At 55.8% G+C, this 116,390-nt stretch overlaps 4 protein-coding genes across 14 annotated transcripts; 3 read left to right on the top strand and 1 right to left on the bottom strand.

The window, feature by feature from the left end:
- The first annotated feature begins 15,424 nt into the window (after positions 1-15,424).
- On the top strand, positions 15,425-77,708 carry PIEZO1 (piezo type mechanosensitive ion channel component 1). 6 transcript variants are annotated; one of them, XM_049863755.1, is made up of 51 exons: positions 15,425-15,917; positions 47,607-47,702; positions 51,760-51,882; positions 52,905-52,947; positions 53,068-53,206; positions 56,601-56,769; positions 56,862-57,075; positions 57,163-57,331; positions 57,429-57,503; positions 57,677-57,764; positions 58,579-58,679; positions 59,017-59,277; positions 59,736-59,847; positions 59,929-60,107; positions 60,387-60,535; positions 60,636-60,818; positions 61,097-61,209; positions 61,311-61,471; positions 61,681-61,857; positions 62,386-62,511; positions 62,720-62,920; positions 63,553-63,757; positions 65,043-65,147; positions 65,818-65,971; positions 66,133-66,376; positions 66,454-66,550; positions 66,837-67,008; positions 67,697-67,786; positions 67,871-67,965; positions 68,174-68,245; positions 68,803-68,903; positions 69,350-69,437; positions 69,522-69,578; positions 69,682-69,854; positions 69,925-70,031; positions 70,355-70,561; positions 70,746-71,004; positions 71,089-71,277; positions 71,876-72,170; positions 72,665-72,803; positions 72,919-73,066; positions 73,152-73,366; positions 73,461-73,619; positions 73,706-73,853; positions 76,069-76,257; positions 76,421-76,513; positions 76,589-76,761; positions 76,842-76,964; positions 77,040-77,119; positions 77,198-77,384; positions 77,459-77,708. In XM_049863755.1, the coding sequence occupies exons 1-51, from the start codon at positions 15,854-15,856 to the stop codon at positions 77,706-77,708; spliced, it is 7,557 nt and encodes a 2,518-aa protein (XP_049719712.1). In that variant the 5' UTR covers positions 15,425-15,853. The 6 variants fall into 6 exon arrangements, with proteins under 6 accessions (XP_049719712.1, XP_049719711.1, XP_049719709.1 ...); XM_049863754.1 differs by having other exon boundaries at positions 57,429-57,554; XM_049863752.1 differs by having other exon boundaries at positions 59,736-60,107.
- Positions 77,709-78,027: 319 nt separating this feature from the next.
- CTU2 (cytosolic thiouridylase subunit 2) lies at positions 78,028-84,403 on the bottom strand. 6 transcript variants are annotated; one of them, XM_049863761.1, is made up of 15 exons: positions 84,284-84,403; positions 83,541-83,627; positions 82,464-82,542; positions 82,185-82,244; positions 81,444-81,504; positions 80,808-80,917; positions 80,391-80,689; positions 80,021-80,156; positions 79,731-79,862; positions 79,366-79,457; positions 79,164-79,267; positions 78,812-78,953; positions 78,626-78,692; positions 78,394-78,452; positions 78,028-78,291 (listed from the first exon to the last, which is right to left on the bottom strand). In XM_049863761.1, exons 1-15 carry the CDS (start codon positions 84,352-84,354, stop codon positions 78,216-78,218), a joined length of 1,575 nt encoding a protein of 524 aa, XP_049719718.1. In that variant the 5' UTR covers positions 84,355-84,403; the 3' UTR covers positions 78,028-78,215. The 6 variants fall into 6 exon arrangements, with proteins under 6 accessions (XP_049719718.1, XP_049719719.1, XP_049719713.1 ...); XM_049863762.1 differs by having other exon boundaries at positions 80,391-80,686; XM_049863756.1 differs by having other exon boundaries at positions 78,812-79,267.
- Positions 84,404-84,474: 71 nt separating this feature from the next.
- Positions 84,475-91,817, top strand: RNF166 (ring finger protein 166). Its single transcript, XM_049863763.1, has 6 exons — positions 84,475-84,726; positions 86,907-87,063; positions 88,451-88,563; positions 89,155-89,269; positions 89,534-89,641; positions 90,753-91,817. Exons 1-6 carry the CDS (start codon positions 84,572-84,574, stop codon positions 90,816-90,818), a joined length of 714 nt encoding a protein of 237 aa, XP_049719720.1. The 5' UTR covers positions 84,475-84,571; the 3' UTR covers positions 90,819-91,817.
- Positions 91,818-94,777: 2,960 nt separating this feature from the next.
- Positions 94,778-106,729, top strand: SNAI3 (snail family transcriptional repressor 3). The gene is made up of 3 exons (XM_049864130.1): positions 94,778-94,977; positions 100,615-101,232; positions 105,839-106,729. The coding sequence occupies exons 1-3, from the start codon at positions 94,902-94,904 to the stop codon at positions 106,018-106,020; spliced, it is 876 nt and encodes a 291-aa protein (XP_049720087.1). The 5' UTR covers positions 94,778-94,901; the 3' UTR covers positions 106,021-106,729.
- The last annotated feature ends 9,661 nt before the right edge of the window (positions 106,730-116,390 follow it).

The raw sequence follows: 116,390 nt of genomic DNA, 5'->3' as shown, positions 1-116,390 counted from the left end.
AGAGACAATAAGCCCCCACCCCACACCCAGGCTGCTCCTCTCTTAGGCAGGAAGACCCAAGAAGCCATCAGCATGGGTGGAGCCCCGTGAGCAGAGCTGAGGTCTGGGTTTGCAACCTCGGACTTGTAATGACGAAGAAGAGTGTGGGTTAAGGCCAGGACAACCGGTCAGACAGCCCAGGCTGGAATCTGGCTGTGAGACTGCACAGGCAGCTGCACCTCTCCAAGCCCCAGTCTTATTCATAAAAGGAGTGACAGCGATAATACATGGCTCAGAGAGAGCTTATGAGGGCTAAATGAGGGGATATGGGTTAAATGCTTAGGGCAATGCCAAGGCCTCAGTCAGGGAGACTAGATGGGGCAAGTCATCATCATTGTTGTCATCATGTCACTGTTATCATCATCAGCACCACCATCAACACCATTACCATCACCATCATCATCACCATTATCATTATCACCACCATCACTGTCCTCACCATCATCATCGCTGCCATCATCACCACCATTGTCATCATTATTTTAACCACACTCAAGGGCGTTATTAGAGTTGCTCTGGGTTCCGAGTTTGGGCCGAAGCCACATCTGCCCTTCCCTAACCCCCATCGGAACCACTTCCCACCCCTGTTCCTGTCCCCTCCACCCTGCTCCCTGCCAGTCTAATAATACACACATGGTATCAAGGGATGACAATAGCTCTTCAACTGCTTTATCTTGTTGCCATGTGCATGTAATAATAATTATAATAATAACAATAAAAATTACAGCAACAGTAGCAACCAGGGGTATGCAGTGCTTTACAGTTTTCAAAGCAGTTCAACGAAACGGTAGTAGCTGACCTCTGTTGAAGCGTGCTGTGCAGGCTCTGTCCCTGTGATTTGATCCCTTGTCTGTCATAGCCTCAAAGCAAGCCCCCCCCCAAAATTCTCATGGACTCTAGACTTTCTGGAACCATAGAGGATGGGCGAACCCCTGAAACTATTGCCCTGAGATAATCTTTAAGCCTTAAACCAAAAATATCCCCTGAAGTCATCTTAAAACTCAACAGTAGTTTCGCTTAACTAGTGACATCTATCTGCCTTGAACATTATGCTCTTTTTAGAGCTGTATATGTAGGATCAAATTGACAATAACAACTCAAAAAATGAGATAGGAACCTTAGGGTATAGTGAGTTTATGTTAATGAAGGAGGAACAGCTCAGAAAACGCTACACAACTTGAAGAATGTAATCAATGTCACAATTGTACATGTAGAAACTGGTGACTTGGTATATGTTTTACTGTGTATATTCTCAACAACAAAATAAAATTTAGAGAAAAAAAAATGCAAGCCCCCAAGTAGTCACCCATTCACAGTACTCATTTGAGGGTAAAGAAGCTGAGATTGTCAGGGCACAGAGCTGGTGCACCAGGAAGCCGGCTTTGCACCCCCATACCTACCTTGGCAGGTCACTCTTCCTTCTGCAAGGGCCTGACAGGAACCACGGACTACTGGCAGAGCTAAGGCTCAGGCTCTCTTAGGCCTGTAGAGAGCCTCACCTGTGGCCTCAGGGGAGCGTTCATGGCCTCGGCTAATACACGATGAACACACAGTCTCAGCCAGGATCGATTTGCAGTTGGCTGTGCTTCCACCAGACAACCTTGGGATCCATTAGAGGACAGGAAGAAAGCAGAGGTTGGAGTGCTGCTCCACAGGCAAATGACCGGGAAGGTCTTCTTATCCGTGCACACTGGACCTTGATCACAAACACTCTGAATACTCTGGTTTCAGAGGATTCTAGGATGGGGAGAGGGCTAGCTTTGTCCTGAGGGTTCATCTTCAGAGCAGCCCTGTCCCATGGAAGTTGTGTGAAGCACATAAATAATTTTAAATTTTCTAGTTGTTGTTAGTTGTCATTGAGTTGACTCCAACTCATGGTGACCTCATGCACAACCAAACAAAACATTGCCTGGTCCTGCTCATCCTCAAGATCGCTGGTATCCTCCAGTCCTTTGTTGTGGCCACTGTGTGTTGTTTTTTTTTTTTCTTTATTGTACCTTAGAGAAAGGTTTACAGAACAAACTAGTTTCTCATTAAACAATTAGTACTCATATTGTTTTATGACATTGGTTGACAACCCCACGACATGTCAACCCTCTCCCTTCTCAATCTTGGGTTCCCTATTACCAGCTTTTCTGTCCCCTCCTGTCTGTAGTCCTTGCCCCAGGGTTAGTGTGCCTCTTCAGTCTCGTTTTGTTTGGCTGAAGAGTGAACCTCAGGAGTGACTTCATTACTGAGCTGAAAGGGTGTCCAGAGACCATACTCTTTGTGGTTTCTCCAGTCTCTGTCAGGCCAGAGAGTCTGGTCTTTCTTTTTGAGTTATAATGTTGTTCTTTAAAGAGGTCCTTTGCAGCAGATTTACCCAATGCAATCAACGCGTCTTTTGATTTCCTGACTGCTGCTTCCATGGCTGTTGATTGCGGATCCGAGTAAAATGAAATCCTTGACAACTTCAATCTTTTCTCCATTTATCATGATGTTGCTCATTGGTCCAATTGTGAGGATTTTTCTTTGTGTTGAGGTGTAATCCACACTGAAGGCTGTGGTCTTTGATCTTCATTAGTAAATGCTTCAAGTCCTCTTCGCTTTCAGCAAGCAAGGTTGTGTCATCTGCATAACGCAGGTTGTTAATGTCTTCCTCCAGTCCTGATGCCCTGTTCTTCACATAGTCTAGCCTCTCGTATTATCTGCTCAGCATACAGATTGAATGATGGCACTAGTTTTTTTTTTTTCTTTTTTATACAGATTGAATAGGAATGGTGAAAGAATACAACCCTGACACACACCTTTCCTGACTTTAAACCAATCAGTATCCCCTTGTTCTGTCCGAACAACTGCCTCTTGATCTATGTAACGGTTCCTCATGAGCACAATTAAGTGTTCTGGAATTCCCATTCTTCGCAGTGTTAGCCATAGTTTGTTATGATCCACACAGTTGAATGCCTTTGCATAGTCATTAAAACACAGGTAAACATCCTTCTGGTATTCTCTGCTTTCAACCAGGATCCAATCTGACATCAGCAATGATATCCCTGGTTCCATGTCCTCTTCTGAAACCGGCCTGAATTTCTGGCAGTTCCCTGTCGATATACTGCTGCAGTGTTGAAGAGCAAAGATGTGACCTTGAAGACTAAGGTGCGCCTGACCCAAGCCATGGTATTTTCAATTGCATCATATGCATGTGAAAGCTGGACAATGAATAAGGAAGACCGAAGAAGAATTGATGCATTTGAATTGTGGTGGTGGAGAAGAATATTGAATATACCATGGACCTGTCTTAGAAGTACAACCAGAACGCTCCTTAGAAACAAGAATGGCGAGACTGCGTCTTACATACTTTGGACGTGTTGTCAGGAGGGATCAGTCCCTGGAGAAGGACATCATGCTTGGCAGAGTACAGGGTCAGCAGAAAAGAGGAAGACCCTCAATGAGGTGGATTGACACAGTGGCTGCAACAATGAGCTCAAGCATAACAACAATTGTAAGGATGGCTCAGGACCGGGCAGTGTTTCGTTCTGTTGTGCATAGATAGGGTCGTTATGAGTCGGCACCGACTCAAAGGCACCTAACAACAACAACAACAACAATGTTGTTCTATATTTTTCTCCAGCTCTGTCCAGGACCCTGTATTGTGATCTCTGTCAGAGCAATTTGTGGTGGTAGCCGGGTACCATTTAGTAGCACTGGACTTGGTCTGGTGGAGGTCATATTAGATGTGGTCCATTAGTCCTTTGGACTAATCTTTCCTTTGTATCTTTAGTTTTCTTCATTCTTCCTTGCTCCGGAAGGGGTATCGTGTATTTTGGGTGCCTTCCACCCTAGGGGCTCATTTACCAGGACTATATCAGACAATATTCTGTTGTGATTCATATGATTTCATTGGCTAAGTTTTGGAAGTAGATCACCAGGCCTCTCTTCTTAGTTTGTCTTAGTCTGGAAGCTCTGCTGAAACCTGCAGAGGGGTGACCTGCTGGTATTCAAAGTACTGGTGGCACAGCTCCCAGCATCACAGCAACACACAAGCCACCACAGGACCACAAACTGAGAGACAGATGGTGAAAATTTTCTAGTAGCTACATTAAAAAAGCAAAAAGAAACAGGTGAGATTACTTTTAATAATATATTTTACCCATTATATCCAAAACATTGTTGCAGTACATAACCAATATAAAAAACATTAATGAGATAGTTTGCATTATTTTTATCATACTAAGTTTTTGAAATCTAGTGTGTATTTCACGCTTACAACACATCTCAAATCACACTAGTACTACATTTTCATTAAAATACTTGATCTGTATTTAGATTTCATAATATTTTCAGTTGAAAAGGTGTGTTCACATATCCAAGGTGTTCCAAACGTACTTAAAAAAGTTTTCCAATTACTGAATTGTCAGTTTTAAAAATTACCATTAATTAAAAGTACATGAAACTAAAAACCCAGCTCCTGGCACACCTGGCATGTCCCAAGCCCTGGGCCCTGGCTGTGGCCCTGGGCAGATCTAAGGGAGCAAGGGCAATGGGTGAACTACAAGTGTGACAGGAGGTGTGGGCCCCGGACCACACGCGGGGGACACGGCTAAGGAACATAGGGTGGACTGTCCCTTCAGCCAGGGTCGGGGGCTTGATGACAAGGTGGTGACAGATGCAAAACAGGGTGCGAGGGCCCCAGCACCAGAAAGACCCCCTTGGAAACAGGGCAGAAGCTTCCCGAGACCCTCCAGCCTCCCCCAGCCCCAGTCTGCCAGTCCTGAGTCCTCCCCAGCACCCTGAGCCCCCTAGGCCCCACCCCTCCCGAACCCCAATACCAACACCCCAGCAAAGGGGCTCTGGGCGCTGTCAATCACAGGCCTAGTGTCGCCCAGTTGGTGAGAGGAGGGGAGGCACGTGGTCCTGGTGCGGCGGGCTTAAGGTCTAGGTGGGGGCGCGGCGCGTGGCGATGTGGGGGGCGAGGCTCTGTAGGGGCGTGGCGAAGCTAGCGGAGAGGCTTGCGGGGCTCCCTGGGGGCGGGGCGGGGCAAGGCTGGGGCGGGGCGGGACCTGACTGGCCATCCGGACCCCGCCCTCCCCCGGAAGTCCCTGAAGGGGAGGCCGAGGCGGGGAGGATGAAGTGGGGAGAAGAGTCTGAGGGGAAAAGCATGAGACGGGAAAAGACAATCCGAGGCGGGGAGAGCCTGAAGGGAGAAGTCTGAGGAGAGGGAGAGAGGCAGAGGGTCTGAGTTTGAGGCGAGGAGGGGAGGCCGCGATGGGGAGGCTGAGGCAGGGAGGAAAGGTTGAGGGGAAAAGTCTGAGGCAGGAGAGGCTGAGGGAAGGAGAGGTTGAGGGGAAGGTCTGACGGGGGAGAGTATGAGGAGGAGAGGCTGAGGGGGAAGTCTGAGGCCAAGGCGGCCACTGGCGAGCAGGTGCAAGAGGCCGCGAGCGCTGACCGCTTGAGGTGAGATTTGCAGGGCTCAGGAGGAGCACTCGGGCCGGGTGCTCTCAGGGCCCAGAGCGCTGGCCCGGGTACAGACAGACAGTAGCAGGGGCCAGCACATCCCCTCCCCTGAGCACCAGGCCCACTGAGACACGACTGGAACCTCTGTCCCATCCTGACAAGGTCCCTTCAGCCTGGTGCCAGCCCGCTGGCCTCAAGGTACCTGGACTGTAAGGACACCCTACCAGCTCTAGCCCCATACTGACTTTGGGGACATGGTCCAGAGGAATCGGTGGCCCACAGAGCAAGGGACCCTGAAAGGCACCAGGAACCTCTTGTTGTGACCCCACTGCCCTTCTGCAACTGAGGGCCTGGCCTGTGCCTACAGAGGGCGCCGCTTCCTTGGCAAACCAAAACCAAATCAAACCCATTGCGGTTGAGTCGATTCCAACTGATAGCAACCATATACGACAGGGTAGAGCTGTCGCCAAAAAGTTCCCAAGGAGCACCTGGTGTATTCGAACTGCCGGCCTTTTGGTTAGCAGCTGTATCACTTAACCACTACGCCACTATGGTTCCCTTCCTTGGTAGGGTGCCCTGAATTATTTACAAGCCCACAGGGGAGAATGCCTGGAACTGTGTGTAGCTCGGAATACCCCCAGGAAACTGGGGTTCTTATTCCAGGAGGAAGGCCAAGACTGCTCCCCAGCTTTTCAAACAAATGAAAGCTGGTTCCTTCCCCCCACCCTACAGGTGAGGGTAGCCATCTGCCCTTTGAGCAGGTACCCCAGATGACTCTGTTGCAGGTGGCCCATGAACTGTACGTCTTATTTAACAAAGACTTTTGAAGGGCTTGCTGCGAGCCAGGGGTCAGCCACCATCCCGGGAAATTTAGGGTGAGTTAGAGGTGGCCCTGTCTTTGAGGAGGTCATGGCCCAGCAGAGGTTAGCTTTGTGCTTAAGAGCCCACACTCTGGAATGAGGCAGCCCTCCCTCAGCAGTGTTACCGAGCATCTGTTGTGTGCCGGAAGCACAGGAAACTGTCGTGCTTCCAGTGCAGTTGTTAGTTAGCTGCTGTCAAGTTGACTCTGACTCATGGTGACCTCATGTACAAGAGAATGAAATGTTGCCCAATCCTGAGTCACCCTCATGATCCCTAGCATGTTCAAGTCCATCATTGTGCCAATCTATCTCACCAGGGGTCTCCCTTACCCTCACTGGCCCTCCTCCAATGGAACGAAACAGTTCCCCATCCTGTGCCATCCTATGACCAGTTGCACATTGGACCCTTGTGATCCACAGAGTTTTCAGTGGCTGAGTTTCAGAAATAGATCACCAGGCCCTTCTTCCTAGTCTGTCTCAGTATGGAAGCCCCACTGAAACCTGTTCAGCATCATAGCAACATGCAAGCCTCCACGGACAGGCAGGTGGTGGTTGTGCATGAGTGGCATTGGCTGTGAATCGAACCCAGGTCTCTTGCATGGAAAACAAGAATTCTACTATGGAACCACCCAAAATTCATTGCTGTTGAGTCAATTCTGACTCACAGCAACCCTATAGCACAGAGTAGAACTGACCCCGTAGGGTTTCCAAAGACCAGCTGGTAGATTCGAACTGCCGACCTTTTGGTTAGCAACCATAGCTCTTAACTACTGCACCACCAGTGCTCCATGGAGCCCCATCTGCCCCCATAAATCTTCTGGTGGGCTGTTGCATTTTCATAGCCATGATCCTAATGTTTGCTGATGGAAGACATTCTGCTTCCAAACAGTTGTTACTCTATCACCAGGTAAACAAACAAAAAACTGTGTTGCTATCGAGTCAATTTTAAGTCATGGTGACCATGTGTGTTATAGAGTAGAACTGTTCTCCACGGGGTTTTCTTGGTTGTAAGCTTTACGGAAGCAGATTGCCAGGCCTTTCTTTTTGTGGCTCGGTTGGGTGGGTTCAAACAGCCAACCTTTAGGTTAGTAGTCAAACTGTTTGCACCTCCCAGGGACTTCTATTGGTGGGTATTTCCCTGATAAAGACTTTCATTTGGTGATGAAGGCCAGCAAAGTAGACTGGAAGGTTCACAGGAGCCAGGGAGAGAGGTGATTGTAGGGGTTGGAAGCTGTCAGTGCCCATGTGGCCACACAGGGCTGGTGAGCGCTGCTCCCCACGAGGATGAGGCTGCCCTCCTTCAGGTGTCTTCACAGCGTCCTGGCTCCTGCTAGTAGGGGCTGAGTGGAAACAGTCTATTCATTTCCGGAGGTACTCCCTCCTAACCTAAGCTCCCCAAAAAGCAAAGCCTGAGGTTCCCTTGCTACAGCAGGAATCAGGGAGCAAGAGAGAGGGGTGAGAGGAGCGAGGCCAGGTGGGGAAGGTGCGAACTTGAACGACTGCCCTAAGGGGAGCTGGCCACTTAGTCACCCATGGTGGTCCTTCAGGACAGCCACCTCTCAAGGCTGTCAGTCCAGTAGAAAAGGAAAAGAATTCACACCCCGAGTCATGCTCACATCCACAGACCAGGGTCCCAGGTACCACCTCATCGTGAACACAAAAGCTCAGCACAAGTGGGAGGCAGGAGAGTGGGCATTAGAGAGGACACAGTCAGGGTCAGGGTGAGGGTGTTGTCTGTCACCCACACACAGCTGCTGGTGGCAGCGGTCAGTGACAGTGGTCGGTGGTCAGTGCTCTGTGGTCAAAGGTCAGTGGTAGTGGTCTGTGATCAGTGGTAATGGTCTGGAGTGCACAGTCAGTGCTCTGAGGTCAGAGGTCAGTTGGTAGCAGTCTGGAGTCAGTGGTCAGTGGTCACCCCTCTGAGGTCTGTGGTCTCAGTCTTTGGTCAGTGGTCCGTGGTGGTGTCTGATAAAGGCAGATACTGAGTGGCTTTCCTCAGTAGCAGTCACTGTCCTGGCCCTGGGGATGTAAAGTCCCCAAAACAGAGCCCCCGAGGCACCCCGGCAGGGCAGTCAGGGCGTTATCAGAGCAGCCCTTCAGAGGGCAAGGGCAGAGAGTGGTCACCCCCTCCATGGGCCATCAGGAAGGCTTCTCAGAGGAGGTGGGTTCCAAGGGGGTGGAGAAGTGTGAGTAGGAGTGGTGAGGTGGGGGCTCGAGTTCCTAGCAGGGGCATGGAGAATCACATACTCGGGAATTGGCTGGCACAAAGGCACATGGTGGCTGAGTCACAGGTAGCGGGGCAGTCATGGTCTGGGGAGCAGGACTTACCCTGTGGGTGATGGGGTGTGGAAGGACTGGGGGAGGGATGACATAAATTCCTCAGGGTCTACTGTCTCCCATCTCTGCTCCCAGCTGAGCCCCCAGGGCTCAGAGGCTGCATCCACCCTCGGGGGCTTCAGAGAACTAACCACGGGGGTGTCCTGTGCTGCTCCCTGCCCAGAGAGGCTGTCACAGGGTTTTCCTCCCCAATCCCTCCATGGGCCTTGACTCCCATCTGTGGGACTGCCATCAGGGGCAGGAGTCAATGGTGTACCCAAGGGATGGTGACCACCAGGAATCTGAACAATGCTCAGGCTGGAGGCGGGACATGACCCACCTGGGAGCTTGCTGGAAGGAGGAAGGTGCAGGTGTGCCCGGTCCCTGCTCCACCCTTGAGCTGACCCAGCCAGTTCAGGCCCAGAAGTGCGGGCAGGGCAGGCAGACAAGGGAGAGGATGCTGGGGCAGCCCAGCTTGCACCCAAGCCCATTACTCCCCTTCAGCTCTAGCCAGACCCCTGGGAGAGCCAGCCACCCTGTGAAATGCCGGGCACAGCTGAGGGGGTGCTTAGTGCCAGTGGGGTGAGTCTCCAGGTTGGGAAGAGGCATCCAGCAGCTCCGGGCGGGCTGGAGAAGCTGAGAGCTTGACCTTCAAAGACTTCCATCTGCTCCAGAGGACTAGAAAACCCTAGCTGTGGGAGGTACTTGGGTGGCCTGAGCTAGCCCTTCTTGAATGAATGAATTGTGTCTGTGCTTGCTTCACCCCTGATAACTTAGAGGAGCCCCACCTTTTACCCTCCTATCTCTCAGCTCACCAGCAAGACCAGCCGGCCAGGGCTAGCACCAACTCTAGGCCACAGGTGCCAAGTCACACCCTGAGCATGGACAGTGGTAAACGCTGTTCATCACCAGTCCATCCAGATGGGCATGTGGAGGGCGAGAACAGTTGTTTAAGGCCAGTACAGGCCAGAAGACAGGGATGAGGATGAGGCACTCGTGTGTCATGGTGCGTCATTAGCCTGCACGTTGATGTCTTTTGGGTCCTCTAAATGTGCACCCCCTCCCCCAAAGTTGGATAGCACTTTGCCCCAGAACATGAATGACTCCTCATTTGTCTCTCACAACCACCCAGGGGAGCTAGGGCCCTGTCCCATGGATGAGAGTATGATGGGGGCTCACGGGGTTATGCAGTGTATTCTAGGTCCTCAGCAGTGAGTAGCAGAGCTGGGCTGGACCTAGGACCTCGGTGGTCACATCAGCTTCTTCCAGCCCGAGAGGATACCTGCCAGGGCAGGGCCTGGTTCCAGAGGTTGGCAGGTGAATGATGGCAGTGACTGAGCAGGTGGACTTCCACCCCTCCCTCTGTCCTACATGGCATGCCCTGGCCTTCTTGGGACCCTCTGCTGCTTACCTGGGACCGAGAAAGGAGTAGGTGTGCAGGGAAGGGAGTTTGCATGTGTTTGGGGTGCGTAACCTTTCCACTGCCTGAGAGGAAAGGGCTTTTTGCTTGAATACCGTCTGATACAGCCCCCCTACCAGGCCTGCGTGGAACCTGTCCCTTAAAAGCATCCCAGGGACAGCTGATGGGAGCCGTGGATATGCTTATTCTCCTACAGATTGATTCTTGCTCTTTGTTTCCAGGAAAGGGGGCCTGGGAAACGCAACAGGAATGTACTCAGTGAAGTAAAATAATAACTCCCCCCAAAATCACATAAAGCGTCTGGCCAGGAGTCAGGAAAACAATATGCTGAAGAAACAGATAACGTGGCTACCATGGGGGAGGGCTCTGGCTGAGGGAAGAGGCACTGTGTTGCTGAAATGTTTTTTAACCATGTGCATATTTTTTAAAACTGATTTTTAAATTTTATTACATTGTGATGAAAATACACCTAACAAAACATATGCCATCTCAACATTAAAACTGATTTTTAACTTAAAATTTTTAATTTTATTATGGTAAAAACATATATAACAAAAAGCTTGCCATTTTAACCATTTTTACATGCACAATTCAGTAATGAGAGTTACTTTCACCATGCTGTGCAACAATCACCACGATCTAGTTCCAAAACTTTTTCATCACCCCAAACAGAAATCCAGATTATTTCCAGCAATAACTTCCATTTTTCCCTTCCTCAGCCCCTGGTAACCTCTAATATATGTTTGTCTCTGTGCATTTGCCTTTTCTAGATATTTCACATACATGAAATCATACAATATCTCACTTAGTTCTTTTGTGTCTGACTTACTTCCTCAGCATGTTTTCAAGGTTCAACCATGTTGTAGCATGTGTCAGAACTTTTTCTCGTGGCTGAATTTGTGTTTGACTACTAACCTAAAGGAGCCCTGGTGGCACAGTGATTAAAAGCTTGGCTGCAAAGAAGTTTCCTGAATACAACCAAATGCTTTGAAGGCCAGAATAGCAGGGACAGGGGTCTGGGGACCATGGTTTCACAGGACATCTAGGTCAATTGGCATAACAAAATGTACTAATAAAACATTCTGCATCCCACCTTGGTGAGTGGCATCTGGGGTCTTAAATGCTAGCATGTGGCCATCTAAGATGCATCAGTTGGTCTCAACCCACCTGGAGCAAACGAGAATGAAGAATACCAAAGACATAAGTAATTATGAGCCCAAGAGAAAGAAAGGGCCACATAAACTATAGACTACATCAGCCTGAAACCAGAGGAAGTAGATGGTGCCCGACTACAACCGATGACTGCCCTGACAGGGAATACAACAGAGAATCCCTGATGGAGCAGAACAGTGGGATGCAGTCCTCAAATTCTCGTAAAAAGACCAGACTTAATGGTCTGACTGAGACTAGAAGGACCCCGGAGGTCATGGTCCCCAGACCTTCTGTTAGCCTAAGACTGGAATCATTCCTGAAGCCAACTCTTCAGACATGGATTGGACTGGACTATAAGACAAAAAACGATACTGGTGAGGAGTGAACTTCTTGGCTCAAGTAGACACATGAGACCATGTGGGCAGCTCCTGTCTGGAGGTGAGATGAGAAGGCGGGGGGACAGGAGCTGGCTGAATGGACACGGGGAATACAGGGTGGAGAGATGGAGAGTGCTGTCTCATTAGGGGGAGAGCAACTAGGAGTACATAGTAAGGTGTATATAAGTTTTTGTATGAGAGACTGATTTGATTTGTAAACTTTCACTTACAGCATAATTAAAAAAAAAAAAAAGCTCGGCTGCTAACCAAGAGGTTGGCAGTTCGAATCCACCAGCCACTCCTTGGAAACCCTATGGGGCAGTTCTACTCTGTCCTATAGGGTCACTATGAGTAGTAAGCGACTCAACAGTAACAGGTTTGGTTTGGTTTTGGACTAACGTAAAGTTTGGTGGTTTGAACCCACCCAGTGGTGCCATGGAAGAAAGTCCTGGCCATCTGCTTCTGTGAATAGTACAGCCAAGAAAACCCTGTGGAGCACAGTTCTGCTCTCTAACACCTGGGGTTGCCATGAGGCAAAACTGACTCAACGGCAACGGGTTTGGTTTGGTTTTGGTATGGATCATACCACATTTTGTTTATCCAATCTGTTGATGACACTTGGGTTGTTTCCACCTTTTGGCTGTTGTGAATAATGCTGCACTGAACATTTGTGTATAAAATTGCTTTTTATATAAATACAAGTGATGATGACTGTTATTCTTGGGAAAAAGTGAGAACCTGATGAATAAAGCTAAAGTCCCAAGTATCCACTCTTGGTCCAGTCCCTTTGCTGTCCCCAGGGGGCCTAGCTCGTCTTCCAAGACTAAACTACTATTTCAGCAACAACAACAAAAACAAGTTTAGAAAAGGACTCTGAGCTGTGAAGTGGTGGGATGGAATGGAAACAGTTCTGGACTTAAATCAGGAGAGCTGGGGTCAAGCCCTGGCTTGTCCTTTGGCAAACGATTTCCCCACTCTGGCCCCCAGCGTCCTCATCTGTGAAAGGGGCTGGATTAGAACATGGTCCACATTCCTTAGCAGCTGTGAGCTGGCCATGGCTGGTCATGGCAGGAAGATGCCCCTATCCGCCCCCTTCCCTCTGACCCTGCTCACTCTCTACCCCTCTCCCTTGCCTGGCAAGTAGGCCAAGGAGTTCTTTTTCTGAGGCCCCACCCCATCTGCTAATTTTAAATTTATTTCATGAATAAGTGATACATGTACCTAGCAAAATTTTTTTTTAATGAACAAAAGGGTATTTCAATGACAATTGTTTCTCTCCCAGGTAGTCCTTACCAGTTTCTGTGTGTTAGTCCACCCAGAGGTGGTCGGTGCCTTGGAAAGCAGGTTAGTGTTATACTGTGTGTACCTGTTATACTGTGTGTGTGTTCCTGTTGTACTGTGCGTGCACCTCGTATACTGTGTGTACCTGCTATACTGGTATGTGTGCATACATCTGTTACATTGCTCTGTGTGTGTATGTATACCTGCTATACTGTTATATATGTGTGTGTGTACCTGTTATACTGGTGTATGCGCATGTATCTGTTATACTGTGTGTCTGTATGTATCCCTGGCTGTTTTCCCTGGTTATAACACAGTATCTTGGAGATTGTTCCAGACAGACACAAATAGTTACCTTATTCTCTTTAACTTCTATATTGTATTATGTTACAGAAGTACTTGTGGACAGATGGTTAGTTTTTTTCCAGTCTCTTGCTATTCTAACAATTTTTTCTTTTTGCTACATATACACATACATTTTGCTCCCTTGCAAGTACATCTGCAGGGCAAGTTCCCAGGCTTCCCCTTTTCTCTGCAGAGACTTTATCTGGAGCCGAACTGAGGGTGGGAAGTTCTGTGAAATGGCCCCAAATGCTGCTTAGTCTGGGGGCTTTGGGGCTGTCAGCTCTGGGGCTCTCTTTCCTTACCCTCACCCTGTAGCCTCTTGCTTTTTCCCTCTTATCCCTTGCTTGCTCTTGGGAACACCAAAACAAAACTTGTTGCTGTTGAGTCAGCTCCAACTCATGGCTACCCCATGTGGTACAAAGTAGACGTGCTCCATACGGTTTTCTTGGCTGAAATCTTTACAGAAGGAGATCACCAGGCCTTTCTTCAAAGGTGCCACTAGGTGGGTTTGAACTGCTAACCTTTAACTTATTGGTTGTTAGGTGCCATCGAGTCAATTCCGACTCATAGTGACCCTGTGTGATAGAGAACTGCCCCATAGTTTCCAAGGCTGTAATCTTTATGGGAGCAGATCAACAGGTCTTTCTCCCGTGGAGCCCCTGGCTGGGTTTGAACTGCTAACCTTTGGGTTAGTAATGAGCACTTAACGGTTGCACCACCAGGGCTCCTTTTTAGATTATTAGTTGAGTGCAAACCATTTACGCTCTCCTCCCCTCCCCCGGGACCTTTGCTCTTGGGAAAGGACCTGAAAGCCTCTTATCCTAAGCCTCAAAAGGGCTTAGCTTAAAGGAGTGGTTTCAAACTTCTTTTGCCTTTAAACCCCTGATTCAAACGTTGTTGTCTCAGGCCCTGATATTTAAAACAGCTGCTCCCTGGAAGCAGTGGGGGTGGAGGGGTGGGGGCAGCACACACCGGTTTAAAGTATTCCCTATAATTCTCTAATGTCAGAGCATTGACCACTCAGAGGTAGATTTCAACCCTGTTATTTGCTCTTGAGGGCAGAGCCCTGGGAAGGGCGGTGATGTGTTGGGTTCACCCAGGAGGTTGGGGTGTTGATGAAGGCCTTGGGTCCTTGCTTCCTGCCAGTACTCAGTACTACCCCTCTGCCCTGGAGGGCGGCTCTGCTTTCTGACCCTGTGGGACACATCTCTGGAAGTCCAGTGTGACCAGGATAGGGCTTCTGCTCCTGAACAGATGGGGCTGGGTCTCTGGGACCTGGGGACAGGTGGGCCTCAGTGCCCTCAAAGGGTAGGCCCTCCAAGCTACCCCGATGATGCCCCAGGGGAAGGCCAGGCAGAGAGCAGGGGAGGACGAAGACAGGGATCTGTTCCTTTGGGATGTTCTCTCACTGCAGAGTTTGGGGTCCTGGGACTGAGAATCCAGCTGCACTTCAGGGGGCTCTGCTCTTACAGGGGAAACCCTGGTGGCATAGTGGTTAAGAGTTATGGCTGCTAACCAAAAGCTCAGCAGTTCGAATCCACCAGTCGCTTCTTGGAAACTCTATGGAGCGGTTCTACTCTGCCCTGTAGGGTTGCTATGAATCAGAATCCACCGATGGCAACGAGTTGGGTTTTTGGTTTGGCTCTTACAGAGCAGGACCCTCCCCTTCTCGGAGCCCACATCCGGGGGGTGGGGGAGGCCAGCACACCCTGGACTCAGACCTCTGGACGGGCTGCTGCAGGTGCTCCGAAGCTTTCCTTACCACTGTTGGGTGGCGGGGGGAGCAGGGCCGGTGGGCTGGCGGTGGCAGGAAGCAGCCGCCTGCCCGGCTTAGCCCACAGCGCTGGCGGCCAAGTGGTTCAGCGGCCAGGCCTGGCTGAGGCTCTGCCCACGTGGGGCACCGCCGGCCTAGCTGGCGAAGGGCTCCGAGCCACCCCACGGTCCCCAGGGGGCGCTGCGTCCTACTGTCTCGGGGAGCCAAACTAAAGTCGCTCCGGCCACGCGGGGCGCAGTTGCGCGTGGGGTGCCGCCATGGGAAGCCAGGCTGGGGAGCCTTTATGGGGGCCCGGGCCCCGAGGCAGGAGCGCCTCATCTGCCCACCACCGAGAGACGAGCGTCAGTCCCAAAGGGAGAGGGGATGGATGCCGCTTCTCCGGGCGGCCCTGGACTGGGGTTTCCGGCGGGCGCCCAAGTGGGGCGGGCGCCCAAGTGGGGCGGGAGGCCCGCGGGACCGTGCTGGGGATGCCCGGCCCGAGCGGGCGCGGCGGACCGTCGGGGAAGCGCGGGGGCGGGCCTGCTGGGGAGGCAGGGCCGGGGCCGAGCTTATAAAGGCCCGCGGGCAGGCGGCGGGCAGTGGAGCGACTAGGGAATCGCCGGGCCGCGCCGCTGTCCCTCTCGGCCTCTGCTTTCGCCGCGCAGCGCCGGGACTAGAGCGAGCGCGGGCCCCGGTCCCCGGCCCGGCCGGAGGAGAACGTGGACCCGCGGGTCCTCCGGGCGAGCCTAGTGTTCTGGCCGCGGTGAGCGGCACGTGCGGCGACCCGTCCCGGGCGCCATGGCGAGCGGGTCCCGGGGCCCCCTCACCTCCCTTTAGCGCTGCCGCGGCTCCGCGGCCCCGGACTGGCCGGGCTGGCATGGAGCGGCACGTGCTCGGCGCCGCGCTCTACTGGCTGCTGCTGCCGCTCGCGCTCCTGGCCGGTGAGTGGGGCCCGCGCCGCTCGCGGGGACCGCCGCGCCCTCTGCCCGCCCGGTCTCCGGAACTCTCGGCCGGCGAGGGCTGCGCGCGGCGGGAGGGCGGGCGGGCCGCGGGGACTCGGGCCGCGCGCATTCCAGAGGCATGAGACGCCGGCGGCGGGGAGGCCGGGACGGCGCGGGGGCCGCGGCGGGGCCCCAAGCGAGCTGGGCAGGAAGGGCGGGCCGGGCAGAGGGGCACCCGGCGCGCCCCGGAGCGGGCCGGCCGAGCGCTCTGGAGAGGGCGGCGGCGCCGCTGCGCTGCGCTGCGCTGGGGATGGGGCAGCCGTGAGGGGACTGTGTGCCCATGTGGGAGTTGGAGCGTGAGGAGGGGGCGCGAATTTATTTTTTTTAAAGTGCAAACTTGCATCATGACTTCCTGACCAATCTGGGAGAAGGCGGGCTTCCTGCCTGGAACTGTTTAATTTGGAGCCTCCAGCAGAACGAACAGCCGTGCCTAGGCGCTCCCCTCCCCCCCACACTTCCCGCTTCCCTCCCCCCACCCCCAGCCGGCCTGGGGCAGTGCGGTCCTTTGAAAAAAAATGTTAGGGTTCCTCCCTGCCTTTCCCCTAAGGCCGGCTGACTACGGGAGTGGGGAGTGGAGTGTGCGGTGAGGGCGGGCAGGCCTTTGCCCTGTGCTAGGGAGGCACGTTCTCCCGGAAGGCTTTGGCCTAGGTGTCAGGGCTGGCGTTCCGAGACCTTGGAATCAGCCTGCCAGGTTCCAGGGGCACATCTCTGGGATCCTCCTCGCCTTCCACCTTGTCCAGGGCAAAGTTTCCAGGACTTTGGCCCACCCCGTACCGCCCTCAGCCCCCTCTACGTGCGCTGGTCTCTACTGGGTGTGAGCTGGAAAGTAGTCTGATTGAATGAACTCACGGAAAAATGGAGTGATTTGTCTTGCTAGAGTCTATTGAGTGGAAATATCCATCCACGGGTGGGTGGAGGTGTTTTTGTTTGGAAGGCCCTTCCAGAACCTTCTAAATCACTCCAGGTAGGCCTCTTCCAACTTCTGTTATAAGTAGGAGCTGGCTCCCATGGGGCAGGGATGTGGGGTCCAGTGGGGCCTCAGACAGACCGCGTTTTGATTTGTGGAGAAGAATGGTGGTGAAGTTTGGGGAACATTTTCAGGACAGGACTCAATGAAAACCATTGAGCTTGGGAAGGAGGGTTTTTAGAAGCCTCCCTCTGCCTGTCAGCCGTTCTGTGGGCAGAACAGCCTTGGACTGGTTCAGGGGAGCTCAGGGTCAAACAGACGTAAACAGTGCAGGCTTGTTTGCCTCCTCTTCCTTCAGAAAGCCTGAGTAAATCCAGATGCAGGGCAGAACAGGGCTTAGAAGCTGGGCCACTTCAGAGTGGGCCGACAGGTAGGCTTCTTAAAGGTGTAGTTTTTCTTCTGAAGTCCCACAGGACACCAGCAGCTTCCTTAAACTTGCATTTTGAGGTGGTTCATGGCTCAGCAGGCCCTTTCTTCCATGTCTCTGAGCTGGAGGCCTGAGATAGTGTTGGGCCCTTGAGAGAAGCAGGGGAATAAGGGCTCTCTCTTGCAAGGGAGGGTCCCAATTTTGTGGTGGAGCTACCTTGAGCAGGGCTGGCAAACTTTTCCTAAAAAGGGCCAGATAGTAAATATTTTCACAGCACGAAATTATCTTCTTCTGATATGTTTTCCAACCCTTAAAAACCACTCTTGGCTCCTGGGCTGTACCAAAACAGGTGTGGGGTTGACTTCAGCCCTCAGACTGCAGTTTTCGACTCCTGAGAATGAGTCCGGCTGCCTGGGTTCTCCTGGCTTCACGCCTGGAGAGGGTTTTCCTGTCCCCTGGGCTGCTGTTCCCCAGGGCAGGATGAGGCACTGCAGGAGCTCAGGGGTCCTCACCTTGCCTGTGAGTTAGAATCACCTGGGGAGCTTTTAGAAGCTGCAGGTGCCTGGCCACACCCCAAACTGGTTCTTTCCCAGCTTGGGGCTTGGGCCTCAGTATGTTCTTTCAGCTTCTTCGGGAGGGTAATGCAGAGCTGGGGTCAAGACCTGTGCCAGATGATGCCTGGGACGCTCCAAGCCTCAAATGTAGGCCGTTCCCAAAGAACTCATCTTTGCCCCTGCTGATACCCTGTCTAACCCTCCCCGCCGAGCGTCAGAACATCCCCTCTGCTTGTCCCCTGTGTGCCCTCACTCACTGACAGTCTTCTGCCAGGGACTCTGAGGACCTCCAGTGTTTTGAAAGCCAGCAGTGAGTGCCCAGGGAGGCAAACAGAGGCATTAGTCAGCCAGGCAGCCCCATACTGGCTTGGATCACTGCTGTGGTAAGGGTTTGACTCATCCTGGAGTGCCCCTCACCCCATGCGACTCTCTGTGGGGGGTGATACCTCCAAAATCCTGACAACCTCTGCTAGTTTTGGCGAAGACCTCTGGCCCTGCTCCTAGAATGGCGACTACTGAGCTCCTGGATTCCTGGGGGCTCAGGACTCAGTGCTGGAAGTGTCTAGAAAGATGTCAGGGCAGGAAATTTTGTGGTTCTAGTAGAGCAGGATCATACTCCCTGACTCTTGCCCTAATGGGGCAGCCGGAAACCCAGACATCATAGCAGAAATACAGGTGGTGGGAAGTGGTGACTCTTTCTGGTGTCGCTGCATCTCCAGACACGTAGAGGCAACAACATGGCCTCAGAGACATGCCCACCACTCACTGGGGCACTGCCAGGCCAGGCCCCTGACTGTCACTGAGAAGTGCTGCCGCTAGAATCCTGCCCTGCACTTAGGGGACACTTCCTTCTTTTCAGAGTGTTCTCTTGATCCTTGTCCCAGCGCCCTTCGAGCCAAGCGAAGGAGTCTTTTCTTTCTGTTTTCTGTCGGGAGCAAGAGGAACTTGTCTGCAGTCACTCAAAGCCCCGGCCTGCGGCTCCTAGTCATGTGGGGGAGGCAAGTCGTAGTGCTTGTATATTCTGGTATTTCTTGAGTGACCCCATTGGAAGGTGGCTCTGTGCTTGGACTTCAGGGCTGGAATGGAGCCTTCGGTTGTCGACACAGAGGCCATGCCCTGTGGTTCCGTGAGGATGAGGGCACCCAGATTTCACAGCACAGAGCTGGGTACAGGCCTGCTTTTCTCTGCGGCCATGGGCATCCATCACTCTCTGGGCACTGGCCCCCTTGCTTGGCAGAGGGGGTGTGCCACTGCCTCCACGCTGGCCCCCCTGGAGGTTAAATGAGTCAGCAGGAGTGAGCAGTGCTTTGTTAGTTCCGGAAACCAAGGGGGTGTGTGTGTGTGTGTTTGCGGCAGGGGCTGCCTGGGGTGAGGTGGATCTCTCCTGTGGTCCCCGCCCACTGCAGGGCACATCTGCCCAGCGCGCAGTGATAAGGGTCCTGCAGAGGAAATGAGGCGCTTCTCAGTCTCTAGTCCTGGCCACGCAAGGCAGCTTCCTGGGTGGTGTCTCTCCCATCCTGAGGGGACACCTAGTTTGCTCTTGGGACTCAGAGATGATGAGAGGAAGAGGCAGGGCCTTTCTAACCCCACACAGGTGGGATCCTCCTCTGACCTTGGCCCTGGGAAACCCCAGAAGACAGCCTGTATGAGACCCAAGGGGTCTATGACGTCCTCCCGCCCCTGCGTCAATTATACCTCCTCTCCCAGGACTTTGTCCTGATAAGTCGCTCCCTCAAAATTCCCCTTCTCCTTAGACTTCAACAGAGCATTGCTCTTCTCTCAGAGGTCTGTTTTAGAAATATTTAATTAGACATTCACTTCTTTTCTGTAGAGCTTGTATTTTTTCTTGGTTACTGAAGCAGTTTTGTACATGTTCACACTCAAGAATTCACACATCGTAGGAACAGTTGATGAGCCGGTAAGGGTCTCCTGTCCATCCATCTTTCATGTGGTAGACCCTCACCAAGTGTGTGTCTGGCTTTTCTGTAACGGGCATGTAACCCCTGGGCAGCATATCCGTCTCAGCTCGCTGTTGTCCTCTGGGCGCTGGGAGAGGTGGGCGGGGCAGGGCAGGACCACCCAGACTGCGCACATATGCTTGGCTACACTTGACCTTTGAGCTCCTACCCCAGCCTCAGAATGCAGGTGTTTGGCTGGTTTTATGGACAAGAGTCTGGGGGTGGAGGTAAGCTAGTTAAGTTACCTAGGAGGAAGTGACAAGGCTGGAGTGATGTTCTTCCTCTCCTGGGGGGCAAGCCCCACACCTCTGAGCATGGACATTTTACATACAGGAACCTGGTGGACAGAAAGGGAGGCATGGGGAGGGCAGGGCCGGGCAGAGTCTTGGTTGCTTTTGCTGCAGAGGGTTTGGCGATCAGCACAGATTCAGATCATGGTGCAGGCTATAGCCGAGAGATGTGCCAAGGCCTCCCCAGGCCCAAAGTCAGCCTCTGACCCCCACCTCCCCTTTGTCCTATAGCCAAGTTCCTGGTCTCCTCTGGGGAGCCCCCATCTCTGGAGCTGGGAGGGTGATGGGCCACAGCAGCCTCGGCTTTGCTGTGACCTTGCTAGGCCTCAGTTTCCTCACATGTCAAACCCAGCCACTGCCATCGAGTCGATTCCGACTCATAGCGACCCTATAGGACAGAGTAGAGCTGCCCCATAGTTTCCAAGGAGCACCTGGCGAATTCGAACTGCTGACCTTTTGGTTAGCAGCTGTAGCACTTAACCACTACACCACCAGGATTTTCCTTCACCTGTCAAGGAGACTATAAAATCTTTATAGCTGCTTCCTGGACTCTGATTTCTTGGTCTCTGGGGCTTCAGGCCACTCTGTGGGCGGGAGCATTCGCGTTACCCTCTACCGGATAGGCCAGCGTCTGCAGGGCCTGGCAGCCAGCATCCTGCTGGGAATAGGGCTCCAGAGTGATTTCCCAGATGTTTGGTGTGTTGGCTGCCACAGGCCTGAGCCTGGTGGATAGCCAGGTCAGGCCTCCAGGGAAGCTGATAGAAAGAGGGGCCCACCCAACCCACACTCCCTCCACACAGGGCTCCGCAGAACAGGTGGGAGGGAAAGGTCTCTTGCTCTGTGCAGCCCTGAATAGTTCCAGAAAGGAGAGGCTTGGTGTCTAGGGCAGGGGAGTGACTGCAGGCTAGCCGTCTTCCTGACCCTGAGCAGGACACGTCCCCAGGGGAGTCCATAGCGAAGCCCCCTTGGCCCCGCACACGCGCAGCACAGGCCCCCATTTGCTCACACGGGCACTATCGGAGTCTTCCAAATCTGATCATGCTTCTGCGTCAAGGGCTTGTGGGACAGAGTGGAGGCTGTGGTGGGGGCAGTGAGGGTACCTAGAGCTCAACTTCCCTCTCTGTAAGAGACTGTGGAGTTCCTGAAGTGGTGTAAATGGTTAAGCACTCAGCTGCTAACCAGAAAGTTGAAGGTTCGAGTCTACCTAGAGGGGCCTTGGAAGAGCCTGACCATCTACTTCCAAAAGAATCAACCACTGAAAACCCTGTGGAGGGCAGTTCTGCTCTGACATGTGGGACTGACTCCACCACAACTAGTTTACTGGAGGGCCTGTCCTTGCTGTGTTTGTTTACAGAGTGCTAGGCCAAGCACAGGTGGGAGAACAAATAATGAAAATAAAGAACAGTGGACAGAACCGGGCCCATCCTGGCCCAGCCCCCCTCCCCACGCGCACACGTAAGTAGGTGGTTGCACAGTCTTGCAGAGAAGGGGGCTAGGGGCGGAGCTGTCTCCTGGGCCCTGCAGGTCGGGCAGGTGGACCCAGGAGTGAATGGGCCCTGATAGCGGTGGGCCAGGGTTTGGGTCAGCCCTGGGGACAAGTCAGCAGCAGCACAGGAGTGGGTCCAGGCTGCCTGTGGGGACTGGTAGGGCTGGGGAGAGGCAGGCGTAGGGGGACACAAGCCTGGCAGGAGGGCAAGAAGGGCAGCAAGGCCTGAGGACAGTGTCAGGAGGGTGCTCCCAGGGCCCCATGGTCAGCCCTCTCCCCAACCGCTCCCATCCCCCCCCCCCGCCCGGAAGGAGCTCCTTCCAGGCAGGAAGAGCCACTTGCATGCTCTGGTGGCTTGGTTGATGGCACTGCTGGAGGAGGGGTGGCTCTTTCTAGGGTCCAGGCCCCTGGCGGTGGACAAAAGGAAATGAGAGATCGGGTGGTGGGTGAGAAGTCAGGGCTGGGAAGGACCTGAGGCTTGACTGCAGCCCCTAAGGTTTTACTTTCATAATTGGGTTTAAATTATTACACAGATAATATATACATACTTTGGTAACAAAATAAAATACCGAGTGAGATAAGACTAAATTCCCTCTGTAGCCCTTTAAGCCTGCCCCTCCCTCGTAGCTCCTAGGCCACACGACTTCCAGGTCTCTCCATTGTCTGAGCACAGCGGTAGTATCTCTGTGTGCGGTCCGCAGCTGATGACGCGGAGGCCCCTGTCCTGCCCCACAATTGTTCAGAGCTGAAAGGCCGGTGACTTTCCCAGCTCTCCCCACAGAGGGCATGAGGCTGCTCTGGGGCTCTGGGGTCAGGAGCACACAGCCATGAGCTCCTTGTATGCCTTCTTTGCTCACAGGGCAGCCTTCCCATTTTGTGGATGAGGACACTGAGGCTGCCACCAGGCCCTCAGGCAACCTGCTGTCCTCAGGAGAAACCAAATCCCAGAGAGCCAGCCCCAGTGTACCCAGAGTGATGGCAGGCGCCCTGGGGTGTGTGTGGCTCCCTTGGCATCTTGGAACCCTTGCTGAGTGGGTGGGCCTCTCCCTCTGGTGTGTTTTAATAACATAATTGTAGTGAGTATTTTTAGGTCCTTCTCATGGCCGGCAGGGGCTCAGCCGCTGTTTACCAGGCTCCAATCTGCACGCTATTTTTCTCTGAAAGTATATATAGCTGGGGCCACTTCTCCTTCCTCGGGGTCAGGCCAAAGAGGGACAGTGCCGCCTCAGCCACCTCCTGTGGTTTCCTCTGTAGTGAATGGGCAGTAAAGGGGCCCAGGAGGGGCTGGTGGCTCACCAGAACTGCTGAAAGCAGGCAAGGGGGTGGGGGGCCAGTGGCAGGAAGGGGAGGTAGGAGGCTGAGAGCAAGATGGGGAGCCGGGAGCAGGATGGAGGGATCAGGGGCCGAGAGCAAGATGGGGGACCAGGAGCCCGACAGGGGGGCCATGGGGGCTGAGAGCACAGGATGGGGAGCTAGGAGCAGGATGTGGGGGAGAGGAAGAGGGCTGAGAGCAGAATGGGGAACGGGGAGGGGGCTAGGAGTGAGATGGAGGGCTGCAGGGCTGGAAGCAGGACGGGTCAGGGGCCAAGGGTAGGATGGGGGGTGGGGTGGAGGCCGTGCTGAGCAGAGGAGCTGGCCTCATGCAGGGGTGAGGCTGTGTAAGAGACAGGCTTCCTCCCGCCCTGGACCCCAGCAGTGCCCAGGTGCTTGTAAAGCGCCCCCAGCACCCCTCACTTCCACTGTGGCCGGAAGCCACCGGCCATCGGACAGCCTTCCCTGTGGGTCCTCTGGGGAAAACACAACAACCAAACTGCGACATAAACAGATTCCTCAGGCTTCGAGAGGTACCAAAGGACAAAGGAATGTGACTGTGGCAGCTTCACCTGGGAGCCAGGCTGGGAGGGGGCCGGCATAGGCCAGTGAGAGGAGCTAGCGCCGGCTTGGGGCCATCAGGTACGCTCTGCTGGGAATCTCCTACCCACCCTCGGGGGCTCAGTCTCCAGAGTGGTGGTCTGTGCAAGAGCCCCACTGCTCAGCTCTGCATGGGCCCTGGACGCCCAGCTCTTCTGCTCTGAGCAGGCGTGGCCGCCACCCTCCTACCCCATTGAGGGGGTTTCTGTTTATAGTCAAAACACCATTTAAAACAACAGATCATTTTAACTGCCTGGACCAAACAGCTGTTTTTGTTTTCCCTTCCTTCCCAGTCTTTGTCCCTGGGCCACAGCGTCACACCCTCTGCTTAAGGAAGGCCCGAGGTGCCTGGCTGTGCACTGCTCAGTGTCTCACGCGCTCTCTCCCTCCTCGGAGCTTGTGCTCTTCCTAGGGTGCTTTACAAAGAACAGGCCAGGGGTGGTCCACTCACTTTGCCTGGGTCACCCGGCGAGTCATCTGGGGCTCAAGCCTGTGCAGCTGCCTTAGATACCCATGTAACACTCAGGGTCTTCGAAGAATGGGTGCAGGCTATGTTGCTTTTCAGGGGAGGCAGCCCCTCTGTTGTCCTGGCTGCAGCCCACTTTGCTCTATTCCTGAGCTCCAGGCCCCATTCCGCTCTATGAGAGGCACCACTCCTGCGGTTTACCAGGCTCCCCTGCCTCCCTTCTCTCCTTTGTCTCCCTCCTCCATCCCATGGGTCACTTGGGTACAAACCTCAGGTGCTCTTCTTCTAGCCCAGGGTCAGCTTGCCCTAGCTCTGGCTCCCACCCTCCAGCCCCCACCCTGGCCATGCCATCACTCCCTCTGTCCCTCTCCCTGCCTCCATGCCTAGGCTCATTCCCCCACATAACCACTGAGACCATCCCATTACCCACTGCAGACACTTTGGTGCCATGAGGCCACCTGGATCCTCTTGTCTTCCCGTGGAGGGCACAAGTGCCCCTCACTGATGCCCGCCATGAGGCGGGCTCTCCCAGGAGATGCTTCCTATGGCAGACAGTTGTAGCCCATTGTACTGATGAGGACACAGAGGCTCAGAGAGGTGAAGTTTTTAGGAGGTAGAGTGAAATTGGAGCTGGCACTCACGTGCCCCCAGCCGCCAGCCCCATGGCCTTCAACTGCCTTGGACAATGCCCCTATTGAAGCCCCCTTAGAGGGCTCCCCCGGTCCTCAGGTCCGGCCTCCTTCTCCTCCCCACGTACCCCACCACCTGCCCACTGTCACTTCACCTCCTGTTACTGGTTGTCCACTCCGCAAATGCGGAAGTATTTGGAGAGAATCTCCTCTGTGCCAGGCCAAGCTTTAGGTTTTGGGGAGTTGACAACATCCCCTCAGAAGGGTGACACTTCTCGTGGGGTGTTTTTTTTTTTTTTTTTTTTAAGCCGAGGGACATTTAGCAAACAATAATGTGCATAGACCTTCAGCCATCCATCGGATGAGTCTGACTATTGAATACACCCATATACCACCAGTTCTGGTCAAATGGGTTCCAGTTCATCCCGTGTACGTCAGAGTAGAACTGTGCTCCATAGGCTTTTCTTTTTTAGATTTTTTTCTGGTAAAAATACACATAACACAATTTATGTCATCTCAACAATTTCTACTTGTACAATTCAGTGACACTAGTTACATTCTTTGAATTGTGCAACCATTCTTGATATCCTTTTCCAAATTATTCCACCACCATTATCCACAGAATTTTCAATGGCTGATTTTTTTAGAAGTAGAAGGCTAGAGCCTTCCTTCTGAGGTTCTTCTGGGTGGACTGGAACCTCCAACCTTTTGGTTAGCAGCCAAGCACATTAGCCATTTCACCCACCCAGGTACTCCTACATCCATATACCCATTGCCATTGAGTCAATTCAAGATCTAGAACATTGCCATTCCCCTTGGAAATCCCCCCTAACCCTTCCCAGTCAACCCCCTCCCTCCTTGACTCTGATTTCTAATACCATAGACTGGTATTTGGATTTCCTAGAGATGGAATTGCCCAGAAGCTGGCTTCTTTCATTCGGTCTAATGTTTTTGAGATTCATCTGGGCTGCTGTGTTTATCAGTGATCTTTTTAAATTGCTGAACAGTATGTCTTCATGCACCCATACCACAGTTTGTGAAACCAGTCTCCTGTTCCCAATATTTGGAGTGTTTCCAGATGTTGCTGATTATCCATGAGGCTCCTAAGAACAGTCGTGCGTGCCTTTTTGTGGACACAGATTTTCATTCCATCCACTCCTACACACCAAGGTGTGGATCACTGGGTCATGAAGATGATGTTTCACTTCAAAGAAATTGCCGAACAGCTCTCACAGTGATTGTGTCATTGACAGCCTTAAGCAGGGTCTGAGAGTTCCAGTTGCTCCATACCCTCATCAACACTTGGTGTTGTCTGTCTTTCTTTATGTTAGCCTTTCTTGTGGGTGTGAAGTGGTATCTTGTGATATTAATTTGCATTGCTCTGATGGCTAAGGATCTTAATCACCTTTTCCTTTGCTAATTGGCCTTTCAAATACCTTTTGTGAAGTGTCTCTTCCAGTCTTTTCCCGTTTAAAATATTGGATAGTTTGTTTTTTCGTTTTTGTTTGTTTTTTTGAGTCCTTGCTTCATTTAGTTAAATTATAGTTTTCATATACATGGCTTTTAAAGAGATGTATTTATTTTGTTGTTGTTGAGAATATGCACAGCAAAACACACATCAATTCAACAGTTTCTATATGACTTTGATTACATTCTTCAAGTTGTGCAACCATTCTCACCCTCCTTTTCTGAGTTGTTCCTCCACCATTAGATGGTTTGTCTTTTTATTTCTTATTTTTAGGGCTCCATATGGATTCTAAACATAAGTGTTTCATCAGCTGTTTGTACTGCAAATATTTTTTCTCTGCCTGTGGCTAATCATTTTCTTAATGGTGTCTTTTTTTTTTTTAACTGCTTGCATTTTTGTAATTGTGGTAAAATATACATAATGTAAAATTTATCATTTTAATAACTTTTAAATGTATCATTCAGTGATGTTAAGTACGTTCACAGTGTTGTACAACCATTACCATTATCTATTTCTAGAACATTTTCATCACCCAAAACAGGAACTCCGTATCCATTAAGCAATAACTCCTCCAGCCCTGGTAACCTCTAATCTACTTTCTGTCTCAATGGATTTGCCTCTTCTAGATATTTCATATAAGTGGAATCATAACGTTTTTTGTCTTTTTTCTCAGCATAACGTTTTCAAGGTTCATCCATGTTGCGTGTATCAGAATTTCATTCCTCTTTGTTGTTGTTTGGGAAACCCTGATGGTATAGTGGTTAAGAGCTACATTTGCAAACCAAAATGTCAGCAGCTCGAATCCACCAGGTGCTCCTTGGAAACTTTATGCGGCAGTTCTACTCTGTCCTATAGGGTCTCTATGAGTCAGAATTGATTCAACGGCAATGGGTTTTCTTGTCGTTCATTGCCGTTGAGTCAATTCCGAGTCATGTACTCAGTAGAGTAGAACTGCCCGATAGGGTATTCAAAGTTGTGACTTTTTGGAAGCAGATTGCCAGGCCTGTCTTCCAAGGTGCCTCTGAGTGAGTTCAAACTGCTAGTAGGCAAGCTCTTAACCCTTTATGCTACCCAGGGACTTCATTCCTGTTTATGGCTGAATAATATTCTATTTTATGGATATAGCACATTTTGTTTATCCAATCATCTCTTGATCGTTTCAGGGTAATGCTGGCCTCATAGAAAGTGTTAGGAAATGTCCCCTCTTCTTCAGTTTTTTGCAAGACTTTGAGAAGGATTCGTGTTAGTTCATATAAAAGTGTTTGGTAGAATTCATCAGTGAGGTGATCTGGTCCTGAGCTTTTCCTTGCTGGTAGGTTTTTGATTATTGATTCAATCTCCTTATTTGTTATAGGTCTAAGTATAGATTTTCTATGTTTTCTTGAGTTCATTTTGGCAGTTCATATTTTTCTAGGAATTTTTCCATAGTGCTGCTATGATAGAATTACCACAAGTATATAGCATTAAGAAACAGAAATTTATTCCCTTACAGTTGAGGCTAGAAGTCTGAATTTAGGGCACCAGCTCTAGGGGAAATCTTTCTCTGTCAGCTCTGGGAGAAGTTTCTTGTCATCAGTTTTTCAGTGCAGGGACCCCGGGTCCAAAGGATGCTTTCCGCTCCTGGCTCTTCCTTCTTGGTGGCAGGAGGTTCCCCTCCTCTGTGGTTGTTTCTCTTTTTTACATCTCAAAAGAGATTGAATCAAGATACAATCTAGTCCTGTAGATTGAGTGTCCTGCCTCATTAACATAACGGACAGCTCACTTGCAAATAGGATCATAACCACAGGCGTAGAGGCAAGGATTTACAATACATAGGACAAATACATCGCATCACAAAATGGAGGACAAACACACAATACTGGGAATCATGTCCTAGCCAACTATGTAATTGTTCATAATACTCTCTTATGATCCTTTTTATTTCTGTAAAATTGGTAGCAGTGTCCCCACTTTTATTTCTGATTGCAGTAACTTGAGCCTTCTGTCTTTTTTTTCTTAGTCAACGTAGCTAAAGGTTTGTCAGTTTTGTTGATCTTTTCAAAGAACCAATTTTTGGTCTCTGTGGTTTTCTCTATTGTTTTTTTATTTTCTGTTGTGTTTATCTCTGCTCTACCCATTGCTGGCAAATTGATTCTGACAGCGACCCTATAGGACAGAGTAGAACTACCTCATGGGGTTTCCAAAGAGTGCCTGGTGGATTTGACTAGTCTTTATTATTTCCTTCTTTCTGTTAGCTTTGAATTTAGTTTGCTCTTTTTTTTCTAGTTCCTGAAGGTGCTCAGTTGAGTTACTGATTTGAGATCTTTCTTCTTTTTCAATGTAGGCATTTACAGCTATAAATGTCCCTCTTACGGCTGTTTTTGGTACACCCCATGAGTTTGGTATGTTGTGTTTCTGTGTCCACTCATCTCACTGTATTTTCTGATTTTTCTGTGATTTGTTCTTTGACCCATTTATTGTTTAAGATTGTGTTGTTTGACTTCTATATATTTATGAATTCTCCAGTTTTCTGCCTTCTTACTGGTTTCTAGTTTCAACTCATTGTGACTGGAAAGATGCTTTATATGATTTCAGTCTTTTAAAATTTATTAAGACTTGTTTTGTGGCCTGATGTCTGGTTGTCCTGGAGAATGTTTCGTGTGCACTGGAGAAGAATGTATATTCTGCTGTTGTTGGCTGGAGTGTTCTAGAGATGTCTGTTAGGCCTAATTGGCTTATAGTGGCATTCAAGTCCTCCATTTCTTTATTGATCTTCTGTCTAGTTGTTCTTAATGGTGCCTTTTTAAGAGCAGACATTTTTAATTCAGATGAAGGCCAGTTTACTCATGTGATGTGTGTGTTGTTTGAATGTTTGGCCTCCCCACTAGACTGTGATCCCCTCCCTGAGCGAGGGAACCTCACCGCATGGCATGCTGTGGTCTCATTGTCTGCATTCCTGGCTCAGAGTGTGCTTCGTTCAGCGTTTCCTGGCGGCAGGGACATGCTGGCTCCGTGTCGGGCTGGGTTTCCCGTTTCCTCCACACCCCTATGTGCCCTTCCTGCCCTGGCGTTACTTCCACTCCTCCTGCAGGCCCTGCCCACCCTCATTCACTGCCTGTGCCTGCTCTGGATGTCCCTGTCCTCTGTCAGCAGAGTTGGCTCCTCCGCAGAGCTCTGAAGCACATGGGCCCTCTCTTGACTGCCCGCCCTTGTCTTGTGGTGGCCACATTACTGGGCTCTCGATCGTCGATCGTCTTCAGCGTGGCTTCCCCTGGGCCGCCTGACGCCCGGGCCTTCACTGGTTGTCTCTTGGATGAATTGGGGTTTGTTTAAGTCCCCATTTGCATCCTGATGGCCCAGGCTATGTCACCGTCCCGTCCCGCTGTTCCCAGAGGCCGCAGAGACCCTCTCTGCATGGCCTCACTTCTGCTGTTGATTTCCCCCTTAGGACAGATTCCCAGGAGTCAGATTACAGATGATTGGATCACAGCCTCATGCCAGGCAGCTTTCCAAAGCCCTGGCGCTGCATGCACCCTGCATGCTGGTGCCCTGGCATTGCTTTGATTTCTGGTTTCATCTCCTGGGAGCCCTGTGCTATCAGGGGCCCTCCCATCACCATGGCATGCCTAAGAGCAAGCTGCTGCCCTGTCCAGAATGGGCAGCACCACATTGTTGGGCTTGTCTCTGCTTCCTTATCTGCCTTCCCTAGGCCTGATTTGAGGACAGCTGTCATGTGGTCAGTGGCCAGGCCTCTCCGGCCTCACCAGAGAGTCCATGTGCCTGGAGCGGGCTTTTTCCATCCGCGCTGCCTGGCCTACTCCCAGCAGACGTGGTCTCTCCCTCTTGTTGGTAGCTGTCTGCTCTCCTTTTGAGCAGGTGTGTGTATTTCCTCCAGTTTATGGTATCATGGGTGGTCATGGCTGGGTGGGAGCTGGGACTGGGAGAGTGATGCAGCGGGCACTGCTGAAGCTCTGTGTTGACCTCCTGACTTGGAGACCACCCAACCCAGCCACTGGCTCCGGAGAACTGCTGCTGTCATGTCTCCGTCCCTGTGTAGGAGCAGCAGAGACGTTATCAGTGGGTACAGACCTTCCCCGCCAGGGGGGAGGGGGCTGAGTGGGCGCTAATCTCCCAGGGTCAGGAGATGTTGGGGGAGGGTCTTCGGCCAGCTTTGGTGGACCTGAAGGGACCTGGCAGGACTCACAGGGCAGTGTTGGCTATCAAGGGACAGTCAAGGCCCAGTCCTGGTCCAGTGGTGGCACAGAGGGAATGTGCAGGAGTCTAATGGTTGCAGACCTTTGGGGTGGGCAGCCCTGTTTGAGAACAGGCTCCAGACACGGTGAACTGGTGTGAGCTGGGCTGATGTGTGTGGCTCTATCGGATGCCTCTCCTGCCTTGGTTTCCATCTGGCCCCTGGGCTGATGTGCCATTGCTCAGCCAGGTGCCTCTCCTGCCTTGGTTTCCTTATCCTGTCAGATAGGCAATAACAGGTCTCTTGCTGGAGCTGTCTGAGCCCCAGATCAGTTCATCTACAAGCAAGGGTTCTGTGTGACCTGACAGGTTGCATGTGTGGGTGGACGCGCCCTTGATCTGGAAGGGCCTTCCATAGGGCAGGGGCCCCAGCCTCAGGACAGCTGGAGGGCTAGATGATGAGCTGGGAACCTTGCACTGTGTGCCATCTGCTACCTCCTCCTAAGAAAGCCCAGGCAGGGACCCGCATGTTCCCTGGGCAAGGGAACAACCAGTGCGCTCCCCAGGAGGCTCAGCCTGCACAGGGGTTCAGGCGAGGATATCATGTGCCTGCAGAGGTTTGGGGAAGAGTAGGGTACATGGGGCACATCGCTCCCTCCAGGGTTCAGTAAGTCCCAGGCTGGGTGGGACCCGCTTACCGGCATTCCAGAGCCTGAGAGACACTCCAGGCATCTTCAGAACTGGAGCTCCCTTTGTGCGCCCTTTATTTACTCATTTATCGCGTGCCTGCTGGGGACCAGGCCCTGGGCTTGAGGGTCTCTGGAGGTGGAGGGACCCATTTGGTCATCATGGAGAGGCAGCTGCCCTTTCCTGTTGGGGTAGGACTGCCCAGGGGGAGGGGTTGGAACAGACCAGTGCCCACCGTGGGGAGAGCTCGCCTTGCTTGGGGTAGCCCTCTCCCCAGGAGGAAACTGGAAGGGCTCTCTTGGTGCCCCTTTGTCTTCACAGCCACCCCCCCACCCATGCTGTCTGTACCTCCTGCCGATGGGGTCTGCTGGGGGTCGGGCCTTTCCCCCCTTTTCACCAGGTTTCATCTTCTCCCTGGCACATGAGGCAGTGCTGTTTCAGCATCATTTACAGACAGGGAGTTGGGAGTTGAGCCTCACAGAGGTGAATCACTCCAAGGCTCCCAGCTCGGATAAGGGAGGCAGGGTCAGGTTAGGGGCAGGAGGGCCAAGGGGTGTGGGTGGGGTCTGGCACTGAGGAGCGTGGGGCACTGTGTGGATGCTGGGTGCTGAATAGGTGCTGGGTGCTGAACGAGTGCCGGTGCTGGCTGTCTCCCCCTACAGGCTGGCCTCTGCCCTAGGCTCTGGCGGCTCTAGCAGCAGTCTGCTCCACATCCGTGGGAGGATTGGCTGGGAGCATGGTCAGGAGGGGCATGCAGTCAGTGAGTGTATCCATGTGTGGGTGGGGGACTTCCCAGCCTCAGTGACCTCTCCCCATGGGAAGAAGGACACACTGGGGGTAGGTTCAGGAGCTGGGTTTCACTCTCCATGCCAAGGGGACTAGGTGGGTGTATGGGTGGTTGCCCTTTCTTACGGGTGCTAGAACACAGACCTGGGCAGAGGCCATGGTGGCCAGAGCTTCAGAGCCCCCAGCCAGCTGGTGCTTGGGAATGGCTTCCTAGAGTCTGTGGGTAAGGGGGCTGTTGGCCAGGCCTGGGTCACCCACTCTTGCCTGCACCACCCTGGCCACCTGAAGTGAAGGCAGCAGTGCCCCCCACCCCAGTCTCCATGGGCCAGGTCAGTGTGGAGTGAGGAGACATATACCTGCCCCGGCCATGCCAACCCTTAGGCTCTGGCTCTACCTGGCCTTACCTCCACTTGGATTGTCTGGTATCTGGAGTCGACACCCACACGAGCACCCCTGGGCCTTCTGGGCCCCAGAGTGAATTCAGAGGACAGCCGGGCCTGGGGTGGGGGATGCCCTGAGGCCTCTGCAGGCCTTTCCCTCTTGATGATGGAACCTGCAGGCCCTGAGAGCCCATAATCAGGGACCAGGAAGGTGCTGTGGTCGGGTGCTGTGGCAGGAGGAAGGTAGAGGGAAGCCAGGCTGGGGTCCACTGGCTTTGGACACGTGACTCAGAGCTGTGCTGTTTCCATGAGGGTTTGAACATGGGCCTGGCACCAGCAGGCACTCAGCAAATGCTATTTTCATGTTAATCAATAAAATGATGCTCATATCTTACCATGTGCGAGCAGCTTGACATGGGACCTTTCATTTGATAACTGTGGACTGGAGCCCCCATTTTAGATAAAGAAAAAAAGATAGACGTGTAAAAATGGTGTGGTGGAGGCATCTGGCCTGCTCTAACTTCATGAGGGAGGAGAATCACCATCAACATCAACAGTCCAAAGCTAATTTTTATGACTTGAGGGTCAAACATACCTCCACCCTCCAACCTTTTTACCAATTATGACACCAGCCATTCTTCCATGGCACTCACTGCTTCTCTGCTGGGTTCGATAATTCATTGCAGTGGCCATACAGGACTCACAAACTGCACTTACAGTTATGAGGTTTGTTAGGGAAGTAACAGATTACAATTCAGGATACAACTCTTTGATCAGGATAGCCTCTTCTCAGCCATGCCTACAGGCAGATGTCTTTCTGGCCCTTGGCTTCTCGGTCCCTCAGCCCAGCCTCTGCCCTACTTGGGCAAGTATTACAAAGCTCCTTAGCTCTGCCAATAAGGGCTTGGGAGCATTCCACTCTACCAACAAGCCTTGTGCCCAAAGGTGCTCAGCTCCCTCGCTCTGTGGATTGGCAAGCCCACCACACCTCTCCTGCCAGTCTCCTGGTTCTGCTGCTTCGGGTTCTCTGCTGCACTTGCTGCCACTTCTTGCTGTCTTGTGCCTTCTCTGATGTTACAGCTGTCTCCTGGGTCTAGGAAGTTCTCAGTGCAGGGACCCTGGGTCCAAAGGACACACTCTGCTCCCGTCTTCTGGGTGAAGTCCCCCCTTTCACTCCCTGGAATGGCTCATCTTAAGCCTACCAGGATGGCAAAACTGACCAATCCCTTTGTTAGGGTTCCATATGCCCTATTTGTGTGCTCTCACCCCCACAATTGTGCCACGCACCTTATTTGCCTTATTAGGAAGCTGTACAATCCCTTGGTGGGCTACGAGCGCCTTATTTGCATAGTCCCACCCAATCATCCGATGGAACTTACAAGACCATGGGTAGAAAGGCCATATAAAAGCAATCCATCACTCCGCAGATAGATGGATAGATAGTTGCCTACTGTTGAGTCATGGCAGCTCTGACTCGTGGTGGTGCCCCCATTACAACAGAATGAGTCATTGCCCTGTCCTCTGTCATCTTCACAATCGCTGGCATGGTCAAGTCCATTGTTGTGGCTGTTGTGCTAATCTGTCTCACTGAGGATCTCCCTCGCCCTCACTGGCCCCCTACTTCGCCAAACATGATGTTCTCCTGCAGTGATTGATCCTTTCTGATTACATGTCCAAAACAAGCAAGTTGGACAATGCTCTGTTGTGATCCATAGCTAATAATCCCTTAGCTAATTTTTGGAGGTAGATCACCAGGCCTCTCTTCTTAGTCTGTCCTAGTCTGGAAGCTCTGCTGAAACCTGTCCACCATGGGTGACCCTGCTGGTGTTTGAAATACTGGTGGCATAGCTTCCAGCATCACAGCAACACACAAGCCACCACAGTATGACAGACTAGAGACACTGTGTACAGATGAGGAAACTGAGGCTCAGAAAGGAGAAGCTGCATAGCACGTATGGGTGGAGCCTACAGCCCAGGCTATTGTGGGTCCAGAGCCACTACACCGCAGCGCTCAGGGCTATGTTCTCCCAAGAGGTGACATCCCGGCACTTTCTGACCTGCCCATTCCTGCTAGACAAACATTCGAGTAGTGGCCCAAGATGGCAGCTGCTCCCTCGCAGACTAGCCTAGGCCCCAGGGGGAGCAGTTGTGCTGAGGTTTGGAGGGTGGCAAACCAGAGCAGGCTCCCACTGCAGGAAGGGCAGATCAATCCTGGCCTTCCCTGGGGAGGAGGAGGGGGACGGGCTCTTACCTCGAGGGCAGACCATCGTGGGGGCCACTCACTGTGGTCTTTGGGGACCCCAACGGATGTCTGCTGCCATTGGGAATTAGATTAGTTTTCCATAAAAACAGGATGGAGTGGGTGTGTCAGCAGCGTGCGCACCCTTCTCACTCCTGTTTTTCCAGGAACTGAACTTACAGGCCGTTAGCCGGACCGTCCCTGTCCCCTGGGCAAGGAACAACAGCTTTCAGTTCTTAAGTGGCTGCTTAATCGGCTCTCCTCCTGGCCCGGGAGCTCATGACATTACCCAGAGATGGTGGGCCAGCCGGGGTGGGAGGAGGGACTGTGAGTGCCAAGGAAATACCCACCTTGCCAGCTCGGGGAAGGAATATGTCACGCCAACTCTGGCTGAAGAGCGCGGTTCTGGGCCACGGGGCTGAGCCTGAGTGTTGGGTCAGTGCCATGCTGGTGGATGCCTGGGCTCCTCACCCCAGAAAAACACACATCTGCAGATGGCGTTGGAGCCCAGGGTCCCCCTCACAAACCTCCAGTCCAGCTCACTGTGATAAGGGCTGCAGAAGGGGGCTAGACAGGGTGCTGAAAGGAGTGATGTCTCTGTCTCCTGTGTCAGGAGGGCAGCGGGCAGGGGTCTGAAGTGGGTAGAAATTTCTGGATGGTCAGGGGTGGAAAGAACGATGTGTGTGCGTTGCATGACCTGCTTTAGGGAAGTGGATGGGAGTCAGCCAGAGTTTACTTATTAGGGGTCATGGACAGACCCTGAAAAACTCTGGGCTCCCATAGGGTGTATGGGTTGTTGTGTGGGTGAGGAGGGGCTGAGCACAAGTCTCAGGGCTACCCCAGCATCCCCTCGCTTTCCTCATCACCTCAAACCCTGGGATGGGCAAGAGGCTGCCCTTTCATGCCCAGTAGTCAGAGACCCTGGCATCAGATGCTACCTGGCTCAGCCACTCATAGGTGGTATGGCAGCAGTGGGTAACTTTGTCTCCTAGGCCACAGCTATCCCTTGGTGAAATGGGGGTGCAAGGGTATCCCCCAGAGGATAGCCATAAAGATTCTTGTTTGCAAAAACCAATCACTGCACTGGTGATGAGATGACACGGGGAGGGGAGTGGGGCTCTCCAGAAGGTGGAACTGTTCTGCCCCAGCCCCATCTCTGCAGACATGGGAGGCCGGGCTGGGGCCTTGTGCTTTGGGGGTGTCCAAATTAGATTTGAGAGCTAAAGATGCCCAACCCTCTGCCACCAGCAGGTCTGGCTGGGAGCTGGCGGGCTTCGGGTTCTGCTCACCTGGGAATCAGAATGCTAGGGCATTCTGGCCAAGACAGGCCCCGAGGGCCCAGACTGGATGAGCTTTTCTATCCATGCCTCACTGCTCCAGCCAGACTTGCTCCACAGGTCCCACCAGGCTGGGACCTGGCCTCACAGACTCCAGGCTCAGACCACGAGTGCCCACTGGGAAATGATCCGGATGGAATCCCAGAGCCCAGAGCCCAGAGAGGGCTTTTCCTGGGAGGATAGATGGAATTCATGACTTTTTGTTTCTGGAAAGGAAGAGGACTAGCAGGGAGAGATGAGCAGAGACCTTCACTGTAATCAGAAAAGTTTTATATGCTGGGTCAAATGTATATTCGCAGGAAAAATATGCTAAAATCTAGCAAATGCTAAGTATGGGAGTGTTGACTTCGGTTTTGTTATTATTTCTGTACGTCTCCACATTTTTAAAACTGTTAAAAGTGAAGAAGAGTGAAAGTTCTGTTGGCTGGTCTGCTATTTTTCATGCGAGGGGAGATTGAGGCCCACTCCCAGGTGGCGAGAGCCCGAGTATGTGAGCTGGCAGCCCCTTGCCCTGGCCTGAGACCCACTGCCCAGACCAGCAGCCCTCTTCCTTTGCTGGGGGTGCTCAGAGCAGCTGGGTCAGCCTCAGTTCCAGGGGCTGCTTTCCCAGATGGGGCCAGGCTGCTCTGTGGGGTGGAGGCTGTGGCGCCGCCCTGCCCACCCTGCTTGTCAGCGATGGTGTTGATATTTCCCCAGTTACTCTGGTGTGCTTGTTGAGTTTCCAGAGAGCCTGTGGGGCCCCAGTAGCCTGTGGGGCCCCAGTAGCCTGCCTGCCCCAGTAGCCTGCCTGCCCCAGTCCTGTGGCCACACCACTGTGTAAAGCCAGCTACGTGGGGCCTCAGAGACATCCCCGTGGAGCCCCGTCAAGGCGTTGGGCCTGGGAGGCTTACCCAGGCCAGGAGCCTCAGGTCCCCAGGCCTCAGGGCAAGCCCAGCATGGCATTTGCCGTGCAGACCCTGGAAGCTGGGCCTGTGACAGAAATGCCCTAAGGATGCATAGGGCACAGGCTTGCATGTGGCAGCCCTGTGGCACCTCCAAGCTGTGGGCTGGCGTGGAACTCAGACCACATTCCTGGCTTCTGCACCCTTGTGCAAAGTGAGGGTGGCATGACAGGGTCTGCAGGGACCATCACTTGCTCAACCTTCTCCGTTATGGCCTCACACGGGCTCCAGAGACGCCTACTGTGGCTGGGACCAGGCAGGGCTTTGGTGGACAGGTGCCGGGCCTGGGGTGGACACTAGCAGGGCATGGTGGCTGTGTCACCAGGGGAACTGAGGCACGGGGGTGGGGTGTGAACGAGGACTAGGCACCACCCTCTACTGTGCATGCACAGAGGTCGGAGCCCCCTTCCAACGACCTTGGCAAAGCCACCGTCCCTGCTGCCCACATCACATCCTTATCTCTGTGGGGAGTCTGGGTGCTTGGAGTATGAGTTTGGGGACTGCTTGGCCAGGCTGGTCAGCTCACTGGTGAGCCCCACTCTTTGTCCTGCCTGCAGGAGGAGATGGCTGGGTGGCATTCCAGCTGACACTCAGGCCTGTGCTGTGGGTAGATGTGGCCCCTAGAGAGCAGGGCCACTGTGACCCACCCTGGGCAATTTGCAAAAGCTAGACTGGACAGGCCAGGAGATGTCGGGTGCTGTGGGTGGCTGAGTCACAGGGTGGGGCCTCTGAGTCAGCACCCCAGCCTCACGTCCTCATGCCCAGAGTGAGAAGAAGGCATGGGGTGGGCAGCTCTGCCTGGGTGGGACACCCATGTTTGGAATGGCTGCCCTGGCCAGAGGGTGGCCACCCAGAAGTCTCAAAAACCCAGCAGCTCTTATTAAGTCCTATGTTGCCCCCTCTGGACCAGCCACTGTGGCCATTCTTGCTAAGGGGACACAGTCCCTGCCTTGCGGAATACAGGACTAGGACGGGGCAGCCACCAGAGCACAGGAAGGACAAGGTGACTGGGAATGGGTGTAATGAGACAGTTGCTGCTGCTTTAGGAGCTGTCACAAGCTACACTAATGGGGTTTTAAGTCATGCTTCAAAGGACAGGCTTGGGCAAGTGAAGCTTGGTGAAGAATTGTTACTTCCTCCTCCTACTTCTGAGGTCACCCACCTGCTTCCTCCCAGCTCTTAGGGCAGCATTTTGTGGGCCCCGGGTGTACATCACAGCCCCAGAGGGCTTGCTGAAGACGTGCTTTGCTGAGGCTCCGCCCCAGGAAGTCTGGAAGAGCCCTGGGAATCTGCATTTCCTGCAGGTCCCAGGTGATGCTGGTGCTCCAAGTCCATGGAACAGACCTTACTGAGCTTTGGAGTGTGAAGAACTTGGTGGAAAGCCCTTGCCAAACAGTAGCTGAAAGGACCTGTGTGAGGACATTGTCCCCTAAGATGAGACCTTGGACCACATGTGGCTGTACTGTGTCCCAGCAGGCCCCACCTCATCACCTGCCTACCACTCGACAGCACACTAGCCTCCCTGGACCTCCCAGGGAGTCCTGTGCATTTCCACCACAGTGCCTTTGCACTGGATGTTCCCTGCCTTCACCCAACCCGATTGTCGGGCCTGGGGAAGGGCCAGCTCCGGTATCAGCCCACAGGGAAGCCTTCCCTGGGGACTGTCTCAGGGCATCCGCTCTGCCCCTCATACACACAGCTGTGTCTTCATTGTTATCCACATTTGTCCTTGTGTTTATTGACTTGTCTTTCCCAGAACATGAGCTTGGTCGGCAGGGACTTTGTTCTCTCCTCTTGGTACCACCAGGCTATGTGGCCAGTACACGATAGGTCCCCTTCCCAGGACCGAGCCAGCCCCCTGCTTGACTAGACATGAGGGCTGCGTCCATCAACTGCCCTTAGTGGGTGCCCCACCCTCTGCCACCCCTCCCTGCCTTGTTAGCCTGCCTCCCATCACCGGCAGAGATGGTGGCCCAGATAAGAGGCCTGGTTTCCTCCAACCTTTTGAGATGGGGGGTAGGTGCATGGGCCTGGGCCCGGGAACACACACCCCTAGTGCCCTTGTCCTTGTGGAGAGACGGCTTAGGCGCCAAGTAAACACCAAGGCCTCTGGGCACTGGGTGACACTCTGATTGTTTGCTAGGGGTGCAGCCCCCAGTCTGAAGCTGAGTCTGGCATGGGCGATATGGGAGAGAGGGGGTTCTCAGCTCATCCTGTGGAGCCATCCTCATCTCCAGACAATTGGGTGGGGGTCTTCACTGACCACCTGTGTACTAAGGATGGGGCTGCAGGAAGATCAGTCTCCCTGCTCCCTACCCTCTGCTGTTCTGGCTGGCAAGCCTTGGCCCAGGCGTGAGGGCCGTAACCATCAGCAAGGCCCCTCTGCAGGCCACCTCCCCCTGACCCTCTGCCCCCATCCCTGGTAGTGCTGGTGCAGAGCTCTGGCCTGAGTCCTGTCCTCTCCTGCTAGCAGTCCTCCCAGGGATGGGCTCCCCCACTGCCTGGGTCCCCTCGTTTGTAAAACAGGGTGGTAGCCCACCTCCTGGGCAAGTGTGAGGTCACAGGGCTGATGAGAAGTGTGTATAATGCCAAGGCTCATCACAGTGGACTGGGGAGACCAGCCAGAGACGTGGGGTCCAGCTCAGCATTTTCCCTCTCCTAGTGACCTTAGCCTCCCGGGGCAGGGGATATCCCTCACCCACTTGTCCACATGGCATGGCCCACCTCCTCTTTCCCCATACCATCAGTTTGTCCCCATCTATCCCTCCTGCAGTGATAACCGTAGCCCTGGGCAGCTGACACAAGAGCCCTTCTCAAACAGCCTTGGGCTGAGTATGTGGGAGAGGCAGGAGCCAGCAGTTGCAGGGTAGGGGTCTGCGTGCCTTGGGTATCCCTCTGTGTGAGCCCGCAGGCCACCTCTGCTGGCACCTCCACACTTCATGGATGGCGGTGAGAGAGGGGGTCTGCCCCGTTCACGTGAGCAGTAAAACCAGGTCTCCTGGCGCCGTAGTCATTGAACCCCAAAGGCCCGGCGCATGGGTCCCTGGCCAGGCTCCAGTCAGGTGACAAAGTGTTCTCTTCGCCCATTCTCCTGCCTGTGGGCTGCCCTCTCGCTTCCCAGCACTGTGTGTATGTGTGTATGAGAGAGAGAGCCCCCTGAAGTGCAGGGCCGGGGAACCTTGGGCCTGGCCCTTCGGGATGGAGCGTGAGCCTCTTCTCAGGCCGTTGGTCTGTCCCGGGCCACACGAGCACATGCTTGATCCCTTGGACACTGTCCATCTGAGGACTTCAGGCAAACGGCCTGGGAAGTGACAGAGGTTCATTCATTGATGGTCTCTGGCATTTTTTTTTTTCTTTCTTTCAAAACACCTTTGTTGAGCATCTGCTATCTTCAGTTGCTAGAATACAGACCTTTGATAAGGTCCTTGACCCCAAGTAGTACACCATCTGTGGAGGAGGATGAATCTCTGGCATTTTGAGCTTTGTAAACTAAATTGCTGTAGGAACTTGTGAGTCTTGCCATCCTCCAAAGAAGGAGTGGAGCAGACTCTTTTCTTTGTATTTCTCTCAGGTTACCATGTGTCTGAGAGCAGGAAGAGGGTCAGGGGCCAGAGAATGCCATGCAAGGCCACCCCCAGCCACCGTCCAGTGCATTGTGAAAGCGAAACCCCATAAACATGACCGTTTTGTAGCCAGGGCTGGGTTAGTGAGAGGACAGAGAGCTCCCTGCAAGTGCTGGGTGGGGTCCAGGGTGGGATTCTGTGGAAGGCGGGATGGGCAGAGCCTCACACTGGGTGCAATGAAGTGCATTGGCTCTTAAACGTTGGGTTTGGGTTTGGTTTCATACTTTGCCTTTTGGGGAAGCAGGTGTGGCTTCAGGGCCTTTTGGAGTTAAGGCATTGGCCTGGCAAATCCGGCCAAGGAGCCTGAAGAGAGGAAGCTGGGTGCTGCCCAAGCTCCCATGCCTCATCTCCCTCCTCTTCTTCCTCCTCTTCTCCACCTGTCCCACCCATGGAAGCACCAGCAGGGAAGTGTTTATGGGTCCTGGGTGCTGGGTGCTGCCTGGTTCCTGGGTGTCGATTTTGGGTGATGAGCAAAGGCAGGTTTGAGCAGAGGATGACTGAGAGTGGTCGGTGCTTTGGGGGCTAAGCTGGCACGTGGCAGGCTTGGCCCCAGCTGTGGGCAGCTGTGCTGACAAGAAGGGTCTAGGTGGAGTTGGGGCCTTGGGGCAGGGGTCCCCCCATCTGGAAGTCCCCAGTGTCATCTGCCCTCCCCCAGCCACTCTCTTGGTGTGCTCCCCCAGGCCCCACTCTTGGGGACTCTGAGATGTCAGGCTGAACTGTCTCTCTAAACACCATTGCCATCCTCATCCCTGAGACCATATGGGAATCTGAGGGGAGCTCCCCACACGAGCCAGGCCTCACCAGCCTCCATTCTTCAGAAAGATGAGGTTCACCCAGTCCCCACTCCACTACATTGGTTCTTAAACATCAGGTTTGGGTTTGGTTTCATACTTTGCCTCTTGGAGGGAGGTGTGGTCTCCGGAGCCCTTTGGGGTTGTAAGCTGTCACCCTGGCGGCTCCTGCCAAGGAGCCAGGAGGGAGAGCTGGGTGCTGCTCAGGCTCCCCTGCCCCATAGCCTTCTTCCTCTTCTTCTCCACCCATCTCACTCTCGGAAGCATCAGCAGGGAAGTGTTTATGGGTTCTCGTCCAAGCCAAATAAGGCTGAGTGCACGCTTACCCAGGGTGGAGCGGGGTGTGGGGACTGCTATGCCCTGAGCACCGGGAGACACCCTACCCTACCCTGGGCTCCATTTGGCCTCCTCAGAGTTCCGCACACAGCTGGCTGGTGGGCAGAAGAGCCAGGCCCTTGAGGTGCCCAGCCCAAGTCAGGACACTTGGGTCCCAGTCTTGCCATGTTGCTCACATGTGCCAAGGACCCCATGACAGGCGCCCCCTGGTCCCTTCAGACCTTTAGTGCATTCCCAGGCACACATGGGGGCCCTTACACGCGGGCCTGTGCCTGTGCCTTCACAGGGTCTGAAGTGTCTCCACGTGCACATGGGTCCCCTGGAGACACACAGGCAGGGCACACTGCAGCCTGGGGCCACAGGGAAACAGCCTGTGTCTGCTGAAGAGCTGAGAGTCCACTGCAGAGGAGGGGATGGTGAGGCCAGTAGGACCAATTGGTGCTCTCACCTTGTGCTGGGTGATGCTCACTGCAGTAGTCCTGTGAGGTGGGACAATTAAGGTCCCACTTAGCAGTGGAAGAAACTGAGGCACAGAGAGGCCGAGTGGTCACACCAAGCAAGGAGAGAGGATTGGTCCTCTTGGGCACGCCCAGCACTTGTTTGTCTGCCTGTGCGTCTCCAGGGGACCTGTGTGTGTGGAGACACCTTCTCCAGAGCTTCTGTGAGGAGTGACCCCTCTGGGCTATGGGATGGGGGTCTGGCTTTTTTAAATGCTGTGTTTGCCAAAGGCAGGAGGGGAAACTGAGTCACACTAAGAGCCTCACTCTATGGGTGGGACAGCACTGGGGGAGGGAGCCAGGAATGGGGGGGGACCCTGGGTGATGGCAGGCAGGAGCTGAGCACCAGGAGAGGTTGGGGTGCATCCTGTGCTGGGGCACAGCCAAGCCACAGCTGGGGTACAGACAGGGCCCAGCTTGCTGGGGACAGCAGAGCCCCTGGGTAGGGGGTAGAAGTGTCAGAGTGGTGACAGAGCAGAGGGGGCCCACAGCGAGTGCTGCATCATCTCCTGTGCCCTGGCCCTTCCTTGTGGGAGGAGAGACGAGGTCTGGGAGGCCCAACCGCCTGCTACCTGCTGCATGGGATCTCCTGAGTAGCCTTCTGGGACTGCCCCCTTGGAGGTTTCTCCTCTAGCCGACTTGGCAGTGAAGTCACGGTCCACGCCACTTCTTGGCACTTAAACTGGCAAGGCTACTCAGGTGGGGACAGGCACAGGGAGTGTTTGGAAGGCTCTGGCTTGGAGTCAGGTGTCTGCACTTAAACCCACTTCGCCTCACCAAAGCCCTCCCCTTGCAGAGCCTCTCCTCACCGGAGAAATGGGGGTGCCACAGGGCAACCAGGAGGCACGGCCAGGGACCTGTGGTCACTCCTGTCTGGCTGGCTGGCCTCTTGCTCTGTCTCCCTCGAGGCAGACAGCAGGGAGGGCGGGAGGGCTGGCATCTAATGGCCTCTGAGACCCCTTATATCCACTTCCATTTCACCTTCCAGGGCTGGCCCAGCAACCTGGCCCTTCCTGCTCAGGTCCCCTGGCCAGGATGGGAGGCTCGCCAACCACCTCCTGCCTGCTCTGTGCCAGCTTGCCTGCAGGGCTGATGGCGGAGATGGAGTTGGGGAGACCATCCAAGGCCGCCCCATCTCACAGACTCCCTTGACTGCCCCTGGTGAGCTGGGCTTGGGGAGGTTGGCGGGGGTGGGCCTCAGTGGGGCCCTTCACCCTCTGAACCTCAGTTGCCTCATTCGAGAAGGGGATGACGATAATGGCTGGAGGTAACATGTTGTCAGTGCTGGCGAGCCTGGGCAGGGAGTGTTCCACCAGCCCAGATACCTCCGCCTGCCTGGGGTACATGTTGGACCCTGCAGCAGTGTGCCTTCTTTCTCTTTCCCTGGGCTGTGTCCCAGGAACTTAGTGTGTAAGATAGATGAACGTACTCGTACTTGGGGTGAGGGCGTTATTCCACAACCCCCGGGGGAGGCTTGCTGGAAATATCAGCTGGGAAGCCTTCCTCTGGGGCTGCGTGTGTCTTTGTGGGCGCTGGGCACTGTCCCCCCTCCCCTGCCCCCCGCCCTCGTTGGGGATGAAGTGGCGCGTGTCCAGAGTGCCTCCCACACCCTCCTCTCTGACCCCATTCCCTTTGACTCCTCTTCAATTTCTCCCTTTTGGCAGATAGAGCTTCTGGGAGATTCTTCCCCTCCTCCCCACCTGGGGGTGGGGCGTGGATGGGAGCGGAAGTGCCAGTCTCAGCTCAGGGGCGCCCCCAGCCCCAGCCCCCTCCCAGGCTAGAAGGCGCCTTTGCTACAGTAGATGGAACTCTGGCCGGCGGCAGCCGTGTCCCTGGATGGTGCTCCCGAGCTGGCAGGCTGCCTCTGGAGATGGCCCGCCCCTCCCAACTGCTCAAACCTAGCCCCATTGCCCCTTCCAAGGGCAGCCTTTCACAGCTAGGCCAGGGGCAAACGCCCTGAGTGTGGGCACGCCTCCTGGGAAACTCCCATCTCTACCCGGATGGCCTCATACCTTGGCCAGCCCCGCCCCCCACAGTCCTTTACAGACCTAGGTCTGCTTACGGAGCTGGCAGGAGAGGTTGGAGGAAGATGTGTCCTGTGAATCTACCCCCTGGTCCCCTGGAGCTGAGTTTCTACTGGAGGGAGCACCCCAAGGTGGTGAACATGGGGCTCCAGGGGAAGGAGGGAGCAGGGCAGGAAGGCAGCACGCCTCCCCAGGTGGCTGGAAGGGTCATCTGGGCAGGAGAGCAGCCAGGACCTGTGGTGTCCTACTGTGTTCCCGCTGCCTAATTTGGCCTGATGGGTGGAGCCAGGAAGATGCTGGGTCTTCACAGAGAGCTGGGCGGACTTTCACCTTGTTGTAGCGGGTGGGGGTCCTATGCAGAGGGAGGGCAGGAAGAGCCCTGGAGGGGAAGAGCCCTGGAGGGGCAGCATGAGGCTGGTGCTAGAGGAGCCAGAGGGTGGAGACAAGCAGGCTCACTCAGAACTTGGGGCCCTCACTGCCTGTTGGTCTGCAGGGCCATGACCCCAGCCTTATGGGTCAGACCCATGAGAGGCTGGCTGAGCTCAACATTCGGCTGGGTACTGTCGGGAGCTCCTGTTTCACTGCCGCAATCCGGAACACAGTCCCCTTAAGATGCTTCCTCCTGGCCTCAGTGCTTCCCTCAGCCTGAGGCCCAGCTCCAAGGGGGGCAGGTCTGCCATTAGCACCCTATCCAGTCCAGCTGTGAGAGGGCTTGGGGCTTGGCCTTCCTGATTCCCCAGGTTGGCAGGGTCTTGGCTAGATGCAGCCTGGAGGATGGGGTAGGGGGGCTGCAGCTCTCTGGCCCCTCTGTGCACATAGCCCTTCACCATTTCAGAGGCACCCTCAGCCTCACTTGGCCTCACTGCAGTTCAGCAGGTGGGCAGCACTGCCCAGTGCACCCTGGGGGAGCCGGTGCTTTCCCCTGCCCCTCCAAGCTCCACAGGGCTGTGCCCACCAACAGTGTGTCAGGTGTATGTCACACTGGGAGGTGGGTGGGCCTTGAGTGGACCGTGTATCCTGGTTTGTGACTGACACTTCTGCCTGCCTTGTGTGCTCCAGCTCTGGCCTTAGAGGAGAGAGGAGTGCAGGGCTCCTACAAGAGTGAGTGGTTGGCACAGGCTTCGGAGAGCACCAGGCATGGAGTGGTGGTAGGATGGCATCGTCATCACAGGGCTGCAGGCCGCGAATGTGACTGGCTCTGCTCCCTCGATCGCCGTTCTCTTCGGCTCTCCACATGTCCACCCATCTGGCCCCACGTTAGCCTTTGCGCCCATCTATTAGGCCTCTGTCAGAACACCTTCCCTGTCAGCTCCTGCCTAAATGTCACTTTCTCCAGGAGCCCTCCCCAGTGCCTGCCAGGTCTAGAGTCCTATCACAGGCTTTTGCACACTGTCACTGGCTCACTATTACTTATTCTGTGCCAGGTATCCCTGGAAACAAGGACCTGACAGAATAATAGAACCCTTAGTAGAAAGTTACTCAGATGGGTGAGTGGGTGGATGGATAGACAGACAAAAGGATGGATGGGTGGGTGGATGCATAGATGGAGCCCTGGTGGCACAGTGATTAAGTGCTCGGCTGCTAACTGAAAGGTCAGGGGTTCAAGCCCACCAGCTGCTCTGAGGGAGAAAGATGTGGCAGTCTGCTTCCATAAAGATTTACAGCCTTGGAGACCCTCTGGGGCAGTTCTCTTTCCTACAGGATTGCTATGAGTCGGAATCTACTCGCTGGCACACAACAACATGGATGGATGGGTGGGTGGGTAGGTGGATAGATGGATGGATGGGCAGACAAAGGAATGGATAGATGGTGGATGGGTGTCACCTGGATGGAGAGCTCTAACTGGGCTGGTACATACAGGGAGGGTGTGGAGGGAGAGAGGCAGAGCCCAGCAGGCTGGAAAGTGCAGCTCTGGAGACAAAAAGGAACTTTAGAAGCTTTTGCCGTAAGTGTGCTTCCCTCCTGCCTCTTGGGCCAGATCAGATTGATTTTTTTAATGAAAATGTGTAATTGTTGAAAAGTTTAGATTTAAGCTTTGAGCTGATCGCTATAGCTAGCATCTGTAATGGAAGGAGGTGGCATCATGACTTTAGGGGCAACTTCTGGGAGGGGTGGCGTCCCAGGGGGCAGGGGTTGGTGCAGTGTCCTGAAAGGAGGGGATAGCCTGGAGACCAGATGGTTCCCATAAGTCTTCATGAAGCTGAGCACCTCTGGCCGCAGCAGCGCCAACCCTATGGGTTCTTCCATCTTTCCTTGTTTCTGGGGTGGAAAACGGCTTAGACTGTGAGTTGTAGAAGGGAAGGGCCTGCATTTCTGAGCTCATCCTGTGCTGCAGGACTGGACTCGGCCTTTGTGTCACGTTTCCTTTTAACCCTCTGGAGCACTTTTGGGGGCAGGTCATGTTAACCCTGTTGTGTTAACCAGGCTTCTCCAGAGAAACAAAACCAACAAGATATCTATATGTCTGTATAGGAATCCCCGGGTGGTACAAATGGTTCATATGCTCAGCTGCTAACCCAAAGGTTGGAGGTTCAAGTCCACCCAGAGATGCCTCAGAAGAAAGGCCTCGTGATCTACTTCTAAAAAATCAGCCATTGAAAACGCTTTGAAACACAGTTCTACTCTGACACACATGGGGGCACCATGAGTTGGGGTTGACTTGACAGCATTTGGTTTACAGGTATACCTAGAAAGGTATTGTAAGGGACAGCGTGTGGAGGTAGAAAATAGGCCCCCTCTGAGGAGACTGCTTTTCTGGGATCCAGGCTGTCACCAGCTACTCCTCACCTGGTGTCTTAGTCATCTAGTGCTGCTATAACAGAAATACCACAAGTGGATTGCTTTAACAAAGAGAAGTTTATTCTCTCACAGGCCAGTAAGCTAGAAGTCCAAATTCAGGGCATCATCTCCAGGGGAAGGCTTTCTATCTCTTGGCTCTGGAGGAAGGTCCTTATGATGCATCAGTCTTCCATTGGTCTGGGAGCATCTCAGCACAGGAACCTCAGGTCCAAATGATGCACTCTGCTCCCGGTACTGCTTTCATGGTGGTATGAGGTCCCCATGTCTCTCTGTTCACTTCTCTCTTTTGTATCTCAAAAGAGATTGGCTTAAGACAATACCTAATCTTGTCGACCTCATCAGTATAATAGCCCGTAAGCCATTTTATTACATCATAGTGATAGGATTTACCACATATTGGGAAGTCACATCAGAAGATAAAATGGTAGACAATCATACAAGGGAATCATGACCTAGCCAAGTGGACAGATATTTTGGGGGGACACAGTTCAATCCATGACACCCGGTTACAGGGGTTTGGGTCAGAGGCCGGGCTGTCCGGGGGGATCAGGATTTTGTAGTGAGGGCTGGCTTCCCACAGCCTCTGCTTCATCTCTGGTTGCTGGGTGGGCAAGGCTGGGGCCAAGGACAGTGTAGTCTGTGGGTATGCCACATACTGCCTGCAGCCTTTGGGCCAAGAGAAGGCCAAGTGGGACCCCAGTTCCCTGATAATGGGGCCCGAGTTGGAACAGAAACCCCTTGTGGCTTCACAAATCTTGTTTGGTGCCTATATGTGGGGAATGCTTGTGTGTTGTGGGCATGCTACATGCATAGGGGTACAGCCACACGAGGCAGGAGCAACTCTGTGTTGGGTGGGTCCTCTGGCAGGCAGGGGCTGGCTGTCACCCTGCTGTGCCCCTTGGTAACCCCTCTCTTCCCTGCAGCCTGCCTGTCCCGCATCAATGCCCTCTCACTGGTCTACCTGCTGTTCTTGCTGCTGCTACCCTGGTTCAAGGGCCCCACCCCACAGAGCATTCGAGGTAAGCCCCCCACCCTCATAGTTGACTGCCCCAGAAAGAGGGGAAGAGGACCCAGGTGCTCAGGGAGGGACAAAGACCCTGTAGAGGGATGAAGTTTCTCCCATGACTCAACAGCCCTGGGTAAAAAAAGAAGGGTCCCCAAAGTTCCATTTTCCATTGTAAACTAATTTTGGAACTCGTTCTTTTGATCACTCTGTTCTCACGAGGTATGAACCCCCAGGAAGCCCAGCCCCCCTGGGACAGGTAGCCCCTGTGAGGCCCTCTCCCTGTTGGGGTGCTCAGGTCCCACAACAGTCTGTCCTACCTCTAGGCCTGAGGCTGGTCCTGTCATCCCTGGGTCCCCTCACCCGCCCCAGAGATATGTGTACATGCGGTGCCCGCAGCGGCATCAGCATTACCCTGGCCCTGTGTTTCATTGGTGCCTTGTAGAGCCGCATGTGTCTCAGGTACTTGGGTACGTGCTGGTCCATTCTGGGATTTTGAGCTCCCAGAGGCAGGTACTGGGTCTCATTCACCTTCTTCTGCAAACAAATAGGTGGGACAAAAAGGAGGTTCCGGGGTCGCTGTGCCCACACAAGGGTCTAGGGAGTCAGAGGCACGGCCCTGAGGGCCCGTGGCCTGGGTCTTCTGTGAGAGGTCGAGGCCAATGGTCCACTGCCATGTCCTTGGGTTCCCATGTGGGTGGGTGGGTGGATGATGAGGATTCCCCCCAGCCCACTTCTGGGCCTGCTTGGGCCTGCAGACACTGGTGGCTAGGGCAGCAGATAGCAGGGGGGCACCATTCCCAAAGGATCTCTTCATCCTGGACCCTTGCGCTGGCTTCCTAAGTACATCAGAGCCACCTCTGTTCCCAGAGGGAGCGAGGGCTCAGCCGCCCTGAAGACTGCAGGGACCCCTGGGAGTGGGGAAGGGCCCTCAGGCAGTCCTTTGGTCTGGAGGGGGAAGGAGAGGCATTGGGCTTAAAATCGAACCCTGGGAAAGCAAGTTGCCACAGCATGAAATCCAACCCCCATGGAGATGGGCATAAGCAATAACTCCACCAGCCAGGCCGAAGATGGGCTGAGGACCAGGCTGGGCACAGCTGAGACCAGCCAGGAACTTCAGCCCGTGACCACTACCATTCCGGAGGGGCTGGCCACAGCAGACTGGGTGCTCTGGGGCCATGGGGTGGGATGTTTCTTGTTGCTGCTGAAACAAACAAGCTTACTGGCTTAAAAAAAACAGCCCATTTATTCTGGAGGTCAGGGTCCCATGCCAGTCTCACAGAGCTAACATCAAGGTGTTGGCAGAACTGGTTTCTTCTGGAGGCTCCAGGGGGAAATCCACTGTCTTGCCTTGTCCCACATTCCTTGGCTTGTAGGCCCACCTCCATCTGCAAAGCAGCAATGGCTGGTTGAGTCCTGCTCGTGTGGCTTCACTCAGACACACTCTTTCCTGCCTCCCTCTCTGCTTACGAGGGCCCTTGGGTTACACTAGGCCCACCTGAATCATCCAGGATTATCTCCTTGTCTGAGTCAGCTCATTAGCAACCTGAATTTCATCTGCTACTTGCGTTCCCCTTGCCGAGTGATACAACACATTCACAGGTTCTGGGGAGGAGAATGTAGGCATCTTTGGGGGTTGTCATTCTGCCACTCATGAGGTGAAAGGTCACCCACTGCCTGGCGTATTGGCAGCTGGCTCTCACCATTCTGCAGGCCCCTTCCTTACTCACGGGAACTTTGTAGAAGGCACTGGTCTGGCAGGGGGTAGAATTCAGGTGTGAGAAGGAAGGACATTTCAGGGAAGGGCCTGCACTAGCCAGAGCCCCGCAAGACAGCTGCCTCAGCCATGCTGCCTGGTTCACAGCTCAGGTTAGGGGACTGGCTCACCTGCCCTCTCCTGGTGGGGTGCCCAGGGGGACAGGGTAGGGGTAGCTGGGCAGGGGTCGCCATCCCACCTATCCCTGCTTCTCTGTGCGGAGTGGGCTCTGTGTCCCCAGCTAAAAGCCGTTTGTTCCATAAATATTTCATGCCTCTAGTGCAGTTGGACACGCTTCACTCAGATCTGATGTGGAGAAATCGGGCCCACGGTCCGGAGCCAGGAGGGAGGGTGGCTGCTGGAATGGGGGCAGCTGGGAACGGACAAGCTAGAAAGCAGGGCTCCCTGCCCGACTCCCTCTGTGCGTCCATCCCTCTGTCCTCAGAGTTCCTTTGAGGACAATGCCTGGGTTTTCCAGGTGGGAGGAGGAACTTGTGAGGCTGGCTGTGGGAGCCCCTGAGGCATGGGTTTTTGAGGCAAGGCTGCCAGCATGCCCACCGGGCCTGGAAGGTCTGATGCTGCCCAGAGGTCCATGAGCAATGACCCCAGCCCTGTAGTTGGCTCCTTGCCTGGCACCACGTGGGTGTCAGTCTGGTTGTGACTGTTCAGGGTGGGAAGGGGTACCATGTGCAGGTGCTTCTCAGAAAAGTTCCAGCCCTTCCTCAGGGTGTGGGCTGACATGCGGTCATGTTGCTGGGGGCCAGGGTATATGGGGTGTGGTCCTTCCCTGCAACCCTTTCAGCATTTAAGGGGTTTGGGGAGCCACATCTCAGCCTTAGCATAGAAACACCACCCTGGTGACCACCACCCTCTCACCTACCATCTTGCCCTCACTCTCACTCAATTGCATCCCGTGTGCCCCACCTCCCCACCTCAGAGGGCGCCTCCCAGACCAGGCTAGCCAGACTCTGCCCAGGGCTCCCTGCACCGTGTGACAAATGTTGCAGCTGTGGCTATGCCTTGTCCCAGGCACTTGCTGAATGCCACCATCCCTGTAGACCATGAGGCACCATCCCTTGGCAGCCTCCCAACCCCTGCTTCCCACCCAGCTGTTACTCCCATCACATGGCCACACTGGAGTTGGCTCCTGGCTGGACAACTGGGCCAGGCTGAGACAGAGCCTAGGATGCTTCTTTGGCAGCTCAGTGCTGGATCCCAGCTCTGCATTTGGCAGTTACAGAAGGTGGCGAGGCCAGGGCAACCCAGGCATGGGTGGGCTCGGAACTCTACCCTCCTCTGCTATCTGACCTAGTTGTTATTTAAGCTCCCTGAGACTCAGTTTCCTTGTCTGTGAAATGAGGAGGGTGGTTCACCCATTTATGAGTTTGTGATGAGGGTGAGAGTGAGCAGCTTCCTACCTGCCAGCTTGAGTAGGTGGGTCTTATCCCTCCTCAGCATTGTCTCAAGCAGAGAGGTCCTCCACTCAGCTAGTTATCCTGAGAAGGGACTCATGAACTGAGAAATGGGCTTTCCCTGGTGTGGGCAACACCCTGCAGGCTCTCCATCCAGCTGCCACCCAGGCCAAAATTGTCTGTGTTGGGCCTGCTTCTGCCCAGTCCAGGCCACCTCACCTCCTGTTGGTTCCTGCTGCCTCACCCTGGCCCCGAAGTCCATCCTCCTCATGACACCCTCCCCCCTCAGGCTCTGCAACTCCACCCACCAGGCCTGTAGAGGCCCACTTGCCTGTCCTACCATAGGACCTTTGCACTGTTCCCTCTGCTCAGCCTGCCCACCATCCCTCCAGTAAGTGTCCACTTCTTCTAGTGCCCCTTCCCTTCATGTGCCTGAGCGCAGGGCCGGGGGCAACAGGTACCACAAAGGCTGCCCCTCTCAGCGGTTACTCCCTCATGCCCTGCAATGCCCACACACATTCTCAGTCTGTTTTCAGAGGGGCACACAGGCCATCTTAGGGCAGAGTGGCTGTTTCTGTCTCTCCCTGTGTGTTCCTTCCCTCGCTCCAGCTCCCAGGCTGGCAGAGCAAACCCCAAGGGGAGGCCTTTCTTTTCCTCCCTGTGCCCAGCTCTTCATCTGTGAATCGGGGCCCAGTGGAGCCTACCCCACAGCTGTGGTGAGAATGGGATGGTAGTGCTGATTCTGCCTGAGGTCACCATGGTTACTGACGGCCCCCAACTTTCTGGGGAGGGCCTACCTATGGACCCCATGTCTGTGCTGGTTTGTGTCTCAGGCTGAGAGGTGGCCAGTGCCCTTGGCTGGTCTGCTCCAGCCACTGAGCCTCACCCACCAGCTCTGCTTGCAGGTCACACTGGCCGCCTCCTCCGTGCCCTGCTGTGCACCAGCCTCCTCTTCCTGGTGGCCCACCTGGCCTTCCAGATCTGCCTGTACACGGTGCCCCGCCTGGACCAGCTTCTGGGCCCCAGCTGTGAGTTGGGAAAGGTGGCTGGAGTGGGGGGCCCCGGGGGAACTGGTCTTCCTGAGCTGGCCTAGGCTCTGGGGGCAGGGTGGGTGCCAGGGATGAGGGGGAGCTTCCCACAGCCCTGCAGGGGGCTCTTGGTGCCCCCACCCAGGCCTGGCCCCTCTGGTCACCTTGCCTTCCCAGGCTTTGCCTAACATGGGTCGTCCTGAGCACCGGCCACGTTTAATGTCCAGGGCACACAGCCCCAGGTTAGGTGCTCCCAATTATAACCTGCCTGGGGCTGGGGCTGAGAATGGCACAGAGCTAATCCCAGACCCCAGAGTCCAGGCTCACAGCCTGTGGCCCCTCCCTGTTGTCAGCATACTCCATTGGTTCCCTGGCTGCCCTCGGGGTTAGAGACCTGGCTGGGCGGTGCCCTTGGCTCTGCCTGCCCACCCTATCACCTCGAGCCTTCTCCATGGGGACAGCACCTCCTGTTGTCACTTTCCTAATCCCGGGCCTCCCACACTGGCCCCTTCAGTCTTCCTGCTGCCAGCTTACCCCCAGCAATGCCCAGTCCCTACCCTGGTACCCCATGCCCCTGCCTCGCCTCTTGGGCTTTAGAGGGTGTCCCCATTTTCTCATTGATTCTGGAGTGACAGTCCCTTCTGCAGTTTGGAACTGAAGCCAGGAGGCAGGCAACGTGCCGACTGTGCCCCCAGCACCCCCATCATCCCCACTGGTCTGGAGCAGGAGGCATTGGGGTTGGCCCCCGACTCAGTAGCCTTCCCCTGGACATGTGGCTCAGAGGTCCAGCAAGTCCACCCACCCCCCCCCCACCAGGCCTCAGGTCCCAGGCCTGCCCTTAGGACTGGGATGGCCTTCCTCTGGCTGGGCCTCAGTTTCCTGTTGTAAAGGCAGTGTGGATGAGATCTTGTGAGCACCCTAAGACTGGCCACGGGCCACTGGCCCCAGGCAGTGCCCACCAGCAGCCCGCAGAGAGACCCACGCACCTCCTGACCCTGTATTCTCTGTGCCTCTCTCTGCAGGCAGCCCCTGGGAAATCCTCTCCCGGCACATTGGGGTCACGAGGTAAGAGCCCCTCCCACAAACCTCTCTTGGGGCTCCCAGGCCCAGGGCTGAGGTATCCAGGGAGGGGGACAGCATCCACTGAGGGCTGTGCCCTATGCCCACCCACTGGTCCCTCCACAGGCTGGACCTGAAGGACATCCCCAACTCTGTGCGGCTTGTGGCCCCCGACCTGGGCATCCTCGTGGTCTCCTCTGTCTGTCTCGGCCTCTGTGGGCGCCTCACTCGGAAAGCCCAGCGGGCCTCACACTCCTGGGAGCTGGTGAGGGGCATGGGCAAGTGGTGGGGGCATGATGGGGGGCATTGCCAGGGCCACAGCCCCCAGCCAGTGTGTGGATGACTTTACCTCCTATTTCCTTGTAAATATGTGCTTTTTCACTGCGAGAGTGAGCGCCGGCTTGTGGGACAGACCCAGCACCCTGGGAGAGAAGAGGAAGCCCCTGCCCCTAGGGTTGCCACATTTGCAATTTGAGGAGTGTCCTCTGGCACCTGGCTGTCTGGTGTCAGAGACGCACAGCCTCTCTAGGTGCGTCTGTGCCCTCGGCAACTGCTCACAGGTATCCATGTGAGCACTGGTGTGGGGAGGACAGTCACTGGGGTAAATGCCTGTGATAGCTGTGGGCATTGGAGCATGCTGCTCATGGGGGCAGGAAGTTCAGCCCCCTGGGGGCCGAGGCCCTAAGTCAGAGGCCCCATCCTTGGAGGGTGAGGAAAGATCCAGCCCTTAGAGGGTCTGCCTGGGCCCTTAGGCTGCCAGTGGGCCCCCATGAGGATTGACCTGGGCATCCTGGCTGTCAAATGGCTCGGCACCCCTGCCTCTGGCCCTGGCCTTGCCTAATAAGGCCTGGGCCCAAGTACTCAGGCAAGATTTACAGCCACAATTTATGACCATCCACGTGTCCAGCACAACGGCTCCTGCCAGGGATATGTCACCGTGTGAGATTCATTTCACCCCTCCTCCCCTATCCCAACCCATGTGTTGAGTGGGGGAACCTCAGGCCCAGGGGAGGAAGGGGCCCCCCATTGCCATGCAGTAGGGGACCTAGAGTCCAAGGGACTTGTCCCAGCGTCTGTGCGGTTGGATGTTTGTGGGATCAAGCTAAGACAGGGAAGTGGCCCACCTGCCCTCAGGGCTCATCGAGACCGAGGGTGCCCCTCTGTCTGCCTGAACCGTCACACTCCCATCACTGGGCGGGGTGCAGGCCAGGCAGCCTCTGGTTTCCCCATTAGCCCAGCTAGGCTTCCTGGAACAGCTCTGCCGGGAAGGGGCTGAACTGTTCTGCAGCCTGGGGCAGGAGGGGGCTGGACCAGCTCCCAGGGAGAGAGGGATGGGGCTCTACTTCCCACCCCAGGCTGCCATCCACCCCTCGAGGCCTGGCTGCCCTTCCCAGGATGGGCTGCAATTGGGTGGGTGTGGCCTTGGGCCCAGCTCCCCTCCCTAGTCCAGTGGCTGCAGTGGCACGTGGAGAGCCTGCCCTATGATGCCCTGGGTGGCAGCTGTGGACAGACGTTAGTCCTGGCCCCTGAAGTCCAGGCAGAAGTGGGTGGGTGCCTAGCACATGCTTGACCATGATACGGATGCAGCCATAAAACCTAGAGCAACAATCAGACAGATTGACCTGCAGACACATACCTGCTTCTTGGCTCACACACGAACACATGCACACTAAGATGCTGCTCCTTGGCATGTACGGGCCCACACGCACACACAGCCCCTGATCATTGTGGACGTGGAACACATGCACTCAACAACCACTGCACAGATACTCTGGCACATGCACACACGGCACCCGCAAAGGCTCTGGGTGGGATCCCATGGGCTGCAGGCTCACTATGGGGGTGAAATGGGGGGGACCTGGCTCTCCGGGGTGGTGTGTATGGCCTGCCAGTGGCCTGGCCTGGGGCCCAGTGGCCGGGGGCAGCCTGGAGCACCTGTCTTTCCCTCACAGCAGCTGCTTCTGTTCTTTCCAGTCCCAGAAACGTGCATTTTCCACAGCCCTTTTCCCAGGGTTTCCCAGGGCTGGGGGCTAGACCTTGGGCGGGTGAGCTTGGGACTGGTGGTTCCCCCTTCTCCAGCCTCCCTCCCCTGACTACTCCGGCCCCCAAGCTGCCTCCTTGTAGCTCCCTCACTGGGACCAGCAGGGTAGAGATGGGTTCCTCCCACCCTCGAACACCAGGGTCTAAGGAAAGACCCTGAGAGGGAAAGGAGTGTCTGGGTGTCTGATCCCAGCACTGCCAATGGCTGTGTGGCCTCAGAGGGAGAGTGGGCTGGACACCCTGGATCCTAACCCTGTACCCGGCCTGGCACACCCATCACTTTTGTCCCTTCCTTCAAGAACAGGTGGACATCACCCCTTCGGGGCCTCCCCAGCCCCCCATAGGAGGCCTGTGAGGCCAGGACCTGTGTGGTTCATCTCTCCTCTCAGAGACTCAGAGAGGTTAAGCAACTTGCCTAAGACCACGTAGCCAGGAGGCTGGTGGAGGAGGAGGCTGGTGGAGCCAGGAGGCTGGTGGATCAGGTTGTCTGGTGCCTGTGCTTGGCCTTGACACTTTGCCACCTGAACTCTGGGGAATGCACTGGCACCCATTTTACAGATGAGGGCACTGGGCTGGTCATCAGCTGAGCTGGGCTGGAGCTGACTCCAGCCATGTTCTCTCTGCCACTCCCTAACCTTCCCTGATGCCTGGGAACAGGGATTCAGGGCCAGGGACGCATCTGCTGATCTGTCCCTTCCTCTGGGTGTGTGAGGTCAGGCATGGGCAGAACCTGGTATGCAGGGTGGAGGCTGTGCTGGGCAGCCTGCCACCCCCTCCCTGCAGAGGTCAGAAGGTAAGGGTCAGACCCTCGGTCTCAGGCTGGCCTGCTCCTCGTGGGGAGACCAGGAGATGGGGTCCTGCTTAGAGGAGCTGGCAAAAGGCATGCCAGAGGTTTCCTCAGGACCCCTTCTTGCTACCCAGAGGCCTGGGCAGTAGGAAGGGAGCCGGGTGACCCAGCTGAATGGTCTGGAAAAGTTGCTTCTCATCTCTGGCTTTGGTCTCTTCACGTATAAAGAAGCTGCCTGTTCAATGCTGAGGGGCCCCTGTGGCTCTGAGAGCACTCTGTGACCTGTAAAGTCCTGTGCACGTGGTGTGTATGTGCCCGTGTGCATTCGATGCTCTCCTTCCTTCTTTCTTGGTAAAAAAAATCTCTACCAGAACCTTTCTTGAGCCACCTGCAGTATGCCAGGTGCCTGGGGCACTTGAGGTATTCCACAGTAGTCCGTGGCCAGCTTGCCAGGCTCAGAGCCATTTTGTGTGCCAGGACTTGGCAGGACTGGGGTGGGGTGGGGGCTGCTTCCGGGAAGGCCTGCAGGTGTGTGGAGCTGAGCTGAGTGGCAGGGTGGTGTGCAGGCAGACCTCTGGGTGTGGAGAGTGGCATGGGTGAAGGCCAGGGGCCCACTGCCTCTTTAGGGGTGATGGTGGGTGTGTCCTGAGGGTCAGGAGAAGACCCTGAGGGCTGGGGCTGCAGCTGCAGGTGCCAGCTCAGGCACTGTTCTGAGCTGGCAGAACCCTGAGGCTGGATCTAAATACCAGCACTCCCAGCAGGGGCAGGTGTGGAACCATGTGTCTGACCATTGCCTCTCTCTCTTCCCCCCTACCCTCCGTGTCCTTGTCAGGACGATGACGAGAGGGAAGTGGACCCCAGCCCCGCAATGGGCCTGTGGGGCGCACCTCTGCCATCACCCAAGCAGAGGTCACGGCTGGCTGCCCGGTTCCGCGTCACAGCCCACTGGCTACTCGTGGCTGCAGGGCGGGCCCTGGCCATCATGCTACTAGCACTGGCAGGTACCTTCAGGGTGGAGCATGGGCAGGACCCCACGGGATGGGATTGGGGGCTGCGCTGACCAGGTATGAGCCCCACTTCTGCCTGCCTCCAGGCATCGCCCATCCCTCGGCCCTCTCCAGCGTCTACCTGCTGATCTTCCTGGCCATCTGTACCTGGTGGGCCTGCCACTTCCCCATCAGTGCCCAGGGCTTTAATGCCATCTGTGTGCTGGTGGGCTGCTTTAGCGCTGGCCACGTCCTCTGCCTCTACTGCTACCAGGCGCCCTACGCCCATGAGCTGCTCCCACCCACTGGCATCTGGGCCAGGTGAGTCCATCACTCAGGCCCTGATCCCCATCCGCTGGGCCCACATCCTCACATGGCAGTGGCCAGTGACACCCTTCTCGGTGGCAGGGTGCTTGGTCTCAAGGACTTGGTGCAGCCCACCAACTGCTCCAGCCCCAATGTGCTGGAACTGCACATTGGCCATGACTGGCCCATTTACGTGAGCCCTGGGCTGCTACTGCTTCTCTACGGCACTGTCACCTTGCTGCTCAAGTTGCGACACCCACACCACACCCAGGTGAGCCCGATCACGCGGCACTTTGGGTTGGGGGCCCACTGGAGGTCCCAGGCAGTGGGGTGGTCTCCTGGGAGCTGACCCTGCCTCATCTCCGCAGAGGAAGGAGGCAGCCAGTGAGGATGAGGAGCAGGAGGTGGAGCTGACCGAGGTGGACCAGTGGCCCAGGGGCCAGGTGCAGGCTGCTGCCAAGGAGGAGGAGGCCCACGTGAGAGGCCTCGGCCAAGTGGAGTGGGGGGTTGAGCTGAGCGGGGTGGGGGTCCGAGAGAATCAGGGTGGGGGCCCAGGCACTGCCTCCCTCCCTTGCCCACTCCCACACCCCTGCTTATCCTGGTGTGTCCCCTCCAGCACATGATGTCCCCTGTGGCGGAAACGGATGCTGACAACTGCATCGTGCACGACCTGACGGCCCAGAGCCCTGTCCGGCAGCGCCCCTGTGAGTACAACTCAGTGTAGGCTGCCAGGGACTCAGGGCCCAGGTCTTCTGTGTGGACTCTTTCATCCTCCACCAGAACGCCCATCTGGCTCTCCAGGCTGGGGCCAAGTGCTGCCCCCTGGTGGCCACTGCAGATGGTCTGGCTTTGTCTGCTCTAGCCTCACTCCCCTCTGTGGTCTCTCCCCCCACAGTCCCTGGGGCCACATCATGCCGCACCCCAAGATACCATGTGGGCTTCCAGGTCTCCTGTCCCTCCCCAACTGCCACTTGGTTCCAAGCAAACTTGACCACTTGGGTTTGGGCCAGAACCTCTGGGAGCAGCTGCAGATGGACCAGAGGCTGACCAAGGTTGTCCCAGGCGGGTGCCACGAATGGTGGCAGTGTCCACGTAGGGAGGGACGAGGGACTTTCTGGGTCCGTTTTGGTCTTCACCCGAAGTCTTGATTTCAACTCTGTGGTTTATCCCTGAGTGTGGGGAGCTAGAAGCCCTGGCCTCAGGGAACTAGGCCTGAGGATGTCCGGAGCACAGAGAGCAGGGAGCTAGGGCTGTTGTGGCCATCCTGTACTGAGTCTTGGGAACCAGTCACCAACAGTTGGGAACAGGGTCAGGCCCCAGCCCAGGACCTTCTCCAACACCCTCTGCCCCGTGCCCACTACCAGCCGTTTCCAGGCACGGCCCCCTTCCCTGTGTGGTCCCAGCCCTGCTCCTGCCCACATCTGTCACATGTGGGAGGCAAGACTGGGAGCTGTCTGGCTGCTGGAGCTTCCCCAGCCTGGGTCCTGACTGCTGGCGTGACCCCTCCCTCCCACACAGTGCATTACAGGCCTGCCAAGCACAGAGAGCAATCCCCCCTGCACGGCCTAGGCCACCTCATCATGGGCCAGAGCTACGTGTGTGCCCTCATAGCCATGATGGTAAGGAACTGCCAAGCTGGGCACCCTTGGGGCTGGGCCTTCCGTGGACTTTCACCACCGTCCTAGGGGGAGGTTGGCCATGGTTCACAGGGGGGACTGGGGCCGGTACTCGCACCAGAAACAGAGCGGTGGTCTGGCTAAGCCGGTGTTGCACAGGTCAGCTCAGCCCACACCTGTGCATATGCATGTGTGTGTGTGCCCCATCTTGCACACTTGGGCTTGGCAGGGCATGCTAATCTTCTTGTCCGAGTGCCCTGTCATGTGGAGAGCCCGGGGTTTTGGGGGTGAGCCGGGCTGCACAGACCTTGCCAGTGCAGACCTTGCCTGCCCTGCTCAGGTGTGGAGCATCACTTACCACAGCTGGCTGACCTTTGTGCTGCTGCTCTGGGCCTGCCTTATCTGGACAGTGCGTAGCCGCCACCAGCTGGCCATGCTCTGCGCGCCCTTCCTGCTGCTCTATGGGCTGACGCTGTGTGGCCTGTGCTACGTATGGGCCATGGACCTGCAGCCTGAGCTGCCCACCATGCTGGGCCCTGTCAGCCTGCGCCAGCTGGGCCTGCAGCACACTCGCTACCCCTGCCTGGACCTTGGTGCCATGGTGAGTGGGCGTGGGGGCCACCAGGTCTGCCCAGCAACCCACAGTGATACCACTGTGTGAACCTGTGTGTGTGTGTGTGAACCTGTGAGTGCAAATATGTGAAACTACATGTGTGCATGTGTGAACTGGTGTGTGCAGACACGAATCTGTGTATGTGTGAACCTGTGTGTGCAAGAGTGAGCCTGTGTATATGTACAAAGTGTGAAACAATGTGTGTGAACCTCTGTGGGTGGGAGCATGTCAACCTATGCGTGTGTGCACGTACATGTGAAAGTGTGCAGATGTGTCAGCCTGTGCATTTGTGTGAGAACACATGAGCTTGTACTCACAGGAGGGCTGATGTGGCCTCCTCTCTGCCTGAGGAATTCGCCCCTGGCCCCACAGCTTCTTGGCCCTGGGTCTGGGAGGTGCCCTAGGCAGCCTAGACCTCAGTGACCATCCCCCCACCCCCGCACCAGCTGCTCTACACCCTCACCTTCTGGCTCCTGCTGCGCCAGTTTGTCAAAGAGAAGCTGCTGAGGAAGGCGCAGCCCCTGGCCACACTGGCGGAGGTTACCGTGGCAGAGTCAGGTGAGCCGGGTGGGCCGAGGGTGGGAGGCCCCCACCTGCCTACCCTGGAGGCCACACTGCCCTCCTCCTGGTGGCCCACAGAGCCCATGCAGACACGGACGCTGCTCCAGAGCCTGGGGGAGCTGGTCTCTGGCGTGTACGCCAAGTACTGGATCTACGTGTGTGCTGGCATGTTCATCGTGGTCAGCTTTGCTGGCCGGCTCGTGGTCTACAAGATCGTCTACATGTTCCTCTTCCTGCTTTGCCTCACCCTCTTCCAGGTACCTGGGGGTGGGGTGGGGCAGTGACAGGTCAATGAGGCGGGGAGAGCAGTCAGGCAGGGGGGCCATGAGTTGAGGGGAGGGGTGGGCAGGATAGGGGAACAGTGGGCAGGTGGGGTGGGAGAGGGAGTGCTAGGTGGTCCTGGCCTTCCTGTCCTGTCCTCCCACAGGAGTGTGTTGCCAGAGGCACATCCAGGCTGGGTTCCTGGGCACCTGCCCTTCTGGAGCCCCCTGTCTTGCCCACTCAGCCCTCATGCCCGTGGCCCGACCCCACTGCAGGTCTACTACAGCCTGTGGCGGAAGCTGCTCAAGGTGTTCTGGTGGTTGGTGGTGGCCTACACCATGCTGGTGCTCATCGCCGTCTACACCTTCCAGTTCCAGGACTTCCCCGCGTACTGGCGCAACCTCACTGGCTTCACGAATGAGCAGTGCGTGGCAGGGGGGCAGATGTTCGACTGAGTGTGGGGCCAGATAGGGGGATGGGTTGGGGGGCTGTATCTGGGCAATGCTGACATCTGCCACCCCTAGGCTGGGCGATCTGGGCCTGGAGCAGTTCAGCGTGTCTGAGCTCTTCTCAAGCATCCTCATCCCTGGCTTCTTCCTGCTCGCCTGTATCCTGCAGCTGCACTACTTCCACCAGCCCTTCATGCAGCTCACTGACCTGGAGCACGTGCCTGCTCCCGGAGCCTGCCCCCAACGCTGGGCCCACAGGTGCCAACCCCCACCTGCTTCTGTCCCCCTGCTCCCTCCCCACATCTCCGGCAGGTATAGGCACTGTCCAGGCGCCACAGATCACCCCACTCGAGATGGACCTTGGTGCCGAGGGTCATCTTAAGCCCCCATGGGGCTAGGGCACCTCAGGGAGTCCAGGGCAGGATGCCAATGACCCCACGGAGGAGGAGATGCTGGGGGTGTTCCTCTGCAGAGGGGCGGGGAGTGAACAGGCCTGCCTGGCACCCGGCTGGGAAGTGACTCTTGGCCCGTCCTAGGCAGGACATGGTGAGCGGGGCCCCGTTGCTGCAGCAGGAGGAGGTGGCGATGGCCCCTGGGGATGAGGGGCTGAGCATGGCTGGCCCCCTCCAGGCTAAGCAGAGCCCCGAAGGTGAGTGGGGTGGGCAGGGCCACAGAGAGAGGTACACGGTGGGATTGGGGAGCCCCCTGGCAGCCTGGCCTGGCTCACCACTCTCCCTCCCTCCCCTGAAGCCCCAGCCAACAAGTGGGGCCTGGTGGCAGAGCGGCTGCTGGAGCTGGCGGCCAGCTTCTCGAATGTGCTGGCCGGTGTACAGGTGTTTGTGCGGCGCCTCCTGGAGCTGCATATCTTCAAACTGGTGGCCCTATACACCGTCTGGGTGGCCCTGAAAGAGGTGAGCAGTGGTGGTACCAGGTTCATCCATGAGAATGGGACAGGGACCTCTCCCTCCAAGCCTTAGTTTCCTCATCTGTGATATAGGGCCACTGGTGGTGTACCCCTACTGGGCTCTGAGGTCAGGATGTGGGGATGTGGGGCCGTGGGGTACAGGCCACTGCAACCCACCCACTCCTAGGCTCAGCCTGCCCTGCCCACCTGCCACAGGTGTCGGTGATGAACTTCCTGCTGGTGGCGCTGTGGGCCTTTGCCCTACCCTACCCCCGATTCCGGCCCATGGCCTCCTGCCTGTCCACCGTGTGGACGTGCATCATCATCGTGTGCAAGATGCTCTACCAGCTCACCGTCGTCAACCCCCATGAGTACTCCAGCAACTGCACCGAGGTACTGCCACACCTGGGCGCTCCAAGCGGCTGCGGAGTGCCTGTCCCTGGGGACCGGGAGGCGTCCCGGAAGAGGTGTCCTCCAACCTGGTCTAAGGAGACCCAGAGGCCCCCCTTCCTCCTCCTCCCCATGCTAAGGTGTTTTGTGAGGACTTTCCAGCTCAAGGAGGCGCCTGGCCTGGCTGATTGCCAGACGACTGCAGGTCATGGTGTGAGGGGCACTGAGGACTGAGGGGTCAGCCCTGCCTGAGCTTTCTCTACTCTCCCCTCTCCTTTGGTATCTTCTCACTCCCCCTGCCCTGGCCCTGCCCATGGCCTCTCCATGCCCCACATGCCCATCCCTTTCCCCCATAAAGGCAGCTCCAGGCTAATGTCCCCACACGTCCCTGTCCCCAGAGGTGGCAGCTCTTCCCTGGCCCAGAGCCATGGTGTGTGGGACAGGAGTGTGAGATGGGGCCAGGATCCTGCCCCTCACCTGCCTGGGCTCCCAGCCTGAGGCCGGGGTGTGACACCCACCTCCCTTTGCCAGCCTCTTCCCAATAGCACCAACCTGCTGAAGGCGGAGATTAACCAGTCCTTGCTGTACCGAGGGCCCGTTGACCCCGCCAACTGGTTTGGAGTGCGAAAGGGCTTCCCCAACCTGGGCTACATCCAGGTGAGTGGGAGGGGGAGGGTAGGCCAGGGCAGGGAGGGGCCAGCAGGGTGGGGTGGGGCTGGTGGGATGGGTTGGGACATGGGGCGAGTTTGGGTAGGTGAGGCTGGCTGGGAGGAGTAGGTGAGGTGGGCTAGGGTCAGTGGGGTAGAGACCCAGTAGACAGGGGTGGGCCAGGTGGTGAGCAGGCCCTGATGCTCGCCCCCTCCAGAACCACCTGCAGATCCTGCTACTGTTGGTGTTCGAGGCCATCGTGTACCGGCGTCAGGAGTACTACCGCCGCCAGTACCAGCCAACCCCACTGCCCGCCCAGGCTGTCTGTGCCAAAGGCACCCGCCAGCGGCTCGACCGAGACCTGCTCAGCTGCCTCAAGTACTTCGTCAACTTCTTCTTCTACAAATTTGGGCTGGAGGTGAGGCCACTGGCATCAGCCCCTCCTCAGGGTGGCCACATTGTCCCCTGTGAGGCATCTACTGAGCATCAAAAGCACACAGACATGGTGGGAGCCATCCCCCTGCCCTTGAACAACGTGAGGAGGGAGCATAGATGGGGACTGGCTCACAGCAGGGATGTCTGAGGCACACAGAGGCCGCCAGGGGTCTGGAGCAGGGCCACCTCCGAGGACACCACCCTGGAAAGATCAGCAGGCCCTCCCCTGTGTCCACCGTCGAGTTCAGCCTCACAGTCTGGCTCATGAGGGTGGCCCTGGATGCTGGTGGACTGAGTGTGGTGAGGGGCAGCCTGTGGCTGAACCTCTCCTGGGCCTGGTTGGCTCAGAGGCAGGGGTGGACAGGGTGGTGGAGGGCCTGGCTGAACCAGGATGTGGGGTTTGAGCTCCCCTTTCCCTGAACCTCAGTATCTTCCTCATGGTGGAGACTCAAGCATGGGGGGACAGCCTCCCCAACACAGGGCCCTGACCTTGCAGTAGGCAACACTCAGGACTCAGACTCCTCCCACTCACCTCGGGGCTCTCGGGACCTGCTGTGCCTCTGGGTTGAGGCTTGCGGAGGCAGGGTGAGAATAATGCCCCTTCCTGCCCCCCAGATCTGCTTCCTGATGGCAGTGAATGTGATCGGGCAGCGCATGAACTTCATGGTCATCCTGCATGGCTGCTGGCTGGTGGCCGTCCTCACCCGCCGGCGCCGTGGGGCCATCGCCCGCCTCTGGCCCAACTACTGCCTCTTTCTCACACTCTTCCTTCTCTACCAGTACCTGCTGTGCCTGGGTATCCCGCCTGCCCTGTGCCTGGGTAAGCTGGAGCAGGTGTGGCCATGCAGTCATGGGCATGGGGGCCCAAGCGCAAGGTGACCGGGCACCCGTTGCCCTGTGCCTGGGCAAGCCACAGCAGGCATGGATGTGTGGCCCTGGGTGTGTGGGACCGGGCATTGGCATGGGCATGGGGGCCCAAGAGTGGGGTGACCAGGCACCCGCAGCCCTGTGCCTGGGTGAGCCAGAACGGGAGTGGGTGTGTGGGTCCAAGTGTGGCGTGAGAGTGTTGGTGAGAGAGCAAGTGCCTGTGTGCTGGGGTTGGGGGTGGCATCTGGGTACATGGGAGTAGCTGGGGCTTGTGGGCACTTTTGGGGCCATGTGGAGCCCTGTGGGTATGTTTTCCTGTCTCCCCTGGTCCCTTGTCCATCTTCCTGGTGTTAGCCTTGGCCCTCCTATCCCCTCACCCCCGCAACTCACCCACTTCCTGCGGCCTCCCCCTGCTGTAGCCACCCTGTCTCCGGGGGGGCGGGTAGCAGCACTGTCCTCTGAACTGGCCTCCCCAGGTCACTTTTTCCCTTTTTGCCCATCATTCTCTTTTAGGGAAATTCAAACCTTCAGAAAAGCTGTGCGCACATCCGTTTTCAAGTATCCCCATCCCTTTTTGAGCGCGTCCCTGCGTTCTGGTCCCACAAAGTGTTCCAGCGGCACCTTGATTTCTTTTGCCCAGCCCTGAAATCAACTGCTTCTCAAAGGAGTCCTTGTTCCTTTTAGTGGACATTGGTGTTTACTAGCCAAGATCTGGGCACTGAGGGTGCTCATTACTCCTGGGTGTTACTGCCCAGACGCTGCCTTATCAGGGAGGCCTTTCCTGACCACTCTGCCTTGAGCAAAGCAAACCTGTTTGCCCCATGACCCTGTGGGCTGCCACGCGATTCCTTTTCCTCCTGGGGGCCTAGTGCATACTTAAGAAATGTGTATCCTAAGAATGTGCTGGAATTTCCGGGTTTGTATGTGCTCAGACTCCAAGTGTGAGTGAGTGTGAATGATGTGTGTGTGTGAGCCCGTGTGAGTATTTGCATGGGTGTGTATGTGTGAGTACATGTGCTGTGTGTATGTATGGGTATGAGCTATACATGTGAGTATATGTGGGTGGGTGTGAGTGCACTGTGTGAATGCACATTGAGTGTGTTTGTAAGTGTGTGTGGGCGTAAGAACTCCACTTCCCTTGGATGTGGGTGGTCTGTGAGGGCACTGCAGTCCCTCATGGGCACATCTGGGGCCCTGGGTCAGCCCGGCCCCCTCCCAACACAACCCTCCACTAACAGACTACCCATGGCGCTGGAGCCAGGCCATCCCCATGAACTCCGCTCTCATCAAGTGGCTGTACCTGCCTGACTTCTTCAGGGCCCCCAATTCCACCAACCTTATCAGTGAGTGCCCCCCCTGGACTGGGGCCCCAGCTGCGCGGGGAGGACACCCTCTTCTGGCTGGCACACAAGGGTATTGAGCCTGTGAGCACATAGGATGTGCAAGCTTAGGCCTGGCTGGGTCCAATCTTATGCTTCCTGAGTGGGTCCCAACGTCTTACAGGCACAGCCACGGGAGACAGAGCAGCACAGATTCACCTGTGCACGCACAGAGGATGTGAGCAGATATGTGGACACTGGGGCAAAGACACACACACATGGGCACCAGGGTACAGACACACACAGACACTGGGGTACAGACACACACACGGATGTGGGAACAGAGTTACACATACACGTGGACACCAGGGTACAGACACACATACACATGGACAATCAACATAGACGTGCACACATGTGGACATGGGACATAGACAATACACACGTGGACAGCAGAGCGTAGACACACACACGGACACCAGAGTGTACATGGGCACACAGGCGTGTTCACAGACATGGACACCCACGTGCACAGATAGGCGTGCCGTGTGCAGAAGCCTGGGAGCCTGGGCTCACACAGGTGGATGTGCCCCCTCCATGCATGCACACGAGGATGCACAGCTCCTCCCAGGTCTGGGGGCCTCAGGCACGCTCAGGCAGTAGGCTCCTGGGACAATGCCCTGTGTCCCCGCAGACGACTTTCTCCTGCTGCTCTGCGCCTCCCAGCAGTGGCAGGTGTTCGTGGCCGAACGTACTGAGGAGTGGCAGCATGTGGCTGGTGCCAACACTGACCACCTGGAGCCACTGCGAGGGGAGCCCAACCCTGTGCCCAACTTCATCCATTGCAGGTGGGCAGAGAGCAAAGGGCCAGGCAGGCCCATGAGGTCCTAGGGAGTCAGGGCAGTAGGCCTTCTGGGAGGCCATGGGGTCCGAGCTGGCATGGGGGGGCCAGGGTGACCAGGGAGGCCCTGTGGTCACTCGTTTGCCCCCGCCCCCCCCCCGGCGGCAGGTCCTACCTGGACATGGTGAAGGTAGCCGTCTTCCGCCATCTCTTCTGGCTGGTGCTGGTGGTGGTGTTCATCACGGGGGCCACCCGCATCAGCATCTTTGGCCTGGGCTACCTGCTGGCCTGCTTCTACCTGCTGCTCTTTGGTACCGCGCTACTGCGTAAGGACACGCGCGCCCGCCTCATGCTGTGGGACTGCCTCATCCTCTACAACGTCACCGTCATTGTCTCCAAGAACATGCTTTCGGTGAGCGGCGCCCCCTAGCACCCTGACCTGATTCCCCACCCCCACAGGCCCAGGCCAACCCGCCTCCTTCTCCCCAGCTCCTGTCCTGTGTCTTCGTGGAGCAAATGCAGAGCAGCTTCTGTTGGGTCATCCAGCTCTTCAGCCTCGTGTGCACTGTCAAGGGCTACTATGACCGTGAGTGTGGCAGGGTGGGCAGGTGAGATAGGGATACAGGTTGGGGGAGATGGTTTGAGGCACACTGCAGGGCATGTGCACACAGAACATACGTGCACTACACGTCTATGCTCCTAGCACAGCACACAATTCATGAGGTACCTGCACAGCACACATGTGCACTGCACACACAGCACACATAGTACATGCACACACGCACAGTATACACACAACACACAGCCTGCACATGCACAGCAATGTACACACACACTCGAGCCTCAGCCCCTGACCTGGCACCCGTGCGCAGCCAAGGCGATGGCGGGCAAGGACCAGGACTGCGCACTGCCCGTGGAGGAGGCCGGCATCATCTGGGACAGCGTCTGCTTCTTCTTCCTGCTGCTGCAGCGCCGCGTATTTCTCAGCTACTACTTCCTGCACGTGGCCGCTGATCTCCAGGCCACCGCCCTGCAGGCCTCCAGGTGCAGCTCTGGCTCGGGGCTTTTGGGGGTGCACCTCTGGGGCCCACGGCCTCAACTACGCCATGTTCCTCCCCAAAGCCGGGCTAGGGCAGGCACAACAGCTCCCTGATTTCAGGGGGTCACTTGAAGGGAAAGCTGGAGCCCTGTAGACCTGCACCGTGGCCAGCTCGCATCTGCTGGTTCTCTCGGGCAATGCCTTGAAGAGCAGCATGCTAGAAGGGCTGTGCCATCAGCCAGGGTCCCCTCACCAGCCTGAGCACCCCTTCAGAGCTGAGGGGCGTGGCACAGAGTCATAGAGCCCCTGGCGGGGTGGAGGCCTTTGCTGAGCTCTTTGCCTCAGTGCCTTCATTGGCTGCCATGCCCCATCACAGTGGCTGGGTGGGCTGTGGCTGCACGTTTTCCTACCCAAGACTGGACACAGCCAGGTGGCTGAGTGCACAACAGGGCAAAGGGATGTGGTTGCTCTGAGCTGCAGGTAGGGGACAGGACGGGCATCCTGGACTCCTGGGGTGGTGCTCAGGAGAGAGGAAGCCAAGGCTGGGTCGGACATGAGGGGGCCCTGTCCAGTGGGAGCAGGGCTTGGAGAAGTCCAAGGGATGGAAGGTTAGGAAGAGTTCAAGGTGGGGTGCTGGGGGAGCCCTGAGGTGGGGGCTGGGTGCAGCCTATTACTTCAAGCCCCACCCCACAGGGGCTTCGCCCTGTACCACGCAGCCAGCCTCAAGAGCATTGATGCCCACCGCAGGGCAGAGGAGAAGTCCCTGGCCCAGCTGAAAAGACAGTAGGTCCCCCCTCTCCCCGGATCCTCTGGTGGGCAGTGGTTGGGGTGGGCCAGCTGTTGCTCAGACCCCGCCACCTTCCTCAGGATGGAGCGCATCCGTGCCAAGCAAGAGAAGCACCGGCAAAGCCGTGCAGACCATGACCTCCCCAAGGACCTCGGGGACCCTGGCCAGGAGCCAGGTGGGTGCCAGTGAGCCCACCATGCCCAGGAGCATCTGTGCCGCGACGTCCCGGCTCCCAGCTTGTCTGTTGTGGCCATGGCCAGCATCACCGCCCCATTACCTGTCACACGGGCGCTGTATCTGTCCACGTCTGCCATGTGACTGCCTGCTCACCCATCTGCCCCTTGCTGCTCTGCTCACGCCTGCCTGTTCTGCCCCCTCCACAGGGACCAGGAGTCCAGGGGGCGCCTCCCCGCCACAGAGACAGTGGTGGCGGCCCTGGCTGGACCACGCCACAGGTACACCCCAATGGTCTACCTGACCAGTGCACCTCCCTGCCCCTGCTGCTTTCTTAGCTCTGCCATCCCTGCCCCTGGTCTCTCCAGTGTAGAGCCCGGTCTTGTGCATGGTCTCCTCTCATGATTCCCTGGAGCTCCTGTGCTAGGGATATGCTCAGACTTGTGCTAGCTGAGCTGAGCATCCATCTGTCCTGATTCCCCAACAACAAGCTCAGTGGCCTCTCCTGGCTCTCCACCTCTGGGACTCACCGCCCACTCACTAATGTCCACAATCATCTGTGTCTGCAGCATAGCCTCCTCTGCCCCATCCATTCCCCTCCTCTGCTTTCTCGATGTGTTCCTTCTTGTCCAGTTTCTTGTCCACCACTGTGTCTTGTGCCTGCGGCAGCCCCTGAAAAAAATGGCCTTGGTGTGGAGCCCAGGGCTGTGCTGGCCTGTCGGGGGGAGGCGCTGGTCCTCCCGCCCACCCCACTGCAGAAATGAACCTGGGTGTAAAGGTCTTGGCGGGGAGGGGAGCCAGGCCGGGAAGTGGCCCTCATCCCACCCTGCCCCCACAGTGATCCACTCAGGGGACTACTTCCTGTTTGAGTCAGACAGTGAAGAGGAGGAGGAGGCACAGCCCGAGGATACCAGGCCATCAGCACAGAGCGCCTTCCAGGTGAGGATGGATGCCCACTGGCCTGGGGCCCTGGGGACCCAGCTCCTACTTCCCCACCAGGGCCCTGCCCCAGCCGCCTTCAGACACCAGGGCACGCAAGCAGGGAAGCAGCTAGCCCCCTCCTCACTTCACCCTCGCTGCAGGAAGGCTCCTCTGTGTGGTATCCCTGGTTCCTGGCACAGGCCTGATGGGCACCCAAGGAGACAGTGGGCAGCCCCGCTTGCCGACAAGGCTCAGAGTGGTCACAGTCCCCCGCTGGGCCCCCCAGGCCCCTCCCCTTATCACCCCATGAGGCAGCCTCCGCTCTCTGCTGTCCTTGGTGCTGGGCATACCACCTGGCAGACCAGGAGCCCAGGGTCCTTCACCAAGTGTGTCCAGTGGTTGGCTGGCTGGAGTGGCTGGGGCCTGGCCTCAGCCAGGTTCCTGACCCCAGGACCTGTCCTCAGATGGCGTACCAGGCTTGGGTGACCAATGCCCAGACAGTTCTACGGCGGCGGCGGCAGGAGAGGGCACAGGAGAGGCAGGCACCAGTGGGTGAGTCAGTGTGGACCAGCCCAGGGCCCTGGAGAGGGGGTACTGCCCATGGCAGCCAGGGCCTGACCAGTGTCCTGTCCCCAGGAGGTGACCTAAGCCAAGAGATTGAGCTGGCAGAGGGTCTGGAGAATGAGGCAGCAGGTGCGTGAGCCCAGCAGACTGGGGTGGTAGTGGAAATGGGTGGAGGTGGGAGGAAGTGGACTCGGGGACATCTGCCCGTGCCCCCAGCGCCTCCTCCCCACAGGCCGCAGCCATGTGATGCAGCGGGTGCTGAGTATGGCGCAGTTCCTGTGGGTGTTGGGCCAGGCGCTGGTGGACGGGCTGACGCGCTGGCTGCAGGCCTTCACGCGCCACCACCGCAACATGAGTGATGTGCTGCGCGCCGAGCGTTACCTCCTCACGCAGGAGCTGCTGCGGGTGAGCACCAAGCCCTCCCCCCGCCCACCACCCTGGGGTCCGGCTCCCTGTGACTTTCCCATGCCTGCAGGGCGGAGAGGTGCACCGGGGTGTCCTGGACCAGCTGTATGTGAGTGAGGACGAGGCCGTGCTGCCAGGCCCTGCCGATGGCCCCCAAGCACCGAGCACAGCATCAAGGCAGGTGCATAGGGGCTAGAGGAGGGCAGCCACCTGACCCCACCCCCTCCCAGACTGGACCCCTCACAGCACTCAGCCACCTTCTGCCCTGGATCCCACCTCAACCCCACCCCTTCCTACCGCCGCTCTACCCCCTCCTGCCCAGATCCTAGACACCCCCCTGGAACCTGTGCCTGCCTACCCTGAAAGTTCCTGAGGCCGGCTGCTGCCAGAAAGTGCCCAGCACTCTGGCTATCCAGCCTCACCGGCCATCCCGACCCTCTGGTCCCCCTTCCGCCTCCATCCTCCCAAGCCCGTGTGACCCAGGCCTCTCCTGCCCACAGCGGTCTTGGAGTTGAGGAGCCGCTGAGCAGCACAACCGAGGACACCTGCAGCCCCCTAACCACGGGCTACAACACCCGCAGCAACAGCCAGGAGGTTGTGGCCGACCCCTCAAGCCCTGAGGCTGGGCCTTCCCGCCGTGGCTCCCGAGAACTTCTAGCCAATGCACGCACACGGACACGCACGGCCAGCGAGCTGCTGCTCAACAGGTGTGGGTGGGGGTGGGGTGGGGCAGCAGCTGCATATCCCTGTGCTTTGACTCTGCCCCACTTGGGACACGCCCCAGGGGAGACTCGCCCCACGCCTGCCCAATATGGTTCATCCCCCCATCCCGGTGGTTGCCAGCCCCTTGTGGTCCACGTCCCTCTCTTCAGTCCGCCTGACCTCCCATAGGCGCCTGCACATCCAGGAGCTGGAGGAGGCAGAGCAGTTCTCCGCCAGGCAAGGCCGAGCGCTGCGGCTCCTGCAGGCTGGGTACGAGTGTGTGGCTGCCCACTCGGAGCTGCTCTGCTACTTTATCATCGTCCTCAACCACATGGTCACCGCCTCAGCCGCCTCCCTTGTGCTGCCCGTGCTGGTCTTCCTGTGGGCCATGCTGTCCATCCCTCGGCCCAGCAAGCGCTTCTGGATGACGGCCATTGTCTTCACCGAGGTGGATGCTGCCAGTCGGGGTGGGGTGGGTGGGGCACAGGTGGCCCCCTGCGTGCTGAACCCCCGCCCACTTGCCCCTCCACAGGTCACAGTGGTCACCAAGTACCTCTTTCAGTTCGGCTTCTTCCCCTGGAACAGTTACTTAGTGCTGCGACGCCATGAGAATAAGCCCTACTTCCCGCCACGCATTCTGGGCCTGGAGAAGACTGATGGCTACCTCAAGTACGACCTGGTGCAGCTCATGGTGCTGTTCTTCCATCGCTCCCAGCTGTTGGTGGGTGCCACCATGCCAGGATAGTGAGCACTGAGGGGGAGGACAACCAGGATGGCGAGTGCCAAGTTGGGGGGGACAACCAGGACCAGGAGCACTGAGGGGGTGGACAACCAGGACAATGAGTGCCAAGGAGGTGGGGCACACCAAGGACAGCGAGCACCAAGATGGGGGAACAACCAGAACAAGGAGTGCAAAGGGGGGGACAACCAGGATAGCGAGCACCAGTCGGGGGGAGCACACCTAAGTCATTGAGCACCAACCAGGGAGGATAACCAGGACAGTGAGCGCCAAGGAAGGGGGAGACACCCAGGACAGTGAGCACCAAAGTGGGGAGGGGGGGCAAGATGGGCACACCCAGGACAGCGAGTGCCAAGCGAGGAGTAGGGCGAGTATACCCAGGACAGCATCAGGGACTCGACAGGACAGGCGGCCCCCAGGACAGTGCTGAGGAGGGGTCAGGTAGTTGGGCAGTCTCCAGTACCCTCTTGGGCCCAGGCCCACGTTGGGGGTGGGCAGTGGTTGGGAAGCCCCAGGTAGCCCAAGAAGGGGCAGGGCTGGCCTCTCCCTCACTGATCTTCTCCCTCTCCCCCTCTGGTAGTGCTACGGCCTCTGGGACCACGGGGAGGACTCACTCTCCAAGGAACCTGACCGAGGTAGTGAGAAGGAGAAGGAGGCTGGGGAGGAGCCTGCGGCCCTGCTAGGACCTCAGACAGAGCCAGGGGTGGCCGAGACCCCACTCGAGGATGACATCCAGGTCAAAGCTAGGGCTGGAGCCAAGGACGAGTCCCTGGAGCCTGAAGTGGAACTCAAGCCCCGCAGCCTGAGGCGCATCAGCCTGCGTTTCAGGAGGAGGAAGAGAGAGAGCCCAAAGCCCAAAGGACCAGCAGCCAGCGGTATAGTCGCCCCGATCCACAGTAACTCAGGGTCTACCGTCCTTACCGCACACCATCTGCCCCCAGCCAGCAGTACAGTCAATCCAATCCACAGTAACTCAGGGTCCACAGCCCTGTCTCTGGGGAGGTGGATGAGGCAGAGTGGCCCATTTCACAGCTGAGACGCCCAAGGCCCAGCATGGAACTGACTCAGGGCTCCATCACTACACTGGGGCCAGGGGGTCTGGCCCTTTCAGGGGAGACTGTAGCTGTGCTCAGCCTTGGTTGCTGATGCGGTGGAGGAGGGTAAGAAGCCTACTGGCTTGGACTGGACCTCATTGCTGCCCTTTACAGAAGCTGTGACCCCACTGCTGGGGGACGCTGGCACCATGCCCAGGCTCAGTCTCGTTGTCTGCAAAATGAGGCAATGCCAGCCTCCCAGGCTCATCTCTGGGGTCAAGCGAGTGAGTCTGGCCCAGCCCTGGAGCTCTGTCAGCAGCAGCTTCTTCCCACAGGATCTGGGGAGGGGGAAGGAGAAGAGGAGGAAGAGGAAGAGGAGGACGCTGTGGCCTCTGGGAGAGCCAAGAGACCCAGCCGCTCCCGGGAAAGGGTGAAGGCAGCCGGGCTGCAGCTACAGAGCTTCTGCCTGTCACTGTGAGTGACTCGGCCCTGGGAGAAGCCCAGGGCGGGTTTGGGGCGGGGTGCAGGGATGGAGGAGAATCCCGAGGCCAGCACAGAGCCTGAACCCACACATGCCTACCGCCTGCAGAGCCCAGAGCGTGTTCCAGCCCCCGCGGCGCTTCTTCCGTGACATTCTGCACAGCAAGTACCGTGCGGCCACCGACGTCTACGCGCTTATGTTCCTGGCTGACGTCGTCGACTTCATCATCATCATCTTTGGCTTCTGGGCATTTGGGGTGAGCCAGAGCCCCCAGGTCCCTCCAGGCTGGCGATGATGCCAAGCCAGCCCTAGTGAGTGACCCATGTGCTCTCTGATCACAGAAGCACTCAGCGGCCACAGACATCACGTCCTCGCTGTCGGACGACCAGGTGCCCGAGGCCTTCCTGGTGATGCTGCTGATCCAGTTCAGCACCATGGTGGTCGACCGCGCCCTCTACCTGCGCAAGACCGTGCTGGGCAAGCTGGCCTTCCAGGTGGCGCTGGTGCTGGCCATCCACCTGTGGATGTTCTTCGTCCTGCCTGCTGTCACCGAGAGGTGGGCCAAGCGCCCTCACTGGGGCAGGGAGGTCGTGGGCTCACCCCGGACTGAGTCCGATGGCACCCTGACCCGGCCTGGGCGGTCCCCACAGGATGTTCAGCCAGAATGCGGTGGCCCAGCTGTGGTACTTCGTCAAGTGCATCTACTTCGCCCTGTCTGCCTACCAGATCCGCTGTGGCTACCCTACCCGCATCCTGGGCAACTTCCTCACCAAGAAGTACAACCACCTCAACCTCTTCCTCTTCCAGGGGTGAGTGTGGGCCTACAAGCCGCAGAGGAGGCACCAGGCACCCCTCCCTCAGGCCCACCTAACAAGGGTCCTTCTGCCATGGGCAGGTTTCGGCTGGTGCCGTTCCTGGTGGAACTGCGAGCGGTGATGGACTGGGTGTGGACGGACACCACACTATCCCTGTCCAACTGGATGTGCGTGGAGGACATCTACGCCAACATCTTCATCATCAAGTGCAGCCGAGAGACAGAAAAGGTAGCGTGGCCCAAGCAGGTGTTATGGGGAGAAGCCGGGGGCACTGTCCACTCCCTCCCTCTGGGCACAAGGTCTTTGTGGTGTGGAGTCTGCACTCAAACAGCCCTATCAGAGCTAGAAAACCACAGCAGGCCTGAGAGGGGTCTTCTTAAGAGGGCCAGACGGGGCTTCATGGAAGGGCCTTCAAGGAAGTACTAGTGGACTCAGCCCTGATACGGGAGATCTCAGCAAAGGCAGGTTATCAGTCATTCACCCCTTTTTACAGCTGAATAACACTCCGTTGTATGGATGGACCACACTTTCTTGATCCATTCATCAGTTGGTGGACATTTGGGTTGTTTCTACTTTGACTCTTATGAATAATACTGCTATTAACAGTTGTGTACAAGCTTCTGTATGGATATGTTTTCATTTTCATAGATACCTAGGAGTGGAATTGCTGGGTCAAATAGTAACTCTGTCTCACATTTTGAGGAACTGCCAAACTGTTTTCTAAATGGTTGTACCATTTTATATTCCCCCCGGCAATGTAGGAGAGTTCCAACTTCTCCACCTCCTCATCAATATTTTTTTTTTAATCACCGTCCTAGTGTCAAGTGGAATCTCATTATGGTTTTGATTTGCACCTCGCTGATGGCTAATGATGTTGAGCATCATTTTACATGCTTATTGGCCACTTGTGTATCTTCTTTGGAGAACAGCCTATTCAAGTTCTTTGCTCATTTTTTAAACCGACTTGTCTATTTTTTAATGAGGCGTAAGAGTTCTTCATATATTCTAGATACTAGAATCTTACTGGATCTGTGATTTGCAAAAATTTAGTCCCATTCTGTGGTTTGACTTTTCACTTAATTGTGTCCTTTGAAGAACGAATTTTTTTTTTCAAATTGTGCTTTAAGTAAAAGTTTACAAATCAAGTCAGACTCTCATACAAAAATTTAGAAACACCTTGCTATATACTCCTAATTGCTCTCCCCCTGAGACAGCACACTTCCTCCCTCCACTCTTTTTAGTGTGCATTTGGCCAGCTTCTGACCCCCTCTATCCTCTCATCTCCCCTTCAGACAGGAGCTGCCAACATAGTCTCGTATGTCTACTTGATCTAAAAAGCTCATTCTTCCCCAGTATCACTGTCTATCCCATAGTCCAGTCCAATCCCTGTCTGAAGAGTTGGCTTTAAGAATGGTTCCTGTCCTGGGCTAACAGAAGGTCTGGGGACCATGACCTCCGGGGTCATTCTAGTCTCAGTCAGACCAGTAAGTCTGGTCTTTTTACGAGAATTTGGGATCTGCATCCCACTGTTCTTCTGCTCCCTCAGGGGTTCTCTGTTGTATTCCCGGTCAGGACAGTTATCAGTTGTAGCCAGGCACCATCTAGTTCTTCTGGTCTCAGGCTAATGTAGTCTCTGCTTTATGTGGCCCTTTCTGCCTCGGGCTCATAACTACCTTGTGTCTTTGGTGTTCTTCATTCTCCTTTGCTCCAGGTAGGTTGAGACCAATTGATGCATCTTAGATGGCTACTTGCTACCATTTAAGACCCCAGACGTGAAGGACGAAGTTTAATGATGACGATGTCCAGTTCATCTATCTAGTCTCTGATTGCCTGTGTTTTGGGTGTCGTATCTGAGAAATCTTTACCTAACCTAAGGTCAGGGAGATTTATCCCTATATTTTCTTGTTAGTTTTATGGTTTTAGCTCTTTTAGATCTTTATTCCATGTTGACTTGTCACATACAGTGTGAGGTAGGGGTCCATCTCCATTCTTTTACATGTGGAGATCCAGTTGTCCCAGCACCATTTGTTGAAGAGACTGTCCTTTCCCCCGCTGAAGTCTTGGCACCCTTGTCAAATAATCAATCGACCATATATGTGAGGGTTTATTTCTGGACTCTCAGTTCTATTCCATTGGCTTGTATGCCTGTCCTTACACGAGTACCATACTGTTGTGAATACTGTAAGCTTTATGATAAGTTTTGATGTCAGGCTGAGGCTTGACATTGTGGGACCACTGGGTGAGCCAGAGACCATGGCCATATGAGGGGAGGAGGAGGGCATGGAGAATGAGGCTCTGGGAATGGCAGGGAGAGAGGGAGTCAGAGGACGCCCCTTCCCCAGGGCACAGGGCCTGGTGTGGCAGGAGAGAAGGGGGCCAAGCAGAGTGTTCAGCCAGGTGACCGTGTCTCCATCTGCCTCCCATCTCTCCCAAATCTCCACAGAAATACCCACAGCCCAAGGGGCAGAAGAAGAAGAAGATTGTCAAATATGGCATGGGCGGCCTTATCATCCTCTTCCTCATTGCCATCATTTGGTTCCCACTGCTCTTTATGTCGCTGGTGCGCTCAGTGGTCGGTGTGGTCAACCAGCCCATTGATGTCACTGTCACCCTTAAGCTGGGCGGCTATGAGGTGAGTAGAGTGGTCCCAGCCAGGGCAGTGCACTCAGCATAGACAGTGGGAGAAACTGGGGTGGCTGCCTGGCCCAGGGGGGATCCTCCACTGACCCTGCGTGGGTCCCCTTCGCTGGGGCTGGGGTGGCCCGGCTGCATCACTGCTCTCCCTCTGTGCCCAGCCCCTTTTCACCATGAGTGCCCAGCAGCCGTCTATCGTGCCCTTCACAGCCCAGACCTATGAGGCGCTGTCCAAGCAGTTTGACCATTACCCGGTGAGTGCCTGCCCAGGGCTGTGGTGGGTAGAACGAGCCAGGCAGCCTGCTGAAGTGTGTCCACCCTGCCCCCAGCTTGCCATGCAGTTCATCAGCCAGTACAGCCCTGAGGACATCGTCACGGCCCAGATCGAGGGCAGCTCAGGAGCACTGTGGCGTATCAGTCCCCCAAGCCGGGCCCAGATGAAGCGGGAGCTGTACAATGGCACATCAGATATCACCCTGCGCCTCACCTGGAACTTCCAGAGGTGGGTGGGGTGGGGCGAGGCCTGTGGATCTGGGTGGCATGGGGTCTGCCTGTGGCGCTCACTCTCTCCCGGGCCCACAGGGACTTGGCCAAAGGTGGCACTGTGGAGTATACCAATGAGAAGCACACCCTGAACCTGGCTCCAAACAATACAGCACGGTGGCAGCTGGCTAGCCTGCTTGAGGGCACATTCAACCAGTCCGTGTGAGTGGGGGTTACCCTCTGGGAGGGCCATGGTGATGGGAGGGCCAGGCCTGAGCTGCCAGCTTCCTCCCGCAGGGTCATCTCCAACCTTTTCCCCAAGTACATTCGTGCCCCCAATGGACCTGAAGCCAACCCCGTGAAACAGCTGCAGCCCAGTGAGTACTGGGTCTCCCTGGGGGGCGGAGTGCAGGCGGGGTGCACACAAGGCCTGACCCACCATCCACTCTGTGCAGATGAGGAAGATGACTACCTGGATGTGCGCATCCAGCTGCGCAGGGAGGTGGGCACCGGGGCCGCTGGCTTCCTCGAGTGGTGGGTGGTGGAGCTGCAGGACTGCCAGGCTGACTGCAACTTGCTGCCCATGGTTATCTTCAGCGACAAGGTCAGCCCACCCAGCCTTGGCTTCCTGGCAGGCTACGGGTAAGTATGGGGGTGGGCAGGAGGGGCGGGCAGGGTGGGATGGAGCAGCCTGAGACTCACTCCCTCCCCCACAGGATCATGGGCCTCTACGTGTCCATCGTGCTGGTCATCGGCAAGTTCGTGCGTGGCTTCTTCAGTGAGATCTCCCACTCCATCATGTTCGAAGAGCTGCCTTGCGTGGACCGCATCCTCAAACTCTGCCAGGACATCTTCCTGGTGCGTGAGACTCGTGAGCTCGAGCTGGAGGAGGAGCTGTACGCCAAGCTCATCTTCCTCTACCGCTCGCCAGAGACCATGATCAAGTGGACCCGCGAGAAGGAGTAGGGTGCCACACAGCGCACCGGAGAATGAAGGAGCCGCCAGGCCACACAGCGTGGACAGGTGGGCAAGTGGCACTCCTGGCCCACAGGAGAGCAGATGCCCCAGCCCAAGGCCACCAGCTGTGACACCTCCTCCCCGGCCCACCCGAGCCCTGATGCTGCTGCCAAAGAAGGGAACGCCGTGTTCGCATCCCAGCCATGGGCTGCATCCTGACCAGAGCCATGGGATCCCCCCAGGACTGGCCACACTGGGCCAGGGGTCCCGGCCTCCCTTCCCCACGCGTACTGTAGAGTTTTCTAATTAAAAACTTCTTTATTTATACAAATGAACAATTATATGCTGGGACAGCCTTGGTTCTGAGCTCCTGCCCAGTGTGGACAGCCCCCATCCTGCGGCGCTCGCCCTACAGAGCGCTGTGCTCAGGCACTTGCGGAGGGCTCTGGTTAAGTGGCATGGCTGGGCAGCTTTGTCCCAGGAGCAGTGGCAGTCCAGGGGATGCGGTCCAGGGGCTCAGCTCTGGCCTGTCTCCACCTCGTCCTCACTATCCTCTATCAGAAACTCCCGGATCTCTTGTGTGGCCTGGGCCCTGCGGGAACACTGCAATCGGACACCTGCCCAGCTCAGGGCAGGGCCAGGCCCAGAAGGATACTCCGCCCAGGGCCGTCCCAGCAGAGAGGGTGCTGGGTACCTGCGGCTGCGGAGCTGAGCCTCAGTCAGGATGTAGGGTGGGAGGGGGTCCACAGAGGGCTGCAACAAAAGGGCCACATGGCCAGGTCTGAGAGCCACAGAGCTCAGACTCTAGAGCCAAGTTGGGGCCAGGGCTGCCAGGAGCCCCCCACTGCCTTTCTCAACCCAAAGAACCCGACCTCTGGGCTGAGGGTGGGAAGGGTCCACATGTCACAAGCGGGAGGTCCACTCACCAAATCCTTCATGTTCACGCGGCAGCTGTAGCACAGCTCTTCTATGACACGGGCTCGTAGTTCCTCCCTGAGGAAGCAGGGTGGGCCTGTACCCCTGCTCCTGGCCCCCAGTAGAGCAGGCACAGTGAGGGGTGCCCCCGTCCCGTGCAGCTGCAGGGGCTGGCCATGGAGTGGGCAGGGACTTACCTCTCGCTGGGCCTGACTCCCCTGCAGCAACCCTGGTCCCCGCAGAGCCCTGGTGAGCAGCAGGGCACTGTGGGCTCCTTGGCCTGGGCCTGCCTCAGTGAGAGGGCTGTGGCAGTCTGGGCCCCAAAAGCTGTGGCACTATCTGCAAGCAGAGACTGGACTGGGACATGGAAGGGAGAGGGCAGGAAGGGCCTGGGGACCACGGGGCTGCTGGACCAAGACCCAAGCCCATCTGCCTTCCAACCCCAGGTACACGGTCCCCCAGAGACCAGGATGTGACCCGGGTCCATACTGCCCCCAGACCAGAGCATGACCAGAGCCCATGTCCCCACCCCCAGACCAGGGTGCAGACCAGCACTGTCAATGTCCAGTGTGCACAGGCAGAGGAGGCAGCAGGGGCGGGAGGGGCTGGCAGCCTGGCCAGCTCGGGGTGCCTTGACCAGCTTCTCGCTTGTCCTGTGGCCATGCAAGTACAGAGTACTAGTGACCATCAGTGGGAGACAGCCCAGGCAGGTGCTCCCCCTGCCCCACAAACACATACTCCCACCCTGCACCTGTACACAGTGCTGACGGTAGAGGGAAACTGGGCCTGTAGCCGGAGAACAAAGGCCTCCATCAGCCGGTGGATGCTGGCCTTCTCTGGGGCCTGAAGGAAAGTCAGGTGGGAGGGCTGTAGGGCCGCCTCCAGTGTGGAGGGCAGACCCCAGTGCAGAGGGCAGCACCCAGGTCACATGGGTTGCCCAAGAGGGGGTGCTGCCTGCAGTACTGGGCGTCAGCCTTGTCGTGGCTGAAGGAAGCAGCCAGCTGACCTACTTCTCAAGTATCCAGACAAAGATCACACTGCAACCCCACCCTACCTCTCTGAGAGTCTGTGCCCCTCCCCCACCAGTCCAGGCCAGGACCCAGTGTGCTCACCCACCTTGGTGTGGATGGCTGGCGTGAACACAGTGGGGATGGCAAACAGGCGGTTGTAGAAGGCGACCTCCTTTAGGGTGTGCTCCCGCATGGGTCGCACCACCACTACATCCCCGTGCCGCTCATCTGCGAAGCCCTAGAGGAGTGGGAGGTTCCTACTGTGCTCGGCCAGCCCCCAGCCAGACCCCCTCCCTACCCCCTCCCCTGTCAGTTGGGGGGCCAGGACCAGGCTCACACCAAGTGGAGGAAGCAAGGGAAAGGGAAGACCCTGGGAGCCTGCCTGATCCTACGCACCGTGTCCCACGCAAGGAAGGCCCCTCGGCCCAGTGCCAGGTTGGTCAGGAGCTTGATGGCTAGACGGGTGCAGCTGTCTCCCATCATCACTTTGGAGTAGCCATGTGTTCGGGCCACATGCAGGATCAGATGGGTCCTGTGGGCCAGAGCATCTGGGGGCCTGAGTGGAGGCGGGGCAGCACCCCTGGGGCAGAAGGGACCTCAGGAGCCTGGGCAGGGTGAGACCCCACAGCAGAGGGGGTCTGGGCAGGGTGAGACCCCAGGGTGGAGGTCTGGGTGGGGCAGGACCCCAGGGAAGAGGGGTTTGGGGGCCTAGATCGGCAGGGTGAGACCCCAGGGTGGAGAAGTCTGGGCAGAGGGCCAGGCTCACCGAAGGGTCTGCAGGAGCTCCTCCTTGGTGGTCAGTGTCTGCACTGAGTTGAACAGTCTGCATAGAGCCTCAGTCTCACCAGCCAGAGGTGGCCTTGCTGGGCTCTGGGAGTTGTGGGGGCTGGGCCAGCTTGGCTGCTCCCCGCTCAGGGCCGGGCTAGGGCTGTCCCTGGCCCCCTCGGTCCCCAGACCTTGTTGCTGCCGGATGAAGCCATCCACGGCCTCTTTGTAGGCCCCATCACCCGAGGCTGGCTCCTGGGAGAAGTGCCGCAGCACAGACTGGGGCAGGCCGAACACCTTCTGGGCCAGAGGGGCGCATCAGGTGGGCAAGTGGGGAGGTCAGTGGTCAAGGGGAAACTGAGGCCACACACATGCCCAGGACCACCCCCTCCTGTCTCCAGTGTGGACACATGCCCACCTCTTCCAAGGCGACATCATGCCACGGTAGGCTGGTGGAGTGCAGGATCGACCGCACCTCAGCCAGGGTCTCTGCTCTGTCCTCCAGGCTCCGGCCACAGGCTGCTCCCTCTGCAAGCCAGGCAGAGAGGAGTCACAGCCACACACGAGCCCAGGGAGGGGTGTCCATCTCGTCCTAGGACCAGAACATTTGGGCCCCAGGGCCCACTCAGAGCCCCCAAGGGGACCCCAGAGAGGGTTCACTATGTGGCCAGCTCCACGCTGCAGCACTCCACAGGATGCAAGTTTTCTGAAAACTGTGGATGTGAGGCAGTTTCCCGCTGAAGAACATTTTCAGAGTTGGCAGTGGGTTTTTATCATGGCTTGGGGAGAGGTGCATCACTGGCTAGTCCTCTGCACAGCTCCCCTCCATTGGGGCCGCCCCTGCGAGGGAGGTGGGCCAGATGTCCCTGCCTCAACCCATGTCCAACAATGATCGCGTCTTAGGTAACAGTGGTGTTGCCTGTCCCTGTCAGCACTGGCCCCGCCCCCACCCCGGCCCTGTGCAGGGCCATTGCCTGCAGTACTTGACCTGTCCACCAGAAGGAGGGTCCACTGTTGGGAGTGGCTAGACCTGGAAAGCTTGAGCCACACCTACCATCAACATAAACAACCCCAGGCACAAAACGCAGCTGCTTGGCCGACTCTCGACTCAGGCCCTGCAGGGAGAATTGACAAAGAGGCTTGGCTGGGCCAGAATCAATGGCTAAATGTCCCAAACCTGCAGCACTGAGTTGCAGGACATGCCCCCTACCGGATGCCGAGTTCCACCTGGACCTCAGACTGTCTTGAGAGAAGCAGTTTAGTCAGATCAAGGTGATGCTGCTGGGGTCCAGGCCCTCGCTGCACCCTCATCTCAGATTGCTGCCCACGCCCCCTCCCCCGCCACCTTCGCCTCACCCAGCATAGCCCTTCCTCCTGCTGGAGCCCCATAAAACCCAGCTCTCATGGTAGACCCCAGCCAGGGTTAGCCCCTGGGTCACCCAAAGGCACCCATGCACATCTACCTGTCTCATCTGACACACTGGTCCCCTGGACCTGGGGACCCCAGAGCACACAGTGGCCTAAGGGACACCTTCAGTCATATTCTGCCTAGGTCACATGCCTATACTATATACAGTGGGAGTCGGTAGACGGGGCTGCACTGGGCACGGTGACATCCTGGAAATGGCTTCTGGCTGCACACCTCCTTAAACACACCCCAAACCCCCTGGACAGCCCCTCTGGCACTGACCAAGGATGCCACAGTGCCAGCCAAGAAGGGAGGCCCCTCCACCCCAGAGCTCAACCCCGCAGCAGCCCTTGCCTGGGAGGGAAGAAAGGGTGGGTGCGGACATACCTCCAGGACTTGCCGAAGCATGGAGCTGGACGACGGCCCCCCTGACCATGCAAGAAGGACCTGGGGAGAGAAGGAACCTTGAGAGGCACACACATGTCCAACAGGAATGTGTCCACCTCCGAAGTCTCCAGGAAAGTGGCATCTCCTCGAGGCCACAGGAATATGTGGCTGAGATGGGCTGGCCACTTGCAGAGCTAGGGCTCTTCAGGGCTGGTGCTGCCTCTGGGACCCAGCGCCCACACCCAGACATAGGAGGTGGACCCCAGGCCCCACACTCACCTTCTCACCTGGAAAAATGAGCCGGTTCTTCCCGAGCACAGCTCTGAACTTGTGGACATAGTATGCCTTGAAGCAGTCCCTGTAACACAGACCCCACCAGCTGTGGCCAAAATGCCAGGCAAGCCTTGGCCCACAGCCAGTCCCTCCACACCACCCTCCCACCCCCACCCAGCATCAGGACCAGGAAGTCTGTTCATGCCAGGTCAGCAGGGTGGACACTTGAGGCTACGTTTGGCTACTCCTTTCTTAACAAGTTTTATCTTTAAGAAGCAGGGTGAGAACATTTGCTGAAGACCAGAAGCCTGAATCTGCAGCAAAGGCAGCAACAGAGACCAGCAAGGGGGCAGGAGTTCTCACCAACTGTAGAAGAGCCTCACCCTCCAGAGCACTGAGGCCCTGGACTGCACCAGGCACAAACATTCACTGTACAAAAAAAGTCTGCACAGCCACTAAGCATTAAAGGGCCAAAATGGGAGGGGGAGACCTGGCCCTGTCCTTGGGAACCACAGGTCAAGAAAAAACAAACATTGAAACAGTTAAATGCAAGTAAGATGTGACAGGGCCACATCACAGATAAAACAAAGGGCCTTCACACCCAGGTTTCTGGGAATAGGTCTCTGATTCTTCACTGTAGACCCCCTAGACTTGGGGAAGCCTAGAGCCCTCCTCCCACTCCACCTTCTCCACAGCTAAAACAGGCATCAGTGAAGTAAGTGACAGTCACCCAGAGGACCTGCCCTTCAACGTGGCCCAGATGCTGCCAAATGTCCACCCCTTCTACACGCTAACCCAATCCAGACATCCCGTCCCTGCTTTCAACTCTCCCCCAAGCTCCGTCTGATACCCTCCTATCACCCAATCCAGGGCTAGATAATGGGAGAATGTTACCCAAGCAGGAAACCAATACTTCCCACCTCTACTATGACACCAGGATGAGCAGAAACGGCATTAAAAGCATAACTAAAGTAACCAAAGGCTTTTAAGAAGAAGAAACAAAGTCTAAAAACCGTAGTCAATCCTGACTGCCCTTGTAAGACTGTGTTTTCCAGGGCCTCCTCCCCACCTCCAGGTGCTCACCTGCAGAAGGCATCTCCTGCCCGGATCACCAAGACGGGCACACCTTTCTTGCACTTCACACACCACTTCACATACTTCTGCTCACGGCTTTGAAGATGGGGTGTAGGGGGAGGAGAACAGAACGCAGATTAAGCTGGTGGGCTTCCAGGAGACAGGATCCAGTTTCTCACCCCCAGCTAGGTAAGAGGAAGGCACCATGTGTGGGAGTGGTCACGAGGGGAACTGTACAGACAAACATGGCTATTCCAGCCACCAACTTAAAAAAAAGACCAAAGGAGCTGTTTGGCCTGAAAAAGTAGTTGTGGGACACATAAAGGCCACCTCTCAGTCTCTCAGGGATGGCATGGACAGGAGAGACAGAACTTGTTCTGTGTGGCCCTGGAGGGAAGGAATAGAAACTGTGGGTAGAAGTGACAGAAAGGCCGCCTTTTTCCCCCGGAGTAAGACAGCTTTGTGACCGGCAGACCTGTTCCCAGTGGCTCCAAGAGTTAGGGGCGGGAACAAGTGAAGAGATCCTTAACAGCCATTCCCAGCGCTGCAGAGCGAGTTCCGGTCTCGACCCGGCACTGGGCCCGAGAACCATTTGGGTCCCTCCCGCTTCCCGAGCCCGCGGGACCCCAGCAGTGACGCCAAAGGCCAGGCCGGGGTGGGCTCCTCTGGACAGGGCTCGCCGCCAGCGGGAGCGCCAGTACGCGGCGTGCAAGGGAGAGGCGGCCCAGCGCGTCCGGCTGCCCAGCTCTTACCCAGGCCGCGGCGGCGGCGGCGGCGTGTCCTCGGGGACCGGCTCCCCGTAATCCTCGCCCACCTGGCACATGCCTACGATGCAGGCGGCGGCTGTAGCTGTACTGCGGGCGCGCTGTGATGACGTCACACCAGCGCCGTCGCTGCCGTGACGGACCGCCAGGCCGGTGTCGGCAGGAGCGCCCCGATGACGTAAGCGCGGCGCCGCCGCCGCCGTGACGCGCAGGTCGGACCCGGCCGGGCCAGTACTGGACGGGGGGCTGGCGGCGGCAGCGGGCCCGGCCCCCGGGATGGCGATGTTCCGCAGCCTAGTGGCCTCGGCTCAGCAGCGGCAGCCGCCGGCCGGGCCCGCAGGTGGCGACAGCGGCCTGGAGGCTCAGTACAGCTGCCCCATCTGTCTGGAGGTCTACCACCGGCCGGTGGCCATCGGCAGCTGCGGCCACACGTGAGTGTGCCCGACCTCGGGGAGGTGTCGGTTGGCGCCCGGCCCGGGGCACCGAGGCCTGGCAGAGCCCGTCGCACGGAGCTCTCGTGGGGAGCTGGGCGCGCGGGGGACTCGGAGCGCTTCGGGGGCTCGGGGCTTCCCTGCGCAGCGCCACTCCTGCCCTTGGGCATTTTCATCTTCAGCCCGGCCTCCTGCTCGCCAGCCCCAGGCGCTCGACTCGGCAGCCGCCTGGGCACACGGGGACGAGCTGCAGCCCAGCCGGGACTTGGGGGTGGGGCGCGGAGGGGACCGCCCGGGTACCAGAAGGCTGTACCGCACCAATGCGCCAGTCGCCTTTCACTCGGTCCACCCCGTGGAGACTGGGGCGGCTGTTATAAATAAATGACTTGTGGCTTTTGCTGTTAACTCGTTTTCAGGACCACCGCCTGCTTCTCTTGACTACCAGAGAGTGAAGTTCCCTAAAGTTAGGAGAGGGATTTGTTTGGAGTCTGGTGCTGTTTTGTTTCAAAGGAGTACTTGGGTCACACTGAGCAGCCAGCAGGCACCTTACCGCGGTTTCCAGCTGAGCCAGGGGTGTTTCAGGAACAGAACTTGAGGACGTGACTTTGCTCCCAGCCAGGAGCTGTGCTCCACTCAGAGCCAAGATAAGATTCCCTATTCCAGGGCCTCTCCCAGTGGCTGAATCATAGAGCTCTTGAGAGAAAGAGGAGCCTTGGTGGTGCAATGGTTAAAAGATTGGCTGCTAACCAAAACGATAGTAGTTGGAATCCACCACCTGCTCCTTGGAAACCCTATGGGGCAGTTCTACTCTGTCCTGTAGGGTTGCTATGAGTTGGAATGGACTCCACTGCAAGGGGTTGAGAGAAGCAGCAGAGTGGGGAGGAGAGAGAGCAGGAAGGCTTGGGCAGTAGGTGGCCTGCTGAGGGCTTTTCCAAGGGGGTGGGGTTGGCCAGGTACGCCCAGGCTGATAGGAGGCCCTAGAAGATTGCAAACAAAGGCAGCTGACTTCTGAGGCTGCACATACAAAGAGGGAGCAGGAGCTGCTGCTGGCAGTGGGTGTGTGCCTGCGAGTCACTGTCAGGATCAAGAGCCAGCTTGCACGTCCCTTCCCTCGGTGTCAGGCTGCACCGGCACCTGCCCACACCTTGAGAACATGGGTGTCGACTAATCTCATGAGGAGGCTGCTTCCCATCTTTCAAGCTGTGATGAGGTAGCAGGGGTCGCCTTGGAGCAGAACTTGTTTCTCGTGGACTTGTACTAGTGGGTATTTGAAGGAGTGTTCTCCATCCACTAGTCCACTGTTGAGAGCTCTGTCAGGCTAGTCCTGGTCCTAGTTTTGGAAAGCCTTTGCTCTGTAGGCTTCAGTTGGTGTGACTGAGTTAAAGAAGCCCCTTTGATACCAACACCTTCACCCTGATCTCGGCCTTGAGTATACAATGTCTTGGCGTGCACAAATCGGTCTTGCCTCTTCCTCTTCCTCTTCCTCAAACGAGTCTTCTCTTAAGATGTGGTTTTCGTAGCACAGGATGCAGAACCACATGCTAAGCCTCTGTTCCTGTTGACTGCCCTTGGTGCTTTTCCAGGCAGAAGTTGACAGTGCTCTTCCTAGTCTTGTTGCTAGCCCCACTGGAGCCTGTTCTGTAGCTAGCCTGGACGAGACTCTTCTCCCACCCCTTCCTGCTGGCTGTGTTTCCCTGGCTGTTATCTCAGCCTCCTATTTTCTCTAAACTATGTCCTTTGTTGCTGATGGACGTACACAGACAGGCACAGAAGGTTTAAAGACTCACACATTTACTTCAGAATGTGTTCTCGTGATCTGGCTGTTTCCCCTCAGTGAACTGCCCAACTCTAAGTGGTTTCTTTCCACCAAGTCATTGTCATAGTGTCAGTAGCCCTGTCTGGGGGCAAACGCCCCTGGCTCCACTGGCAGACAGAAGGTGCTCGGGTTGGGGGAGGGGTCCCGAGTCTGAGCTTGTAGGCAGGAGGCTGCACTCTGCGAAGGTGCTCCAGGAACTCCCTGGGCCCCGGGGCCTGTCACCCATGGGCAGACACCTAGGCGGTGATCCAGAAGGGAGCCCTCTGATGGACCCTCCCCAAGATGTCAGCCTGGAGACGTCAGGCTGCTAACAAGCGAGTGTGTGCGGAGGGGCGGCCAGGGCTGAGCGCCCATCCTCCCTCAGGTTCTGTGGGGAATGCCTCCAGCCGTGCCTCCAGGTGCCATCCCCTCTCTGCCCACTCTGCCGCCTGCCCTTTGACCCCAAGAAGGTGGACAAGGCCGCCCACGTGGAGAAGCAGCTCTCATCCTACAAGGCGCCCTGCCGCGGCTGCAACAAGAAGGTACCCATCCCTGCCCCCACGCCTGGGCCTTCCTGGGGGCTGAGTCGGTCTGTGCCCCAGAAGAGGACGGGGTGCAGGGCTGCTTTCCTTCCTGTTGAGCAATGTCTGTGCTTCTGCATGGGCTCCCTGCACAGCACACACTTCCTGCCGTGGTCACGGGAGGAGAGGAGGGCCTGTTGGGTGCAGCCCTGCCTGCGTCTGCCTGGTTCCTGGAGGGTCCCCGCATGTCGTGTTCCGGTCCCAACAGTCATCCCCCCATGTGGCATATGAGTGTGGAGCCTGCCCTGTGCCCCACCATGGCCACAATCACCCCAGCTGGTCCTTCTGTTTCAGCGACCGTGAGCAGAGCAAGCAGCTGTGTATTCACTTTGTGGTTCCACATATGGCTTTGTCACCTCTCTAGTTAGTGCCCCACCAGCTGATCACATGTGACGCTCCCCCGTCCTTTGTCCTGAAGGCCCTGCAGGTGGCGGGGAGGCAAGCAGACGGTGTCTGGTGCAGCCTCAGCCCACCAGATGCTCCTGGGGGGACAGAAGCAGTGGAGCCTCTGGGGTCACTCACAGAGCCACCCCACCCGGCAGCAGTATTTCCCGTCTGCAGTCTGGGTCTTCCCTGGCAAATGCTGTCTTCATGCTGACACCAGGCTGGGCAGGCGCCGCAGCATCCGCTACTGGGAGAGCTGGTGATGGCGGTGCTAGAGCCCCTTCTTGAGCAGTTGCATCTGGGCCGGGAGGAGGGCTTCACCAGCCGCTGTCTGTGCTCACACGGTGTCACTCTCCTGCCCCTTTACTCCCCCACTCAGGTTGTGAAAGACCTTTCCATCCTAGCCTCTTGGTGTATGTTGGACATGGAGCTGTGTGGCGTCTACTCCCTTGGGAGGCCTGGCTGTGGCCGCCTCCTCCTTCCACTCCTTAATGTAAATGACACAGAGGTGTACCTTGGTGCCACCTCCAGGCCAGTTTCTGCCCTTGAGTAGACGCCCCATGGGGCTTGGGCTACAGCTGTGCTGTGTTTTCACACTTCTGCTCTGCCATCAGAAGACTCCCAACTGTCTGAGGGGAGGTTGTCCCCGGTCCCATCAGGAAAGGTGCCCCTCACTGGAACGCCCCTCAAAAGTCCTCCCACGTGAGGTCCCTGGCGGCAGTGGGGCAGTTGTGGCCCAGAGAGGCCGGGCAGTGACAGCCACTCAGTGCAGAACAAAGCCCCCATCCCCCTTGTCCCATCCTGTCCTGCACCTCCACTGATGGGTGCTGCATGGGGCCCAGTGAGTAGAAAGCAGAGGGGAATGGGCTCTATCTTGTGGGCTGCTCCTCCTCTGGGCACCACCCCCTACCCTGGCTGACCAAGCCCGGGGCTAGCAGCCTTCTCACCCCCTCCTGTGCCCTAGGTGGCCCTGGCAAAGATGCGAGTGCACGTCTCGTCCTGTGTGAAGGTCCAGGAGCAGATGGCCAACTGCCCCAAGTTTGTCCCTGTGGTGCCCACATCCCAGCCCATCCCCAGGTAGGTGGCCGCCCGCTCTGGAGCAAAAATCAGGGCCCTGGCTGGCCTGGTTTCCACTTTATCTGTGGGAGCACATGTCTGAGTTCCTGAGCTGACCAGACACCAGGATGCCCACTCTGTCACTGTGGGATGCTGCCCTGGGGAGTGAGGCTCCTCCCCCAGGGATAGGACAAGGGGGCCTAGGCAGGCTGCGCCTCAGTGCCCCTTAGGTGGAAAGGGTCCCTGAGCAGGTACAAGCCAGTGCCTGACACAGGTTGGTGGTGACAGCTGCACGCAGTGGTGTTGTTGGGGTGGGGACAGGAGCCTGGGCTTCCCAGCAGGAGCGGCCTGGCTCCAGAGCCCCAGTGCAGAGTGAGGGGGGCGGCTTCCAGCCTTCAGGCTCTGGGCTCTGTGTCTGCTGCAGTGACAAATGCAGCCACTAGGCGGCACCCATGTGCCCGGAGCCTAGGAAGGTAGACAGGTTGTTCTCCAGGCTCTGGTGTTTGGAGTGAGGGGGCACCTGGAGGACACAGCTCCTGCAGGGGGCCACTCAGCTCTACCAGACCCCAGGGCCATCAGCCACGGCTCACTCCCCTCCCACCCTGCCCCCAGCAACATTCCCAACAGGTCCACCTTCACCTGCCCGTACTGCGGTGCCCGCAACCTAGACCAGCAGGAGCTGGTGAAGCACTGTGTGGAGAACCACCGCAGCGACCCCAACCGCGTGGTGAGCCCCTCTGCTACCCCATCAGTCACCTAGTGGGTCACAAAGTTCCTCCCTTCTCCATTTGAGGTCACTGCTGGGCAGAGCCTCCCTCCCTGCCCGAAGGCCCCACACATGCTGTGGGCACTTGGAACGTGGACGTCAGGGGCGGGGGGTGGGTGCTTCTGTAAGGCCAGGCTGTGCTTGCCAGACACTGCACCGCAAGGCCCACCTGCCCACTCCCCTACCCCCTTCCTGTGCCCCTTCACGCCGAGGTCCTCTGTCCAGGTCTGCCCCATCTGCTCGGCGATGCCCTGGGGGGACCCCAGCTATAAGAGCGCCAACTTCCTGCAGCATCTCCTCCACCGACACAAGTTCTCCTACGACACCTTCGTGGTGGGTATCGCCTTGTCCCTGGCAGAGCGAGCAGCTGACAGACTCAGCCCTGACTCCTCCTCCCCGGCCCTGCACTCCCACCCTTCCTCTCATACCTCCTCTCCCTTGTGCCCCCTCCCTCCCCCTTGTGCCCCCATAGCTCCTCCCCACTTGCACCCTGTTCCCTCTCAGAGTCCTCTCTCGTGCTCTGAACCAGCCTTAGGGCCCCAAGCATCCCAAGAAAGTTGGAAACACACAGCATTCATGGAATGGCCCGCGGGTTGGGCTTTGAGGGGTGCTAAGTCCAAGTGGGAAATCCTGGTGGCGTAGTGATTAAGTGCTACAGCTGCTAACCAAGAGGTCGGCAGTTCAAATCCACCAGGTGCTCCTTGGAAACCCTATGGGGCAGTTCTAATGTGTTCTATGGGGTTGCTATGAGTCGGAATCGACTCGATGGCAGCGGGGGTTTGAAGTCCAAGTGGGAAGCCCTGGTGGCACAGTGGTTAAGAGCTCAGCTGTTAACCAAAAGGTTGGCAATTCGAATCCACCAGCCACTCTTTGGAAATGCTGTGGGCCAGTTCTACTCTGTGCTGTAGGGTCACTATGGGTCAGAATCGACTCCACAGGCAAGGGTTTTATTTTTAAAGTCCAAGTGGCCACCAGAGGGAGCCTGGGCGGCTGGGACCAGCACAGGTGTCTGTGGTACTTGGACCCCAGGCAGCTTCCCCAGTGAGCAGCGGTCCCCGTATCCCATTTAGCCCTGCCAGGGGGCCTTGTCACAACCACATTTGCTTCGCAATTCCTTCCCCTTGGAAAGACAGAACAGTGGAGTGCCCATGGGCTTTTCTGGGAGAGGTGGCCATAGGGCCCCCCCGAGGAGGCACCCCTGCTCCACACAGGGGAGGGGACAGGGCCTTTGAGGGTGAAGAGAGTTAGAGGGACCATGTCACCTTCGTCCCACTCTCCTGCCTTCGAAGAGCTGGGGTAGGACTAGCCCCAGCCCTAAGCACACCCCTCAAGCCTCACGGCTATGCCCCACCCCCACGTTAATCCTAAGGCAGGAGACTGGATATGGTAGAGCTGGTCTGACTGGGGGTGACTGAACAGAGGGGTGACACCTCCTGTCTTCCAGGACTACAGCATCGATGAGGAAGCTGCCTTCCAGGCTGCCCTGGCCCTGTCTCTCTCAGAGAACTGAAGGCCCAGCTCCCTCCCCACCATGAGGTCAGCCACTCACCCTGCGCCTGAGGTCCAGCTCCTTCCCCAGCTCCTGAGTGGGCGTGCTGCTGTGAGCCAGGTGGAGACTCCATAAGGCATGAGGAGGCCGGCTGGCCGAGCTGCAGAGGCAGGAGAGCAGGCACCCCTCACCTCCCTGCAGCATAGCTTAGGTCTGAGAGGCTTTGCAACCGAGCGGGTGCCCTCGAGGTGTGGCCAGGCAGGGCAGCCTGTGACCCTGGAGCAGGTAGCATTGTTCGAAGCCATGAGGACTCTGTGCACCCAAGGCCCTGCTGCTAAGTGGAGAGGGGGTCAGGGCAGAGCTGCTGAAGACCCCTGCTGCACCCTGCCGTCCTGGCCCACCCCGCCTTCACCTGCTCATTTGGTACTGGCTTTTGTGATACCTAGGAATTCTGGCGTTTTTCTATATTATCCAGCGTGAGAGTCTTTTCACATTTTATAGAGCAAAGAAAACGCAGTTACTCTTCATATTGCAATATCCGTGTTTGACTAGGAATAATAGTATTTTTATGAAACATTTACAAGATTATATTTTTTAAAAAAAACAATGAAAAATAACCATTGTGTGGGATTGGAGGAGGGGGAGATCGAGCAGGAGCAAAAGCCAGCGGGGCCGGGGGCTCCACTCTTGCATGTGTGATGTGGTGGTGGCAGCTCCACGGGTCAGGTTCTGTCAGTTTCTCTCTCAATAGTGACCAGGAAGAAACCCCAGGCCCCAGCCCACTTGCTGGTGGCTGCTGGGGTCTGCAGACAGGGCAGGGTCTCCCAGAGAAACAGAATGGCCTGGCCCGGGGTCCTGGCTTGGCAGAGGTGGGAAGGTGCCCCATGGCTCCCTGTCCCTGCCCTGCCCCAGGCCAGAGGGGCAGAGTGCAGGAGGCTGGGGCCAGAAAACATGTTTTATGGCATAAGTTATTGCTGTCTCTTAAAAAAAACTTAAATAAAATGTTTCAGAGAATCTATAGCCAAACTTGATCAGTGGTTTCATTCTACCAATATTAAAACCAAGGGCTCATTTGGGGTCACCAGACTGAGAAGTGTAAGAGGGCCATCCCTTCTGTCCTCAGATGTCCCCTGACAGTACACCCTGCTTGTTGCTTCCCTCTGTGGCTGGCACCTGCCCACCAGGAGGCCATGGGGTGGCTCTTCCCTAGCAAGTCCACACAGGGCCCCTCTTGGCGCTAGAGGTGTCTCCACTGGCGGTGCTTACTGCTTGGCCACAACCCTGGCCTGGTCTGCCCTCCAGGGCCTAGCCAGGGGGCCTTCGCCTGACAGGGCTAACTTGTTGGCTGGTGATGCAAAGGAGGGGCCCCGGAGTGTGCCCGGAGTACTCACCAGAGCCCATTTGGGCAGGTCTGCACTCAACTGGCATCATCCCCACCTGCCACCTGCAGGGCCCTGTGTTCCACTGTCACCCCCTCTGCAGGTGCAGGGCACCTTTGAGGTGTTCACCTCCACTCAGAGTCACTGAGAAGTGAGCAGCAGCCAAAGGGTCCCCTGAGACCACAACCAGACCAGCTCCCAAGAAGCTGGCCAGAGAGCTTACTGTGGGCTCTTGGGCCAATGCTCAGAGCTCTCGGCGCTCGCCAGCAGTGGCAGGGTGGATACAACAGGAGACTGCAGGGAGCCCACTGCAGAGGCCAGATCTGACCCCGCCCCATGTTGGGCGGGGCACAGGCCAGGTCACAGGCCTAAGTCCAGTATATTCAGTTGAGGCCCACAGGCCCTCTGGACATGGGGACACCGTCTGCCCTGTGCCACTCCAGCTGACATGGGGGCACCCAAGTGCAAGTTATGGGTCCCACAGCATCCCCCCTCCCCCCTCCCCCACCTCTGAGTACCCCAAGAGCCAGGGGCCTTGCTTCTCTGAGATCAGCAGCTTCTTGAAGGAGTGTTAGCACTCCCCAAGCAAAGTGAGCATTAAGAGGTTAAGGAGGTGATCCTGCAGGCCAAGGCTGGTGGTCACGGTGGGAAGGTGGTAGGAAGGACAATGAGGCTGGCCCAGGTGTTTGTTATCTTCCAGGGCTTCAAACCGATTCTGATTTGATCCCCTTCCAATAATTTGCATTTCCACCCCAGATACACTGAATCAGAATCTACAGTTTATCAAGATCCCCAGCTGATTCTTATATGTAATAAATTTTGAAACCCACTGGTCTAGTGGTTCCCAGAATTGGTCCCTAACCAGCAGCATTGGCATCGCCTGGGAACTTGTTAGAAATGCAAATTCTCAGTAGGGGTTTGAACCTGAACAAACGGGTTTGAAGCTCTGGAGAGGACAGGGAGAAAACCCTGGGAGGCCAGGGAATGGGGTGAATGGCAGGAGGCAGGCACGTGCTCTCTGAAATCCACATGCATGACCGTAGGGTGCGCACTGGCAGGCCAGTGGAGGGTTGACAATGAGGGGTCAGCAATGGGTAGTGTGGCAGTGGGGTGCGTGGCTGTGGGGCACGTGGCTGTAGGGTGTGTGGCTGTGGGGTGCTGGCAGTGGGGTGTATGGCTGTGGGGGGCCAACCATGGGGTGCACAGCAGTGGGGGGAGCCCAACTGTGGGTTGCACAGCCGTGAAGGGCCTGGCCACAGGGTGCTGGCTGTGGGGTGTGCAACAGTGAGATGCATGCCAGTAGGGTGCCTGGCCATGGCCCAAGTCAGATAAGTGCATTCTGCCATCCAGGCATCCACCTGTCAAGAAGAGTCTGGAGGTCTGGGTCCAGGTCCCAATTCTACCCTTAGTAATCTCTCAGAGCCTTGCTCTTCTCATCTGCAAAACAGGGATTATACTCTCCCAGTTACTCACACCTGGTAACTGTAGGAACATAAGACATTGGTGTGGCATGCCCTCCCCATCGTTCTTCTCTAGTCACCACCATCTCTACCATATCCACCCCCACCCCAAACCCACAGCTGGCAAAGAGCACCTTGCTGGCGGCCGTGGGGGACCTGGGCACGCCAGGGAGACCGACCTGCCACCCAGCTGTAGACAAGCCCCGTAGCTGCTCCCAGGGCTGCTAGACCACTGTCTGCCTCTGAAGGTAGGAAATGACCTTATTGTAGGGACCCAGACCCACCTCCACCCGGCTCTTTATTTTGAGAACAAATCTCAAGGACCCAGAAGCAGGGGAAGGGTTTGCCCAGGGTCACAGACATGGGTTGTTGCAAATGGTTCACCATCTTTCATCCAACTTTCCTGGAGTCCATGTGCCTCCTCGAGATTTCGGAATTCCAGGCTGTCTGGGCAAATCGTAACGCCGCTGGGGCCCTCACCCCACCCAGAAAGGGCCACTCTCCCCAGGCCGCCTGTCCCCCGGGATCTACCCCCGGTCACCCCTGGTCAGGCTGGGTCAGTTTAGATCAATTCCAGCACTGACATTCTCAGAAAGACAGAGGGCTGTAAGTGGCCAGAGTGAGGGTGCTTGGTGGACTAGTTCCTGCCTTCGCTACGCCCTGTGTAGACTAGATTCCTAGATTATAAAATAGAAGTGCTGGACTCAGTGCCGTGCGGCTTCGAAGTCCGCCCTTCAATCCGCAGCGCGTGGGTGCTCCAGGCCGAAGGGTCGGTGTGGGATGCCACGCCACGCCGCGCGCAGCCAAAGAGTCTAGTGGGGAGGGCACCGGCGTCCACGTGGCCCTGTGCCCCTCCCCCGCGTCCGAGCACCTGTCCCGGGCGTGGCGCCGCGGCCCCGCCCACGCCCGCGCCGGGCCCTGGTTGGAGGAGGCAGCGCGCTATGCTAATAGGCATGGCCCTTCCCGCCCCTGCACGCGCCGGCCCCGCCCTTTTTCTCGGCCCCGCCCCCCCGCGCCGGGCTCTTGTTGGTGGAGCCGGCGCTCTATGCTAATACATAGACCCTGCCCACTTCGGTCCCGCCCCCGGCCCTGCCTGCAGGCCCCCCACCGCCCGCGCCCAGCGCTAGTTGGAGGAGCCGGCGCGCTATGCTAATAAGCCTGACCCCATCCGCACCTGACTCTGCGCGGGCCGGGTCCGCTGGCGTCCGGACGGACGGACGGACTAGTGGGGACCGCGTCCTGGCCCCGCCGCCCGGGAGGAGAAGATGCCGCGCTCCTTCCTGGTGAAAACCCACTCCAGCCACAGGATTCCCAACTATGGCCAGCTGGAGACCCAGAGAGGTAGGGGTAGGGCCCGGGAGCGGGGGACACCAGTCTCTAGCCCCAGGTGGGAGGATAGGATAGGGCCTCGCCAGTTCAGCAGAGACGAGGGGCCCTCCTGGGCGGAGACCTGGGGGCTGGAAGTAGGTAAGGTGGCCCCCAGGGCACCAGCTGGCTTCATCGCACTCAGCCAGCCTTGGCATAGGGAGGGGCCCTCTTTTGCCCACTTAGAGGAGCGTTTCTAGGCCCCCAAATCTTGGGGCCTTTTCCTTGCGGATGGGGCACACCTGTCCCCACCACTGCAGTCCAGCTAAAGGGACCCCAGAGTCCTCTTCCTGGTGCGCCAGGTTTGGGAGGGGTCCTGGGGATGATGGGGAAGAAGACAGAGGACCACCTGGGATCTGGCCCATCGAGGGCTCCCCCAGAGCTTCTGGCTTGAGTTGGTGGGCAAAGGAGATGGGAAGAGGGGCCCATGGGTTCTCTCAGTTGAGAAGGCTTGTCTGGCCCCTATTCAGCTGGGGAGGGACCCCCAATGCCTCCTCATTCCTCTCGGTCACTTCCTCCTCTCCTGGGGAAGCCCTATCTCTCACTGGTAGTTGCTTGTGCAGGGCAGGGGCTGAGATCCAGCCCACTGAGACTCCTGCTCGGTGGGCAGAGAAAATGAAGTGAATGTGACTGTCCACTCAGCCCCCTCCCTGCTGGACAGGGACACAGGAGGCCTGTGACAACCAGGAAGATGGACTCTCTGTTCTCTCAAAGAGCTGAGGCACAGAGGGATCAGAGGGGGCCCCACCTAGCTCAGCAGCTTCTTTGGACCAGGACCCACTTGGGGACCACAGGTGGCCCTGAGAGGGAGCAAAGGAAGGAAGGGCACTAACCAATGCTCCAGGGAGGCCCTTATCCTGTGAGCCTAGAGCAGAGGCCCACTCCCAGGGCAGGAACTCAGCCAAGGCTGCCACCAGGGGGCGACTTCTAGGGCTGTGCCTTTTCAAATGAAATCAATATAACCAGCCTCAACCAGCAATTTTCTAGGATAAAATAGAACAGAAACTATCAGTGTCTCGCCTATGATCAAGTGTGTGTGTGTACACACACAGTATGAACTTGAAGTTTCATGGGTCATAGTTTAAAAACCATTGCTTAGGGTCTGGTCGTACAGTGCACCCCACCTTGCCATGTCAGGTATAGACCCATGCTGTGTGCCAGGTCGAGCATGCATTTGTAGGGGGAGGGTCTGCTCTTTGCACCCAAGCACTTCACACCCTTTCTAGTGCTCTCTGCTCCCCTTCTCCCTCGCTGTGGCTCCAGCTGCCTGGCTTTCCACTTTCTGCCAGGATGCTCCCCCAGAATAGACTTCAGATGCTAGGGCTTGGGGTCCCCCACTCTGTCCTTTAAATAAGGGCCTCTTTAGGGCTGCCCAGGGAACCCTTTGAAGCCAGAGGGTCCTGAAAAGTCTCTTATCCCAGGAATCTGAGCTGCAGAATGAATTTAAAAACAAGCAAAACCAAATGGATATGGGAGAAAGCCATTAAAAAGTACTACCCCTGGAATGAGTCTGAATCCTCCTCCCACCCCCCATGGCCATCTCCCCATCCTGCCTTCTGGAGCCGGCCCCTGGCCCTGCAGTCTTGGCTGGGCCGAGGATGCATGGGGCAGGAATGGGGGCACTCCTCAGAGATAAGCAGCAACTTCCTCCCAGCCACTGAAGCTTGAGAGACAGAGACCTTTCCCCTGTGGAAAGGCCCCTGAGGAAAGGTCTGGAATGGGAAGCTCCTAGGTGCCCCTGTGCCTGTCTCAGAGCCCCTGGGCCTTCGTCTCAACCTGTCATCACCACCACCACCCCTTCTGGGAGGACAGAGCTGATGTGCTGACTTTTATAACTGGGAGGATGAGAGTGGGAGAGATTAAGGGCAGGAGATAGTGGGGGTGATGCACCTTCCTTCACCTTTGTGAGATGGGACAGTGGCTGGGCAGAAGGGCAGTCCACCACCCATGTAGCCTCACCACCTCAGCACCCTTCTTCCCCAGCCCCTGCCTTTCTGTGCTGGCTCTGGAGGCCTGGTGTTGGGTGCCACTCTCCTGCCTGGGCTGGGGGAGCCAGAAGGGAACCCACTCAGGAAGACAATTTGCTGGAGTAAAAGGTTTCTTTGTGCTGGTTGGGCTAGGGTGAAAGGTCCACAGGCTTTGACTAAGGACACTGGGTTGGTGAGAAGGGAACCCAGAGGAGGAAAGGGGAACAGGAAGAAAAACATAGAGGGGGAAGAGCTAGCAAAGAGGAAATAATAAGAGACAGAGAAGGGGGAGAAGATCATGTGAGAGACGAGGAGAGAAGAGAGCAGGGGAGGGGAAGGGAGGGAAGAAGTGGGGCGAATTCAGACTTGTCCTTGGTCAACAGTTTGGATCTGGTGGCTAGGCTGTAGCTGCCTGACAGGTGAAACTGAGCCTCCTGGGCTCACCTGGGAGGCCAGGGGTTGCAAAGCTGCTGCTCTGCACTGTCCCCATCCTGCACTGGAGTCCCACTGCCCAGCTCTCTGAGACCAAGGCCTCTCCTTCCCCAGAGAAGGCGGTTGCTACCTGAGCCTCCAAGGAAACCTTAGCCCAAGGTTGCCTTTGGGCTCCCAGGAATCCGTTCACACCTCGAAGGGGGTGAGTCTGACCCCTGAGCATTGCAGGAGGGTCTTGAATAGCGTTCCTTCAAGCTTCATAACCCAGTCACACTCAAAGGTGCAGCCTGTAGCTGGAGACCAGTAAAAAACTCCAACTTGTGGCGACCCCGTATATGTCAGAGTAGAACCGTGTGCCGTACAGTTTTCAATGGCTGATTTTTCAGAAGTAGATTACCAGGCCTTTCTTTCAAGGTGCCTCTGGATAGATAAGAATCACCAGCTTTTCAGTTAGCAGCACAGTGCGTTAACAGTTTGCACGGATCCCCTGCCCTGTTCCTCGGAATGTCCTTTAAACCTTCAAATTCAATACAGGAAACTATTTATGGACCACCCACCATGTGTGCAGCTCTGTGCTTGGCCGTGGGGGTGACGATAAAGGACAAGTCTCTACAGTATGTACTCTAGGGTCTCAGAGCACACAGAGCGAAGGGAGTGAGAGCTGGGGACTTGCATACGTAACACTCACCGTCATATGTCACACCTGCCACCTCCTCTCTTAGCCTTTCTGTTTTGTTTTAACAGCTTTATTGAAATATAATTCACATACCATCCAATTCCTTTGTTATCAGTGTACAACACAGTGGTCTTTAGTATATTCACAGACTCGTGGAACCATCACCACTGTCTAATTCCAAAACATTTTCATTACCCCCAAATGGAAACCCCGCACCCATTAGTAGTCACCTCCCACTCAAGCCCCTGGCAACCACTCGTCTACTTACCACTCGTCTACTTACCACTCGTCTACTTACCACTCGTCTACTTACCACTCGTCTACTTACCACTCGTCTACTTACCACTCGTCTACTTACCACTCGTCTACTTACCACTCGTCTACTTACCACTCGTCTACTTACCACTCGTCTACTTACCACTCGTCTACTTACCACTCGTCTACTTACCACTCGTCTACTTACCACTCGTCTACTTACCACTCGTCTACTTACCACTCGTCTACTTACCACTCGTCTACTTACCACTCGTCTACTTACCACTCGTCTACTTACCACTCGTCTACTTACCACTCGTCTACTTACCACTCGTCTACTTACCACTCGTCTACTTACCACTCGTCTACTTACCACTCGTCTACTTACCACTCGTCTACTTACCACTCGTCTACTTACCACTCGTCTACTTACCACTCGTCTACTTACCACTCGTCTACTTACCACTCGTCTACTTACCACTCGTCTACTTACCACTCGTCTACTTACCACTCGTCTACTTACCACTCGTCTACTTACCACTCGTCTACTTACCACTCGTCTACTTACCACTCGTCTACTTACCACTCGTCTACTTCCTGTCTCTGGTTTTGCCTATTCTGGACATTTTATAGAAATGGAGTCATATACTGTTTGACCTTTTTTAATATGGCTCCTTTTGCTTAACACAGGATTTTTGAGGTTTATCCATGTCATCACATGTATCAGTGCTTCGTTCCTTTTTATGGCTGTATAATATTCCATTGTATGGATATACTATATATTTATCCATTTTCTGTTGACGGACATTTGAGTTGTTTTTACTTTTGGCCGGTGTGAATAGTGCTGCCGTGAACATTCACATATAAGTCTCTGTGTGAGTATGTTTTCATTCGTCTTGGGTAGATACCTAGGAGGGGAATTGCTGGGCCATATGGCAACTCTAAGTTTAACTTTTTGAGGAGCTGCCAGACTGTTTTCCAAAGTGGCTGCACCGTTTTACATTCCCACCAGCAGCGCTGGAGGGCTCTGATTTCTCCACCTCCTTGCCAAGGCTTGTTGTCTTCCATTTTTCTAATTATCCCCATCCTAGTGGCTGTGGCTGTGAAGTGGCATCTCATTGTGGTTTTGGTTTGCATTTTCCTGATGCCTAATGGTGTTGAGCATCTTTTCATGTGCTTGTTGGCCTTTTATATATCTTTTTTGGATAAATGTCTATTCCAGTCCTTTGTCTAATTGTATGAATTGTTTTTTCATTGTTGCATTGCAAGAATTCTTCATTTATTTGGGATGCAAGTCCCTGATCAGACCTATGATTTGCAAGTATTTTCTCTCATTCTGTGGGTTATTTTGAACCACAGATATAAAGTCTGACCAAAAAGCCCTTCACAGAGAAAGCAGAAAATTTACTCCAACCTGTATGGAATAAGAAATGGGTTGAGGGCTGGTTGCAGATTTGGGCCTGGGGAAATCCAGAATTCAGCTCTTACCCTCAGACTACCCCCATGTACTTGGGGCTGTCACCATTCTAATCTGGATTCACATGGAGTGTTCTGGCCCACAAATTCCCAACAGCTCTGAGGAAAGCCAAGTGCAGGAACAAGTTGTATTTTATCTAATAAAGCCAGTCTTGACCAACAGAGCATTGACAAGAAACCCCAACCCCACACAGCTGGGGGGGGTAGGGGGAGTGGGGCAGCCAAGGGGGCCCCCTAGTGGCAGAGAAGGGCTTCCCAGAGCATCCTCGAGTCACCCTCACAAGGCAAAACTGCAGGTGGGTGGGATGATAAGGGTAATTAGCTTCAAGTGGCTGTATCTTACTGGCCGGGCCCACTGCCAGGCCTCCTGACTAATGTCGCATTACAATGCTGACTCAGTGCAGTGCTTCCCACTCTGGAGGTGAGGCGGGGGCTAGTTGACAAGGGCAGCCCGGCCTGGGATGGTAGAGTGAGAGCCCCTGTGCCACTGTTTTGTCACAGATACGAGGGATCCGTGAGCTGTTTGTCTGTGTTTATAAAGAAGAACTGAGACTTACCCTCTAGACACCAGGCCTCTCTGTTCTAGATTTCTGCACACTACCTCCCTGCAGCAGGGCGTCCCCACGCTCAGTATCTGTTGTAATGCGGCCCTAACAGCGTGGTTCCTAGCTGCCCATGACACCGAGTTGTGCTCGTCTCTGAAGACGGGCTTGTGATGAGATGGAGGAATGGGAGCTGAGGGGGCAAAAGTTGGGGGAGGGGGTCTGTCTTCACTGTTCATTGTGCTCTCTCCTCCTCCCCCTCTAGAAGCCAATGGCTCCTGCTCCACCTGTAGGGGGCTGGTGGTGCCTCTCCTCCTCCCAGACAAGGAGGCCCCCTCCACACTCAGTGACACACCCCGGCCCCAGAACTGCACCCCTGTCATCTCCTGCCTCGCCTTGCCTCTAGCACGTGATGAGGAAGTGCGGGGGGCTTCGAGCCCCAGACCCCTGGAGGTCAGCCTATTGGACCCAGGGGCTGGCCGAGCCCCCAGCGCACCTCTCAGAGATAGCCTGAACCACCTCAACCTGCCCCCACTGCTGCTCCTGCACGCAAGGTGGCCTCCGATCCTGGGCCCAGGCGGGGGCAAATCTCCAGAAAAACTGTGTGGGACTGCAGGGACACCCCGGCCCCCAGGCTGCTTCGAGTGCCTTGACTGCCACCGGCCCTACCACACTGTGGCTGGCCTGGCCAGGCACCGGCAGCTGCACTGCGACCTGCAGCCACGGCGCTGCTTCAGCTGCAAGCACTGTGACAAGGAGTATGCCAGCCTGGGCGCCCTCAAGATGCACCTGCGCACCCACACGCTGCCCTGCGTCTGCGTGCTCTGTGGCAAGGCCTTCTCCAGGCCCTGGCTGCTGCAGGGCCACATCCGCACCCACACAGGTAGGGACCCCTCGGGCAGAGACCAAGCGGGTTGGGCTCCATGTGGGTAGGGTAGGGTGGGGGAGAAGCCCTCTGCACAGGGATTGGGGTTGGGGCGGGGGGAGGTGGGAAGTAAGGTAAGAAAAAGGGGAGGGCCATCACCAGACAAATGGAGAACAAAATGTGGTCCGTCCACATGATGGCATATCACTCAGGCATAAAAAGAAACGAAGTTCTGGCACATGCTACAGCATGGATGAAGCTTGGAAACATTATGCTGCGAAAAAGGAGCCAGTCACAAAAGGACAAGTACTGTCCACTTACATGCAATGTCTAGAACAGGCAAATGCTTAGAGACCAAAGTAGACCAGGGGTTACCAGGGGCTGAGGGAGGGAGGGATGCGGAGTGAAGGGGCACTGGGGGGTTACCAGGGGCTGAGGGAGGGAGGGATGCGGAGTGAAGGGGCACTGAGGGGTTACCAGGGGCTGAGGGAGGGAGGGATGCGGAGTGAAGGGGCACTGAGGGGTTACCAGGGGCTGAGGGAGGGAGGGATGCGGAGTGAAGGGGCACTGAGGGGTTACCAGGGGCTGAGGGAGGGAGGGATGCGGAGTGAAGGGGCACTGAGGGGTTACCAGGGGCTGAGGGAGGGAGGGATGCGGAGTGAAGGGGCACTGAGGGGTTACCAGGGGCTGAGGGAGGGAGGGATGCGGAGTGAAGGGGCACTGAGTTCGTTTGGAGGGGATGGGAAACTTTTGAAAATTAATAGTGATGACAGTTGCCCAACATAGCGAATGTCATTAATGTCACTGAATTGTACACTTTAAAAGGTTAAATGGCAAATTTTATGTTCTGTGTATTTTCCCAGGATAAAACTTAAGGCAAGGATAGGCCAGAGGGGAAGGAGGGAGTTGTAGGAACAATGGAGGGAGAGGTCATGTCCAGCTCTGCCTCTCGGGAGCCCAGGAGTCTGTTTTTGGTATTCTGGGCTGTTCAGAACTCCTGAGCAGTGGAGTCAGGAGGGAGATAGAGCTGAGGTGGGCGAGGCCTGGGTCACTTGGCCTGGTGAGGGGCAGGGAGAGCCGCTGGGACTTCACTTGGAATCTTGGAGAGTGAGAAGGTAGCTAAGCGACTGCAGGAAATAAAGGAGACGAAGGAGGAAGGGAAGAGGGGAAAGAAGACCCAGAGACAGAGGAGAGGGAGAGAAGTCAGAGCTTGTTGCTGAAAGAGGCCTTGGAGGTTAGCCTTTTCTTCCGTAGATTGAAACCAAAGCCCACAGAGAACGCAGGGACACTCTGCCTGGGGGAGCTCGTAGCTGAGCCCATATCCACCTGACCTGGCCTGTTCAGCCACACCAGGCAGAGTTCAAGACGGGAAGACAGAAGTAGGTTCCAGGAGTAAGAATCGTGTCTTGCTTGTAAACCCAACAGTTGCAACATACGCTTTTTGCAATGGGAGGCTCCTGACCCCGAGGTCATGGCCCTGTGCCTGGCGTGCCCTGAGTCACCCCGGTGGAGGGGAAAGGCAGGTATGTTTGCAGAAGGAATCACCAGGTCCCAGAAATTGCCTCAGTTTTTCCTCCATACCTTGCTGAGGATGTCTTTGGATGCCCATTCTTTTTCCAAGGGTGCTACTCTCAAGCTCTGGTGCATCTGGGGTGCAGTTCTCTGGGAGTGGAGTGCCCAGGTTGCACCAGCCAGCAGGGATGTAGGTGCTCTGTGTCCCCTTGTGACTGCAGTCGAGCATCTATCAGGATTCTGTGGGATGCATGCTGGACAGAGGCCCCCCAGGTAGAGGACAGTGGCCTTGCCCTTGATCCTTGTTAGGGTCCTCCCGCTGACCACATCCCTACAACAGGAACTAGGAGCCCTGACTGAAGGCGCTTTGGAGGATACAACTAGCAAATTGTTTTCTTTTGGTGGCAAAAACATATGTAACACTATCACGATGTTTTGATTTTCATCAGTGGAGACCTTTTCTTCTTAGTCTATTCTTCAAAGTAAGGTAGCTGCTTGTTTTACTTCCACGACACTCAGGAGCATCCTTTGGCAAAAAAAAAAATTAATACAGCATTGCCAATTCAACATTTTTTACATGTATAATTCAGTGACAACTACTACATTCATCACCCATATCCACTGCCAAGTTTTCTATCACCGTTAACAGATACTCAATGCTTCCTCAACAAGGATGCCCCCTTCCTGGCCAGGGCTCTCTATTCTTTCCTAAATACCTGCTTCCTGGGCAGGTCTGTAGGGCTCTGCTCTTCCCTGCTTCGCCTTCACTGGTACAGCTTGAGGCTTTTCATGTCCCAGAGGGGAAGGAGGCCCCAGGAGAATCCAAGCAGACATGAGGTGGAAGAAATCAGCCATGAGGCAACCTCTGGTTCTCAGGGAGATTTTAGATACTGCAGAGTATACCCTACCCCAGCAGCTCTCCTCAGATGACTCGTGCTGCTTAGCCTCACCGCTTCCTCCTGGGGGTCTCAAAAGCTCCCCTCTTAGGGAAGGGCAGTGAAAGCCTCACAGGCTGTCAGTGAGCCTTTGGAATAGGGATAAAGAGGGGCTTTTAATTTATAAGAGGGGCCTGTAAACTGCCTCCTTTGCCATGAGACCGGAAGAACTGGATAGTGCCCAGCTACCATTACTGAACATTTTAATCAAAGATTCTATAGAAGAACCCTGATCAAAAGGGGGGAAATGCAAAACAATTTCAAATTCTTATGGAATCCAGACTTTCTGGAACCATGGAAGCTGGGTGAACTCCTGAAACTATTACCCTGAGATACTCTTTAAACCCAAAACCAAAAATATTCTCTGAAATCTTAAAACCAAACAATAGGAGATTGGAGCTCATGCACTGCTGGTGGGAATGTAGAATGGTACATCCACTATGGAAAATGATATGGCACCTCCTTACAAAGCTAGAAATAGAACTACCATACGATCCAGCAATCCCGCTCCTAGGAATATATCCTAGAGAAATAAGAGCTGTCACATGAATAGACATATGCACACCCATATTCATTGCAGTATGCAGTATTATTCACAACAGCAAAAAGAAGGAAACAACCTAAATGCCCATAAACAGATGAACAGATAAATTACAGTACATATACACAATGGAATCCTACACAACGATAAAGAACAATGATGAATCTGCAAAATATCTCATTACATAGGTGAATCTGGAGGGCATTATGCTGAGTGAAATATGTCAATCATAAAGGACAAATATTGTATGAGACCACTATTATAAAAACCCAAGAAAAGGTTTACACGCAGAAAAAAACAATCTTTGATGGTTACAAGAGTGGGGAGGGATGGGGAGGAAAATCACTAACTAGATAGTAGACAAGTGTTAACTTTGGTTTAGGGAAAGACAACACGTAATATAGGGGAAGTCAGCACAACTTGACCAAGGCAAAGTCACAGAAGCTTGCTAGACACATCCATACTCTTTGAGGGACCAAGTTACTGGGGCTGAGGGCTGGGACCATTATCTTGGGGGCACCTAGGTCAATTGGCATAATATAGTTCATAAAAAGAATGTCCTACATCCTACTTTGGTAAGTAGCATCTGGGGTCTTAAAAGCTGGCAAGTAGCCATCTAAGATACATCTATTGGTCCCATCCCATCCGGAGCAAAGATGAAGAAAACCAAAGACACAAGGAAAATACTAGTCCAAAGGACTTATGGATCACATGAACAAGATACTTCACCAGTCTGGACCCAGAAGAACTAGCTGGTGCCTGGCCACCACCATCCACCAGTCTAACCGAGATCACAATAGAGGGTTCCGGGCAGAGCTGGAGAAAAATGTAGAACAAGATTCAAATTCACAAAAAAAGGCCAGACTTACTGGTCTGATAGAGACTGGAGGAACCCCCTGAGACTATGGTCCTTGGACATCCTGCTAACTCAGAACTGAAGCCACTCCCAAAGCCCACTTTTCAGACAAAGATTAGACAGGCATATACTACAATAACACACGTGAGGAATGTGCTTCTTAGTTCAATCAAGTATATGAGACCAAATGGGCAACAGCTGCCCAAAGGCAAAGACGAGGAGGGAGGAAAGGAAAGGGGAACTGGGCAACTAGACAAGGGGAACCCAGAGTATAAAGGGTTCGGGAAGAGGGCTGACATGTTGCAGGGATTGTAACCAATATCACAAAACAATTTGTGTGTAAATTTTTGAATGAGAAATGAATTCGTGCTGTAAATGTTTACCTAAAGCACAATAAAATTAAAAAAAAAAAAGCTTTATTAGTAAAGAATGTCTGCCTTGAGCATTGTGCTCTTTTGAGATCTATCTACGTGGGACCAAATTGACAACAGCGACTTGAAAGATTAGATAGGAGCCTTAGAGGGCAGTGAGTTTATGTTAATGGGGGAAGAACAACTCAGAGAAGGAGGGTGAGAATGGTTGCACAACTCGAAGGATGTAATCAGTGTCACTAAGTTGTGTATATAGAAACTGTTGAATTGGTGTATGTTCTGCTGTGTATATTGTCAACAACAACAACAAAATGTATGAAAAAAAAGAGGGACCTGTGACTACTGGGTCTGCTTTCCCGGGCCTGCTCTGATAGGTCTGTCATTCACCACCACCTATCTCTCTCCCCAGGTGAGAAGCCCTACACCTGCTCACACTGCAGCAGGGCCTTCGCTGACCGCTCTAACCTCCGGGCACACCTGCAGACGCACTCAGATGTCAAGAGGTACCAGTGCAAGGGATGCGCCAAGACCTTCTCCCGTATGTCACTCCTGGCACGCCACGAAGAATCGGGCTGCTGCCCCGGCCCCTGAGTGCTGGCCAGTCAGCACTGGAGGGGAAAAGAGGACCGAGATGGGGGCCTAAGGCTGGTATCCTTCCCGGGAACACGTCACCTGGCACCCAGAGGAGCCTCGCATAGGGGTAGGACCTTGTCTCCCGTCTGCTGGCCCCTTTCCCACTGCCACCTCCCGCCTTCAGTCAGAGCCAGGAAGTCAGATGGCAGTGGCCTGCAGGCTGACCCCAGGCTGCCACCCAAAACCCCCACCCCACTCAGCCCAGGAGAGATGCCTCGTCTGCCTCCAAACAAGAATCACGTGTAGTTTGCACCTTGGTGTGGTTTTCAGTGAGGTCTCAACAGTTCAAGGCTCTGTGGGGAGATGATCACCAGCACTGGAAAGTTCTTCCTGCCTCTAAGCCAACGGGGTGTCTTTGGGGTTGTCTGGTGTGGAGTCCATCAGTAAGACATGGCCTGGGCTGGCCTCCACCCTGCCTCTTGTTGGGAGCTGGGACACACTGTCCCCTGTCAGCCTACACACACATACCTGCCCCTCCTCCACCTCACCGACCCTCCCTGAGATGGAGCAGGACACACGGAGCCAGAGAGTGGGGACAGGCCATGTCAGAGGAGCCCCGTCCCCGCCTGATCTGGGCCTTTGGAATATCACCTCGTGGAATCCTGGGCGCCACCAGCTTTGTTGCTCTGATGGTGTCCAAAGAGAACGTGGCCACTGGGTAATAAAGAGCTCCTCACTACTGCTGTCTGTCCTTGAAGTCCTTGGTCTTGCTTAAACTCCTATGTCGGTAGGAGGCCGACCCCCGAGGTGGCAGCATTCCAGGATAATGGGGCCTCTGGCCACAGAGCAGGGGACCAGAGTGGGGGCTATCAGAGGGGGAGAAGGCTGGGCATTGCAGTGAGGTAAAAGGGGGCTTCTGTGGAAGCGAGGCAGCAAGAAGGGGTGCAGAGCTGTACAGGCCAATGGGTGCAGGATGTGGGCCATAGGTGGGGAGGGCTGACAACAGAACTCGGATGCACCTGAGGCGCGGGGATAAGCCCATGAGGGGTCCGTGTGTCTGGGTGGCTGGGGGTGGATTTTCTTCCACACCGTGGTCACATTTAGAAGAGGATCCAGTTCTCTGTCCCCAGCAACAGAACACCATGTGGGTTTTACCTAATCACCACCATCTTGCCAAGGGCTGTCTGTATCACAGTAGCGGTCACTGCTGTTTCTCCTCCATGCCCTGGAGCAGGCGTCCTAGACCTGCCTTGCCTGAGACCCTCCCTCACAACGTCCCAAAGCAACTTGGACACCAGGAAATACCCTCCCCCAAGGTCTCCCCCCGCCCCAGTTTGGTGGCTTCATATCCCTCTCTCACATGCCCTCCCCCTACCCCTACGCAGCTCAGACTGGTTCCCACTGGGCTGCCCCACCCCATGCCTGGATCTGACCTGCCCCAGTTCAGCCTGGCAGGTGGCACACAGGATGAAGGGCACATCCGAGTCAGCCAGGACTGATGTCAGCAGCTCTACTCCTGGCCCTGGCCAACGGACATGTAGCAGGCACCTTGAAATGGAGCCACCGGCCAAGTGGACCTGAGCCTCCTGAACCTGCTGACCCTCCGCTTCCCTTCAGAGAACATTCTAGAATGCTTACCAGGGTGATGCCAGGGCTCAAAGCACCCCATTCCCTGCCAACCAGGTTTATACCTAGCTGTAGGCAGTGACAATGTCCAGCCTGGGCTGACCATCTCAGGCAGCTAAAGGGCCTGGGTGGCTGGTTTCATGGAGGCCATTTGAGGGGCCTTGGGGACATCCCAGGGGAAGCCACCCTTGATCTTAGGTTCCTCTGGGCCAAGAGTGGCCTTGGTAAAATGGGCCACCCAAGGCAGCCTCCAGCTCCAGCAGACTCCTGACCCCGTGTCAGGGGAGCAGACCCGGAGAAAACTGTACTGCTGCTCCCAGAGGCAGGACCCCAATCTCACACCCGCAGGGATCAGCTGCCCCTCGAAGGCCAGTGTGAACTGAAGGCTGGGATGTGCCTGCCCAGCTAATGAGAGTGTGACTTTTCACAAGTGCCCAGAGGTACCCTCCCCAGAAAATCTCATGCTTGGAGCTAAGGGGGGTCGAATCCTCTTTCTTCTTTTTGCTCTCAGTCTAAACGGGATCATAGGAAACCCCATTCAATGGTTTCCTAGAGTCACCTACCCCAGTGTGGGACCTCCTGCAAAGAGGAGGCTGGTCTCCCTTCTCCTTCTGTCACCACCCCCCAGGGCAAAGGTAGGGCATGAGTTAGGACTGCAGCCCTGGAGGGGGTGGCAGGAACAGGTTTCTGCCTCAGGAGGTAATCCTCCCTCCTGAATCATCTCCCCAGCAGCCCTCAGGCTGGGAGGGGGCTCTCCGTAGACCTGGCGAAAGGAAGCTCCAGCCAGTATCAAATGTGGAGAACCGGCACTCGCAGGAGGGCGTTGTATTTTTTTTTTTAACAGCAGCCAGATACCTAAAGAAAGCTATATTGTAAATTGTGTTCTATTTCTGGGCCCTGGTAGCTAAATGGGGCTATCGCACCTGTTGGGCACGAAGGCAGGGAATTTCACAGGCCGAAAATAACGTCGAATGTTTTCCCTTCTGTACCAGCCCATGGAAAATGCTCTCGTATTTATATCTGGGCTGGCGGAGGGCAGGGGCTAGTGGAGGTTGAACTGGCATAGAGCTAGGAGAACAGCGGCAGCCCTGCCAGGGAGCTGGTGGGCAGGGAATGGGGGAGCTTTTCCACCTCCAGGGAGTCAGGTGGGCACAGATGGAAGCTAGGCCCCCGTCCCTGTTGCTACCCCTCAGTCCTCACAGATTCCTGTCCCACCCCACCCTCAAGGATTCGTGGTGATCTCTACAGTGAACCTGGTCCTTTCCCAAGCCTGACCAAAGTAGAATTACTAGCTAGTGGAGCCTAGCTGGGTGGGTGGTGCACATGGTTAACGCGCTTGGCTGCTAACAGAAAGGCTGGAGGTTCTGGTCCACCCAGGCACCTCAGGTCCTGGTGATGTACTTCTCAAAAACCAGCCATAGAAAACCCTATGAAGCACAGCTCTACTCTGACACACATGGGGTCTCCAGGAGTCGAGGCTGACTTGATGGCCCCTGGTTCTGGTTAAGGATCTAAACTTTGCAGTAGCCCTGGGCGATCTGCGTTGTCAGGTCAGTGTGGAAGCTTGCCTCGACTAGCTCTTTTTCTCTGAGGACCACGATTTGGGTTTCCCACCTGAATGCCTTCTTTTCCCACTCCAATTTTTACACATCATGTTTCACTTTTCTCCCTAAAGGGAAGTCCTTTTTTTAAAATTTTGTGGTAAAAATATACAAAACAAGAAATTTCCCATTTTAGCCATTTTTAAGTGAAGGATTCAGTGGCATCAATTCTATTCACCATGTTGTACAACAACCACCACTATCTTTTTCCAGAAACAATTCAGTCAGCTCTCTAGGGCCCCAGACTCCAGCTTCCGCCCAGCGTAGCAGGTCCTTAGGTGGTGGACCCAGAGACAGCAGATGACCAGCCAGGCTGGAAGGGTGCCAGAGAACACCAGAGAGAAAATCCTGAGGCCACTGCCTGCCTCCCGCTGCTTTCTGACTCACAGGGTAAAAGCTTAGAGAGCAGCCAGCTTCGGTGAGCAGGAGCCATGGGGACAGGTGTGATGGGGACGTGGAGGCTCCGTGGCTGGTCTCTATCCTGAAAGCCACGAAGCGCTGAAGCTGTGCCTTTGCTTCCAGAAGCACAGAGGCAACTATAAATACCAATTTGCCCCAGAATCTTCTGGGGGGTTCTCTGGATGTTTGAAAATAGCCCACTTGTTACTATCTATACTCAGAGAACCCACTCCTGGCCTCCACTTGTGTGCCTAAGTATAGCTCCCTGGCTCAGCTCAATGGAACAAAAGTTTCCAGGCCTCCATTACCCAGTGGGTGGCGGAACATTCCAGGGGGAGCGCCTCGCTGCCAAGACTCGAAGGAGCTCAGAGAGAGGCTAGAAGGGACACAGGACACTGTACATAGGCCGGCTCAGCTCAAAGGCTTCCTGCTCTAGCTGGAGAGCTCTGCCGGGCTCACAGCGGAAATGAGACTGCCGCTCTCAGCAGCATGAGCTGGACGCCAGTAATGTCTGTTGGAGTGGACCTGATGGAATTCTAAGACCTCGGTCTCCTCGTCTGTAAGAAAGGAAGAGTGCTAGCTCTGTGAGCTTACCAAGGGCACAGTAGAAAGGAGCACCTAGGATGCCTAGGCTAAAATATAACTGCCAACTGAAGGACAGCCCTCAGCTTTGTCCCCTCCCAGAACCCAGGTCGTTTCCTGCCGGCCGAATCTGGATCCAGTCAATCCCTCCTCCCACTGCCCCGCACTGGGCACCTGAGCACGCCCTCCCCCTTCCTTCCTTTTCTACGTACGTCTGCTGTGAACCAGCCGTGAACCCACCAGTGTGTTACTGTGGGCGTCGCAGGGGCGGGAGCAAGGCGGCAAGGATTTCTGTTCCAACGTCCAGCTTAGAGGGCAACGCTTCTCACCTGGTTAGGTGGAGCACATTCCACGTTTGGGGATGGGGAGAAACCTCCACATAAGGTCACCTCCAGGTGCCCCCTAACCTTTGACCAGCAAGCTCTCCCTGAGAGATAGCCTCGCTCAAAGCTGAGCGCGCTGGTGCCTGGAATCGCCTCCCCAGCCCACCGCACCCACTCACCCTTCACCTCCTGGTCAGCTCCTCCTGTGTTTCTGCTGCCCGCTAGCTTCTGTCTCCTGTTCTCTGTCCTAAGGATAAACCTATGATTCATCCTTCAAGAAGATGGGGAATCATTTCATTTTGCTCACCCAGCTCAAAATACCAGGAACCCATTTCCCTTCCCTGGGAACAGGTATGGAGGGAGGCCCAGGAAACAAGCTGTGCCTGCGTGGTTCCAGATGACGGCGAGAGGCGTAGAGAAGGCTGGTCATGAATTACAGTGCTTCTGTACAGACTGACAGCCTTGGAAACCCTATGGGACAGTTCTACTCTATTCTGTAGGGTCGCTATGAGTTGCAATTGACTTGAAGGCAACAGTTTTTTTTTTTTTTTTTTTTTTTAGGTGGAAGGAGCCCTCGTGGTGCAGTGGTTAAGTGCTTGGCTTCTAACCAAAAGGTCAGCTGTTCAAACCCACCAGCTGCTCCAAGGGAGAGAAGACTTGGCAATCTGCTTCTGTAAAGATTACAGCCTTGAAAACCCTATGGGGGCAGTTCCACTTCATCCTCTAGGGTCTTTATGAGTTGGAATTGACGCGATGGCAATGGGTTTGTTTTTTTCAGTATTTTAGGAGGATGGAGAAGCTTTGGAAATAGATAGTGGTGACAGTTGCCCAACGTGGTGAATGCAATTAATGCCACTGAGCTGTACACATAAAATTGGTTAAAATGGCAAATTTTTGATATTATATATATTTTTTACCACAATAAAATTTTAAAAAGAAAAACAAACTCTGAACATGCTCAGTGCCATAGGGTAGCATTACATATGAGGCCACCTTCGTCACTCCTAAAGCTCTACCCTATCTTGGTCATCTCTGTCTTTCCAGCACCCAGCTTGTATCTGATCCATGGGAAATACTCAGTAATCATCAAGGGAATGAATGAACAAGCAGGGGACAAAACCAGGCTCCATCTAAGCCAGTCTTTGGGATTTTCAACGCGCTTCTGGGGTTAATTGCACAAGATGACTTTTCCCATCCTTGGAAAGGATCTATTAGTTCTTTAGCAACAAATTGAATGACCATTACGGGTCCCCAGAGAATTGGGTAAGCCAGGTCCTATATTTATCTAGGCAGAATGCATCAAGCCCCAGATATATTTATCCGGGAGTGTGGTGGGTGCCGGAATCCCAGCGCAGTGTGTTTGAGAGCGTGTGTCCCCTTGTCCGGGAAATACTTTCCACGGCCGGTGGCTGAAGAATAAAGATACCACAGCAAGTGCTGAGCAAGCCAGCGTGACAAGCCAGGTCCCAGTCGGTGGGATGTCCCAGCCTGTGCATACAGTAAACCAGGGTGTGTTTAGAGCCCTTGTTTTGGAAAACTGGAGGCTACAGAGTAAGCTGGGTTATGTACTCACCTGTTAAACCATGTGAACATTCTGTTTCCTCTGAAATGCAGCTGTACTCACAGGAGAGCTTTTTTGTAGAACCAACAACGATCAGTACTTTACTGAGGATTTTCACTGGTCAGGCACCATTCTAAGGGCACAGAGAGGTTAAGCCGATTGTCTAAAGTCACACAGCAGGGAAACGGCAGGCCCAGGATCTCAACTCAGGCAGTCTGGCTCCCAAGTCCGTAACGTTATGGCCACTCAGTGAAAAAGCCTGTCATCTCCTTTCATTTAGAAACCAGAAGTCAGGCACCAGATTAGGGTGGCACATGTTGTGTTTTAAATTGGGGCCAAGGCATGGGGTGAGAGTGACTAAGTCCAGGAGAAAATACTGAGAGCTCTGGAATGCCAGCCCAGCAGCCCCGGGCCACATCTGACTCCCTGGCTAAGGGAGAACAGAAGGTGCGGTAGACAGAGAGAAACAGAGCTGAAAGTATAAACCCAAACCCAAACCCACTGCCATCGAGTCGATTCCAACTCATAGCAACCCAAGAGAACAGAGTAGAACTGCCCCATAGAGTTTCCAGGGAGCACCTGGTGGATTTGAACGGCCGACGTTTTGGTTAGCAGCTATAGCTCTTAATCACTATGCCACCAGGGTTTCTGAGAGAAAATATAAGGGACAGGAAAATGCTCAGGACAGCAGGAAGCGTTCACAATTTTATAGGGTTTGAGAAACAAGCCAGAAGAAAGAAAGGAAAAAGGAGACAAGGGGTAGGGGAAGAAATCAAGAGCAGAGGCAAAAGCCCCACACCCATTGCCATCAAGTCAATTCCGATTCATAGTGACCCTGTAAGACAGAGTAGAACTGTCTCATAGCGTTTCCAAGGCTGTAATCTTTATGGAAGCGGACTGCCACATCTCTCTCCTATAGAGCAGCTGGTGGATTTGAACCACTAACCTGTCGGTTAGCAGCTGAGCACTTAACCACTGCACTACTGGGGTTCTCCAAAGGTAGGTTTGGAGAGGATTTCTCCCTGAGCGCGGCTCTGACACCCGACCTCCCACAGCTGGGCTTTCGGATTGACGTAAGAAGCTTCTGTCGTGCCGGGCCTGGCACACAGCACAGCACTCATGATGCCTAGTTCCCTCGCCCCCTGGAGCTCACAGCGGGGTTTCTGGTTTACAGTTGGCAGGGCCTTCTCCAGTTTCTGTCAGACCATAGTTTTTCCAGGGAAACTCACAGCATCATGTTGGCTGTAGACACGACAACAGCAACATCAGGCAGCGGCGACATCCCCCCAAACCCCAACACGCAGGTCACAGAGGACCAACCCGGAAGCAGACACTACCGGGTAATTCAGTGTGTCTGGCCTGGGTGAGAGTTCCTCGGTGTCTCCAGAATACAATGTATTACAGCTTCCTTTCAAAACCATTTTTTTCTTTTTTGTAAAATTTTTAATAGACTTTATTTTGTAGAGAAGTTTTAGGTGAGCAAAATTGTGCAGAAAGTACAGAGCACTCCCACATACCCCCCACCCCCTGCACACAGTTCCCTATTACAGCATCTGGCATCGGTGTGATGCATTTGCCACAACTGATGAGCCAGTATTGATATGTTATTACTAATGAAGACCCACAGCCCACATGAGGTTCGCTGGCTGTGTTGTCCAGCCCCGTGCGTTTTGACAAATGCGTAATGTCAAATGCCCACCATTCCAGTGTGCTGATGATTACGCAGAAGGGTTGAACTGCCCTACGAAGGCCCTGTGTTTCACCTGTTCACCACCCTTTCAGCCCCCGGCAACCACTGATCTTTGCACCCTCTCTGTACTTTTGCCTTTTTCGGAATGTCATAGAGCTGGAATCCCGCAGTGTGCAGCCTTCCTCTCCCACGCCTTTAAATACCCCAGCTCACAGGCTTCCCTCTGGCAGACGGTGGCAGCTCTTCCTCACTATTTCCCCTTGTCTCTGCTGTTGCCCCCTCCGTGGCTCTCAGACTCACGTCTTCCACCATGTGGTTTCCTCGTCGCTGTCCCAAGCCTGTGGCTGGTCACCCTCCCTGTTCAGAGGCTCCTCGTTCCATGCCAAATCTATGTTCTCAAGACTAACGCCTACACGTACATCAATGAAGTGTAAGGAACTGAAAACCTAGAAATAAAAACCTCGTCACTGCCATTCCTTCTGCGCTTGTTGTTATCGTTGTTAGCTGACATTGAGTCCCTGTGATCTATAGGGTTTTCGTGGACTGGTTTATGTACTGGCTGGGAATCGAACCCGGGTCACTACAGATCAGTTTGCATTCTCTAGAATTTTTATAAATGGGACTTGGCAGGACCTTTCCCTCAGCCTCCACCCCCTCTGGCCTTCCCGAAGCCTCAGACTCCTGGAATTTCCACCTCCAGGCCCTGTGCAGTTCTGGCTCTTCTCTCCAGCCAACTGTTGCAAGAATCTGTCTGGGCATCCCCCTGCCTGCAGGTGGTCCTCTGCTCAGTCTACCGAGTCACAATCATCCCTCTGAAAACGGAGTGACTAGTAAGTCATTCTTCCCACTCAGAGCAGCCCTGTCCTGACTGCTTCCCATCACAGGATTTACATCACCTTCTGGTGACTAACTCCTGTGCCTGGAGCATCTCTGGGTCACTGCCATGGGCTGTGTCATTACTCACCTTTTACAAGGTGTCTCATCTCCATGACTGGGCAGACAACCCCCGAGGGCAGAACCCTGCCTGCCTCGTACCCACCTTGGAGACGGGGATTCCGAAAATGCTTGCAAATAAGCACAGAGGAGCAATGATAACTTCTGTAATGTTTACAAGACAGCAGAAAGCTGGACAGCCTTCTGTTCTGTGATTATTTAAAAAAGTTATACAGATCTTCCCCTCATGAAAGAGAAGAAGAAAGAACTTTGAAAAGTTCACCAGTACGAAGCACAGGACCAACCTCACTCAGGCCTAGGTCATCACCAGCCACGACCCTCCGTGTCTCCCCATTCCCGTGACTAAACCCCCTACCCTGTGATTCCCTACCTTTCCCAGGTTCTGGCAGGTGCCTCACAGCTGAAAATCCTCGCCCCAGCCAATGTGCTGTCTTTTCCTTTGCCCCGGATCTCTATGACATTGAATTCTTCCTGTAAAGAAGAGAGCAGTCCCCGTTGTACAACTTGGAAGGATAGTCAGTCCTGATCAATAAACTCCAATTCAAGAGAGGGAAAACTGGGAAGGAGGCCACGGAGGGGGCGCTCAGGGGGCTTTCCAAGAACGGCAGTGTTTGGTTACTTAACTTTGGTGGTAGCTGTGAGTTCGTTCTATTACGCCTCGAGTTAATACATAACCTGCATTCTTCTACATGCATGACACATTTCTTAATGAACAGGGAAATTCTTCAGAAGCGGCAATGGTGGCTGGAGGAAGAACGAAATATGAAGAAGAAATGGGGTGGTGAATGTTAATTGGTGGCGATTTCTGGGAACTTGGTCCAGAAAGAACAGGTGCCATTTCCCTGTCTCAGCAAATGGCCTTTCCTGAGGATCAGTGGGGTCCAGTGAGTGCTTACGGGGAACCTGTTAACTGTCACCTGTTCTAGGCCTGCCCCACCCCAGCTCCTTCCTCTCTGAACAAAGAACGAATGGGAATGGCTGTAGAGTTTCTGTAGGCTTTTGCCTCTCCACCCCTCTCTTTAATCTCAGATGCCTGGATGAAGAACCAGGCAGCAGCAGTAAGCCCTCTGGGACTGTAAAGCAGGACCTGGGACCGTGCACTCCGGTGCCCCCTGCTGACCTGTCTGCAGACAGCCAGGGCTGCAAAGGCCAACCCAGAGGGTGAGGAGAGCTGACCACCGCTGAGCTAGTCCGCCCCGAGGGGACACCCGCACTGGGCCAGGGCCCCTGCCCTGACCAGGGCCCCCACCATCAGGTCAGGGGTCCCAAACTAGACCAGGGCCCCCAGATCTTCCCAAGAGACCCTGCCTCCTTGGTTCTTCACACAAATGTACCCATACTCAGCAACGTTCCACCACGAGGCAACACCTGATAAATGTTTACTGAGTGAATGTAGGTTCCCTCAAATTCTTCCAAGCTTGAGGCACGAGTCAGGCACAGGTGACCTCAGGCCCGGGGTCACCCTTGCCTCCGGTCCCTGATTTGGTTTGGTGCCTGATAAGGACACACAATGACCCTCATTTCTGTCTAGAGCAAGTTCTCAGGTGCGTATCAGCTGCTGATAAAACCTGCACTGATTACGTGCTTCTATGCCCTGACCCTGCACTAGGAAACGTATGAAAATCTGCTTTGGTACTTTTATCACCACTGTA

Source organism: Elephas maximus, chromosome 21 (assembly GCF_024166365.1).
Source record: "Elephas maximus indicus isolate mEleMax1 chromosome 21, mEleMax1 primary haplotype, whole genome shotgun sequence".
In the NCBI taxonomy this organism is placed as follows: domain Eukaryota; kingdom Metazoa; phylum Chordata; class Mammalia; order Proboscidea; family Elephantidae; genus Elephas; species Elephas maximus.
The sequence above is the reverse complement of the archived record's forward strand: the minus strand, read 5'-3'. Positions and strand labels throughout refer to the sequence as shown.

Excerpts from the sequence above, each read along its gene's own strand:
- PIEZO1 (XM_049863750.1), top strand. The coding sequence starts at position 15,854 with ATGGAGCGGCACGTGCTCGGCGCCGCGCTCTACTGGCTGCTGCTGCCG. Across the intron at positions 66,551-66,836 it reads TGTCAAGGGCTACTATGACC|CCAAGGCGATGGCGGGCAAG; the intron begins GTGAGTGTGGCA and ends ACCCGTGCGCAG. Across the intron at positions 76,762-76,841 it reads CTCACCTGGAACTTCCAGAG|GGACTTGGCCAAAGGTGGCA; the intron begins GTGGGTGGGGTG and ends CCGGGCCCACAG.
- CTU2 (XM_049863756.1), bottom strand. The coding sequence starts at position 84,354 with ATGTGCCAGGTGGGCGAGGATTACGGGGAGCCGGTCCCCGAGGACACG. Across the intron at positions 82,245-82,463 it reads TCATTTTTCCAGGTGAGAAG|GTCCTTCTTGCATGGTCAGG; the intron begins GTGAGTGTGGGG and ends TTCTCTCCCCAG. Across the intron at positions 80,157-80,390 it reads GAGCTCCTGCAGACCCTTCG|GACCCATCTGATCCTGCATG; the intron begins GTGAGCCTGGCC and ends TCTGGCCCACAG.
- RNF166 (XM_049863763.1), top strand. The coding sequence starts at position 84,572 with ATGGCGATGTTCCGCAGCCTAGTGGCCTCGGCTCAGCAGCGGCAGCCG. Across the intron at positions 88,564-89,154 it reads ACATCCCAGCCCATCCCCAG|CAACATTCCCAACAGGTCCA; the intron begins GTAGGTGGCCGC and ends CCCTGCCCCCAG. Across the intron at positions 89,270-89,533 it reads GCAGCGACCCCAACCGCGTG|GTCTGCCCCATCTGCTCGGC; the intron begins GTGAGCCCCTCT and ends TCCTCTGTCCAG.
- SNAI3 (XM_049864130.1), top strand. The coding sequence starts at position 94,902 with ATGCCGCGCTCCTTCCTGGTGAAAACCCACTCCAGCCACAGGATTCCC. Across the intron at positions 94,978-100,614 it reads CCAGCTGGAGACCCAGAGAG|AAGCCAATGGCTCCTGCTCC; the intron begins GTAGGGGTAGGG and ends CTCCCCCTCTAG. Across the intron at positions 101,233-105,838 it reads CCACATCCGCACCCACACAG|GTGAGAAGCCCTACACCTGC; the intron begins GTAGGGACCCCT and ends CTCTCTCCCCAG.